Source organism: Pogona vitticeps, chromosome 2, assembly GCF_051106095.1.
Source record: "Pogona vitticeps strain Pit_001003342236 chromosome 2, PviZW2.1, whole genome shotgun sequence".
Classification (NCBI taxonomy): domain Eukaryota; kingdom Metazoa; phylum Chordata; class Lepidosauria; order Squamata; family Agamidae; genus Pogona; species Pogona vitticeps.
Window position 1 is genome coordinate 234,161,583 of NC_135784.1, and position 144,179 is coordinate 234,305,761.

A 144,179-nucleotide genomic window follows, 5' to 3' on the forward strand; every position below is an offset into this window, starting at 1 on the left:
ATTCACCCCGTCGGCAGGGCTACCAAGCGTGGGTGCCGCTGGACAGAAGGCGCAAGAAGAGGCGGGCGACGAGAAGAAAGGACGAAGACGTCGCGAAAAACGAAGAGGGTGGGGAGTGTGCCAGGGCTTGGAGTAACCACACCCCGAAGGCGGAAAGTCTTCGGGTGGGGGAGGAGAGATGGTGACAGGTGCTGTGGGAGCTGCTGTTGGCATCGAAGGAGGACGGACTCTTGGGAACAGCCGCCGCCGCCGCCGCCTCCCGCTGCCGGGTGTGCAGCCCCTTGCCCTGCAAAGGAGCTCCCGGGCAGCTGCCGGGGCCCGCCGTCCCTCGCGCCTGCTTCGCCCCGTCCAGCCAAGGAAGCGCGCGCGCCTCCCGGGACGATGGGCTCCCCTCAGGCTTCGCCGCTGGCGCACCTCTTCAAAGGGACCTTCGCGCACGCCACCCCCTCCTCGCCCATGGACCTTCTCCAAGGCCACCTATTGGGGGTAGAGGAGAGCGGGAAGGTGAGCCTCTCTAGGGCAAAAGGCGCGCGATGTAGGGCGGGAAGGGGGGACACGGACGGGGCCCGCTCGGCTGCCTCCATTGGGCACGTGGGGTGGCTCGAGAACGAGCTCCTTCGAACACGAGGGCGTGGGTGGCAACGGGGCGAGGCAGCGCCCCCCTCAGGTGCGGGTGTGTGTGTGGGGGGGGGGAGACAAGGCAGGGGAGAAGCCGACAAAGCGCAAATCCTGTGTGTGTGTGTGTGTGTGTGTGTGTGTGTATCGGGGCGGGGGGGGGGGAGAGGAAGTTACTGAAGCCAGGGGGTACCTGCGGAGAAGGACGGGAGAGGTGCGTGGGGAAGCGTGAGCCAGAGTGGGTTATATAACGCCTCGAAAAGACGAAAACGCTCTCCAACCACTACCACCCCCAGGAAAAGTGGGGCAGCTGCGGAAACGTGGAGAAAGCTTGCGCAAAAAGAGAAAAGTGCCGTCGGGTATTGTAAGGCTAAGGAGGTTATATAACGCCTGACGGTGGGAGAAGGGGCAGGTTCGGTGTGGAGATACGATGCGACCAATCAGAAAGGATGGGAGGCTAAGCTTCACTCAACCCAGTGGAAGGCATCAGCAACATCCAGAGTCCAAGAAGAGGGGAAAGTACGTTTTGCCGGGCCCGTTCCTACCTTGTTGGGAAAGGAACCGTGCACCAGCAGTTTTCCCTTGGAGAGCCCAAAATCGCAAAGCATGGATTTCACAGAACTCTACCTTGGGCTAGAGTTAAAGAGAACAGAAATGTATAATATGGGTATGGTAGAGAAAAGATGTGGCTGCAGAAAGCTTTGGTAAATGCCACCAAATGCAAAAGGATCACAAGGGTGCTCGGGGACATTAAACAATGAGGTTTGTTTTATGACAGGTTACAAAGCATTTAATGGATTTTGAATAACTGTATTAAATGCAATATTTTATGCTCGAAAGAGTGTAGTAAAATTATAAATAGTGCTTCCTAGTTCTGCCTGATCCTGTATCATTAAAACTCTTTTATGGTTTTATGAGTGTAGGCATTGCCATGGTTGCTAGATATAATGAATGACAACTCCTATAATTCCCAGGGATCATTAAAAAATGGGGCACTTGGGTCATCCCTATACTTCTTTTTCCAGTGTGATTCTGGGTTGTATATCATGGTAGATAACTGCTTACCATGAGTGAACTAATTTACATTGATCCATGAAAAGCGTGATCTAATATACACTAGGGGTTTTTGAGTATTCCCTCCTAGAGAATCTTAAGATATAGTAGTGGTGACACATTTGTTGTCAGGAGTAAATCAATACTGGGTGTATTGAAGAGAAGTTGCACTACAGGACAGTCTCTTGAGGGAATGAAAATGCTGGGAGATTTTCAAGAGAGAACATTAACTATTTGCATGAAGAAGTGAATAGATTAGTGCTGAAGCTTTTGTGTGTAAAATCAGGATTGTATAAGTCGCATAACAAACCTTTTGAGGTGGCGTGTGAAGAACTGTTTCCACTCTGTGGCCCCCTTCAAGTGTGCTCCTGCCAGGGGCCCATATGGCCCTCTCTGAGAATGACTGTAATACAGTATTCATGAGCATTTGGTTACAGCTACATCTGTTTGAGACACTTAGGATCATTGGGTCTCAAAGCACTCACTGAGGTCTCAGGAAATTGTTATTTTTCATGGTTTTCAGAGAGATTACTCCAGATGTAAATAATGCTGAAGGAGGAGGTTTGATTTTTGTGGTATGGAATTAAATCCTAGGCACTCATCCCCACCCATTCCCATCTAGCATCAGGGCTCACTGACTTGACAGAAAGGTGCATGAATATGTGCTGTATTTGTGCAACATCAATGTACCAATAAGTCATGAATAAGGGACAAGGATATGGGGGGGGGAGGGAGAGAATGCATGAATGCTCTTGGATGCATCCTACCATTTGGAGCAAGCTAGGGAGTGGCATCCCCAGCACAGCAGTGTCTAAGCCTACTTGTTGCACAAGCCTGGGCAGCAGTAGTGCAAGATCTAGATTATAAAACTTCCCGCAGGATGGCAATGCACTTTCCACAAGTCCTAGCATCAGCACAGGACCTGGAAAAAAAAAACCTATGGGCCATGTGTGTCGTGTGAAGTCTAGGCAACAGCCCTAGAAGGAATGGTTATGGCAGCCATTGAAGCTACTGGGCATATTTTACTGCCTGCCCAGCCTCTGAAAAGGCTGTTTTTCTCTCCTGTTTCTTGGCTGACATATATAATCTGGCTAGCCAGATTTTGTCCAAATTCTTGGTCCATGTACCCAGATACTGCTCATGCTTATCTCCACAGTGAACTGGTTCAGAGGCAGTTCTAGCCTTCTGATGACATCACAAGGAACTTCTCCATACTTTCAGATTTTGGTCTTGAAATCTCAGGGAATCAGAGACTGCCAGGCTGGCACCACTACTGAAATTTGTTCATAGATAATTTGCATATAATTAGTATATGTAATATAAAAGCAGAGGTAGTTTGTAATGTTCTTGACACAGCTTGTTTTTCTGAGAAGGCTTGAAATGTAAGAATAACATTGCTGTGATGTTAATTTTCCATTGTCTGGTTCCAAATAATTATATTCTTTCTGGAGAACGTTTCCTATTCCTTTGAGGGTAGAAATAAAATTGAAATGATTCACCAGCAGCTTTTTTTTTTAAAGTGAGCTTTTATAACAAAAGACCACAAATTAATGTTTTTGTTTTTTTAAAGGCTAATTACTAGTCATGCTCTCGCCTGCACTAGCCAGCTCTGCAAGAGCATGTTTGCTCAACCATTAGGCATGTTGCTCAAGTCACCCAATCTTTGCCATTTGGTCTACCTGTTTTCTTGATGCCAGTGTTTGAATTCTTATCCAATTCAAATCTCATTTTACCTGTTGAGTTATTATATATTCTAAAGTGAAAGATGAATGTAGTGCATTATTATACATATTCATTTTCAAATCATGTGTGAAGAACTTATGACTGCAGTGACTAATAAATGAATGTGCGAGGCACAGCAATGATCCCGGCTTTGTATTGCTTCATTTTACAGATCCCTTCATATAACTTCCTTTTTAATTTGCAACCCTGTCATACTGTGTCTTTCTTCCACATTTTATATGACAGTAAAAGTTGGTTTGCAGAGCTGTTGTGCCACACACACTACCATAAAATATTCTCATGTTGAATTAGATGAGGATGAACAAAAGTTGTCTTTGTCCTGGAGGTGTACCTTTAGCTGGCAAGTTTTTTTTCCCTTAAGGTGGTACATAAAAAGGTGCTTGTCTGACAGAGGCTTAACTGATGTTGCACTTATGGATCTTTGTTATCTCCCCGCCCTGCCTCCCCATCTCTCTTGAAAATTGCCCTCTGGCTCATCTGGTTTCTGAGCAGAAAGCTAACACCAGCTATTTGAAACAAGGGGGGGGGGGAAGAAAGGAAATAAGATTTTGAAGAGCCCCAGAGAGTTTTCAAAGTGAGCTCCTTCCCTCAACAAGACAAATGTGCCCTTCAGAGAAAGATACATAAGGACTGCAGCATGAAAGACAGAAGAACACAAGAAGAGCCGTGCTGGATGAGAATAAAGACCTGTCTAGTCCAACTGTCTGTTCACACACGGGACAACCGGTTGCCTATGGGGAAACCCACCAGGAGAGCAGTGGTGCAGCGGCACTATTACATTCCCCAGCACTGTTACACAGAAGCATATTACCTCTGGGATGTGGGGAGATACTTGGGCATCCTCACGAGTAGCCATCAATGGCCCTAATCATCACTAATTTATCCTATCTGCTTTTAAAGCCATCAGAGTTGGCAGCCATCGTCACTACATCTTGCGGTATTGAATTCCACAGCTGAACTATGTGCTGCACATCCTTCTGGAACTCATCACAGTCCATTCTTGTTCTCATGGCTCTAAATAATTTAGTATCATCAGCAACACTGGTCACCTAAGTATTCACTCCTAAATCCAGATTATTTATGAACAAGGTAGAAGACATGGCTCCCAGAACAAAATACTGTACCTGAGACTGCCATCAATTTTCAGAGTATTGTAACAGTTTCTGAATAGCCAGAGACTACTGAGAAACTGTTACAGTAGTAGAAATTAATCACTACAACAGATGCCAAAAAGAGGAACTTGACGAGAAGTTAATCCCAAAGCACATAGGGGGCTTCCATAATATAGAGGCGTAATGTGGCAAGGAATTTGCCCAGCCTCTGAAAAGACTGGGAAAGGATTATCTGGAAATGCTGGGGAAAATAGAAAGCAGCAGGAAAAGAGGAAGACCAAATATGAGATGGATTGACTCCCTAAAAGAGACCACAGGCTTGATCAGGGCAGCTGAGAACAGGTCATTGTGGAGAGCACTCATTCATGAGGTTGCCGTGAGTCAGAAGCAGATTGATGACACATATCAGCTGGATCATTTTTGCCCCCACCCCCCCATTGACACTTTCAGAAGTCTCTAAAAGACGAATGAGATAGGACTTACCTTTGCAAAACCACACTGATTCTTTTTCAGCAGGGCCTACCCTTCTTTATGCATGAGTTTTATCCTTAATAATATTTTCTACTGGAATAGATATTAAGCTAATTAGTCTGTGGTTTTGCCAGAACTGTTTAGCAGGGGCAGCTCAAACTATATAACCGCTCTAGGTGAAAAGCGATTTTGCTGCAATTAACTGTATAAGCACTTGCAGTTACATCTCTGGTCAAAGCTGTGATTGAGGGATGCTGTCATACTTGTTACTGTCTCAGACTCCCTTTCCCTACTGTTCTGGGACAGAGTATGACACTTTATTCTCATTTTCTAAAATATTGAGGGGCTTCTTAAATTCTGACATACCTGCCAGTCAGTTCCAATGCTTTGTGGCATTGTTCCATACCTGGAACATTGATTTGACTTGTTCCACAAAATTAATCCCCAATTTTGCTCTACTAATACGTCTTCTCCCAACATACCGTGACACAAGTGGGCAGGTATGGCAATGTGGCAGCATCACCTGCTTCACAAAGGCAGGATGCTGGTAGCAAGAAACAGCATCCTCAAGAGCCATGGTCAGCAGGTGACAGGGTTTGCCCAAATGTAAGGGCCAAAAACCCATTTCTGATTTCAGTTTGGTGAAGTTAGGCACTTATTCACCTTTTTCCATGGCAAGACTCATGGGTGACTTCAGGCTTGAAGGATGTGTTTTTGGTGTTTCTAAAAGAACTGCTCCCCACATTGACCTCTTTCGTGTGTTTGTAGACTACCCTACACTGTAGGGTTGTTGTTAATTAGGTAGACGTACTCATTGTTGAGAGAAACAAATCAGGGAGGAAGTGGTCTGCCGGTAAGTGGTCTGAAGCATTAAGTACATGGTGACACAGTTTTCCCTTGACCTACCTGGCAATCTTTTTGGGCTTCTTGGCTTGAAGAAACAAGGAAAGCATTATCACACCATCCTGAAAATTCTGATCTCATCTGAACCTGAAAGCTGAGTGCGGTCAGCCTTAGTTAGCTCCTTGATGGGAGCTAACTACAAGGGGAAACCAAAGGTCTTTAGCTAGGGCTAGGAAACAGTCCTGCTTGAAACTCTGAACAGTTACTGCCAGTCAGAGGTGATATGAGGGGCTTAGATAGACTAATAGTTTGCTTTAGTAGAAGGCATTTTCCTTCGTTCTTAGGGAAGAAATCCCCATGGAACATGCCTGCCTCACTCAGCCAAAGTGAATAAATACAGAGGGTGGTGACAACTGACGCAGGCACCCTTCATCACATCACATAATGTTGGTTTTAGGAGACAAGTTAAGACCTGGCTTTTCTCAGAAGGCTTCTATGGCCTTACTCCAGAGTAATCTCGCTGATCGATGGGACTTCCCCCCCCCACCTCTGTTTATGAACCTGACCTGTTTTTGCCTCCTCATATTATATTTAATATTTTTAATGTTATAATCTTTATTTTTATTGGTTATTTTATCTTTTGTTATTATGTTTCATGTTTACTGGTTATGTGGATGTTATTGGGGTTGGTTGGATTATCTTATTTTGATCTCTTTGCCACCCAGAGTAGGGGCTCTGCCACTAGTTGGGCTTGACTTGCAACCAATTTGAGTTACGACCAGCTCCGGTTGCAAAATTTTGCTTTGACTTGCGACTGGTGCTTTGAGATACGACCGGGAAAAAAGGCCTCTTTTCCCCATTGTTCCCTCCCTCTCTCCTTCCTTTCCTACCCTTTTTTAAGCCTTAGAGGTAATCTTAGGTGAAAAATAAAAAGTCTTCCCCCAGTGGACAGATCAACTGCTTTTGCATTAGTTCCTATGGGAACTTATGCTTTGAGATACAACCAGCGCCTTGAGACACAACCAAAAATGGCCAGAATGGATTAATCACATTTCAATGTATTCTTATGGGAAATGGTGCTTTGAGTTAAGACCAACTTGAGTTATGACCATCATCCCAGAATGAATTAAGTTCTCAACTCAAAGCACCACTGTAGAATAAAATAAAATGTTTGTGGACACTGCTCTTAGGCCTGGTGACTGGGTGGCGCTCCTCCAGAAGTGGGTGAGACGAGTCTGATAAAATGGCACCAACCAAATACAGTAAGTGGTTTCACAACTTAGAGAGCTTACCCATGCCGTGGGAGGAATAGTAGCTGTTAATAATAACAGCTGCTCTGTTGCAGTTCAGTAAAATAGAATTAACTTACTGTTGGCCCTTATTGAATCTCAGTGATGTTATCTAACCTCCTCATATCTAGGCGTAGGCATAGTGTGAAAAACAACCTTAGGAAGCAGAAATTCAAAGCTCTTTATGCGACAGTGCTATTTAATCCATAGGACCTTTAAATATGCTGGGACTGAGACCTTTCTATTGAGGAATAATGTGACTTTTTTTGGGGGGGGGTGTTCCTCCTTGCATCCCTTGCATTTGTTTTTGTACATTTCAAGAGCATGTGGTATGTTCCTCAGTAAGCTGACTGAAAATTTGTCTGCCTTCTAATTTCTCAGAAACAAAGATTTCAACCAATTAACAATGTCTATTTGCACTTTGCCAGACTTCTGATATTAACTTACTTGTTTTGCTATTAAGCAGTGTAGTCCCATGAAGATATGGTGGAACCTTGGAAAGTGAGGGAAGGCCAGTTCATCTGAGATGTCTAAGGATGGCTGGAGCTGGGTGGATAGCTCAGTAAGTTGGGTACTTGGGAGTATGATTCCCCACTGTGTCTCCCAAGAGAAAAGCCAGCCGGTACAGCTTTCAGCAAATTCTGTTGTCCCAGGAAAAAAAAAAAAACAGAAGAAGGGAATGATAAATAGCTTCTTCATAATCTATACCTAGATAACCTTGGAAAGAGTTGCTGTAAGTTGAAATTGACTTGATGGCATTAAGGTCAGCTGGAAGTGAGCTGGTATTATCTTTTTCTGTTTGTCTCTCCGCTAATAAAGAGTTCATACAGTTGGAAGCATATACTGTAGGCTAGAATGTCTCAGTAATAAATCTGATTTTGTACTTCATTTTTTACTTGTTTCACTCATTGCTCTGCACCAATATAGTAGATCCTCATTAAATTTTTCAGATACTAAGGCAGAGCTAGAGCTACAAACGAAATATGTTTGTGTTAATGAAACTAATAACCCTCTCTGCCTTTTGCTCCAGTATGTTTTCTTCTTTTTGCAAGAGTGGATCTTCTTCATTACTACCATAATTCCAGTTCCCTGCTCATCTTTCTTGCATGTTGATTCTTCTTGAAGCTTATGCTCTTTCACACATACATGAACATGCCTGCAAAGGCAGACTGAGGCAACCTCATGTTCAGTCTGCCATAAATCTTACTCTACACACACATACCCAAGAGCAAAACATGCAAACCAACTTCCTTAGCCACAGCTATCCCCCTGAGGTCCCACCCATTTGGGGCATATCAGGCTGCCAACCAATCTGAAAATTGGCCATTGACATTTGAGACGTTGCCCACCGCATGACAGAAGATACATTTACTCTTAAGGTATACTCTTTCTAGACACAGTATCAGTATCATCCAGTGAGGCCCCTAAATGCAAACCCTGGAAATGTTACATTTTTGGATTACAAATTTTAGAAATGGCCAGCCAGCATAATAATGTTGGCTGGAGAATTCTGGAGACTGAAGTTCATAAAAGTAAAATTTCAAAGCTCTGCTCAGAGGTGGGTCTCTGTTTGTGCTCCTAATGTGTTCTTGGTAAGTACAGTAATTGGTAATTTTTGTTCAGGTTATTGGTCCTTTTAGTTCCGTAGTATCCAGCCTTGGGTAACCCAGGTGTTCTTGGACTGCAACTTGCAGAAACCCCAGCCAGCATAGCTGGTGTTGAAGGCTTCTGGGAATTGCAATCCAAGAACACCTGGGTTACCTAAGGTTGGGAACCATTGTTTTACACAGTTTATGCCAAGTGGCTTTTGAGATGGACTTTGGCAAGCTTTTGGCTGATTCAAGCACATCTGTGTGGCAATAGCATTGATCTGCACATACAAATGATAACCTTTTCAGATCACCTTACATCAAAACAAACACAGGGATTTTCAGTAGCATCAGCTTATGCATTTGATTGTAATCTATCAACTGACTGAGAAATCAAGTGTTGTTGGATCTATATGTATGAATGGGTCCCTGTTTCATTGTCCTGTTTAAAGAAATATTACATTATTGGGCTTGGTATGTTAAAGAAGCAGAATATTTTTGAGCCTGACTGTAGCTCAGACTTTCACAACTTATTTTTGACACAGTAACTCCATGTTCTCTTTCTAGCAGCCTATACATTGCCCTTTTTCCTGAAATGACATTTGTATGATGCATACACTGCTGCATTCTCCTACATTAGAATGGAACTATTTCAGAATGCCTGGCTATGAATTCTGTATAGGCAGCTGATCTTCCATGACAACAAGCTTGCCTTCAACACTTGCCATCTGGTGTTACATGTTTGTCTCTGCATCACTTATTCTAGCTACCCCATTTGTGTTCAGTAAGAGGTATTAGTCATTCTCTTTACACTTTGACTTCAGCATCTCTGTGGCATTTCTCCTATTGCTCATCAGAAGGACTGAGTTACAAAGCATACACATTTGTTAAATAATTAGGTAGTGTGGTTGTATGTGCCAAAACATGCTGAGAATCCTAATAATAAAATAAATAAAGCCCAGAGTTTTTGTCTAGTATGAAATCCAGATTGATAACCTCACAATTTCTATTTATTATGCTCACCAGCAAATATTTACATGTCTGTATTCTCTAGTATCAAAAGAAGGGTTTCAATGGTTAAAAACAGGATTTACCCTTAGTCTGATATGTACTTGTTGTTGTTTCATTGTTACGTCATGTCCGACTCTTTGTGACCCCATGGACCAGAGCACGCCAGGCCCTCCTGTCCTCCACTGCCTCCCGGAGTTGGGTCAAATTCATGTTGGTAGCTTCAGTGACACTGTCCAACCACCTTGTCCTCTGTTGTCCTCTTCTCCTCTTGCCTTCACACATTCCTAACATCAGGGTCTTTTCCAGGGAGTCTTCTCTTCTCATGAGATGGCCAAAGTATTGGAGCCTCAGCTTCAGGATCTGTCCTTCCAGTGAGGACTCAGGGTTGATTTCCTTCAAAATGGATAGGTTTGTTCTTCTTGCAGTTCAGGGGACTCTCAAGAGTCTCCTCCAGCACCACAATTCAAAAGCATCAATTCTTTGGCAGTCAGCCTTCTTTATGGTCCAGCTCTCACTTCTGTTCATTGCTACTGGAAAAACCATAGCTTTGACTATGCAGACCTTTGTTGGCAAAGTGATGTCTCTGCTTTTGAGATGTTGTCTAGGTTTGTCATCACTTTTCTCCCAAGAAGGTAGGTTTAAAACATACGTGAGGATTACTTTATATCTCTACTGAGAAGTAAATCTCATTAATTTATTGGGACTTTATTGTAGTTAAGGCCTGAAAAATCACACACAGTCAAGATGGGGTGAGTCACACAATCCTGGGAATACTTAAAAATAGGATCTGTCAATCAAATAATGATTTAGAATCTGTAAACAGTATGTTTTTCTGAGTGATTTTTTTTAACATGTAAACGTGTTTACATATTTCAAAGATTTATATAAGTTGAACTTTTTCATTTTTGCCACTGCTAAGTATAGAGATTCTTTGCTTTTCTGAGGCCCTATAACCTATACTTAAAGCTGTTTTGTCTTGTTTAGTAGTTGGAGCTATTGTGATGCATATCATCTAAAACAATGAAACAATAGTGGCTGATGTTGTTTTCTATAAACCATCTAAATGGTCTAGTTAATGTAACAATTAGTCACAGAAAATACTTGTAATGTCATCTATTCTATTCTGAGATTGCATTGTATTTATATTTCCAGAAAAATCCAATGAACTGAGGTAATTACAATTATACTTGGAAGTACCTGAGATTTAACGCATGAGATTCTTTGTAATAAAATGAATTCTAAGAATTCTTGTGGATCTGTAGGCTGCTGTGTAAACAGTCAATAGTAAAATGCCCATGATTCTTAAAAATAATTGCTATATGGTAGTTAACAGTTCTGTATCTTTTCAGAAGTATTTAAACATAATCAGTGTATCTGAACATTTATGAATTTGGAGAACCGGGCTTTTAGATGCATGTTCTTCCAACTAGGCTTGTCTATACAGACTTATTGGATCGGGCTGGATCAGACTACAATTTGTAGAGGTTGAGTTGCAGGTCTAGTATGCCATTTGATATGATCCTTGTATCCAAATGGCATGTGCCTTGGGAGTGACCCTACTGTACATCATGTGAAAGGCTGGACTGGATGAATCCCAAACTGGAATTAAGATTGCCGGAAGAAATATCAATAACCTCCGATATGCAGACAATACCACTCTGATAGCAGAAAGTGAGGAGGAATTTCATTAGGGTGAAAGATGAGAGCACAAAAATAGTCTGAAGATTAACATCCAAAAAACTAAGATCATGGCCACTGGTCCCATCACCTCCTGGCAAATAGAAGGGGAAGATATGGAGGCAGTGACAGATTTTACTTTCCTGGGCTCCATGATCACTGCAGATGGTGACAGCAGCCACGAAATTAAAAGATGCCTGGTGATTGCCGAAGAATTGATAATTTTGAATTGTGGTGCTGGAGGAGGCTCTTGAGATTCCCCTGGACTGCAAGGAGATCCAAGCTATCCATTCTGAAGGAAACCAACCATGAGTGCTCACTGGAAGGACAGATCCTGAAACTGAGGCTCCAGTACTTTGGCCATCTCATGATTTATGAGTTATGTCAAATTTATGTTGGTAGCTTCAATGACTTTGTCCAACCATCTCATCCTCTGTCGTCCCCTTCTCCTCTTGCCTTCACACTTTCCCAACATCACAGTCTTTTTCAGGGAGAAGACTCCCTGAAAAAGACTGTGATGTTGGGAAAGTGTGAAGGCAAGAGGAGAAGGGGACGACAGAGGATGAGATGGTTGGACAGCGTCACCGAAGCTACCAACATGAATTTGACACAACTCCGTGAGGCAGTGGAATACAGGAGGGCCTGGCGTGCTCTGGTCCATGGGGTCATGAAGAGTCGGACATTACGTAATGACTAAACAACAACAAAATGCTTCTAAAGAAAAATTACATTTGCTTTTGAATTATGAATACATATATCACAAGAGGAGGAGTTTTAGAAGAAGTTTCCAGTCTTGGTCATAACAGAGGGAAGAATGTCAAATAAGCGAAACAGTACATCATTGCCTCCCTAATGCAGTCCAATTAATAATAATAATAATAATAATAATAATAATAATAATAATAATAATAATAATAATAATAATAATAATAATAATAATAAGAAGAAGAAGAAGAAGAAGAAGAAGAAGAAGAAGAAGAAGATCTTCTCCCTGTCCATGGAGGAAAGTGTTTTATTTGCCAATATCATGAAATATCTTTCTTCTTAAGCCACATCATAATATAGTATTCTGCATAGAAGTTAAATAAGCAAGGAGACAATATACAGGCTTGTCGTACTCCTTTTCCAATTTTGAACCAATCAGTTGTTCCATATCCAGTTCTGACTGTTGCTTCCTGTCCCACATATAGATTTCTCAGGAGACAGATAAGGTGGTCAGGCACTCCCATTTCTTTAAGAATTTGTCATAGTTTGCTGCGCTCCACACAAAGGCTTTTGCGTAGTCAATGAAGCAGAAGCAGATGTTTTTCTGGAACTCTCTGGCTTTCTCCATAATTCAGCACATATTAGCGTATGTTAGCAATTTAGAAGCATTTAATTGATTGATTAGCTGATGAGTCAGTTTGACCCATATGACTGATTGATTAAGTCTTATTTAATCTGGTGGAATCACTAATTATCAGACATGAAAATGTTGCATAAGAGTTGGATTTCTGAATGAAACCCAGAGACATCTACTCTGATAGGTTTGTCAAAAGTTCCCACTTGATGCTACCCATAAGAATATAAACATCTGTTAGTTCACCCTTGAGTTGATTCCTTTTCTTCAGACCAGCAGAAAATACTTTGTCATTCTGTATTTTAAAAAATTGCAAAGTGTAAAGAAAACAGAAATGGCACACCAATGCTTTGTGTTGAGGTAGTAACACCTATAGTACAATAAAGTATTATGTTCAAGCCTCCAATGTAATTAGCCAACAGGCACAGTGGACATTCGACTTACGGAATTAATCCGTATTGGAACGGTGGCTGCAGGTCGAAAAGTCTGTAGGTCGAGGCTCCATTGATCTATAATGCATTGTAAACTGTAACTAGCCGTTTTTGTTCCATTGTGGGTTTTTTTTCCAGTCTGTAGGTCGATTCTCTGGCTGCAAGTCGAACCTAAATTTTGCGGCCAGAGAAGTCTGTAACTTGAAAATTCTGTAAGTGGAACCATCTATAAGTCGAGGGTCCACTGTAGAACTTCCAGTACAAATCAATTAGTAAAGTAGAACATTTAATATTCCTGCAATTTTTATTGCTACAAAGTGACCTTAAAATGATATACTAGCTAAAATCCTGTAGCAGAACTTACTGTGCACAAGGCTAAGGAACAAGAAAAGTCTTTAATTTCCAAAATTTGCTACTAAAGTGATTTTACAGAAAGCCATAATTTTCAGATATTAAAAACTTATACTGTGACCCCAAAGGCCTCTCCAGGATAAAAGGGATCCCAAGGAACCTTGGGGGGGGGGCAAAGATCAGAAATTTTTAGTTTACAAAAAAAAAAACCTGCTGTTTTTGGTGACAAGGGAGCCTCAGGATCTTTACAAGGGGGGGGGTTGGAAAATTCCAATTTACAAAAAAACCGTTGTGAGTGATGGCATCATTAGTCCTACATAGCATAAGTTCCACTATTGGATTTCAGCCATCCTGTGTCTTTACTAATTAGCCTTTATGAGAATCTAAAGCAGATGTCAAATACACACACTGAGACTTATCCAAAATGTCTTTTCAATGCTTTATTCTTTTCTCTCTTCCTCAGATTGCATTTTTAGAACCAGCTGATAAACAAGAGAAATTGGCACAGAAGTGGGGATTCAAAGCATCTGACATACGAGAGCTGAGTAATTAGTATGCATTTATTTTAACTTTTTCTTGTTATTAGACATTTTTGGTTCATATTTTAACTGTAATGTTGAAGACCATCATATTAACAATTGTATTCTACTTGTTAAATCCTACTGATGTTCATAGTGCTCTGTATGTTCACCAATCCATCCTTACAACAGTCCTGTGGTATTATTGCTGCCCAATTGCAGAGCAGGCTCCGAGGCTGCATCCCCTTATTAAAAAAGACCACAACACAAAAACTGTCAGAGAGAAAAAAGGCCACAACATTATTGGTTACAGCAGCAGTCCCTGCCCCTAGCACTGGGAACTGGATCTACTGTATTTGAAGACCCGACTGTCCCCCAATGCTCACTTCTCTCCTCTTCAGCAGCCATGGAAGGTTCTACCAATGGCAGCAATCCTCTGTGGGCCGCACAAGCATACCCCACTTCATAACTCTCTGCCACCTGCAGGCAGGGCCAAGTCAGCAGACCTCCATTTGGGACAGACCATGGCTCTGCCCCCACCCCCCACCCCCATAAAGGGGGACTGATTTGGCATCTCAGAGCCCCTGCCACCTTCACAATATCTGCATCCAAGCCCAGGCTGGGTCCCCTTTTTACCTTCATATTGTGTATTAACTCTTCATTATAGTGGTTGGGCAGAACTGGAGCTGACAGATAGGATCTCCTGGGGGAAAACCAATGCACTTGATCCATTCCAGTTCAGGTTCAGGCACAGAGATGGCATTGGTTGCCCTGCAAGATGACCTCCTGAGGGAGGCTGAGAGGGGCAATATGTCCTTGTTGGTCCTCCTTGATCTTTCAGCGACTTTTGATACCATCATCTACGGTATCCTTCTGGGGAGGCTCTCAAGATTAAGGATTGGGGGGTCAGGCCTTGGCCTGGCTTCAGTCCTACCTTGGGGACTGTCCTCTGAGAGTTCAGCTTGGGGAGATGCTGTCTGCTCCGTGGACTCTCAGTTGTGGAGCCCTGCAGAGGTCAATCATCTCCCCAATGCTATTTAATATCTATATAAGGCTGCTGAGGGAGGTACTCAGGAGTTCTGGAGCTTTGTTTCACCAATATGCGGATGACACGCAGCTCTATCTCTCCTTCCACCCTTCTGCAATGGATGATGTCACGTCCCTTGAGCGCTGCCCGAATGAGGTGCTGGGGTGGAAGAGGAAAAACAGACTGAGGTTGAATCCAGACAAGATGGAAATCCTGCTGGTGGAGGCCCCTAGTATCTTTGGTCTGGGTGCCTCCCTGTCCTTTGGGGGGGGGGGTGTCACTCTTTCCACAAAGGATAAGGTGTGTAGCTTGGGTGTATTTCTGGACCCAGCACTATCAATGGCATCACAGGTAGTGTCTGTGGTCCGATCTGCTTATTACCACCTAAAACAGATCACCCAGCTCTGCCCCTACCTTGACACCAGGTCTCTCACCATGCTGGTTCATGTGCTGGTAGTCTCAAGATTAGACTACTGCAGCGCCCTTTATGTGGGGCTGCCTTTGGGACTGGAACAGAGATTGCAACAGGTCCAGAATGAAGCAGCCAGATTGCTGAGTGGAGTTAGAAAATACCAACACATTTCCCCCACCCTGGCCACCTTACACTGGTTACCCATTTGCTTCCATCTCAGTTTCAAGGTGATGGTATTAACCCACAAGGCCCTAAATGGTTTGAGACCTCGATATCTGGCTGAGTGCCTCCTTCCAGTTAGGTCTGCCCATCCAATAAGATTGTTACAGGCAGGGCACCTGAGAGTTTTGACCCTGAGAGAAGCCCGGAAAACAACTACCAGAAATCAGGCCTCCTCGGTGGTTGCCCCACAATTGTGGAACATCCTCCCACTTGAAGTTCGTCTGGCTCCCTTACTAGGCACCTTAAAAAATTATTGAAGACCTGGATGTTCAGACAGGTTTTCTCAGAGTAAACAGCTACCAATGTGACAGTATCTCCAATAATGCACTAATTTATATGTTGCCATATTTTATGCTATTAATTATATTAATTGTATGTATTTTTTTTTTTACTTTGTCCTTCACTTTATGATATTTTAATTTGCACTTTAACTCTGATGTTGTATTCTTTTGTTATTTTATTGTTTTGTTATTGTTGTAAACCATCCAAAGTGGCCCTGGCTATCAGATGGGCGGTGTATTAATCAGATAGATAGATAGATAGATAGATAGATAGATAGATAGATAGATAGATAGATAGATAGATAGATAGATAGATAGATAGATAGATAGATAGATAGATAGATAGATAGATAGATAGATAGATAGATAGATGATAGATAATGTAAGATTGCACTATGAATTCATGTTTAAGTTGATATCTGAACTCGAGCTCACAGTTCTGAGCCCAAGGCCATCATGATGATGGTGCTGCTGCACCATGAAATAGTGGAGTGAGGTGCTTACACCCCATTTGACCAATGGGCTGGTGATGTCACTAACCAGTTGTCTTGCACCTGGACAGGATGTCAATTCATGCAGAAGCATGGGGCAATTACATGCCAAGAAAGTCTAGGTTTTTGCAACTGTATGTTTCTTCTGATCAATTAATATGGAAACAGATCTATTTGTTGTACTTTAATTAAAAGTATAGGAGATGTAGCTTTGATTGCATCAATAATTCTTTATTTTTGACATTATGATTTCTCTTCTGAACAGAGTTTACTTATATGAAAGACAGCAACCAGATTCCAGAGACAGGCATACACGGAACAGCCCAAATGCAGGCTCATCACTTTAGTGGTTACTATAGTGGTAAGCCTGCATTTGGGCTGCTTCATGTCAGGTGGAAGCCTACATCGCTTTTAATATCTGCACATACCACGTTGAATGGCTTAGGTGTTGCACTCCTAACATATACCTTGTTGAAACATACAAACAGACTGGAATGCCAGAACAACGTATAACTAGTTCAGTCATATACAGTGGGGTCTTGACTTGAGAACTTAATCCGTATTGGAAGGCGGTTCTCAAGTCAAAAAGTCTGTAAGTCAAGTCTCCATTGACCTACAGTGCATTGAAAACCGATTAATCCCGTAACAGGCTGTTTTTGTTCCATTTTGGTTTTTTTCTGGTCTGTAAGTCAAATCTCAGTCTGCAAGTCAAACCTAAATTTTGCGGCCAGAGAAGTCTGTAACTCAAAAAGTCTGTAAGTCAAGCCGTCTGTAAGTCAAGGGTCCACTGTATTGGATCCACTGGTTCTGTGAACATAGCTTTCTGCTCTTGATAAGCCCTTCACCAGTGTATGCCTCACAGTGTCATTAGTGTACATGGGTACCTAGAGATTCACCATCATAAAAATACTTCAGCTTTCTGGTATGTCTTGATGGTGATGTCTCTCTTACAAGAAATGTAACTCAGTGAATTTCCTTCACAAAAAAGGGACTGCAGCTGTAGGTTGTAGGCCTTGCTATCAAAATAAAATGTTTTTGGTGTGTGCTGAGGATCAAATGTTCTTTCAACACTGCAAAAACATTGTAATTCAATTTTATTGGTTTGTATCTAAAAGGCGTTGCTAGAACAGGTTGGCTGCAACCTCCAGCTGAGTCAGTAAGTGTTGGTTCTCTTGCATAGCAGGAAATTGGTGGAGCTGCTTGGTGTCTTTTTTTCTCCTCTATTTCTTTGTGCACTACAAAAGAGGGTAGGTTTCAGTGTGTGAGAGAAATCTGTGTGTATTTCACATTGCTGAAACCTAGTAACGCATTCACACGCAGGGGACCCTAAGCTGATTAGTTACTGTAAATGAAATAATGAATATTGACACAGTCATGTTTGTAGCTAGTGCAGGAATGTTTCCTTCAAATGTTATGATTATCAAAATTTACTAATATGAATATTCACAGAAAGCAAATCTTAGTAAATCCCTTAATAAAAGAGAGACTTGGTTTATTGTTGGGCTGCTGCAGAATTAATACAGTCATGAAAAAGGCTTGAATAGTTGCCAGGATAATCATGAATCATAGATTATAACTGACTAAATGCTGAGAAGAATATAGGAAGTGTGGGACAGCAGCATATGTAGGTAGGCATCCCCCAGAGAGCTTAATCAGGGTTATGTAAGCCCTAGAAACAAGTAACTTCAAGCAAATGATGCATTAAATTTATCCAGGGAAATGTTGAAAATTATGAGTATAACCTCACAAGGAGCTCTATGAATTCTCTCTTCCATTCCGAAAAGCACTATGGGTGACTGAGCTCCAGGCACACCTGGGAGCTGCAATAGCTGTGATAGAGAGACTAGAGTTCAACTCAGGCTGGAAATAAAGTACTCTTATTTGAATATTCTTCACCTACATCTATGATGTTTCACCTCTGACTCTTTAACTACTCATTGGTGATGCAGATATATCCTGAATCTGATGGTTGTTGTAGGTTTTCCAGGCTTGTTGGCCATGTTCTGGAGGTTCTTCTTCCTAACATTTCTCCAGTCTCTGTGGCCGGCATCTTCAGAGGACAGGACTTAGAAGTCTTTCTGTGTTCTGGTGTAGTGTGTGGGATAGTTGAGTATTTGTAGCTGTGGGATCAGCTCTTTGTCCTTTTCAGGGTATTGGGTTATTATGGTGTTTTGTTGTTGTTGTTCTTATGGGTGTATTGGTGTGATAAGGGGGGAGATGATCTGTCACTGTGATTGATGGGTGTCATTAGCTAGTCTTTTGTGTGCAGTGATCACAGGTCCTTGTGGCTGAGAAGAGTTAGTTGACCTTTTTGCAGGCTGTATTTTTCAGTGCTGGGAGCAAGGCTTTGTTGAGTTTTAGACTTTCTTCTTTTTTGTTGAAACTGTGCTGGTGTTTGTGGATTTCAATGGCTTCCCTGCGTCGTAATCCCCCGAGGGGATTCAGGCCCACCACAAAAATACAACAAATGTTGCAGTCAGCAAAGGATAAAAGGGATCCCCTCACCACTGCAGGAGTACACTGGATACCTTGCAGTTGGGGCCAGGTATATATTGGGACCACAAAACACAGCATCCACACCAGAATCAAAGAACATGAAAGACGCTGCAGACTACAACAACCAGAAAAATCATCAGCAGCTGGACATGCCTTGAAACAAGCTGGACATGAAATCCAGTTTCAAAATACAGACGTACTGGACAACACCAGCACTCATTATGTTAGACTACACAGAGAAGCCATTGAAATCCACAAACACCAGCACAGTTTCAACTAAAAAGAAGAAAGCCTGGCTCCCAGCACTGAAAAATACAGCCTGCAAAAAGGTCAATGAACTCTACTGAGCCACAAGGACCAGTGATCACTGCACACAAAAGACTAGCTAATGACACCCATCAATCACAGTGACAGATCATCTCTCCCCCTTATCACAACAATACACCCACAACAACAACAACAAAAATACACCATAATCACCTAATTTCTTGAAAAGGACAAAGAGCTGGTCCCACAGCTACGCGAAATGCTTACCGATCATCGCAAAGCGATGTTTTTCCATTAAAAATATCATTATGCAATCGCAAAAGTTCAATCGCTATGCGGATTCATCGTTAAATGAATCACTCGTTATGCGGGATGCCACTGTACTTTATATATACACACAACAACATCACACTGGTATTTTACATACAGAGGAACATTGTGGTGCCTCTGGTAGACAGAGGTAGACAGAGGTAGCCTGAACACTATTAGCAATGCTCTGATAACTTCCAGATTAGACAACTGCACTACATTATATGGGGAGCTGCCTTTGAAGACTACTTAGAAGACTTCCTGCATCCAAAAGCAACAGTTGATTGGGAGCAGTTAGATGGAACACATCACACCAGTTCTTAAGCAGATGAAGTGGCTACAAATTAAATCTAATGTTAATCCTACCTAGGATCCACTGAAATGGCTGGGAATTCTTAGTCACAATTAAATTAAGTCACATTTGATTTCAGATGCTAATCTAGATACAGCTTGCATGGTATTTAGCCCTGTATGTTTTCAAGCATAATTCAAGGTACAATTTTCAACCTTCAGAGTAGGCATGTGCTTTGGGTTCGTAATTTATTTGGATTCTGCAGTGAGTTTTAATGTTTTATTATGCTCTCTATCTGACTATTGTTTTACAAGCATACCATTAAAATGCAGGACTGGTAGTATGCATTTAAAAGCTGATCTTTGTTTTTCTTCTTACTTTTCTTCCCCAGTGAATTCTTCATGCCAGGTTTGGTTGACGCACATATCCATGCTCCACAGTACTCTTCTGCAGGAACACGACTAGACTTGCCTCTTTTGCAGTGGTTGAAGACATATACTTACCCAACAGAGAACAAATTCAAAGATATTGACTTTGCTGAAGAAGTGTACACTAGAGCTGTGGTAAGTAAATTTCTCCCTACTGTTATGGTAGTTCGAATTTTTGCAAGCAATATTATTTGGGAGATGCTTGCTGAGTTTAATGAATCCCATTTAATGATTCTCTAACCCTCTTGAGAGCTCCTGATGGACATTCCAAGAAAAATATTTGAAGAACCTTTATTTTTTCCAGTTGTTGCAATTCAGTTGAGTGATGAACAATTTGTGGATAAAATATTACCAGTTGAATTATGTAATGATTCAAGTAGAACTTGGAAAAATTAATTTTAAGAAGAACGAAAAGAATCACGTGCTGAAGCCATCCATAATGCAGCAGCAATAAAATGGTAATTCAACTGCTGATAATACAGGGAATCAGAGCTAAAACTATCTTTCCAAGATCTGCTCTAAACTCACTGTTTAATGTATCACCAAGCTCAAATTGTTAAAGTCAATAGCCAGATTAAAATGAAGCATAAGGCACTAGAGCTGAGATCCTAAATACACATACCTGGGAGCAAGTCTGCTGATCTCAATAAGATTACAGTGGTGCCTCGCTTGACGATGTTAATTCGTTCCAGCGAAATCGCTGTAGAGTGAAAACGTCATCAAACGAAATAAAAAATCCCATTGAAACACATTGAAAACCGTTGAGTGCATTCCAATGGGCTGAATACCTGCTTGTCCAGCGAAGATCCTCCATATGGTGGTCATTTTCTGGTGCCTTTTAAGCGAAAAATCAGTCCTAAAAATAGCAGGGGCCATTTTCTTCAGCCGGCGGCCATTTTGAAACCCGACGATTAGCTGTTTGCTGATCGTCGTAAAGCGAAAATCAGTTCCCGAAGTAGGGAACTGATCATCGTGAAACAAAAAAAAAACTATTTAAACCATCGTTTTGCGATCGCAAAAGCAATCACAAAAACTTCAACGTTAAGTGGATTTGTCATAGAGTGGGGTAATAGTCCAGCAGGGCACGACTGTAATTACTGAGTAAAATTGTACAGTGAAAATACTGCTGTTAGGTACCAGTATTTTTATAAGTTAGTTCTGAGGCATATGAATGGGTAACAACTATGACCAAGTTGTTATACATTTACTAGAGAAGAAATAGGAAAGTAAAGTTAAGCAAACCTGCTGTTTATCAGACAGTATTTGGCAGAGTGTTTCATGAAATGTCAGGCTTTGATGTAACATGCCCCACACCACTGGTTCATCTCATTCAGTAACTATCTATATAAAAGTGTCTCCAGTATTTTTTATATATTTTTTATTTTGAGAGTTCCAATTTCACGCACACGCACACACATACACCCCCCCCAAAAAACAGGATTTTCCAAGCAAATTTTTTTAAAAAATATTTGAAAACAATTTGAAAAAAGTCAAAAAGAAGTCAGGAAAGCAAAATTATAAAAGCCTGTTATGGAATTCGAGAAACCCACTATGGTATAGTGGATAGAGTGACAGACTAAGGCTCATGATACCATCTCAGTGGGGGATAGGAAGGCAACATTTGGCTCCTATGGCTGTGGCCTGACTCTTCCTAGTTCCATAACTCCACTTCTCTCTGTAGTTCTAAAGATCAGCCTTTTATATTCCTTAAAAGGGGCAGGTATGTGTCAAAACAAGCACTTGAGCAATGCACTAGAGGTGTGTTTTAAAATACCAAACAAAGGTAAAGAGTAATTTTATTCTTTTTTTCCTGATTCTTGCTTTTGGTCACAGGGTTTTGCAATCATTAAGTGTTTTTAGAGTACAAAAACATGGTTATATGTTCAGGCCTTCCCTCCTGTCAATATTTAACTCTCTCTCTCTTCTTTTCCCCTTTCCTTATTGTTCTATTTTTGTATGTGTTTTAATTGACTGTAATATTTGTATGTTTTATGACAAATACTTTTATTGGAAGCCACCCAGAGTGGTCAACCAGACCAGATGAGTGGGATACAAATCGAATCGAATCGAATCGAATCGAATCGAATTAATCAATCAATCAATCAATCAACCAATCAATCAATCAATCAATCAATCAATCAATCAATCAATCAATCAATCAATCAATCAATCAATCAATCAATCAATCAAAACCTGCTTAACCTATCATGACACTTGACCAAAAGACTGCTGTCTACCACTGTTCATTCTGTCACTATTTCTGCAGATAACAAAACCTTACATTTTTTTACAGCGGCGAACACTCAAGAATGGCACAACTACAGCCTGCTACTTTGCAACAATTCACACAGATGCCTCTTTGCTTCTTGCTGATATTATAGGTAAATGTAAGAAGCACTTTTGCCTGGATAGTTCAGTGAGTTGTAGCTAGAGGTTGAGAGTTTGATTGCCCACTGTGGCTCCTGGAAGAAGAGTCACTTTGGGTGGCCTTAGACAAGTTGCACAGTTCCAGAATGCCAGCAGAAGAAGAGATTGGCAAATCATGTCTGAGTACGTTATAGACAGAAAACCCTGGAACAAGTCACTAGAAGTCAGAATAGTCTTGACAGCTTATTGTTTTTTTTGTTTGTCTTCTAGAAAACTTCTGAGAAGTCGTATTGTTAGCTGAAACCATTTCAGCTATAAGGTCCCCTTCCATAGAATGATTTATGAAGATATATATGTTTTGTGTCTATGACTCTGACCAATGTAGTACAGATTGGAAGATAATTTAAAAAGTCCTATTCTGTGCTTTGTACTAGCATCCTACAGATGAACTCTGCCCTTGAAGGGAATAAAAAGTATACAAGAGCTTTATGTATGATTCAGGCTGCTCCGAAGAACTGTATTAGAACGACAGATTCTCATCCCCAACCCAATGTTCCTCATAATCTCTTTAATTGAATTTCCACATGGTTAATAGCATAAAAACAATGTTTCTGGACCAACTAAGCAGAACTGAACTCTGTAATCTTTCTCTAGCAATGGCTGATCAGTTAGATTTCTCCAGGAATCTTGTAAGCAAGAGGGAAGCAGGAGGCAGCCGTTTCATACTGTCCACCCTTAGCAGATTGAACTGTCCACATACTGTAGATATTTTGGCTAATAGCCATTGACAGTGTTGTCCTCCATGAATTTTATCTAATCCTTGCTTAAAATCTGTCTAAGCACATGACCTTCACTGGGCTTGGAAGAGTTGCTTTCCTTGGTTGACAGCTAATCTCAGAATCCCCCAGCCAAAAGGATGCTTCTGAGAATTGCAGTCCAAGAAATGCATTTTTCCAAGATCTGACTAGCAACTATTACTATATTTTTGCCTGATTCTACATGACTGTAACACTATAGAGTCAAAGGGAGAGTTGTGTCAATGTTGTTAAATGCACATAAATGGTATGGACAACTGGCCATACATCTAATGGATCATATGGATCATGACCATACAGAGGTGGTATTCCTCATTATATAGCTTGTATCCCTAGTGGATATCTGTACTGTAAGGATGAATTCATGCTTAAAAGGACAGAATTATTTGTCTGTTTCCAGAAGAAAGGCTTGTTAACAGGTAGGCAGGCAGGCAGACAGATTATTTATGTATTATTTGTTTGTTTGTTTGTTTAGAATATTTTAATCCCACCTTTCTCCTTAAAAGGACCCAAAACAGCTATATATAGAAAACTACATTCTTTTGAATTTTGTTCTCTTTTTTTCCTCTGCAGATAAATTTGGCCAGAGAGCCTTTGTGGGTAAGGTTTGTATGGATCAGAACACATGTTTTCCAGACTATAAGGAGACCACTGAAGAATCTGTCAAGGAAACCGAAAGGTAAAAAATGGTGTTCGTTCTTGTACAAATGAGCAGGGTTGTTTTTTTCCCTTCAAAGAAATGAATGAGATGAACCACACAACTACAATGGTTGGCCTTTCCATTCACTGGAAACTCTGTATGGCACTGGCCTATCTTTAGGATATTGGTAGGATTGTGATGTTAAAATTAAGGCTTCATGAAAGACAAGGACTGTTTTTGTCCTAACATAAGCACATAATTTGATCATCCTGGTTTATATCATTTTTGAGGGGGTGACCCTGCCCGCCAGGGATGGGGTCCGTAGCTTGGGTGTCCATCTTGACCCGGCGCTCACCATGGAGACCCAGGTGGGGTCCGTGGTCCGTTCCGCTTTTTTCCATCTCAGGCGGATAGCCCAGCTGCGGCCCTACCTTGATGTGGGGTCTCTCACCACTCTGGTGCATGCGCTTGTAGTCTCGAGATTAGACCACTGTAATGCACTCTACGTGGGGCTACCTTTGAGATTGCTGCGGAAACTACAGGTGGTGCAGAATGCGGCGGCCAGACTACTCAGTAGGCTGAGAAGATACCAACATATCTCCCCCACTCTGGCTGCATTGCATTGGCTGCCCATCTGATTCCGCATTGATTTCAAAGTGTTAACGCTTACTTACAAAGCCCTAAACGGTTTAAGACCTCGATACTTGGCGGAACGCCTTCTCCCACCTAGATCGACCTGTGTCACTCGCGCGAGCCAGGAGATAAGGCTGAGGAGCCTAACGCCGAGAGAGGCCCGAAAGGAAAAGACCAGAAACCGGGCCTTCTCGGCGGTGGCTCCTCGCCTTTGGAACAACTTGCCCCCTGAGATTCGCGCGGCTCCCTCGCTGGGCATTTTTAAGAAACAACTAAAAACATTGATGTATAGGCGGGCCTTCCCAACAGAAAACCCTTGATGATCTTTTTTTTCTTATTCTGTTCTTTTTTTTTTTTATTTACGTTTCTGCTATAAAGTCTTAAAATTACATTGTTGTTTTTACTGTAAGCCGCCTAGAGTGGTCTAATATGATCAGATAGGCGGGATAGAAATAAAATAAATAAATAAATAAATAAAATAAATCCTATTATAGGTGTTTTTATAACCATTTAAAAGTGTTTCATTTTGGATTGTCCCTTCACAGGGTTTACAAGGTAAGATATGTAGTCAGAAGTGGCTGACCATTAACTTCTGCTGCAGAGTACTAACAAAACTGAGGGTCACTGCTGTTGTCTGTGAAAGATCCTCTGCCAGCATTACCTTCAGTTATCACTGGTGCCTAGGTGCTGCCCTCCAGGAGTTTCTCCACCCCTATCAGCATTGGAATTACAGTATTCATTATCTTCTGCTGATGTGACCCTTAATCTTGAAGGGTGTGGTTGCGTTTTAGGCTGGTGTCTCAGGTTTTACTCTGACCCTGGCAGAAGTCTGTACTTGTAATAAAGTCTGTCCTCCTGATGGTGTTGCTGTCAGCTTCCATGATGCACTCAAATTCCCTCACCATGTTAAGGAATGTATTCGGGTCAGAAGGCATTGAGCCAGTTAATGGGGAAGAGCAAATGACAGCTACAGACAACTAATGGCACAACTGGATCGAAATTAAAGATGTTTATTGGCCAATGTGCACAGAAGTGAAAAGAAAGTGGAACATGAAATGTGAGAATTATTGTTGGGGTGGTTTTTTTGTTTTGTTTTGTGGCAGAGTTTGGTGTGATGAAATTGGGCAAGCTGAACTACAGTCTCCCTTAGTAGACCACTCCGTATTTGTTAGTTTAACTCAACTGGCACTTATTTGTTTTAAAACATTCACTCAGAGACTCTGGTAAATTAGAAAGAATAACATGTTTCCGTTTCCAGATAGCTCTTCTTATACAAAAACAAAATATTTATTTTTGGAAATGCTAACCTTTTACATTATTACTGAGCTTAACTATATAATTTATTTCATTGTTAATCAACTGGTTACATTCCTGACAAAACACTTCACTCTAACTGTTCACTTCTGACTCCATCACCCACACAATTGAACAGTAACTGCAAACTGACAAACTCTAAATGAAAGGAACTTCGACTGGGGAAAAGATAGGAAAAAAAAACTCTGAGGTAGAGAGAGAGAGAATTGGCTGCTACTCACTTAACCACCAGCAACCCCAATTCATAAAAGTCCCTCCCAGTCAAACCTCTTAAAGGCATCATAGGGGTGCAATATATCCAACAAATATGAATCAAGCTATGAACTAAGCTAAACTAGAAACCACAAAAAGAGAAAAGGGATGTTTAAACATTGCAGTGCATAGTGCAAGAGAACTAAAGTGGATAGGAATGGGAGATTTTAAGTCAGACAGTTACAAAGTGTTTTACCCTGGAAATGACAAAATCAGAAGAAACAGTGTGGCTCTAATACTGAGAAAAGATGTAGTACAGGCAGTAAGGGGCTATAATATGACACCTGATTGAATAGCATGCTTGGAAAATCTGTCAACATAACCACAAATCAAGTCTATTCTACCATTACAAATGCTGAAAAGGAAGAAATTGAAAGCTTTTCTGTAAGAAAATTGATCGCATACCGAAGAAGGTATCAATCATAGGTGACTGAAATACAGAAGTAAAAGACAATGCAAGTCCAAACATTGTTGGGCAATTTGGTTTAGGAGGTCAGAAACAAAGCAGAAGAATGACTGAAAGAACTGTGTGAAAGTAACCATGTGTTAATGCAAATACATACTTCCAGTAATTGAACAGACAACTATAAACATGGATAACACTAAATACCCAATATAAAAAACAAAAAGATTACATGATTGGAAATAGTAGATGAAGAAGCTGCTTTCTCTCTGACAAAACAAGACCAGACCAGATTCTAATACTGACCACAAACCTTGATCCATTCCAGTCCAGATTCAGGTCATGGCAGGGTACAGAGATTACACTGGTCAAACTGCAGGATTACCTTTTAAGATTGGGGTTGGGGGTCTAGCACTGTGCTGGTTTTGATCCTTCCTCAAGAACTGTGTCCAGGAAGTGCAGCTTGGGAACGATGTGTCGGCCCCCTGGACCCTCACTTGTGGGGTCCCGCAGAGTCATCAGTATCTCCCAATGCTGTTTAACATCTATGTGAAACCACTGGGGGAGGTCATCAGGAGATTTGGGGTAAGGTGTCACCAGTTTGCTGATGACACACAACCCTATCTCTCCTTTACCACCTCTACAGTGGATGCTGTATAGATGCTCGAGCATTGCCTGGCTTTGGTACTGGAATGGGCCTGCGCAAATAGGCTCAGATTGAAATCAGATAAGAAGGAGGTTGTGCTCCTGGGAGCATCTGTCAAAAGATTGCAGGGAATTGTCCCTAGACTGGATGGGATGGTGTTGTCCTCTCATTTAGGGACCAAGTCCAGAAGTTGGGCATTCTTCTGAACCCGGCTCTTTCCTGGGATTCCCAGGTTGCAGCTGTGTCCAGATTGGCCTTTAACTAGTTTAGGCTGTTTGCCCAACTCCACCCCTACCTAGACGATGACTCCCTCAGGACGTTAGTGTAGGTGTTGGTTATTCCCTGGATTGATTACTGCAATGTTTTCTATGTGGGGCTTCCCTTGAAGTTGACCTGGATACTTCAGCAAGCCCAGAATGCAGCAATCGGACTAGTGGTCGGTGCGAGCAGATTTGATCGTATTACCCCAGTTGTGGCTTGCCTTCACTGGTTACCTGTTGAGTCCTGGATCAGGTTCAAGGTTCTGACTCTCACATATAAAGCTCTCCACAGTTTGGGCACATGTTACCCATGTTACTTGTCAAAGCATCTCTCGCCAGTGCCAACTGCCTGACCCACCAGATTATCATATATGAGGCTCCTCCAGGTAGCCACCCCAAGGAAGGCCCATAAATCTTCTATGAGAGGTAGGGCCTTCTTCATGGTGGTTTAATCTTTGTGGAACCAGCTTTGCCTGGCACCCTCCCTGTTGACATTCAAGTGGCAACTGAAGACATGGCTCTTCAGGGAGGCTTTCCACTCTGGCCCTACTTCAGTTGAGGTGGTCTTATATCTCTATCCAGTTACTGTTATTTTTATTTTCCTGTTTTATCTTTCTCTTAGTTTCATCATTGCTCTGGTGCCTTCTGCCTTTATGTGGTTAGATTCTTACATGGTTGTTATTACACTATTTTACTATGAGCTTGTATTTTAATGTGAACCACCCAGAGTAGTGCTGCAGCACTAATAGGAGCACAATATAAATTAAAGTTAGAAATACTTTAACAAATCCTATCTTGATGTTGGGGCACTCACCCCTCTGGTCCATGCACTCGTAGTCTTGAGATTAGACTACTGTAATGCGCTCTACATGGGGCTACCCTTGAGACTGATGCACAAACTACAAATGGTCTAGAATACGGCTGCCAGACTATTAACTGGGGAGAAAAAAAATCACATTTCCCCCACTCTGGCGGCCTTACATAGGTTGCCCATTCGTTTCCACATTGACTTCAAGGTATTAATGCTTACATATAAAGCCCTAAACGGTTTAGGACCTTGATACCTGACAGAGCGCCTGCTCCCACCTATTGTCTGTTTTAATTCTTGTTTTATATTGCTCAGACTGTAAGCCACCCAGAGTAGATTCGTTTGAATCTAGATGGCTGTGGTAAAAGCCGAATAAATGAATAAAAAATATAAAAGTAATAAATAAATAGTTAACATGAAAAATTAAATTAAAACTGAAAAAGAACACTAAAAGAATCCTGGTGTCAAATATAATTTAAATAACATTTTGAATGAATTTATAGTCTATATAAAGAACAGATTTGCGTTACAAATTTGTCTGACAGTAAACCAGAAAAACTGGACTGAAATCAGTAATATTATTAGGAAAGAATGCAAAAACAATATTCTTTTAATAAAAGAAAAGCTTGCGATGATTCCAATGGGCGTTTCGCTTACCGATCTTCGCATTGCGATGTTCCAAAAACAGCTGATCGGCGGTTCCAACATGGCTGCCGGAAGAATAAAATGGCCGCCTGCAGCATTTTCGCGCCCTGCCCTCGCTTAGCGAGTTGGCGAAAATGGCGGCTGGATGGGCAATCTTCGCTTACCGGTGAGTTTTCGCCCCATAGGAATGCATTAAACAGAGTTTAATGCGTTCCTATGGGGTTTAACATTCCGTATAGCGATGTTTCCGGATATCGACATTAATCCTGGAACGGATTAACGTCGCTATGCAGGGCACCACTGTACAAATATATCCAAGTATTATGAATGAAGCCTGTTAATGCCATCTTAAAATAGAACTATAAGAAAAGTACTATCATTTCGGGGGGGGGGGTTGCATAGAGGCAAAATTACATTTAAAAATACTGATACTTTAGTATATTATTATGCTTTTACTGAATTTTACATGTTATCTATTTAGTTGTCACAGTTAGTGTAGTAATGACCATATGTATACTGTTATTACTGACAGCTTCTGTAGATTTGCAGTCAAAATCATTAGTTGGCATACATTTGCAGTCTTGTTGACCTACAAAAAACAGTGTTCACACAGCTATCACTTTCAAGTGAGCCATACATGAATCTGTTTCTGTATGAATTATATGTACAAACCTACATAAAACTATCTCTCTCTATTACCCCTTCTCCAACTGTAGTTGTATCCGCTTCTAACCACTAAAATGTAATAGTAATATTCTTCTTTAACACCTCTCCCCAATCCTTTTAGGTTTGTTAGAGGAGTATTGGGGAAAAAAGTAAGTAGAATTCATTTTATTTTCCAAAACAATTAATCAACCATCCTATGCATTCTGTGTAAGCCACAAAGGAGGAAGCTTTCCCCTCTTATGGTCAAAATGTTGCCTTCTGGGGTTTCCCATTTCTACCATCTGGAATTTTTCAAGCATTCAAACAACGGTGTTTGTTCATTTGTTTTTGTTTATTTTTTTCTTTAAGGTTGAATGATCTCTCTAAAAGCTTAGCTACAGGCAACACAAGCTTCCAGGAAAAACAAAGTGGGGGGGGGGGGAGCCAGACTTTGGCGGCCAACGTTGTACCCTCAGAACCTGTAACAAACAGCACCAGGCTGAGAAATGTCCAAAAATGTCAGAAACATTTGCATTGGGGAAGACCGTAGAAGTACCCAGATGGTCACTTTGGTATTAATTAATTTGGGATTAGAGGTGAGGAGAAAAGTTGGGAGACTCTGCAACCTCCCTAGAGCTAAACCTGCTACACCTAAGGACCTTCCGGTGGCCTCCAAAGTTTATTAAACACCTTTCCCCCCCCCCCATAAACACTTGGGGTAGGAGGGTTCTGAGGTGATCAGCAGCCATAAAAATGCCCTGAGGGGCACATGCCCCCTCTGCAGTATATTCTAATCACCTCTAACCAAAAATTTGGTCCCACCATTTTCCTGTGGCCCTACCGCATGTTGGAATGTGGCCTCTGATTTCCTCTCTAAATTCAATCATCAAGGTCAAAAAGGTTCCCCACTCTTGATCCTACTTCTGTTGAACAGTTTTCTTAAAATACTGGAAAATATGGACTGCAAGTGTAGTGCTGAACTTGAAAGCTGGCCCTGCGTCCCATGCCCACATGTTTCTGGCTGAACAGCAGAATAGAGTCTATTATCATTTTTGCTTCTATTTCAAAACACTAATCATGGATACAAAATTGTATTTATGCACATTTTTTAAATATTTTTTTCCTGTAATGTATGAGTGACCTATTTCACAGACTTCCCATGTAGACAAATGAGCTACTTTCTGCATACAAAACTAGTTCTATTCGGTGTCTTCTGAATAAACATTGAATGCTCCCTCATTTATTCCCTTTGTTTTCATGATAATTGCATATTCGGTGTATATTCCCCCCTTGTGGCTATCATCTGTGTGCATATATATGAAAGAAAATCATTTTAACAGACATCAGTTTTATGCCAGACATGAATCAGCAGACAGACTTTTTGGTAATTAAATAGCACCTTTCTGGAAAATAATGATTCATTAAAAATTGAATCTGCAAATGCTTTGTTTGTCCTAATTGATGCCTTTTTTGATTATGTGAATACTGTGATCTCATCACAGCAGAATATTTGTTTTCCAAAAAGCAAACTATACTGGCCTTAAAAAGCCCTTGCTTTTAAAAAAAATAATGATGATACATACCCCTAGGTAAAATCTGCATGATTAGTATGCTGCAGTGCACAAATACGCATGGTGATCTCTCATATTTGAACATTTTCAGTATCCACGAGTACGTCCCATAGTAACACCACGTTTTGGACCAGCCTGTACAGAGGAATTACTTAGTAGCCTTGGTAACCTGGCAGAGACTCATGATATTCATGTGCAGGTAAGTAAGCTCAGATTGTATTCAGTGAGAATTCATGTACCCAGCAGTTTTCAGATACTGAATAGCTTTAAAAAAAAAACCCAAAGAAAACCCTGTTCAGCTCACTGCATTAATATCTGCAGTAATAAATGAAATGATATACCCTGTGAAATTTCCTTCAGATTCATAGGACCAACTTCAGATTGAATAACCTTTCAGATAAAACTAGAGGACTTGGAAATTCTCTGAGAATGCCCCTTTTCACTTCACAGTGTAAACATAGGAAACTGAAAAAGCTTGCTGTTCAAAATGGTTAATTTCAGAATGATCTCCCTGAGATTTTGCATTACAATGTTGTTCATTTGTCTTAATGTAAAGTCAAATACTTTGAAATAGGAATGAGAGCCATTGTTGATTATTATTTAATTGCATGATACATGTGCAATGATTATTTAGTTTTTTCTTCAGATGCAGATATCATTTCCATCAAAGTAGTACTTATTTTGTGAAACTTTGGTCTAAATTCACTTGTCAGTTCCAGCTAGAGTAGACCTGTTGAATTAATGAGATTTTGGTTAAATCAGCACCTTTGTAATTTTGAGCACTCACGCCTCTTCCACTTTCTACACTGCAGATGGGCATGAATTGAAAAAAAATGATGATTTGTTGCAATTCGTAATTTGTCAAGGTCGACAACTCACAAATTTATGAATTTTTATGATTAATCATTGAATTGATTTGTTGACTCATCTTTAAAATCCTATAAAATGCCCCCTTCCAGATACCAAGAGATACCAAAATCACAGAGAGGCTTCCTCTGACTCTCCTCTACAAGTCCTGCAAGTTTGGTGAAGTCTGGGTTTTGAACATCTGAGTTATACACTTACAAAGTGCCCCCCAGGAAAATGTCCTTTAGCAGCTGGCTTGCAGAAGTGCTGAAATTTCCCCCAAGCCTGCTGCTAAAGGGCATTTTCCTGGGGGAACCCATTGTGGATGTATCCAAAACTCAGTCTTCACCAAACTTGAAGGGATTGCAGAGAAGAGTTGGGAGAAATTTCTCTGCAATGTTGGTGTTCCTGAGGGGGGACTTTCCTGGGTGGGCCCTCTTTGTGGATGTATAACTCAGACATCCAAAACTCAAACTTCACCAAACTTTCAGAGCTTTTAGAGAAGAGTCAGGTAAATCGTCTCTGTGCTTTTAGTGCCTTTAGGTGCCTGGGGGGGGGGGTGTCTTACAGCCAAAAAATTAGACAAACTGAAAACTGCAAACAAATTCATTGATTCATATTTGTTTGGGGGGCATCACTTCTAACAATACAAATCAACCAATTAGCAAATATTGATGGATTTTGCAATTAGCTTTTTTAATTCATGCCCATCTCTATGCTACATCCAACATTCATCATGGCCCCCACCTTTGTAATGTACTGTGCCAGAAGGTTCCTCAACCCTCAAAAGCAGTTATTTTGTTGGGGAGGGGATAGGGAGCTAAGTAGGTAGGAAATATTTATGAAAATTGGAAGCACTGTTTTATTAGTACAGCCTCCAACATATGGGAACACAGTAATCAGATACCTCACAGTGCTGAGTGATTGTATCATACTACACAGTAGTGAAGCAGAGCCTACAGATTCACCAGTCACTGAACTCAGTGTGACAATAACAGTACTGCTGGTACTGAGGTATTTTTGTTTTTGTTGTTGTTTGGTCTTGTGTGGTGCCATCTTCTACAGAACAGCATAGTTCCTCTTGTTCGTGATACCATTATTCTGTGAATATGTGAAGTTGCCAGGCAAGGAAAAATAAACTCGTCCTTTAAATCACAGGTCCCTGCATCTAAGCCTTCATATTTCACCTAATTACTGTTAGTGCTGTTTTTTTATAAATAGTGTTGCTCATGAACATGAAATGTTTTGTTCTTATCCACAAAATTATGTTGAACAGGAACATTGTGTTGAGTTCTTGTGTTGTTGGGTTTTTTTTTAAAGATTGAAACTAGATCAGAAACATGCTGATGAAACAAGCTGCCTGGCAATCAACGTGGCCAAATGTGTTTTATTCTGTGTTCTTAACTGCTTTCCCCACATTTTTTACTTATATCTTCACATTGTCTACAGTTGTGTTGGGTGTGACTCTTTAAAATGTTGATATCCCGCTGATTAGCTTTGCAGGAGGGAAAGCAAGACTGGACTGAATCTCACCAATTCCTCTTTAATACTAAAAATTGAATGCAGAAAGAGCAATGCATAAGCAACCCAGATGACAGTACTCAGTTGGATTGAAACCATTACTCAGTTGTTTGTTTTTGAGAGTTTTCTTTTGTTCCTCTTGTTCTTGGTGTTTCAGCTAAGCATACACAAGAGTGATGATTATTGCATTCTTCTTCTTTTTTTTTAAAAAAAATTCACACAGAGCCACATAAGTGAGAGTGAAGAAGAGATCAAACTTGTGGAGAAAATGTTTCCATCGTATCAACATTATACTGAATTGTATGATAAAAATAAACTTCTTACAAACAAGGTATGATATTTTAAAGAACGACATAAAACTAGTAGTCAGGAGTATATCTGGAAATGTCCTGTGCTTTGTTCAAGGGGTAGAAAGTACTGCTGAGATAAACTGTGGTAATTGATCAGATTGGTAATTGATAAAAAGTGCATCTGGGATATGGCAAATGCAAAAGGTGGCAAACATATTATTTATATATACCCATATTCAGGTATTATTATCTACACAGAAAGAGTGAAACATTTTGTTGTGCCCCTTCTGCCTGTAGTTTTGTCGCTCTCTGGCCTGTGAAGGGTGATGAGTCTGAAGCAGAAATATTTTGTTTTCCAAGAACATTCTTCACAGGCAGGCCCTTGGTTTTCCTGAATTTTCATGTTAAAGTCAGATAGGCAGATTCTCTTCCGTTCACACTTGTTGCCCTCCAAGTGCCGAGGGCAAAGGCAGAGGAGCAAAGCTAGGGTGCTCCCCCTCCTCACTTGCCACTGTATACACTTTCATAACCCCTCAAGCAGGCTTATTAAGTACATTGATATCTTACTGTTCTCCCATCATGGCATTTAATTGTGACATAACTGGGATTTTTGTTTTTTTTCTCATTTTGGGCCAGATTTGGATCTTCTTAACATCACTTAATAAGACTGCATCATGTGAAACTATGTGTTGCCATCCAAAACATATTTAACGTCCTCCAACTCCTGATAAAATGGTGGCCCTCCAGATGTTTTGGTCTGTAGCTTCCATAAGCCCTCATCATTGACTAGACAGGTATTCTTGCCTACAAACATCTAAAGGGCCATAGCTGCCTACTCTTTTTTTAAGATTTATCACAAGTATTTATACAGATATAAACAATCTCTCCTCAGCTTAGGATACTTCATACAAGAAGCTGCTTAACACTAAAACTAGATCTAGGTCTAGATGGGTGGGTAGAAATCTAACAAACAAACAAACAAACACTTAAACTATGATCTATGAGTGATTTGTGCATAAATCATTTATAGTATTTTCCATTACTCAGCTTGACATTTTTGATAATAGATTTTTACATTTGTGTGAATGTACATTTTTACATGGAATGATTAATGCCTGCTTTCCTTCACTGAAACAGTTACTGATCTTTTTTGTTTTTGAAGCCTCTGCCTATTCTGCTGAATTCACTTCATTTTAAAATTGTATTCTGTCCTATCTAACAGAGTTCCAGTACATCCAAGATTCTAAGAAAACTCCCAAAATGTCAAGTGCAGGGAAGATTTTTGTGTGCACTGAATTGATTTCACTATAAATCCTAAGATATTTCAGACAGTTTTCTTTCTTACTACTTCCCTAACCCAAAGCACTCTGACATTAATGATGACTTCATTAGTGAATGCAATTTTCATATTACTGCAGTCTTTACTTAGAGGCATGTATTGTCAAAAAGGGTTTGTGACAGAGATTTTTCAAAGACTGGGAAAGCATTTCTAATACTTTGCAAATCTTGAGGGAATAGGACTAGTTTCCTTTGAAAATCTCCCTTTGGATGTTCAGATTTGCATAGCATTTTATTAGCTGAATTAGTGCCAATTAGTGCCTTGTTTACATGGTATAAGTAATGTTAATGAGATTCAAATTAAATGCTATGTTTCTAAATAAAGTTGCTGCTGATCAGAGTTTACTACTGACAGTTCCAAGGTTGGCATATTGTGGAGCCTTCTTATGCTGAATACTAGGAAGATGTTCCTTGATTATCTGAGAACAGGGGATACTTTGATTTAAAAACTCATTTAAAAATCCCTTTATGCAGCATAATGCCCAATATTCTGCTTACTCTCAACACTGCACAAAACAGTCTATTCCATGTGCTCTTCACATTTTCCCACTTTACTTCAGATGGGGCAACCTCTAGCTTACATATCTGCACCTTGGAAATGGGAGGAGGAAGCACATAGCGCTCCACTCATGGAGCTATGATGCTACAACTCACCTTGAATTTTTAAGAAGTTGGGACAGGAAATAGAAAAAAATCTGAATTATATATGCAACAGAAAAGGGTGCCTTCTCTCACTGCACCCCACCCCATGGAAATATACCTGCAGAGACATAGGATTTATTTTGTTTGAAAGAATCACATATTGATGTCCTGGAACTCTAATGAACTAGTGTGAGCACTGTCATGGTGTGGTACAAGTTTCCCTTCACAAGTGATGCCCAAAACAACATTTGAGGCAAAACCTAAATTGACAAAACAATATTTGATTCTTACTTTCTCTCAAGAACAAGGAGAGGTAGTTCTATGAGCCTTGTGGTACAGTGCTACTGCCACCAAACTCTGCTAATGACCCAGGTTTAATCCTAGGTAGCTGGCTCAAGCTTCACTCAGCCTTCCATCCTTCCGAAGTTGGTAAAGTTGGTATCCAGTTTGGGTGCGGGAGGGGCAATGTTTAAACTGCATAATTAAATTGTAAACCACCCAGAGAGTGCTTTAACCACTATGGAGCAGTATATAAGCAGCACACTTTTTGGCAGTAACTGTCAATGACAGAAAAAGATCAAGTGCACCATTTTGTTTTGTTTTGAACCTGTAGACCATAATGGCTCACGGCTGCTACCTTTCTGATGAAGAGCTTAATGTGTTAAATCTTAGAGGAGCTGCCATTGTACATTGCCCTAATTCAAACATATCGTAAGTAAAACATTACAGTTCACAAGTAATATTTAAATTATAAATAAATTATATTATTCAAAGCTGTGTTTCAGATAGCAATATCTTTCATCTTGCATTTTAAGGCCGTCTAATTTCACTGTACATTTCATCTGATGATTTAGATGGCGAGTGCTCCAACATTGGAGGCATTCAAAAGCGATTTAGACAACCATCTGTCTGATCTGCTTTGATTTGTATTCCTGCATTGAGCAGAGGGTTGGACTAGATAGCCGTATAGGCCTTTTCCAACTCAGTTATTCTATGATTCTATGATAACTTTGATATGGGCAGGCAACAGCAAAAGTTGGGATATCTGAGTAGAAGAACTACAGGAAGGCGGTGAGAGTGGACGGGTGTGACTGATGGAAGTAGAAATCTGGTACCAAATGAAGGCAAAGGTGGCAAGAAATCCCAGGCTGATACCTGGAAATCCTCATTGTTTCAAGATATAAAGAAAAGTTAGCACAGACAAGACAGCAAATTTGCTGGTAAGGAGAAAGCAAACAGTGGTATGAGTGAAGGCTGAAAAAAAATTCAGTCTTACTGGAAAAAAAATTGATGTTCAAGATCTTAACTTAGGAGAGGATTTAGCAGGGATAAACTGCTGAGTTTGCTAGGGATGGAGAGTGTAGAGTTGGACATTTGCATGCAGATCTGGATCTTTGATCTCAACAAAATGTTAAGAAAGTGAATGTGTTTAGTAATGGCAGGAATGCCTTGGCATAGAGCCTTCCCTTTTTACAGGCTCTGGAAGGTCCTATGGGAGAGCACCATGGATGACATGACTGGATTAAGGACTGGGCAGGAAGTGGGCCACACATATTATGTACGGTGTTTCATAAATGCAGAAGTCTCATCTGTTGTGTATGCACTTGGTTGCCCTGCAGGTCTAAGCTGTTACATGATGCATCTACAGGCAGTGTAGACGTTTCCAGAGTCAAAGGAGTATAGATAGCATAAGCCTAATCACCTTGGTAACAGTTCTTTCATTCCCTTTTTATCCACTGCTGACTTGAACTTTAGGAATGGCTTTTATTTGCAAAATGTTACAATGTCTCTAATGTTGATTTTTTTTTTCTAATGGTAAAAATGCATTTTCCCCTTTTTCTTCACTTTCAACCCAGTATATGTAGTGGGCTTTTTAATGCAAAAAAGGTTCTCCAGCACCATGTGAAACTTGGCCTTGGCACAGGTTAGTAATCTTTACTGTCATCTGTTCCTTATCAATCATTATTTTGAGAGACACATGTACATAATATGCAACTGCAACTATTTGCTAACTAGCAACCATCTTCCATATTTTGATTATTTAACAGCAGTTTTAACATATTTAAAATATAAAAGGATATTAACTGGAAATAATACCCTATTGAGTCTCTTTCTTCCTTCCTTCCCCTTAAGATAAAGCTACTGTCAGAATAATACACTTCTACCCCAACATCGTGGTAGTATAGTTTCTGGAATCTAGCTGATACAGCTGTCATTCCCCAGCCCACTTCCAAGTACAACCCTGGAATAACTGATACTTCTGGTAAAAAGAGGGGGAAAAGTGTTAAATATATCACAAAGTCTTGGTAACATTACTTGACGCTGCATTAAATGCAGAAATAAGAGTTACCTGATTTCCCTGTTTCAAGATGTTGACTATTTGTTGAGTTAGTGTTTTCAAACTAAGTAACTGTCTAAGATCCAAAACCATCCCACAACCCCATTTAAACATTAGCCTGATAGTCTGTACAGGTCAAAGGGTAGTAGTGATGTGTGGATACAGATAAGGCCTGCTTCTCATGCCCACACACACCATCTTGAAGCCCTGCAGAGCTTTGCACATTCGGCACCACTGTGTGCATAGGGGTTGTTAGCCAACCTTTGAGCCCTAAATGATTTCAGGCTTTACATCTGAATAAAGGCTTTGGGATGACTGAAACAGTTCACTGAGCTCTACAAAAAGGCATGAGGAAAACTGTGCTATTTAGTTAAATTATTCTTTATCGTTTAGTCATTAAGTCATTCATGTCTGACTCTTCGTGGCCCCATGGACCAGAGCACGCCAGGCCCTCCTGTCCTCCACTGCCTCCCGGAGTTGGGTCAAATTCATGCTGGTAGCTTTGATGACACTGTCCAACCATCTCGGCCTCTGTCGTCCCCTTCTCCTCTTGCCTTCACACTTTCCCAACATCAGGGTCTTTTCCAGGGAGTCTTCTCTTCTCATGAGATGGCCAAAGTATTGGAGCCTCAGCTTCAGGATCTGTCCTTCCAGTGAGCACTCAGGATTGATTTCCTTCAAAATGGATAGGTTTGTTCTTCTTGCAGTCCAGGGGACTCTCAAGAGTCTCCTCCAGCACCACAATTCAAAAGCATCAGTTTTTGGGCAGTCAGCCCTCTTTATGGTTCAGCTCTCACTTCCATATATCACTACTGGAAAAACCATAGCTTTGACTATGCTGACCTTTGTCGGCAAGGTGATGTCTCTGCTTTTTAAGATGTTGTCTAGGGTTGTCATCGCTTTCCTCCTAAGAAGCAGGCGTCTTTTAATTTCATGACTGCTGTCACCATCTGCAGTGATCATGGAGCCCAAGAAAGTAAAATCTGTAACTGCCTCCATATCTTCCCCTTCTATTTGCCAGGAGGTGATGGGACCAGTGGCCATGATCTTAGTTTTATTGATGTTAATTATTCTTAACCTGACTTTTAAGTGATTAAAATTTCCAAGGGATGATGCAACTCCAACTGACTCCAGCTCCACATATCTTCTGGCTCTCCCTCCCCAGCGGACAGTGTCATCTGCTAACTGGGAGTCCAGAGACTGTTAGTTCTTACTGCCAAGGTTCCCAACTTTAGGTGATCTAGTTGTTCTCGGACTTCAAATCCCAGAAGCCTCCACCACTAGCTGTGCTGGCCAAGATTTCTGGGAATTGTAGTTTAAGAACATCTGGGGACCCAAGGTAGGAACCAGTGCTAGAGGGAATAATAAGTTCCCCACATTGCCTTTGATTGTTGCTTGTCTTGCTTGCTTTTACAATATTTTTAGCACATATTTTCATCTGTCATTTTAGATACATGCAGTTTTAGATGGGTGTGATTTGTGGTTTTATATATTTGTAACTTATGGCCTTAGATATGTATACCTTGCTACTTTTAACTGTGTCTCATGTGAATAGCTGCCCTGCACTCTAATGAGGCAGGATATACACTCACATTTTCTACTACTGTAATTTCCTTGCAGGCTGATTTTTAATATTCGTTTCTATTATAGATGTTGCTGGTGGCTATTCAGCTTCCATGCTTGATGCTATCAGAAAGGCAATCATGGTATCTAACGTTCTTCACATTACTCAACAACATGAATCTGGCTTAACTCTGAAGGAAGCTTTCCGGCTTGCAACGCTTGGAGGGAGCCAAGGTGAAAAAGCTCATTTAAAAAAAAATGTTCTGTCCATTAGAAAACATAGCAGCCACAGTTTAGGGTAATGTTATTAAGGAATTGATGGTAAAAAGCTATAATTAAAAGTAATGCATATTTATGTTAGAGAGAGACATTCTGAAATGGTGAAATTTCCTTTACCACTATCTGATTACCTAAGGGTCTCAAATTCTGGGTTTAATATTTGGTATTTGAATGCACTCTGAATGAATTTTCTGTTTACGATGGAAAACTCTGCACATGTATGTTTGTTGAAAACATCTCCATTTGGAGCAAAAAAAAAAATTATGTATATTTAAAATTGTGTCATTTTTCTGCTGTTGTTTGTTTGTTTGTTTTTCCGGAAGGATACTTCCACATGATGGAAACCATTTTCCTCTCAACTTGGCATTTATCTATGGGAAAATCTGTTGTATTTGCCTGTCTCAACATCATTACAGAATGTAACATTCAGATATCATGACTGAACAAGTTATGTGCACATTAATTTTATATCAAACCAGCAGTTAGGAATTTTTGTCCCTCTAGATATTTTTGGCCACATCTTCCATAATCTGTTACTACTGGCTGGGCTGGCTGGAGCTCATGGGAACTGGAGTCCATCAAAAGGGCTAAAAATTCCCAGCCCTGAATTATCTGAGTGGTTCCTTTTAAGCAGGAAAAACAACACACTTCTGGAGGAGTGATCAAAAGGAAGAAACAGAATGAAAACAGGAAGCTCTTAACTCTTTTTCTGCTTTCCCCCAAATTGTTCCAATTTGCTCTTCCAATAGGCTTCCCAAATATGTGTACATGAAGGTACCCCTCAAAGAGCTAAGCTGCTAAGGTATGTAGAATTTTAAGTGAACAAACTGTGGTAGAACAGGTTTAACACAGGGATGGCCCACATGTGTCTCTCTGGATGTTGCTGTACTACAGTTCCTATCATTCCACAGAGAGAAGGGCCACGTGCATCTCTCTGGATGTTGTACCACAGTTCCTATCATTCCATGCCATTAGCTATGATGAGAGCTGAAATTCAGTGATTCCCAACATGGTTTTGAACATCATCACCTTTTGTCTCAGCTCCTTCCACAGTTCTAATCTCTGCCTCTCTGGAGTCCTGAAGCTGCTCTTCTTGCTTAAAAGAATATTTGACAGAATATTGTTTGTTCCTTTGTTTAAAATATCGATAACCCACCTTCCTGCTCAAGAGGACCCAAGGGAGATTACAATACTAGAACGAACAATATTAAAAACCTTTTTTAAAAAAAGAAACAAACAGACAAAAAAAAAACCCAGCACCCCCATTTTAAAGAACTTGCCCTTAGGCAGCCAGTTACTGAGTGAAGAGAAGGGTCTTTGTTGGTCTGCATAGTGTTAACAGGATTGCTCTTACTGGCTGGAGAGTGTTTTATTTCTCCATCCTCCAGTCACCCTTCTAAAAATTACCTTTTCTCCCACTGAAAATCTCAGCACTGAAGCTTTCTGTTTTCTCTGAGCAGCCTTGACTTCTAAGTCTGTTGATCTCCTACTGCCCTCTTGTGTTTTCTTGTAGAACTTGTACCAAAGACATCACTGTGAGGAGCGGAAGCAGACCCACACACACCTAGGAAGTCAACTTAGAGAGAATTTGGAGGGGGGGGGCTCTATACAACTTTGTGGTGGGCTGAAAAGCTGAAAAGGTATCTGGCTGTGGAACCAGAGGTTGGGAGTTTGATTCCCCATTGTGCCTCCTGTGAGCAGAGCCAGCCTGTGTGGCCTTGGACTTTGTTGTTGTTATACAACTTTTCACCACCCTACTTTGATCTGCTTTATCCTGCTTTGTTCTGTGAAGTTTGGATTTATCAGGATCAATGACAATGAGCTGATTCCTCTTGCTACCCCCAAACACACCGTGGAAGTTTTACAGACAGAAGATGAGCAAGACACTGCTTTTCAGCCACTGGTATTACTGTGAGGGGACAAGAGACAAGAGGAGGAGGCAGAAGTGTTTCATGTGGATGGGAGACATGTTTGTCTTGGGCTGCTGCAGGGCAGCCTGAACTCTCAAAGCAGGCAACTCTGGGTAATGATAAACAGACAGACAGAGAGAGAGAGAGAGAGAGAGAGAGAGAGAGAGAGGTGGCAAGAGAAGAAAGGAGACTGCCCAAGAGGGAGTGGCTTGATTCTTGTTCTTCTCCTTGCTAGTCTTAATGAGGAAACAAAAGCAACATAAAGTAAAATAAAATAAAATGCCACCTCATCTCTCTTGTGCCCCCCATCCATTTTTTTGGCACTAGAATCCTCTTTTATATATAAAAAGGGGGGTGGGATTGAAAAGAAATTCTTAACAAAACAAAAGCAAGGTGCAGACGTCATAAAGAGATTCCACACCCAGAACACGCCAGGACAAAACACAACACAAAACTTTGGGAATGTACTCATATAAAAAGATCTGGGGGAGGAAAGAAGCAGTACACATCAAAATAAGGAAAATGTCATCTGGATCTCAGAGGAATTTCTGATATGATCCATGACTGAAGGGGAATTCAAAGAAGTGTAACCTGGATGAGCCTTTGGTTGCAAAATTGTTGCAATCATTAAAATACTTATCTTCCATGATTCTGTATGCCATTTACTGTGGCAGAGACGCAACTGCTATTCATGTACAGTAGTGTGTAAAACAATTATTGTGTGTTGCATTTGATTGTTATTTATAATAAATGAATGTACTTTGTTTCAAAACTGAACAACAGACAAAGGTGAATAAGGCCAAAGATGTCACAAAATCTGACATAAACAGCAACACCTAGCAATATGTGTCAGCCTAGTCTTACAGTCAGTAATGTGAGTATACAGGGGTTTTAGAAGTCAGTAGAAAACATTTGCTATTTTATAATAGGCATAAATGTAAAGGCAGATGTCTCATGCAAACTAGAACTTAAAATGCAAGAAACAGGCATGCCACTGTCTAAGGTTTCAAGAACTGCTTTCAGTGAAATGTTAGGTCTATGTTCTTCCTGTGTCCCATTAGAATGGCATGCAGGATGCTATATTTGTTGGTTGACAGTGGCTGAATTCCTTTCGGGCTTGGAATAGCAAAGTTATTCCTGCATAAATTCACAGGGAGTTACACCCAGGCAATCCTTTTACAACTAATTGCACAACTGACCGCACAACTAACTGGGCAACTGACTACACAACTACACCAACGGAACTGCTTTCTGTATAAGACTTCTACCATGGTGCAAATTTTGCAACAGGGTGCATGGCTTCAAGTTATGAAGACATAGCTACCTAACAGGATTTTGGCCAATGAATGAAAAATAAGTGTTAGGTGTGTGCATTTGTTTTTGACTCCATTTTGGGGTTCCACCCACCAGACAGACACATTAATTGTGCTGACATGGAGGAAGGCTGGTAATTCAAGTGGGCCTGTTCTAGTGCAACTTATTGCACTAAGCAATATGGCTTCAGCCACTGTATTTTAATGTTCTATTGTTTTTAACCATATTTTAACTTGCCTTGAGTCTCGTTGCTGGGAGGAAGGTGACATATAAACAAAACAAAACAGAAAAGAGAGATAGAAATGCCATGGCTGCCCATATTTGGCTTCGGCCCCACTCAGCTCTGAGTACAAACAACCTGGCACTAATTATCACTGATATTCAGACCCCAAACCCTTTTTTTCCAACAGAGCGTGGCCCTCAATTTCAAGAGGTCTCTTTTCCCCATTCTAAATATCCTTATTATTATTATTCAGACTGTCATTTCAAGATTGCATGCTTTGGAGGAAATACCTTGTGACTAGGTGATTTAGGGCTGGTCCTAAAAGGAGTTCAGAAAAACCTTTGATGTAAGCTGCCCTCTACTGGTTCCAATAGTGCTTTATCCAAGGTGGCATAGGAACAGGTACAAGGTGTGTTCTTTGTAAATGATTAGCTGATTGTTTTCTTCCCATTGCAGCATGAAATACCCAGTCCTCTCACTGAATCGGGTCTTTGTGTACAGAATGGGATTGTGTGGAAGAGAGTCTTACACTATTTTATTTTGCTTCACAGCTCTGGGACTAGATACTGTGATTGGAAACTTCGAGGTTGGCAAAGAATTTGATGCACTGCTTATTAACACCAAAGCTTCAGACAGCCCTTTCGACTTGTTTGCTTCTGATACTTGCGAGGTAAAATGAACACGGAAGCACATTGTGCATCAAGGAAGTATCTTGTCCACATGCAAAGGAACCAACTGAGTCCAGAGGCTTGGACAATGCGGTTGTTTGGTTCATTCAGCTGTACAAGGAGTCCATGTAAATCCTGGCACTCTTTTTCACAACTGTAAGCCTGTCCACATGGGCATATAGTTGTGATGTATGGTTCTTTTGATAGCACTGTTTGGCATGGGGGGGGGAAGACCTCATCTATTTGTGTTTCTTCTTAAAACAATGTATCCTTCCCCTTTAAGAGCTGGCCCGTATCTTTCTGGCGTAGGGCTAGGACATGCAGTCTTTTTGGAACAATTCACTGAGATGCAAAATAGTTCTTTGTTCTGCTTCACAGACAGATACAAAGAGTTAAAATAGATTGCACTTTAGATAAGGACTAGAGATGGGGGCCAAAATAAAAATGGATTGGGTTTGTTTGTTTTTACAAAAATAGCTGATTCATTAAATATTCGTCAATCCGTATTCATCAAATTTTAAGTCCCGACGAATACAGATCGATGAATATTTTCCCATTTTTATTCATCCTCCGTAATTAAAAAAAACAGCTGAGTTGATCAGCAAGCCAACAGGCAGCCACCTCACCCACAGCCTACCCCCATCCTTTCCACTCCCTACCTTAGCCCCCCACCAATACCCCCTTACCATAATCGCCGCCCAGGTCTCCATCTGGCCTCTGCAGCCACACTGCATAAAAAGGGAGACTGGCTGCCCTTTGCAAAGATGGCAGCTGCAGCTTCTCTACCCTAAATGAAGCTGCAGGTGGAAGCCATTACAGTAAGTGGGGGGTGGGGGTGGAGGTGACAGTTCAGCGGTGGCAGTGGGAGGTGGGGGTGGCAGTGTGTGTGTTTTAATAACCCCCCCATGAATCGACAAATAACTGTTATTCGTCACTTCATGGGGGCAACTTTGTGCTTTGTGAGTCGTCAACTTTTGACGACTCACGAAACGGGGCAATCTTTTAATCACAAGCCAGCTTGCATCAAATTTCACATTGTGGACAGATCCTAACATGAACTCAACATAAAGAGAGCAAGAATTAAAAAAGCAGCCCTTTTGGTTCACTTTGCACCTAATGGAATTAAATCTAGGAAAGGGGTTTCCTTTATTCCAGAAGATATTTACTGTTGAAAAAATGAAAAGGAACAATAAGATAAATGAAATAATACTATGCATGAAGTGAACTAATCCAGATTCTAGTCATAAATTTTACACTTCAGACAGTATAATTTTTCAAGCCTAAAGCTATTGTTTTTATTTTTATTTCTTGAATAGTGGTCTCCAGTTTGAGAATTAAAAGATTCAAATAGAAAGGAAGAAATAAGATAATGTGTCATAATAAGAAACAGGAGAATACAAGATTTAAAAAATTGTATGCACTGAGATATAATTTATAACAAATGATCATCTGTTGTGATATGTCAACATTTTATAGTATTGATCATTCAAAATTGCCTTTTAAGTAAATACTGATTTTCTTTTATAAATTGTTGAGAGTTTTTAGATTTGTTTCAGAATAATATTTAATTATTAACTGGCTGTTTTTAATAGCAAGAAGGAACCTTCTCAGGGCCTTCTTCGCAGTGGCCCCTCGCCTTTGGAACAACTTGCCAGTGGAGATCCGCCTGGCTCCCTCTCTCGGTGTTTTCAGGAACAGACTTAAAACCTGGCTATTTGGGCAGGCTTTCCCTCCTGCCATATCTTAATATGTCTTAATGGCCACCTTGGATCTATAATATATGTTTTTGGTTTTATTGTTTTTAAATTTGTAAACTGCCCAAAGTAGACCTTTGGTCTAGATGGGCGGGGTAGAAAGCCAACAAACAAACAAACAAACAAAAAATAAAACCACTTTTTGAATAATTGCTTTTTCTTCCCTATTTTTAGGACACTATCCAGAAATTTCTGTATCTCGGTATGTACCAGTTCTCACCATTCAGATATTTTTGTCTAATTGCGAAAGAGGTATCTGTCTCCTACAAGCATTAAAGTGCTTCCCTTGTTTTTGTTAGAACCTTCTTTTAAAATGTAAATTTTTATTTTTTCTTTCTAGTAGTACAGATGCCCAGCTTGACATATATTGCAGTAATTTTAGTTTGTCAGAATAAAATATTCAAGCAAGGTTACACAGCACTCAGTTTTGGACAGGCTGCCTCAGCCCTAAATGAGTGAATCCATGGCTACTGGTCATGCCCACTGGCATGTTCCACGCCTCACAGGCCCCTGAGGAGGATTCTGTCCCTTCCTGTCTGACGTCAATGACCAGAGAAAAGGGGAAGAGGCAGGCAAATTGGAACATATTGTTTCTTTTATTATGATAGATGATTAGAATCTATCAAGTTTACTAAGTAAATTATTAATGTATTAAGTAGAGTTGAGTGTGTTACGTATTTGGGTATAGAGCTGAGAATTTTATTCCCATTGTGCCTCCTGGGGGAAGAGCCAGCTTGTGTAGCTTGAGAAAGCTGCACAATCCCAGGATGCCCCCAGAAGAAGGGAAGGGTAAGCCACTTCTGAGTATTCTCTACCTAGAAAGCTCTGAAAAGTCAGGATTGACATCACGAGACATTATTATTTAATGTATTAATGTGCCTAGAAGGAGAAAACAAACAGTTTTAAAAAGCGGCGTCAAGCAAAAATAAGAAAGGATGATTAAGCTGCTATTGTGTACAATGGTGCCTCGCTTAATGATTGCTTCATTTAACGAAAAATTCGCTTAACAATGGCTTTTTCTGAGCGATCTTGCGCTCCGTTTAACAATTTTCCCTATGGGCGATTTTCGCTTAGCGATTTTGGGATCGTGTTTCGCTTAACGTTTTTGGTTTTAGGTCCCCCGTTTCGCTTAACGTTTTTTTTTTACAGCCCCATTTTTTGCTATTTTTAAAATATTCTAAAATGTTTAAAAATGTTTAAAATGCTTGGAATTGTTAGTGCACCTAATAAAACCTTCATTAAATTAATTTGGCTTTGTTCTGAGTCTTTTTAAATTTTTTGTGAATTTTTTTTTCACCATTGAAATGCATTGAATAGGTTTCAATGCATTTCAATTGGGGAACCGCGTTTCGCTTAAAGATGTTTCCTATGGCGATTTTTGCTTAAGGACGGCAATCCATTCCTATTGGAATGGATTATCCAGTTTTCAATGCATCTCTATGGGCAAAAGCGTTTCGCTTAACGATGTTTTCCCATAGCGATATTTTTTTTTGGAACCAATTAAAATCGTTAAGTGAGGCACCACTGTATATAGATTTCACTCAGAGTAGGATTTAGGACTAGAGTGATGAAAGGCAGCATCCATCAGCATACATATGTGTCCAAGTCAAGTCAAGAAGAGATCAGTGAGAAAACAGAAGAACTATAATACACTCTTTGTATTATATTTTTATACTTAACCCCGCAGCACCTCAAGAGAGATGGAACAGACATGGTGATCCCACAATCTGCACTTACTTGTGAGAAAACACACATCACTGAACCAGTGTGATCTGCCTGTTCCCCTTTTAAGGCAGCTGAGTAACACTGGAAGGCCAAGTGCAAGGGTAGGCAGTGTGAGGCCTAGGACCCCTGAATAGTTGGTTGGTTGGTTTGGTTTTTCTTTTTCTTTTTTCTTTTCTTTTCTTTTTTTTGAGTATATATATCCAGAACTTTTAGAAACACAGAGCTTGTCATCACAAGGCAGTTTGTTTTGTAATGCTGTTTTATAGTACTTATAGTTTTGCAATGTGCTCATGCTTTGGGAAAATGCAGTTACCAAGAAAACAGTGGTACAGGATGCACACCTTAATGTAATCACCTCTCTCCTTTTCTTTTCTTTCAGGTGATGACAGGAATATTGAGGAAGTTTATGTAGCTGGAAAACTGGTGGTTCCATTTTCAAGTTCTGTATAAAATTAGACCTATTGTCTGCAAAATGCTCCGCTGGTATATAGCTTGAAAGAAGTGGGTGAAAATGAGGTGCCTTGTTGTGATGCTATGTTCATTTTGTTTAGCTTGCTTCTGCTTTGCAGAGAAAGATTGTCAATCTGATCAGATGCCAAAAGGGAAAAAAAGATATGTCAGAAACATATCACACTTACACAAGACAAAGACAGCCCAGGCAAAAACAAGCTTGACTGTGGAATGGCTACTTTGACATACAGTGGTGCCTCGCTTAGCGATTGCTCCGTTGAGCAATGAAATCACTTAGTGATGGAGTTTTTGCGATCGCAAAAGCAATTGCTTTGCGATGGTCTCTATGGGTTTTTTTCACTTTGCGATGATCGCGGGAAGCGATCATGGCAAAGCGACCCTTTTTAAACAGCTGATCGGCGGTTTCAAAATGGCTGCCGGGAAAACAAAAACGGCCACCCGCTGTGTTTCCTCCCTTAAGAGGCAGTGAAAATGGCCGCCCCTATGGAGGATCTTCACTTAAAGGTTAGTTTTTAGCCCACAGGAACGCATTAATGGCATTTTAATGTGTTTCTATGGGCTTTTTATTATCGCTTAGTGATGAAATCGCTTAGCAACATTTTTTCCAGAACGGATTAACGTCGCTAAGCGAGGCACCACTGTACATTTATAAAACAGATGCACAGTACAATAAATATATATAATAACAGTATGAATTTCCTCTTTTGAGGTGTAAGCACCCTAATCCTAAATTTTTATCTCACAACATTTTGGAAATATTATTCATAATGAGGATTCCAAGCATTGTCAGTGACGCAAAGCTCTTCTATATTCTCCCTCTGTATTGTTGAGTGACCATCCCTGTTTGCACCTCCCCACTGACCTCTTGTGCCATTCCATTGGGAACCCACCCAGCTGACTAATATGACTAATATCACTTTTCATGAGGCACATGGGCTGGAGAGTGCAAGGAATTGAAAAAATTCTCATGTGCCCACAGAATACTAATTTTGGACCCCGGTCTATTTTTATATAGTAAATGCTGTTTCAGCAAAATAAAACATAATTTTTGTTAATATAATTAACAAAACCTAAAGCCATAGTTTTCAACTCTCCTGACAAGAGAAACTATTCAGGAATAATGGGATGCAGTGGGTGGATGAATACAAGGGGAAAGACAAAGGCAAACTGAATATAGTCATAGTATTGTCCCAGTTCTGTCCAGCTAATCTTTGTAACGACATCTTGCATTTTTACGACATTTATTTTCATCCTCTTATAAGGCTTGAAGGCCAGTAGTAAGAAATCACACTCTGCTGCATGTCTGATAACCAGTGATGTGTGTTTATATATTGAAACACTGCCATGTCTTGTTTCAGTAACCATCTGCAGCAACACACACAGAGCCCAAATATTCAGATAAAAGTCTCTGCCTCCTAACAGAGGACATAAGACTAAGGCTAGATTTAAGGCTAGCAGGATGATACAGTCTCCCTCAGGCAACAGACTTTGGTATACTATTAAAAGGCAGCCAAAGATTAATTATTTAAATTAGTTACTGTAGGTGTGCCACCATGGGTGAATTTCTTGAATGTTTTCCCTCAGGCACCCAAATATCTTGGCTGTTTCTACTACAGCGTGAATGTACACAGCATGGCTGCAGACCAACTTAATAGACTCTTACAATAGAACTGTTGAGAATAACTTGTACATGTAGGTTAGTCATCTTTTTTTTAAAAAAAAAAAACATAGCTGTATAGAATCTCAGAAAGTAGACCATAATAGTCCACTACAAATCGGTAGCTGAGTAATGTTTTAAGGACTGAACTAGATGTTGTACCACCCTGATCTGTAATCCCTTTTTTGCCACTTTGCAGCATATCCACTTCTGAGGCACCACATTTCTCATGCCTCTTGAGATTTTCTCTCCTGGGTGGCTTAAATACTTATTTTCTTGCAGTTTTACATATGCAGGAATGAAACCTGTTGGAGAGGGAGAAATGTGGAGCCCAGAAGCAGCAAGAGAGAAAAATGTTCAGTCTATTGCGTTCCTGATTTCAGTTATTTTGGAATCAGCTTTTCCTTGTCCAAGAGCTTGGAGAGGCTGGTGTACTTATTTATATGTAACATTTAATTTGGCTGCCTGAATTTCCTGGGCTGCCCCAGGAAATAATTAAATTGTGCACTAATTAATTCACTTTGCACTGGACAGTTTATTGGGATAAGGATGCTCTTCTGTGTGAGGAAAGAATCAAATTTAATTTTATATCAAAAGGAAGAAAATCTCTGCTCATCCATATGAAACCATGAGCAAATAGTCTTGGGACCAAGATATTTATTTTAGTATTCAAAGTTTAGAACCTTGTATGGACCTCAAGTATTTTATGCTGTGTTGCCAACAAAATATATTGAAATCTATTTTTAAAGTATGAGTGTTGAGATGTAAACTATTTTGTAATAGATTTGTCATGTTGATCTACATACTTTTAAGCTGCACTATTATGCCAAACCCAAACCTTTCCTTGCCCTAAGATATTAGAACCTGCCAAGAAGAGTTAAGTCACAATTTAAGCACAATGGATTATGCCCAGGATCTGCCTTCTGCTTGCAGAAGGGATCTGTTTGGGGAAGGTGCCTCCACCCAATTTTCAATGATTTGGTGATCTACTTGCTGCACCACAAAGCACGCCCCCATTCATCAGGATTCCCTGACCCTCCATCCAGCATTCTTAAAGGGCTGGAAGGGCTGCCATGGAGAAGAGGGACAAAGAAGTCTCCTTCTTGCCAGCCCAGTTCTATGCATCAAAATTTGGACCCAACCCACAGGAAATAAGTCAGAGTCCCATATTCTAAGTTCACTAAGCTTCCCAGAAGTATTCTGCTTTTGCAGCTAAACAGGCATTGCCTAAAATCCTGTTGCTTAGTATAATAAATCACACTAGAGTAGACCCACCTGATCAATGGGGATCTAGTGAGTCCTTCTATGTAGTTCCACTGATTCAAATGGCTTACCGTATTTTAACTCTGATTTACTGTATTAAAATGAGTTAACACTCTGGTTTACAAGAAGAAACCATTAAGAGCATGTTTCCCATCTGAACAACCACCAGAACTAATCATATTCTTTAGAAGACTCAGGCCAGTGCTCTCTAAAATTATGATGTTGTTAGCTGTTGGCACTGAGAATCTATCTAGGTGAAATAATCAGGAATAGTCAGTTTTAATCTGGGAGGATGGTTGTTTCTCCAATTTAAAAGGAGAAATCTGTGGCTTTTGCCTTCATTTGCTTCCCTTCTTGCCAATCAAAAGTGCTCATTTAAAAATAGAGGTGTTAATTTTTAATGATTAGCATGGTGTTGTGGGAAAGGACATCAGACATAAGATACAGGCACCTAGTTCAAAGTGGGATCTTTTTTTCTGCCTTGAATTTTTACAGTTATCATTAGAAGCAGAGCTCCCCCTTTTTTTAAAAAAAAGTCTGTTTAACATAGGCTTACCTCAGCCCATAAATGGCACACTAGTGGTTTTGATTCTGTAATTGGACAACTGAGAGATAGCCTGGCTTTGTTTGCATGTTTTATGTCTCATAGCTCTGAAAGATTTGCATGACTGGAGGGATAGCAATGTAAGAGGAGAAAATATGCATTTGCCTTAACTTGTTATTTCACCTAGGCAGTTTTAGACTATTCACCATATTGAAGCCTCAATGTACCCCTCACCCATTGTATGTGGGTAATATGACTGGCTTGGATATTTTACTGTGATATTATATGCTAACAACTTGGGTGGGTGTGTCCGTAAACAATAATGCTCCAAATAGTGTCATTACTGCCTTGCACCCATAGATTGGATAGTACAAAGATGCCATCTTGGACAGAGCACCTTGGAAAGGATACGTGCCTTCTATTGATCTTCAAAGGTTTTTCAAGTTTTTGATAAATATTTAGGATAAATTCTATTCTGCAGTGATGCTCCGGGAAATTTTCCATAGAAAAAGGTAATGTCCTCAGCACCATTCTGAAGTTTACAGCTAAAAATGTTTTGGCAAAACGTGACGCACATCAAAAAGCTGAGGTTTGTCACAGCGAATTTCCTAAACACTGCAAAAGGGGAGGAAAGCACTTTTTAAAGTATTGCATTAAAAGCCTTACATTCTCTGCAACTTTCCTTGTTAGAAATGTTGAAATGGAGGTATACCTCCCCAGTTTACATTTTGTATAGTTATGCAGTTTAGACAAGGGGGGAAAAAGGGAAAAAGGTAAGATTATGGAACCATGACTTACTGGGGGTAAAAGCTCAGATGTGAACTTTGTGAAAAATGAGCCCTTTTGGAGCACAAATGGAGTTGATTTAAATGTATTAATATGTTTTTATCTTACTGTGCCACTTGTTAACCTTCTGTTTGAAGATGTTGATGGAACTGAATATAGTCTGTACTTTGTGCAGACATTTGAATTATTCCCATGTTGTAAGTAGATTTTTGCACTTTAAAATGTCTCTATGGCTTAGTGTCCACATTCTCCACTATTTGCAAACAAATGGTTTGGTGAACTCAGGAGACAGGGCTGCATTTTATTTTATTTTATTTTAATGTAATACTTTTTCAGCACACTGAGTCTATATATCTTTGCTGCTTAGAGGAAACTGAAGTAACCTGTGCTATCAGTTTACACCAATAAAGATAATATCCCTACTTATCAAAATAATCTAAGCCCTCAACAGAAATGGAGGCATTCTGGTTTGTTGACTCAAATTAAGCAGTGTTGTATTTGCTTAATGAACATCGCAATATTCAGGTATTCATGGCTGCTAGATAGCTGGAAGGCCATAGCTAGTATTTTCATACGAGCATGATGTGATTGAATTAAAATTGTAAAAGGATTTCTTTCATTCCTTTTCCCTGGGAAGAAAACTGCAGCAGTGTATTGTATCCTGCAGTTTGTTCATCACATATGTAGGTTTGCACCACGATAGAGTATTACTTCACCAGTATTAAAATCAACTTGTGCAATTTTATCTCTATTGAATTGTTCTTATTAGCCTTGCACACACTGATGGGTATTTAAGCAAGTAATAAATGTACATGAGCTATTTTGTTTGTGGTGCTCATAGATTTGAGAAGCTACTGATGTGTGTATGTTACAGGTTATGCTTAGACTGGGGGAAAGGCCCTTTTGACCTCTTCTGTTGGACATGTGTCGTAGAGACGGGCATGAATCACAAAATGGTGATTCATTTTGATTCATAATTCACCACAGTCAACAAATCATGAATTGTTATTTTTTTCTGATGAACCAATGAATCAATTTGTTTTTGCCTTTACTATCCAATAAAACAGCCCCCAAGCACCTAATGACACCAGATTCACAGGGAAGCCTTCCCTAACTCTTCTCTACAAGCCCTGTATGTTTGGTGAAGTTTGGGTTTCGGACATCCAGGTTATACTTCTACAAGTAGCACCACCCAGGAAAGTTCCCCCCAGACACTTAGAGACACCAAAATCACAGAGAGGCTTCTACTGATGCTCCTCTACAATCTCTTCAAGTGTGGTAAAGACTGGATTTCAGACGTCCAAGTTATACACCCAAAAAGTGGGTATCCCCCACCCAGGAAAGTGCCCTTTAGCAGCTGGCTTTGGGAAACCCAATCTTCACCAAACTTGGCAAGATTGTAGAGGAGAGTCACAGGAAGCCTCCTTACAATTTTGGTGTCTCTGGTGCCTTGGGGGCTGTTTTGTAGCCAAACAAATGAAAAAAAATCATTGATTTGTGATTCATTGGGGCAATGATTTGTATGAATACGAATTGACAATTTAGCAATTTTTGAACAAAATTTATGATTTGTTTTTTAATTCGTGCCCATTTCTAATGCATATTAAGCAGTGCTGATGTGAACATTGCTCCAACTTCATTTTGTAGAAGGGTAGGATTGAATCTTGAAATCATCTTGCCCGGTCTTAATTTTTTTCTGATTTTTCTGATTTCTTCAAGATCAGGCATGCATTTTGGAAGCTGGTTGCTGCTCTGTGTTCCGATAGCTCTGTTGTCATTGATGTTAAATGAGCACCTTTGTGCTGATGTAATAAAATAAACAGGTTGCGTTTACTTCAGGGAGCATCTGGTTGTTTGAATACGGGGGGTGTTAAGTAACTGTGGCCCACTAATTGATTCTAGAAAAAAGTAAAAGTTGGAGGGAGAATCTTTTTCTTGGGGTGGAGTGGGATGGGGGGAGGTTTTGTTTTCGTCAAGGTTTTCTTCTCTTTCCTAGGCATTGTTTCTCTACAGATGGGTCAACACAGACTTCACCTAGTTGTCATGCTTGAGAGAGGAATCTGTCCTTCCCACTTGACTCCCCTGCTAATGGCTGTACACAGATTCTGCATGGGCCCATTACTATTTCAGATCCCTTTACCTATTGTTTTGGGATTAGAAGGTATCTAGACACTGAGCTGTCCAGCCACATCAGACCTTAGTACCAACATAAGACTGCGTTTTTAAAAAGATGTCATTCAACTGTCATATCATTAAATTATAACCTTAAGCAGTGATAAACAGACTTTCAGGTTCATGAGTAAGTGACAGATGTTTGCCTTTCTTGAAAATCACTTGTTTACAATCTCCTTCAGAGCTAAGAATGTTCATGTTATTTTTAAAAAAATGGATTCAGACTGCATTTGTGTCACCCCATTGCCTCTGGGAAGAAAGTGCTGCTTTGTTGTCAGAGTCTTTAGGGATCAGCTGCAAGGAAATAGCAGAGATACACTGCCCTCTTGATGAATTCAGAGCACATGCATTTTCATACATTTGTTTTGCAATTCAAGTTGGAACTTGGAGGCGGCTCAGGCACTAGAGAAAAAAAACTGATCATAATGAGCCAATTTTCATCCCAGATGAAAAAGAGTAATTAATAATAATAACCAGTTCCTCCCAAGAAAAAATAAACAGTTGTCTAGAGCAGCATCTTTTTTCCTCCCTGTTCTGAATTTTCTATTCTAAATTGCTTTAGACTGAATAGCAGGCATGGAGCTTGGATCTATCAATGAAGATTGAGAGGGAGAACCTGTAGCTCTCCAGAAAATGTCCAATTGCCATTCTTCACTGTTGGCTATGACAGCTACGACTCATGAGAATTGTACGCCAATGATATCTGACATATTCCCCATCCTTGCATTAAGGCAGTGGTTTCCTACCTTGCATCCTCAGGTACTCTTGGACTAAAACTCCCAGATGCCTTCACCACTAGCTGTGCTGGCCAGGACTTCCAGGAGTTATAGTCCAAGAACATCTGGGGTCCCAAGGTTGAGAACCACTGCATTAAGGGATGCTTCTTTTCTGCAGCTGTGAGCTCATGGAATCTGTCATACTATTTACATTCCTTAAAATAAGAGGGTTTTAAAAATGAGTTTGTAGCTCTGCCAGTTGTCAAAACATGTGCCGACATCAAATACAGAAGTAAATGCACTAAAATCCCATTGGAACAAAGGAAATAAGGCATAGGGAACTCAGAGCTCTGTGGAAGCCAGAGTCTATGAAAGACGCCAGAGTTTCTAGGAGATGCTCACTTCTCCATTACAGTTGCCACTTTGTTTCTTGTGGCCTTTCCTGAACTAGTGCATTACGGGGAAAGGTGGGATATGTAATAAAAACAGGGATGTAGCTGTCACTGCAGAGTAACCATAGCAGGCAAGAACATGAGAAACTCCCAGTCTTTGTTTTTTAAACAAAATGACAGTGGTCACTGTTGCACTCTGTTAACTATGAGCTTGTGTTTACAGAGGTTTGTCCTGGGAAGATCTAGAAGGTATGGGTGAAAAATGGGGAAGAGTGAAAATGTTAGTTTTCCCAGGCTACGAGTGCTCAGCATAGTCATTGGCAATGCTGCCTGCAGGGATCTAGAAGGTATAGTCTTCAGACAACATTTCCTTCCCCTGGAGGTGAACAAGGGTGAAAATGAAAAAGCAGGCAGAGTGGAGATGGTTGTGAATGTGGCAGGAGATCATCCACAAATTGTTCTCAGAAAAATAATGGAATCTAATCATAGCCACTTGCTAATTTTTTGCATATTAGAACTCCATGCCGCAGTAAATAGACAAAAGATGTAATAATGAACAGTACAGCAAAGTTCGCCTCTCTCCAGAGGCCAGAATGACGAAACCAAGGTTGTTGTAGTTTGAGCACATCTTGAGAAGATAGGTTGTGCTGGGGAAAAAAAAAACCAAGCATGCTGGGGAAAGTTGAAGGCTGCAGGAAAAGAGGAAGACCAAATATGAGATAGATTGATTCCACAAAGGAGCTGAGCAGAGCTACTGATGATAACACGTGCTGAGGTCATTCATTCACAAGGCTGCCATGAGTTGGAAGCAACTTGACAGCACAGAACAACAACTAAGCAACGTTATGTTTTCTGATTTATGCAAGAGTTTCCTCGAGTCTTCTCCTTCAAATCTTATTTCTGGATATAATACAATTATCAATCCAGTGTATGAGAAAAATCTGGCTTGTGGAGATGTTTTCATTTTCCTAGGAATCAGACGGAAGTAGGAGGAAAAAAGATGCTGAGCTTTTGTAGGTACTGGCTACAGTTTCGTAGGCAGCGAGGCAACCAAGCGCCTGCATTCCCCATTCCAAGCCAAATTAGATGCACAGGATGGAATATCGGTTCAGATCATTACCCCAACTACTGTAACTCATTGAATCATGAGACCATTTGCAACTATTATCTGCTGTTTTCTCCTTTGGAGAAGGGGGTGGGTGTATGACCAGGCATTACAATGTGGATGAAAAGCTTTTCTACAACACTGGAAATGGAAAAATATTTCACAAATTAGCTTCCTGCACCAGTACCAATGTCTAATGCCCTAATCCTTGCTCACACAAAGAGATCTAGTTTTAGAAGAAGTACTGTAGCTGTGTTAGTCTGTGCTAGCATGTCAGGCAGAAAGAAACAAAGCAAAACATAAATAAGACAAAAACATTGTGGCACCTCAAGGGCTAACTGCTATATTTTAATATGCAATTTCGTGGATAAAGAAGTGGAGCTGTCCACGAAAGCTCACATTAAAATAGAGCAGATAGCCTTTGAGGTGCCACAGTTTTTGTCTTTTGCCCGACAAAGTTTTTGTCTTTTGCCCGACAAAGAAACTTGTATCTTTAACTGTAGGTAAGTGAAGGATAGTAGGACCCTATCTGCAGGGGGCTGGTTCCAAGCACCACCTCCACCCCATGGATGCTGGAAAACGTAGATATAGCAAACTTCTCCTTCCCCAGATCAGACACCCTCGCCAACTATCCAGACGGTAAAGGGACAAAGCACCCACCCCTGCCCTGCCTCCAATCCACGCAAACCCCACGGTTACCCCAAGGAAAGGCAGAGCGCAGAAGCCACTGCCACTGCTCTGGATGGAAGCCACTTACCTGCATGCTGAGCTGTTTACCAGCATGCTCTCAGGCCTCAGTGCAAAGGAAGCCAGCTGGAGACGTCCCTGTCCCATGTCCGACCTAGATCATCTGGCACTGATGTTTTTTTTAAACCTCTGCGTAAACCAGCAGGCAGGAGGAACCTCCGCTGCCGCCTCTGGGAGAAAGTCTGCGAGAGGCCTTAGGAAGCCAGAGACCATGATATGTACAGTATTCTTCATAGCACAGTCTCTCAGGTTCCCTCTAGTGGCCAGTTCTGGTAAAACATGTGAATTTTTGTATTAAAAATATTTTTAATACAGCATTTAATTTAATATTTGGAGATAGTGTATAAATGAATCAGCTGATACTGATCCCATGTACAACGGGGTCCTATTGTATTACAGGAGGAGATTATCCTCACTGGGCAGAGAGATAACTGCATTCCTGCCAGGCTGAGCATCAGCATACAGTATCATGGAATAGCCAAGATTGCTTCTAAGAAGAGATGGGCATGAACTGCCCATTTTTCGTCCGAACAGGTATTCAGTGCTGCCCAGCCCCACCTCTCTGGCAGGTGCTGACAGAGGCATTGCCCCAACTTCCCTGGCCTGCCTCCTCCAGGTTCTGCCTCTGAATGAACACCTGTCAGAGGAAGCAGGGTTGGGAAGGGCCAAACACTGAAAAATGAACTGGCACGAATCACTGGTTTGTTGGGCCATGCCCATTTCTACTTACAAGGTTAGTGGCATGAATAACTGTCCACAACCCACTGGGCAGAGATAGGGGGAAAATACTTTCTGCGATATATAACCTACAAATCTAAGTTGCCATCTTGCATCTCCCACAATTCTATGAACTGATTATCATCTGGGGCCAATCTAAGGCATTTTACTGAGAAGAAGAAAATGGTGTCCCACACTCTATACCACATACAGAAATCAATCGGAATGACAACACAGGAAAGCCTCTCCACACCACCCCATCTCATAATTGTGTGCAATTAAAAGGCCACAAATCATCAGCTAATTCATCCAGCAAGTCCTGGGCATGGTTAGGATTTTTCTCTCTCGTGGCCCGGAATGATCCATTGAAAGTTCTGCAGGAAGTTTATTATGAACCACTTGGGTGTTTGATGTTTTCTTCTTCACTTTTTGCATGTGTTAAGACTGGTCTCTGGCCCGTCTGAAGTTACCCACTTTTGGCAGAAGGGAAGAAGCAAAGGGCAAAGTCCTGAACGAAGAGTTCAGCATCTGTGTTATGCCATGGCTCCGTTCTCTCAGAAGATGGCGCTCTTACCTCCACATCAGCCCTTTAAAAAAAATGAAACACTTTTAACAGCATAAGGGGAGCTTGGCTCTGGAACTCTGCACCAGTTACAGTCATGGTGGTCTATATATCATTGAGAAGGAATAGATTTCTTCAGTAATTTATTAAGGCTATGCATAGCAAGGGCTCTCAAAGGGCCATGTGCAAAGCTTCACACGAAAGATCGTAGGTCCAATACTTGATTTCTTTCTTGGTCTGAAGATGCCTCTGAGCATATTGGCTTGGGGATAATATTATGGCTCAGGGACAAATCAGTTACTTATAGTATGTTGGACTTGTGTGCCCTTTTTGCTATCTGGAACTGCTCCAGCAACTTTTGTACATCACTTACCATGCTCCTTACACCATTTTGTCCAAAGAGAAAGGTATCTACTTCATTCTCTTTATTCTGCTATGCCCATTATTTATTTATTTTTATTTTTTAATTTTATTTATATCCCGCCTATCTGGTCGGTTAAGACCACTCTATGTCCTATATTTTCCTATATACAACTAAGCACTTGTATTGTCTCCCCATAATACCCTTAGAAGCTCCTAGCATTAACACAGAAATACAGATTCGTGGTGCCTCCTCACTCCAAATGTCTCTGGAATGTGCATTGCCAGCCATTCCTGTTGGTCAGTTGCTCTTTCATTTCACATTGGTGCCTAAATTGCTAAACAACTTCATATCGCTTGTCACTTTGTCACGTCTTTGTACGTACTTCTAAAACACTGAAATACTTGCAAAAAGGCAGAAGAGATTTGATGGCACATATTGATTAAGGGGGTAATCAGAGACTGGCCACATGAAAATGAGGACAGGACTTTAATAGCTGTAACAAAATGGGAATTTTAGCAGACATAGTAGCCACGTGGCTTGCAAATTCTGTGATCTATAATCCAATTCCCCCCAAAAAAACTTTTCCAAGCTCTGTCCATCCCCTTCCAGTTATCAAATCCATCCAATTCAATTGGATTCATTATCTTCTCTGATTATATTCAAATATTATCTTTTATTTAATTGCCTGTTTGCATTTTTTTATTCTCCTCTTTAGCCTTAAAGGCTCCTGGAAAGTTTTACATTACAGTCAGTGAGAGACAGTCCCTGGGCACAGGCTACCACAATACTGCACTTAAGGGAACAGAGATGGGAGGAAGGGCAAAAGTAAATGTCCTTTCTGCAGGTTCCCATTATATTTCTATCTGATCAGCCAGCTTGAATTAGTTTTGAGATTTTCTTTCTGTGTTTCCTCCTGCAGGACAACTGAAGCGGAGGGAAGAAGAGGGGTTCATAAAGCAAATACAGTGGTGCCCCGTATAGCGAGGTTAATCCGTTCCGGATTAACCTTCGCTATACGAAAACATCGCTGTGCGGGGCAGGGAAACCTATTGGAACGCATTAAACTTGGTTTAATGCGTTCCAATAAGTGTCTAAACTTACCCCCTCCAGCGATGTTTTCGCGTCCGGCGGCCATTTTGGAGCCGCCGATCAGCTGATCGGCGGCTCCAAAATGGCCGCCGGATGACCCGAAATGGCCCCTATCAGCGTTTTCGCGCCCTCCCCTTGCTTAGGGAGGTCGCGAAAACGCTGCGGGGGGGCATTTCGGGCCATCCGCGGCCATTATAATGGCCGTGGATGGCCCGAAATGCCCCCCCCGCAGCGTTTTCGCGACCTCCCTAAGCAAGGGGAGGGCGCGAAAACGCTGATAGGGGCCATTTCGGGTCATGCGGCGGCCATTTTGGAGCCGCCGATCAGCTGTTCGGCGGCTCCAAAATGGCCGCCGGAGCCCCAATCGTCGCAAAGCGAGTGCGGCGATTGGGGCTGATCCGTATAGCGATCCCCAAAGAGGGATCGCTATACGGATTTTTCGTTAAACGGTGCACTCGTTAAGCGAGGCACCACTGTATATATTTTGGTGAAGTGGAGGAGGCTCAAGCTGAGTTATGCTCCATTTCTTTTTGTATACTATGACCAAATCCTGGGAAAGTGGTCATACTGACTGAGAAATGCTGGGAATTGTGGTTTGTTGGTTTGTTTAAAAAAGGAACTTGGCCAAACTCTGATCAAGGTTTGAGTATATGCCTAAAATTCTTTTGACTGAAATACATAAAAATTCAATACAGTACTTACTTTTGGTGAAACTAATGTGTTCCCTTCCCCTGGTGAGATTATTTAAAGCAGTTCTCAAAGAAAACAGAGTTAAACATATCCTTCGTTGTATCTAAGCTCTTGGAAGGCCTGCATGTCACCCCATGACAGCTTGAACAACACTTCCTCAGTGCAAAGGCAGCTCATGGAAAGGCAGCAGCTCCAGGCCACTCTGGAATATGTTCTGGCCTTCTGTGGATGGCTGATTCACAGCAAAGCAGGACTGAATGGAAATACGAGCCAAGCGGCATCCTGGCATTTAATAGCAAATGATTTGATCAGAAATGAAGTGAGGAGGTATGTGCGCATACCTGCGAGCACACACAGAACTGAGTCAGAAGAAAGGCCTGAAAGATAGCCTAAGATTACTTGATAAACATACAGCTGAAAATATGAGCATCTATGTAAGCAGCAGGAAGAGGGGAATTTTACGCCAGAAGTGGAAATGCCTTTTGAGGGACTAAAGCCTTCAGCCAGCACAGCCACTGTTATGCTGACGGTATTCTATGATTTGGACTCCATAAAAGTAACTTTTCTCATGTGTGCTTTTAAGTGCCAAACCCTGACTGTACTGATGGAAGTCCCAGGTTTGAGCAGAAGAGCGTTCAAAAACAAGAAGTGAATCCAGTTGGCCTCATGTGGAGCACTAAACAAACACTCATGAATAACCTTTTTTTAAAAAAAGTTTTCACACAAAACAGATTTAGTTATATAATTATTGGTTAGCTTATCAGAATATTGCTTAAAGGAGAGCAAGGGTGGGCAGAAGATCAATCAGGATCTATTTGTTGATCTCCACGTGATCTGCGGTAGATCAGCAAGCAGTTCAAACTCCCACTGGTTCAGCAAAATTGTCCACAGAAAGCCATTTCCCCCTCTTAAACAGTCTGCTTAAATCAAACAAGGTTAAGCTGATCTCAGCGCAATTCCTATTAACCTCACTCTAGTTCAGTGGTTCTCAACATTTTGTATCTTACATCTCACTAATCCTTGTATCAAAGAATCTGAGCCCGTCATGATATAAAAGCCCTTTCCCCAAAAAAATTTATTTCTATGTTTATGTATACACATGCTGTAGTTATATTTATTATTTGTGGCAGGTTGGTTGCTAGGGGAATGTGGATTGGGAGAAACACTTGAGTTAGGACTTTCTGTTGTTGTGCCGTCAAGCCACCTATGACTAATGGTAACGCTCTGAATGAGTGGCCTCCAAAAATGTTCTTAACAGCCCTGCTTAGCTCTTGTAAACTCAAGGCTGAACCTTCCTTTATGGAGTCAAGCCATCTAACATTTGGTCTTCCTTTTTTCTCTGCTGCTTTCAACATTTCCTACCATTATTGTCTTTTCAAACAAGTCCTGTCTTTCCACATTGTGCCCAAAGTAAAACAGATTCAGTTTTGTAGCTTTTGCTTCTCATTGCTCTAACACACACTTGTTCATCTTTCTGATGGTCCAGATAGTTACAAAGCTCTCAATCAGCACCAAATTTTAAACGAACTGATTTTCCCCCTGTTGGTTTTCTTCATCATCCAGCTTTCACACTCATACATAGTAATTGGAAATACAATAGTGTGGATGATCTTGGCCTTGATCTCCAGTGACATATCCTTACCCTGATGCTTCACTGCTGCTCTTCCAAGTCTCTGTCTTCTGATTTCCTTGCTGTGGTCTCTGTTTGGACTAATGATTAAAACAGAGGTACTGTATACCAAATTTTTAACTATTTCAATCTCTTCCTTGTCAGCAATAAAGTTCTGCAGTTCTTCTGAAATCAAAAGTTAGGACCAGCATGCCCAAAATTCAGATGATCCATGCCAGATAGCTGCAGTGAAAAGAGATATGTCACACATACAGGAGAACATGAAGTTCGACAGGGAGTAAATTCTTAGCAATTGTTTTGTCTGTGTGTTGCACCTAGAGTACTTCTGCATCTCACCAGGATCTGTGGTTGAATCACTCTCTAGATCACAAGCTATTTGGGTGTTGTCCAGATGCGGGCAGAGTCAGCAGTTAAAACATCTGTAACTGATGTGAGGGAGTTCTGGTCAAGAGATATATAACATAAACAGCAAATGGTTTGGCAGGAAGCTCAGCGAAGTAGAGAAGATTTGAGAGAGAACTAGTACTGGAGACAATCTTACTGATCAAACATCTCAGCCACACTGAGGTGCTGGGGCAATTGGATATTAAACAGAAAGGTGAGCTTAAAAACAGAGCAAGGTGATTATGGGTAGTCTATCTTTCCTTCCATTCCCCCTTAATCTGAATAGCAAATAATTTAGCTTTTGTAGCAGAAAGGTAATTCATGCAGTCTCCAACCTGCTACAAGACCAGATGTTTATGTCTTAAATGATTGAACATCATATTGCTGTGAGTCCTTCCCAACCGCTGGGGACATATCCTAGCTCGTCTAGAATATCACTTTACATTCCCAAGGATTGGCTTCCTTTGGAAGGATCATTTACCTGTTCCTCAGAGTGATGCACTCCCCCAACATTCTTAATTTCCATGACGGCAGCCAACTGGTCACCCTGAGAGTGAGGTGCTAATATCACATCCCTTGGCCACCAACCTCTCTCTTTCTCCAGGTCTGTTTCCAATGAAATTAAATCATTTCCTGAGAGTCAGATTCTCAGTGGTATGAGCATTCACCCCAAAGGCAGATGATTGTAGATGTGATATTCAGTGTGATACATAAGACCTATAGCCTTGCTCGCTTTCTAACTCCTGAAATGTCTGTTTTCTTTGCATTTGTTTTATCAGAAAGCTGTGGTCATCAAGATAAGCTGGCAGACAGTACTGTGCTGAAGTCAGCCATGCTGGTGAATATTAGCATTTATTATTATTAATATTAATAATGTTTAGGAAAATGTAGCCGTGAGGCTCCAGAAACCAACTTAGGTTGCTGGGTACGAAGATGAAAACAAAACCTACCTATAGCTTTCTTTAAAACATTCCCTGCTCCACATACAGGGCTAGCTAGAACAGTGGAAGCCAAAAGATTACAAGTTTTTGGGTTAGATCAGCGGTCCCCAACCTCTTTGGAACCGCGGATCGGTTGAAGGGGGTGGGCTCTGTCCTTGGGGGGGCAGGGGCACCCCTGCACTTGCAGGTGGGCGTGCTATGCTCGCAGAGTGGGCGTGTCGTGAGCGTGACATGCCCAAGTGCCACACACCCCCATGAGCGCACCACACACCCTGCGACTGCAACATCCCCGCTATGCATGCGTGCAAGGGGGCGGAGATCCGTCTCCGTGGCCAGTCCTGGGAAGCCCACAGACTGGCACCATGCCACGGACCGGGGCTTGGGGACCCCTGGGTTAGATAACTTATATGAGGGAAGAGGACTTGAGATTTATATTATAAATACTGCAACCTGCATATGATGCTTTTAAAAGATTTTGAATGGGAGGGATTTTTCTGGACTGAGGTTGAATGTAAATCAATCCAGTAACAGCCAATAGTACCACCTTATTTTTCCCACCTTTTTTCCAGTCAGGTTCAATTAGAATGTCAGTATTAGCAATGGAGTCTGTCAGAAGTGGACAATGTTTTCTGTCAGCTATGTAATGAACTTCAGTAATGAAGCTTGTTAAGCTCAGTGATGTAACACATTAAAATTTTTAGACAATATGCTTATTTTTATCTATCAAGAACTGTTAAGTAAAAGGACATGTTTAATTCTTTCTCATTACCAAAGATTCTGAGTGAATGTATTGAGATGGTAAGTGCCAGTTGAGATAAACTAACAAATAAGAGATGGTTTATTGAGGGAGACTTGAAGTCAAACTGCTCTGTAGGTTCCTGACTAAACCATTTTTATCTGTTGCATAATTAGAGGAAGTTTATTTTTAATATTTAGGGCCACACTCAATTTTCTCTCACACAAGGCCCCTAAGACTTTATTGGGCAATATTTTTGGACAGCTCAAGACTGTACAAAAGGGACAACGTTCTAGCTGAACCAGAATGAACTAGACTGCTGGTGCCTATTGAGAGCCTAGCAGAGAACAGTATCTTTTAAACTAAATCTTAGGGGAAAGTCGATAAACAGGCGGGGAGGTAGAACTATTCCTGGGGGAGAACTGATATGAAATTTCCAATGAGGATGTGATGAAAAGAAGACCAGCTAGCCAAGTCAGACAAAAATATGTATGTCTGACTTAACAGATCATACACACCCTTTTTTTTCTTGAAAGACATGTAGAAATCTCAGATGGAGAGGGATGGTGTTAACCTGCTCCCTGATTCTGGAATTCAGTGGAAGGGTCATTGTACACCATGATCATAAGGGCAAGTTAGTTCTACCACCCGGCTGCAAGTCGAACCTAAATTTTGCGCCCAGAGAAGTCTGTAACTCGAAAAGTTTGTAAGTGGAGGGTCCACTATATTCATATTTTGTGGCTGGCCCTAAGCTGTGATATCTACTGGAAGACTATTTTTAAAGTGAACTACCCCAAAGCTCTCATCCCCACCCCCATAGTCCTTGTTGTTTTCTCGGAAGAAATCTAAAGGCCTGTCATCACAGGATAACAAATTAATTCAGAAAGTGTTTTAGTGTAAAAATCCTTCTATATAAATTTTAGTGTTGTCCTTTATGCTTCCTCTACTGTTTACTCCTTCAAACCTTTCCCTGACATCCAAAACACAAAAGCCTAGTGCAGGCAAGATGCCTTTTATTATTGCTTTGATTTCTACTCAATATTTTTTCACTGGGCCTGATCTGCTGACCTTAATGACTTCCTCAACTTAAAAGCAATTTGCCCTGTGTTCTCTCTCTCCACTTGTCTCCATACCAGGAAAATTTTCAGTAGCTAAATTTCTTTGTCTGTCACAATGTTCCAATTCTAAATTTAAGTATTGGTTGAAATCCTGTTGTTGCAGCCCATTCTCATAAGGCTAATAATGTCATGATCTTTTATTGCGAAGAGTTTCTAACCTCATCACTCCAGCTTCCAAGGCTCCCTAGGGATCCCTTTTATAGAAGACTTTGGGGGTCCTGGGAAAGGGAATCTTTAATGTCTGAAAATTGCCACCACCCAGTCCCAATCTTTCCTAAAACCAAGAAGCTAACCTGTTGTTCCCTGGGAGTTGTAGTTTTGTTACCCATTAGGATGTATGGAGGGCAACTCCAAAACAGCTACAACTGCCAAAAAGACCTATAGCTCCCAGGAAGCACCCAGGCAACTTATTTGCTTTTGAAAGTAGAAACAAGCTGCAGAAGGCACTGATGGAAGTAAATAAAACTGGTCTGTAGACTTCTATTTCAGGAGTGCATCCCTAGTGGCTGCTGTCTGCCATTAGAAGTGGTGGAGGTTGGACAATGGAAGTCAACAGTAGGTGGGGTCAGATTCTGCTTTTGTTTCCTTCCTGTTCCTTTGCAATGACACTGCAGAACACTTCTATATCCTTTATGTCTAATGAACTGAAGAATAGTCTCTTACATTGGTTCAGGACACTTCTACACAATCATAGTGGGTTCTCAGCTGGAACCCTCTGCTGCTCTTTCTAGAGACCAGCCTCCAGTGACTTTATTATGGCTATGGTGGCTTTGCAAAATCAAAGTAAAACAAAATATCAGAAGACTCACTATATATGTGAAAAATACTGTTTTGCACTTCAATATTTACCAATAGAAGAAGTGCAACACCAGACATTTAATTCCAGGTAAAACATTTAAATCATATCATGAGATTTTACCAAGCACCTTCCCATTTCCACAACCAGAAGAAAAAAGGCAAATAATTGTTAATCAAATTACAGTATTTCACACAACCAGAAAATTTTAGTTTAGCTACAAAGGAAAAAAAACATCAGTATCTGAAAGGCTGTAGAAATCTGTACATGACTGAAAGATCACATTTGTCCTACCCATTTCATAGTTTCATACAACTCAAAGATATGTAAGGAACGGCACAGGTTCTTCAGCACTATTTCCAATTTGGAAGTAAATACAGTCACAAACCAGGTTAGAGTTAATAGGTACCATATTTGCTGGCATACAAGATGACTTTTTGGCCCTGAAAAACATGCCTCCAAGTGGGGGGGGTCATCTTGTATGTCGGGTGCATGTCCAGCAAACCCTCCCTTTCTCCCAGCGAAGTCACTTACCTGGTAGTAAGACCGAGTAGAGCCCCACTCCTAGCCTGGGAACAGCCTGACTCTAGCGCCAAACAGCTGACTGCCGGGAACAGCAGAGAGGCGGCAGCCATTCTGAGATGCGACAACATGGCTGCTGCCACTCTGCTGTTCCTTCTTCCAGCAAACCCTGGCTCTCTCCGAAAATGAACCAAAAGGGGCAAAAGGAACTCTCCCCATGATGCAGCCAAAGCAGAATCATGCAGGTGGAAGAGGGGCTAGTCTTATACAGCAAGTATATAACAAACTCTACATTCTGAGTGGGAATGTTCGGGGGTCGTCTTATACGCCCAGTCACCTTATACACCGGCAAATACGGTATTAGCTACACACAGTCCTTGTAATCTGTGCCCCAATGTGCCAAAACAGATATTATGGAGGAGCAAAGACAATCTCAGTGGCTCATCTATTTATGAAAATGCTTTCTCAAGGAGTCTCAGTTATCTGTGCCTGACATGATTTCAAAATGGACTGGATTGCTTAGTTATGTAGTTGAAGGATAACTTATTTCAGCATCCAAATTAGTGTCTAGACCTTTATTTTAGCACCATTCTTCATCTATGTCTAGTCTATGGAAGGGCTGGTCAAAATGAAGTTAGATTCTCCTACATTTTTATATCATAAATTTGTCAGCCGGATATATTACTTCACTATAAAAAAACTATAACACATCTAAAACAGTTTCAGTAATACACAAAGACACAATGACAGTCTTTGCCTTCGGGTTTAGAATCTAAGTGAACTACTCGGAGAAGGTAAAGAAGGAGAAGAGAAAGGCAAGCAATTCTGGACATATATTTGTTTGTGTGTGTGACTCCTATAATCTAAGACCTTTGGTTTAGGATGTGCAATACATTCTGAAATGGGATGGACCTATGGTCCTCAAGGTTTGAAGTACAACTTCAGTCACCCCTAACCATGAGTCATGTTGCTTACTGTTGATAGAATTTAAGACTCCCAAATCAGGTCATGTTTCTTTTCAGTACTCTATAATGTAAAAACACATTTTCTGCAATTTCGCATTTGATATTTTGAAACTGAGAAGATGTATCATTCTCAAATGGAAGATAGGTTCCCACTATATATTTATGTTACATATGAAGAAACAGGGATATTAAGTAGGGGTGGGGAGATTACATCAATAAACAAAGCCAAGTGATTACACACTGGGAGAAATCTCAGAGCTAAGTATCAGTTTTATACACATGTGGCATTTGAGCCTAATAATAGTGGTAATAGTCTAAACATTATTTTATAGCACATCTGTTTAAAGATAATTTTAGACCTCTTTTAAAGAAAGTGTATGCTTTCAAGCTAGAGCATCACAGGCAGGACAGATACATAGCTAAGCTTTGATTAGGCTGTCATTAACAACCCGCCCCTGTTCATGTTTGCAGCTGATACATGATTTTTTAAACACTCAGAAGCCTAAAACATGGTAATTTGCAACATGAAGAAAGCCACCACAAGTCTCATGTTCTTTTTTAGCCCACATCTCACAAATTGTGTTGTTCCCAAAGGAAGAATTTTGGCTTTTAGTACAATAAACTAGTGTGGAATCTTAAACAATAACAAGTTTTATTTCCCATACACTTTTGTAATTACAGCCTGCTTCATCATATGCATGGCACAACATCAAATTGTTAGTCTTTTAAAATGCTGCAAAATTCTTCAATGTAAACAGCTATTAAAATATTTTGAGCTAGAGGTGATGTAAGAATACATGAGATGCAACTGAAAATCAGCCATGGACTTGGTAAAAGAATAAAGACAACTTGAAAGGGGAACTATGTGCATTTGATAATGGAATGGATAGCACTGGAATGCTATTTCCAATGGAAATAACATCTCATCACATCATAACTGGATTTGTTAACTTCATGGATTTTACCATGAAGACAAAGATTTATCAGTACATATAGCATGTCTCTGGTTATGCATTGATCTCTAGATAATGGACTGTTGTAAGTGGTTTAATAGGGATAGTTGCACTCACACTCTATTCTGAATGAACAAAGACTTTGATCAAAGATTGAAATCGTGTAGCTTAGTGTAGTAAGTCATAATAGAGTAGGCCCACTGAATCTAGAGATTTGGTGTCAACTCTTCTGTAAGTCCCATTAGTTCAAATGAGCCTTCTCTAGGTGGAATTTACAATGTAAAGAGTTGTAGCTAGAGCAAAGCCATTGAATCAATGAAAGTTAGTTGATTCACAAAATCCCCACTGATTCATGGGCCTACTCTAGTATGACTTACTATGAAAAGCAACAGGATTTCATCCATTGCATAAGTCTTCTATTTCTTCTTTTAATAGCTGGCACACAATCCCAAACACAATGAGGTTGTTTTTTTATCTGCCTTCCACATCATATTCTACTACTTCCAAACAAATTCCATTTTTTTTCAATACGTCAGGCCTACAAGATGCAATTACTGGTCTTTTATTTTCCCTTTCAAAGAGAGCTCTGTTATTCCTTTTTACTTTCTATATAAATACTATAAAAAAGAAAGGTTACTTACCGGTAACCATGGTTCTTCAAGTGGTCATCTGTGAATTCACACAAAAGGGTTAATCCAGCACCAGCGTTGGTCCTCTCGGAACATTCTCTAGCTTTAAGAGAAAAGTAACAAAGTTTAAGGCTGCCTATACAGCGCATGCTCCGCCTGCCCCAGCCTCAGTTCCATTTATCCGCCACAGGTACCTGCGTATGAGCTAGATACAGCCAGTGACAGATAGAGGGGAGGCAGGGCGGGATTGTGTGAATTCACAGATGACCACTTGAAGAACCATGGTTATAGGTAAGTGTGACGGCTGCGATGACATCACCTGCCTATCAATGGTATGCTGGAGCTCTTCTGCCTATAGTGGGGCAGGAGGTGGGACTCCAGGAGGTGGAGCTGTGTATATAAGGGGGGAGTGAATGATGTGAGAGAGTTTTTGGAGAGTTAGAGTTAGAGTGGAGTTAGGGCATGAAGTACTGTGTTAGTTAAGGTCTGAGTGATAGTGTGTTTGAGGGGGATACTTTATTTATGTATTGATTATAGTGATTAACTTATTTACTTGTTACAATAAACAATCATTTTCCTTTTTAAAATCCATACCTTTGTCTGAGGAGTCAGATATATGTGTGTGGTTGGTGGCAGCGTGTGTAGAGAAAGAGAGTGTGAAGTGGCATCCCCTCTGTGACATATGAGGAGGCGGCCACAATAGAAATAGGTGCCAGCGTGTGGGATACGAGGTGTCCAGTTGTTCAGTTGGCCAGTAAAGCCTTGGCTAGAGTGACCAGAGCAAAAGGACTTCAGTTAGTGTCACCTGGAGTGGAAAGTGTGGGTAACTCTTTAGGATTTGACTCAAGGGGAGCAAATCTAGTGGAGAGGCACTTAAGCTTCAGAGTGGAAAACTGATTTATGAGCTCTGTAAGGTCAATTTTGTGAGGGAGATTAGCCCAAAAGCAGAGGCTGTGGCAAATTGGTCAGAGGGTCCTGAGTTAGGTGAACTCTGAGAGGACAGACCAAGCGCAGCAAAGCTGAGGGATCTCCATTTTGAACAGCTCCTGTGAGTGGGCAGAGCTGTGGTGACTATAAAGGCAGCCAAAGGCAGTAATATAAAATAAAGTATCCTGAGTTTGGCAAGAGGCCAGTGAGAGGGGAAAAGAAGACGCTAGAGAAGCTTGGTTACAGTTTCTAGTGTTAGATCAGTTGGAGCACACTGCTAATATATATATCAGACCTTAACACAGGAAAGGGAAAAAAGTATTTTAAACAGAGGCTTGGAAATAGTGAGGAGCCTTCTGTTCAAGAAACATGCCTTTGACACGCAGTAAAATGGCTGAAAGTGAGCCAAAGTCTCCAGAGATGACTGAAGGAGCTGGAGAGGTGTTTTATGAAGAAGGGGACAGGTTTACCTCAGAGCAGGAGGAAGGAATTAATGGGGAACAGTTATCAGAACTGAGGAAAATTCAATTAGCCCAGGAACATGAATATAGGATGAGACAAATAGAAAAGGAGGAAAGAATAGAAAGGGAAAGGATTGCCCTAGAGAAGGAGGAAAGAGAGAGACAATTTGAACTGGAGAAACAGCGTATAGCATTGGAGATAAGAAGAATGGAATTACTGAACCAGAACAATAATAATAATAGGGAAAATGAGGAGAGCCAATTATCAAAAGCAGATTTAAAGAAATTTCCATCCTATAAACAAGGGGATTCGGTTGAAGCGTTCCTTACAAGTTTTGAGAGAACAGCCTCAGATTTTTCTCTCAGAGAAGCAGAGAAAATGATAATTTTAAGGTCTCTGATTAGTGGCAAAATGGCGGAAGTCTATGCTGATATGCCAATTGAACTCAGGAAAGATTATTCAGAGTTTAAAAAGTTGGTTTTTCTTAGATTTGGCATTAATTCAGAACACCTGAGACAGAAATTTAGAAAGCTGACAAAGAGATCAGATGAAACTTGTACACAGCTTGGTTTTAACTTAGAGAGGTGTTTGGACAGGTGGCTAGGAGAACGTACAGACTTTTCAACAATTAAAAGCTATTGTAGGCTTGGAGCAGTTCTATTCCTTACTCCATGGTGAACTTAAATATTTAGTGCAGGAAAAGAAACCTTCTGACATTAGACAGGCTGCTCAGATTGCTGATTTTATTTCTCAAATAAGGGGGCCTGTGAATTATGAGGGAAGAGGCATGAGGAAAACATGGGACCCAAAGTACTCCAAAGAGCTAGGTCAGGGTCAGCCTAAAAGGGGCGGCCATTTTGTTGATAAAACTTCTGGGCAGAGCCAGTCCAGGAACCAGATTTTGGAGGGAAAAGAAAAATCAGAAAAATTCACTAACAAAAGCTCTTGAGGAGATAAAATTCGCTTTGCTTGTCAGGGAAGGTGACACATTGCTTCCCAGTGTTATAATACAAAACAAAATAAAGAAAATTCTCCTCAGAAAGTGAATTTAAAAGATGCCAAGTCTGTATATTGTATACAGAACAGCCAGATGACTCCCTCTAGAGGTAGCTCTGTAGCCATGGAAACGCAACCAGAGGCAGCAGCTAGCTCTTCTGAAATTGATACTTTGAGTGGGTAGAGTACAAGCGACTATGAAGATCTGCCTATAGCTGAAATTAGACATTGCCTGTATATTCAGACAAATTCGCAATTACTGGAATCAGCTGGGGACAGAATAAAAGTTTTTGGACATAACTACACTGCCTTAAGAGACACTTGCTCTCATGTTTCCCTCTGCCACTCAGATATTGTACCTCAGAATTGTATGATTCCTGATCAGAACTTGACTCTCAAAGGAATTGGGAAGGAGATAGTGATTTTGCCTGTAGCAGATATTTTAATTGATTATCAAGGATGGCGGGGAGTTTGGCGAGTTGGGGTTTCTTCTCAAATTCCTACACCTTTTCTTATTGGCACTGATTTAACAAAGCATGTCAAGAGTGCCTTTGTGATTACACAATCACTACCAGAACAAAATGAGGCAGCAGGAAAGATTACTGATTCTCAAGAGGAAGTTAGAAATCTACCCCAAGCTGAGGCAATTTCTCTGGAAATACCTCAGGAAAATATTTTTGTCCATGAGCAGCTAACAGATCCCATTTTAAAAGGCTGTTTTGGAAAAGTGGCTGGCAAAGGATTATCCCCTAAACAAGGGTTGCTCTACAAAGAAAAACTGATTAATATTTCAAAAGGGGAACTTGAAATTAGAAGCCAGTTAATGGTACCAGATAAATATAATTCAATGATTTTGGAAAAGGGACATTCAGTCTTAGTTGATGCACATTTCGGTATAATTGAAACCAACCAGAGAATAACCCAGAAGTTTCATTGGCCTGAAATAGAAAAACAGATTAGAAATTTTTGTCAGAAAGTTGATATGTGCCAGAAACAGAGTTATAACAGTGACCAGACTGAGGTTAAGATGTGCCCTTTACCAGAAATCTCTTCACCTGTTAAAAGTATTGAAGCAGACCTTATAAAAACATCAGTTACTTCCATACTTATGAAGAGATTGTGGCAGATTGGTGGAGTACAACAATTAGAGAATTCTCCCTATCATCCGGAAAGTGATGGGTTGGCAAAGAGATTCAATGTGACCCTCATGAGGATGATCAAAGCTTATTTAGCTGAGAACCATAAGAACTGGGACCAAAACTCACAGTTACTTTTATTTGCCTACAGATCAGTCCCACAAGAGAGTACTTGTTTCAGCCCTTTTGAGCTATTATTTGGGAGACATGTGAGGGGTCCGCTTGATCTAATTAAGCAAAATTGGGATCAGATTGTTAAAGAAGACCCCCAAAATATGATCATATGTGCAGACTCTGTGGTAATCAACCTTGAAAGAAATCTAGATTTGGCTGGGGAGAATCTAAAACCACAAAAAGTCAAACAGAAACTGTGGTATGACAAAGGGGCTAGGGAACTTCAGTTTATTCCTAGAGATGAGGTCTTTCTGGTGAGGCCCATCAAGGGGAACGAGTTACAACTGAACTGGAACAGTCCATATGGAGTTGTTCATGAAATGAGTAACCTCGATGACATTCTTGAGGGAGTTGAACAACTAGACAAAAGGGTTGTTCATGTGAATGCCCTTAAGCCGCCTTATAGTGAAGAGAAAATTGTGCGGTTTGCAATGAAAGCAGCTGGGAAAGAGGAACCTGAGTTGCCCTTCTGGGAAGGCAGGGGGCAACAAGAGTGCCACACGCAGGAGGTGCAGATCAGCCCTTCTCTATCCAGTGAACAACAAAGCGATCTTAGAACTTTAGTTACTAAGTATCAAGAAGTGTTCTCCAGCAAACCTGATGTAGCCAAAGGGGTGTTACAACGAAATGATCCAGAGCTGATGGAAAAAAGGACCAGTGACCTTGTTCCATGGTCCTATGACTGCAAGGTGGCTTTTGGAAAGCTAAAAGAAGCTTCAACCAACCGCCCTGTGTTGCATGCTCCAGACTTAAATAAAGACTTCATCGTCCACATCGATACTTCGAAGGCCAGAGTAGGAGGCGTGCTGTACCAATGTGGTGACTACGGAGACCAGCATCCTGTGTCCTACCTGATCCAGAAACTTCGAAAGGAAGAAAAGCAAGTGTCGACCATCGGAAAAGAGTGTTGGGCCATCGTTTACGCGATCCAGAAAGTGAAGGCCTACGTCTGGAAGAGACATTTCATTTGGTGCATGGACTACTCACCTTTTATATGGCTAAAGACTATGAAAGCCCAGAACTGTGAACTGGTGAGGTGGGCTTGCATTTTGCAGGACTATGACTCAGAGGGTAAGGTTGTCAAATGGACAATGAACTGTGTTGCTGACGCCTTTATCCAGAAGACCAGAAGACAACGGATGAATTGATATGGACTCTTGCAGTATATCTGAACGTTTACTGTTATGATTTGTATTACAATGTTGAGTATATTGTTCAATGCCGTGTTATATGTTCATTTATTATTTAAAGTAAGCTTAAGTATTAATGGTAGGTATGTGTATGCATGAAAATGTGGTAAGCTTATGATAGTTATTAAAATGTTGTGTTTGATGATACATTTGACCTGCAGTTGTTTTGTGATGAAAAGCACTATAGCTTTTCACCGCAAAACAACTTATTAAGGGGGGAGGTATGTGACGGCTGCGATGACGTCACCTGCCTATCAATGGTATGCTGGAGCTCTTCTGCCTATAGTGGGGCAGGAGGTGGGACTCCAGGAGGTAGAGCTGTGTATATAAGGGGGGAGTGAATGATGTGAGAGAGTTTTTGGAGAGTTAGAGTTAGAGTGAGAGTTGAGTTAGGGCATGAAGTACTGTGTTAGTTAAGGTCTGAGTGATAGTGTGTTTGAGGGGGATACTTTATTTATGTATTGATTATAGTGATTAACTTATTTACTTGTTACAATAAACAATCATTTTCCTTTTTAAAATCCATACCTTTGTCTTAGGAGTCAGATATATGTGTGTGGTTGGTGGCAGCGTGTGTAGAGAAAGAGAGTGTGAAATGGCATACCCTCTGTGACGTATGAGGAGGCGGCCACAGTAAGTAACCTTTCTTTCTTCATCATCTGTGAATGCACACAAAAGGGTGATTAGCATGCTTACTCACCGGATGGTGGGCTGTCACTGAAGGACAGACGTCAGCACCGCTCTCTCAAAACTCATCTCCTTCTTGGCCCTCAGGTCTAGTCTGTAGTGAGTGACGAAGGTGGAGACATTAGACCAAGTGGCGGTCCTGCAGATGTCAGGCAGACCCACTCCACGTAGTAGGGCAATAGAAGAGGCCATGGCTCTAGTGGAATGAGCCCGGAGTCCTTCAGGTGGAGTCTTATGTTGAAGCTCATAAGCAAGTGAGATTGTGGAGACAATCCATCTGGAGAGCGTTGAAGATGATGCTGGGAGACCTTTCTTTTTCCCAAAATAGCAGAGGAAAAGTCTATTGGATGACCCAGAGGTCCTAGAGACATAGAAGGCCAGAGCCCTCCTGACATCCAGAGTGTGGAGCATGCGCTCGGTGTCATTTGAAGGTTCATAGAACAGAGTGGGAAGCAGAAGAGGCTGGTTGAGATGAAAGTCTGAAACCACTTTTGGAGACATCAGGGTGTAACAAAACTTTATCTTTGAAAAATTGCAGAAAGGGTTGGTCAGAACGAAGGGCAGCAAGTTCACTCGCCCGTCTGGCAGAAGTGATGGCCACAAGAAACAGACTTAAGAGATAACATCTTGAGGTCACACGTAGCCATTGGCTCAAAGGGAGGATGAGTAAGGGCATGCAGCACCAACTGAAGGGACCACTGTGGAACCGTTGCATGAACTGGGGGTCTCAGATTAGTGAGTCCTTTAAGAAAAGCTTGAACTGTAGGATGGGAGAACAGGCGTGATGAATCCAAATCCTTAGGTTGAAAAGAAATGATTGCACTTTAATAGTGGAAAGGGACAACTTGAAATCAAACAGGTAATGTGGATATTGCAGTAACGTAGAAAGAGACACAGGGGATGGCACAAGACCCCTGGCATCAGTAAACTTCAAAAAACCTCTCCACTTGTAACCGTAGAGAAGAATAGTGGAGGGTTTCTTTGCCCAATCTAACACCTCTTTGATCTCGGGGAGATCCTCCATGCCATTAGATGCAGAGTATCCACATCTGGATGGAACACCCTGCCCGCATCTTGAGTCAGTAGATCGGATGAAGCTGGTAGTTTCATGAAGTTGGAGGACATCATTTTCAACGTTGGAAACCATACTTGACGAGGCCAGTATGGTGCTATGAAGATTGCCTCCACAGGTGCATGACGAAGTTTCACCAATGATCTCTGAATCAGTGGAAGAGGTGGAAACATGTATAGGAGTCCCTGATTCCACTGAACCATAAATGCATCCCCGATGGAGTCCTTGCCGAGGCCGACTCTGGATGCATAAGTGGTGCACTTCGTGTTCCGTTGCGAGGCAAAGAGGTCCACATCTGGGGTCCCCCAAAGGCGACACAGCCTGTGAAACACCTCTGTGTTCAACTCCCATTCGTGGTTCTGGGCTGAAATGCGACTCAGTTGGTCAGCTAGGGCATTCTCCGTCATTGACACATGAATTGCCACAGGAAAAACGTGGTGGAGATAACACCATTCCCACAGGTGGATGGCAAGGTATAGCAGCGATCCTGAGCATGTCCCTCCTTGTTTGTGGTGTTCAAGTTTGAGACGTGCATGTGCGAGAGCAGGAGTGGTAGAGCCCATGAGACCTAACAGATGCTGAACATGTTTTGCCCTCACACGGGCCCTTGGCTGAAACTTCCTGAGAGCTTTGCGTATCTTTTGAATCCGGTCTTTGGGCAGAAAAATTCGACCTCTGATGGCATCTAGACGTGCTCCAATGTAATGCACTATCTTGGATGGTTTGAGATGTGACTTCTCCTTGTTGATGGCGAGTCCTAGCTTTGGCAGTAACCGTAGAATGAATTTTGTGCCTTTCAGGGTCTGAGCCTTGGATGGGGAGACCACTAGCTAATTGTCTATGTAAGGGTAGACATGGATGCCTTTGAGACGTAGGTAAGCTGCCACAGGTGCCATGACTTTTGTGAATGTCCTGGGAGCTGTTGAAAGTCCGAAGGGCAAGGCTAGGAATTGATAAATGGTTCCCTGAAAGATGAATCACAGGTACTTGAGATGGTCTGGATGGAACGGTCACATGGAAGTACGCATCCTTCAGATCCACCATCACAAACCAATTGTTTTTCTTTAGCAGGGGGAGGATGGACTCCAAGGTACCATCTGAAAGCGTCTTGGATGCAGGTGTTTAGGATTCTTAGGTTGAGGATAGGTCTTATACCTCCACCTTTTTTTGACACGGAGAAGTACCGGGAGTAGAATCCATTTTTTACATCTGTGATTGGGACAGGTTGAATGGCATCCTTTTCTAGAAGTGACAGAACCTCCTCCTCCAAAGCGGGATCGAAAGGTGAGTGACTTACGAACCCTAAGGGAGGAAACTCTATAAATTCCAGCCGGTAGCCAAATTAGATGATTTTTAGTGCCCATGAGTCGTTTGTGATGGTGAACCATTTTCCAGAAATGGTTAAGTCGTGTGGTGAAGGGATCTATGTTTATGTTTATGACAGAGTCAAAGATACTGTTTTGATTTTTTGGCAGGCGGCTTATAAGATTGCCTATGCTGAGACTGTGGAGGACGGTAACTGGGAGCAGAGGAAGAAGCCTGAGATGACCTTTGCTGAGGTAAGTTCTTATAGGGTCTGTACTGCTGCGAAGATTGTTGATATTGCACATAAGACCTTCTCCATTGAAATTTCTTAAATCTAGGTTGTGGCTGGATTGAGTAGGATTTGGTGGTTTTCTTTGCCTTGTGCAGTTCCTCCAAATGGTTGTCAGTCTTCTCTCTGAATAATCTGGTAGCATCAAAAGCAAGGTTGTCCACTTTGGTTTTAACGTCCTCTAGGATGTCAGCAGATCTCAGCCAAGCATGTCTACGAATAGTGACAGCTGACATAAGAACTCTGGCAGCAGTTTCCGCTGCATGCCTAGTGGACAACCTTTGGTGTTTTGATACAGTCTATGCTTCCTCGTAAGAATTCAGGAAACCCTGTCGGACATCCTCTGGGGTCATTTTGAGACCAGGTAAAATCTTGAGCCAGAGCTGCTTTTGGTATGCCCCTAAGGCAGTCTGATAGTTGATGATTTGCAGCAGTGAAATTAAGGAGTAGATCATTCTCCCAATGATCTCCAACTTCTTACCCTTATTCATAGGAGTAACATGTGATTTCCCAGAGGGCTTAGAGCAACTTGTTTCCACAATGAGTGAGTTTGGTATTGGATGTTTAAGCAAAAACTTTGTGTCATTGCCATGAACATGATAAAGATTCTCTGTACAACTTGAGATGGAGGGAGATGTGGAAGGCTGCTCCCAAAACTCTTTTATAATCTCCATTATCACTGGAACAAAGGTGAGACTTAGAGGAGGAGATCTTTCTTGATTGATGTCACCAAAAATAAGGTCCTCCCCAGGAGGTGTAGGTTGGTCTATCTCCAACTTCAAAGCCCTGGCTAGCCTTGAAAGCATCTGTGAGTAAGAGAAGTCCTCTGAGGGAGACGAAGCATGTGGGTCCCCCGTGTCAGACCCGACAACTTCTCCTTCAGGAAGGTCTCCTTGGCAAGGCTGCGAAGGTAACTCCTGTTCAGAATACGAACATGGTACAGAAGAAACCTCATCTGGATCCGATGAAAAAACATCCCTCTTCTTTTTAAGATGTCTTTTGATGTTGAGATTTGAAGATTGGGTCTGCTGTGAGGAGATAGGAGCTGTCGATGTCAAAGGAACAGGTTCTGCAGGAGGTGGTATTGGAGCCCTTGGACCTTCGATGTCGACCCGTCGACGGCAGCAACGGGGACATGGTAATTCAGAAGAAGACGAAGAAACATAGACATATTTCACTTTCTTATGTTTTCGACGTCGATCAGTCGACGTGGACGACGACTCCAAAGAGCTATAGTCTCGTCAACGTCGATGGCGGTGACAAACTCTTGGTCTATCAGAGTCGTCCGACTCAGAAGACTTGCTTCGGCGTCGGTGTTTGGATCGACGTCGAGTCGAAGAGCGATGCTTCCTCTTTGAAGAGCGCTTTTTATGAAGGGATCTCAACCTTGAATGCGCTGACAAGACCAAAAGAGCCAAAGACCCCTGCCCATGAGGCATTGGGCTGTGTGAGGCAGAAGTCAAGCCTGCGGTTGCTCCAGCAAGCTGACTCTGCGTCGGAGATGAAATGCCAGCTGGAAGAGATAGCTCAACTTGTCGAAGAGGGAGCGATGGGGCTGCCTCCGACAAAGATTCATGGTCTCTCGATGAATCCTCCAATATAGGTGATGGCAAAGCCTCAGAAATAGGCGGTAGTTGAACAGAGGATTCCTTAGGTTTAACAGCTTTTCCTTTTGCTTGCTTTACAGGCTTCGATGCAACAGCAGACTTCGACGTCGAAGCGGATTTCTTCGACGAGCCCGCCTTTTTAGATGGTTTAGTGACGTTGGAGACCACAGACTGAAGTGAAATCCCCGACTCAGATCGAGGGCTGGCTGAAGGTGAGGCCATTTCCAGATCAGAAGGTCTAGTGGAAGCTAAGGTGGATTCCCACAGATGGTATTTGAGACGCTGTTGTCTAGCCTTTAGCGCAGCTTTGGTAAAAGCCTTACAATGTCTGCAAGACTTAGTAATATGCGACTCACCTAGACAAAAAAGGCAACGATAATGCCCGTCTTGGTGGGGAATCTTGTATATCAGCCAGGAATATTGTACATCAGCCAGTATTAGCAGTTTGGAGATCTTTATCTGGTTTTCAGGAAATGTAGTTCGGCTGCACATCCTAAACATGGTTATGTCCTGGAGCACACAACACAATGGCTAAAGGGCCCTGAAGGGGACATAAAAGCTGAAATGTCTTACCCATAGCCGTTAAATATGTGGGAAGTCTGAAGCAGCCAAAATTGAGGGGGAATCCAAAAGCGGAGTGAAGCCAAAGAACAGTCAGCGTCAGGGAAGGAAACAGTTCACGAAATCCGTTCAATCCAATGTCAAAAGTCCGAAAATATCAGTCAAAATAGCGAATATATATAGAGCTCGAAGCGAGAGGTTCCAAATTGCTAGGTGGGAAAATGGAACTGAGGCTGGGGCAGGCGCAGTACAGGCAGCCTTAAACTTTGTTACTTTTCTTTTAAAGCTCGAGAATGTTCCGAGAGGACCAATGCTGGCGCTGGGTTAACCCTTTTGTGTGCATTCACAGAAGACGACAATGAAGAATGAATACTATCTAAATTCTGTTTAGATCCAAGTAAACTGAAATAGACCAGTATCATCTGTCAATACAGAGGGCAATAAGAAGTCAGTCACATTTCTTCAATTTCAGCAGTAAAAATCCATGTAAAGTTTAATCATTTGGAGAAGTTAAGCAGCCATTTCCCTATATATCTTATTCATACTTCAAGACTTGTTATCAACAAGTGCCCGAAGATTTATTTCCTCACACACTGTTCGTTCATCATTGTGCATTTCTCTCATTTCATGCGGCAATTTGGGAACTAAGACTCCAATTACAGTGCGGTCTCTACTTAAGAACTTAATCCGTACTGGAAGGTGGTTCTCAAGTTGAAAAGTTCTTATGTTGAATCTGCATTTCCCATAGGAATGCATTGAAAACCATTTAATCCGTATCTGCTCTTTTCCGTCCATAGAAACTACAGTACATAGACATTTAACTTCTTAACCAGTTTCTGCCCAAGAAAAAGATTGTCATCTTTAAAATCTTTCAACAGTGTTTTGAAGTCAAGAGAAAGAGTAGAGTATAGCACATTAAAATTCTCAGTACTGGAAGATGGATGAGACTTAGAAAAAGGTCTGCACAAATATGCAACACAAAGGATTTAAGTATGCAAGCCTCTTTGAACAAGAGAGATGAAGAGTAGACTGTTGTGGCTTTCAAAGTTTCAGGAAAAGCCAAGAACGGTGTCTACATTTGGAGGAAGCACTGAGCACATACTGAAATCTGCACATTTCCTTTTCAGCTTATAAACTCAAATACATTAGCATTGATTATCAGAAGACAAATTTGTTCATCTCATCAAAGGAAACTGAAACCTGGCATATAGTTATGAATTTTGTTATTTTCTACCATTATTGAAAATATTTCAAGATTACAAAATCTGACTCAATTCAACACAATTACTTATTCATGGCCAAACTACACCACATGAAATATTGTCGAACTGTCTACACAGCTTGTACTGCAGCAGTGAAAATGAAAGTACTTGTACAGTATTACGGTTTGCGTTGCTTAACAGCTTTGCGAAATTCAGTTTTTTGCCACCAGACCACAGAATACAGGTGCTACATCTGATTTGTTTTCTTGAATTAATAATAATCATGTGCCATCAAGTCAACTCTTGACTTTTGGTAACCCTTTTCAGGGTTTCCCAGATAGAGAATACTCGTTTATCATGCCCTTCTTCTGGGGGCACCGTGGCAATGTGCAAGTTGCCTAAGACCACAAAGGAGGTACACTAGGGAATCAAACTTCCAACCTCTGGCTCTGCAGCCAGCTACCTAAACAGCTAATCAAAATTAGATAATGACTGAGGGACTGCAAGAAGGAAAAGCCAAGGTAAATTCTGCATGTTCTCTGATGTCAGCAAGCAATAATTATCTGGTATGCCACTTCTATCCTGCACTACAAATATCTGTCAAAATAAGGTGTTTGGCACAACAGAAAAACAGTAACTAAGTCACAGATCAAGACCCACTTCATTTAAGGGAGTATTTCAGGACTGTACCATTAATAGTGTTAGGAAATGAGCTGTTCTTTAAAACAGAAAAAACGATATACTGTGTGTGATCTACTAACACACTTCAGGGATACAAGCTCTTGTTGATTAGTGATATTCTTAGTGTGCAACACGTGACTTATTAATTCAACAATTATTCTAGAAACCACTGTTGTACTTAATCAGTCTCTCAATATCAGTTGTGAAACATTTCAGACACTCCATCAGGCCAAAGAATGTCCTCCTCTTCATTACCACAACAGATTTCACTTCACAGCACATGTGACATTCTGAAGAACTTTAAAAGTAGGGTATAATTTATGAAAACAAAACTCAGCAGCTTTGATTGTTGACAATTTGCACCAAGAGTTAATCCTCATCTGCTAAGTGTGCAACAGCAAAAGAAAAAAAAGGACAATGGGCATGCTATTTGCTTGTTTTAGAAAGCATGGCTACATCTTTTCTTCAGGAAATGTGGACAGTCGATCTACTTTGTTCTTCTTTGTTTCGAATCACAAGGAACCAATCAACCTGAATACCAACTGAAGCTCACTTTGAGACAACTGGCCAGGACTGAAGCCAGTAAATCTGACACATTGAAGCAACTAAGGCCCATCAGCAGGTAGTTTCCCCCTTTCAACCATGATTCAGCTGTCACTTGATGAACTTCTATTCCAGCATTATGGTTGTATTCCAGTTTTATATCCTTTGTTCATCTGAATAAGCCTTCACTAGATGTTGTAGATAAGACGATTCACTGAGGAGGGATACAAACAAACCAGAACAGCTCAAACCCAAAGATTAGAAAAATTTAAATGCTGAAAAATTAGTTACAACTATCCCTTCACCCACAGCAGATTATTCAAGATAGTCAAATAGTTTTAAAAGTGAATGAACCATCACAAAATAATCTATATCCCTCTGTACATGATTTTATTATTTACATAATACAATATAGCATAGATGCTCGGTAGCATGATTATGTGCAATACATAAATATGAACTATCTGTACACATTTGTTTATCTAATAACTCAACTGAGGACAAAGTTTAAAGCAAAAACCTGATGCTTTTAATGAAGAGAAACTAAGACTGAACACTGCAATTGAAGTCAGAAGTAGTGCCCTATGTATACACAACTATTTACAGATGAAAACAGGCATTACCACTATACTAGTCTAAACTGTACTTGTTTATATAAAAAACACAAGTTTCATACATCACAAAAAAACCTTCCATTATAACACAGAAGTGATATTACCAGACAAGCATCAGTGAAGTATACTGCCTTTTCTAGAGTTGTTATTGTACAATGCTGTAGATAATGCAGCCCATGCAATACACCCAAGAACACTACAGTCCTACACCCAAGTACTATTAAATGATAAAGCAGCCCTCAGAGTGGTTCCAGGTACCACTTAAAAGTCTACAGCAGCCATATTGGGTATGATTTTCCATGCAGAACGGTGCAGTCTCACTACATCAGAAACTATAAAAAATTAAGAGATAACATTCTCTTGAATCCAGAACACATTCAACTTAACATGTATATGAAAAATTAAATTCTTGAATACATTTGCAAATTAGGTTCATCAAATGCATGGGCTACTCGACAGAGCTGCTGTGGTTAAAGTTTATTAAAAATATGTAGCCTTGTTTGTAAACTGTAAAATAAAGTCTTGTAGTACTGCGCTGCACAACTTATTTAGCTACACAAGAGTACGAAGCAGACAAGTCTTCTGTTGTAGGCTAGTTCATAAAGTTCTGAAAATGAAGTTTCCTTTGGGAACCAGTTTTTAATAGTTGAGCAACATTTTAATTAGTTCCAGTGATTTCACCCTCCAGATTCAGACTTCTTTCAATTAGTAGGTAACCTTAAACTGCAGCTTATGGCACCTGAACACCCATTCTCATTTAGGAAGTGGCTTCTTTGCAGCTCAGCTTCAAAATAATGAATCGTGGAAAATAAGGAGAATGAAGTTTAAGTATGGTAAAAGTAGACTCATTTTTCCTGGTGTATCTTTTAATCAAACAGGCACGTAGCACTATCGAAGGATGATATACCTCAATTACATTCCCAAAAGGCAATTCTGCTGCAAACATGCAGATTTTATGCATCTGTTTGGCACATGTGAACTAGACAACTCTGTCCTTTGTGCATGTCTGTTTTCCAGTGCAGGTCTTACTCTTTCAACTCATTTTGGGGAGGGCATGTACACATTTTAAAGGGCTGTATCTATCCAATTCTGCCTGTAACACCCACAATATCCTAAAATATCAATCAATAAGACAGACTAAAGTAAAACCCTGGAGAACATCAAAGGAAAATGGCCATGCATCTGCTCTTTAATGTTTTCCTAGGATATTTTAAAATAAAAACAAAGTAAGTCAGTCTTTTCACCAAGTAGGTTAGTTTATATTCTCTGGATTTTTTCAGCCACAACAACTGGGTTCTCTTTCCTGATTTTTGCTGCAGCTTCTGCTTTGTAATCATATGGACAGTTGTGCTTGTCAGAATAACGGTGAAGTCCACAGAACAGATTTCCACATCGGCAATCAAATCCTGTGAAAATACAGAAGCATTATTTTGAACTACCATAAGATAACAAGTTTTTCTAGCAAGACATCTAGATGAAGAAATGAAACTCAGTTTTTTTAAAAATACTATTTCTCATGTCAAAAAGGTTTAAATGCTTCCTAGTAACGTTCTGTCTATTTTTCTGTCCCATTGTACGGAAGCCTCGCTCTGTGAACAGGGGGGCTTTCATTTGAAATGCAAATTAAACAAATTGTCTGTCGGAACACAGCCCCAATGGAGCTCTGGGCAAGCGTGTGCATGGATAGTTTAAAGGGAACGTTACTTCCCAGGTACGCAAATTCTAGTAAGCAAATACATTTAGAATGGCTTGATATCACAAAGCTCAAAAACATACCTGTAAGGCCAACCTTCTTTCTGCACATAAAACATCTGTTCTTCTTTGGTTTGGGCATTTCAGGTGTTTTCTCTTCATTTTGAGATGTACTAGGTTGACTAACTGTAGGACTTGGCTGAGTAACAACTGGAAGAACAACCCGCCCACCCCAAAGTTCATTAGAAGTACTCTGGTAGTTAATTTGAAGTTACTTCATCTCATCTCTAGTATTTTCCAAACACTACAGTTCTAGGACATAACCATGTTTAGGAAGTGCAGCCGAACTAAATTTCCTGAAAACCACATAAAGATCTCCAAATTGCTAATACTGGCTGATGTACAATATTCCTCAGACATTCAGGGTTGATCCCCACCAATCTTTTCTCTTTCTGTAACTTATAACCTAAGGTCAAAGATTTTATGCAATGCATTCTCATTATACTTAAGATATTACAATGATTTAAACCAGATGACTAGCAGTTTCTTTGAGGCAATCTTGACACTAAGCCATGTTAGGGGTAGAAAAATCAGAACTCCAAACACATTGCAATAGTTCCCAACCACTGGTTAAAATCCTGTTGCTGTGTGCAGTAAGGTGTAACTACAGTAGGCCACTGAATCAGTATTAATTTGGTGAGTCAACTCCTCTGTAAATTCAACTGACTCAATGGACTCATTCTAGTTGTAACTTAATACTCTAAGCAACAGTATTTCAGCCAATGGATTGTAGGAAATTTGCATGTGTCAACAGCAGACTGGACATGGGCAAGGTTTCTGGATTAGTATTTTATGGTGTTCTATAGTAGTGTCACTCAAATGTCAGCAACACGCAACATATGCCATCACTTATTTAAAAACTATAGATGAATTCCTTGGATTAGTTCCTTTCTGATCTCTCCCCCACCACTGCAACACCTTGAAACAGCAACTTATACCTACTCAGGAGAATTCAGGAAGGCATTTTTGTCTGCCCGCCAACCCCACCCCCCAAATTGTAGATGCCCATTTTCTATATTCTAGAGTGAGGAATTTTAGTACATCCTGAGACTTCTCTGACTCTTTGTGGGACCTGTTGCAGCCTGTACTGCTACCAGAAACGTGAAGTTTCCCATTTCTCCTAAAATGGAGGCTTCCAGAAACCGGATTCTTTTGGTTTTGAACAAAAATAAACAAATAAAATTCCATTTTTAAGGAAGCAAAAAGAGGCCAGAGGATACTATTTTACACAAAAAATGAATCATACTGGTGCCTTATAATGGTTACAGTGCTGGCATACAACTCAGGAGGACAGAGTTCAAATACACTCTGCATGAAACTTTCTGTGTGACTTTAGCAGTCACACTCTCAATCTGACCAAACACACAGGGCTGTTTTAAGGACAAAGTTGGGGATGGGACATCCACACCACTTCGCAAACTGTTTTTAATGCTTGTATCTTTATTTTTTGTTTTATATTACATTTGTTGCAACTGCCCAGAGTAGTGCGCCTCAGCACTAATGGGAGCGGGATATAAATTGAATGAATGAATGAATGAATAAATAAATCTCACCAGAAGAAAGGTAAGATATAAATGCAACTAATAGACATAATATATTCTAGTGTTCTCCTTCAGTTACTATACTATTAATCTACAACTCACAATACATATTTTACTAATCACAGATAATGAACAATATATTAGTAATCTACTAGGGAGAGACAGATTACAGCCCAACGTTCTTATTAAATTCATTCTGGATCAGAACTTTTTAATACACAAGACTAATTCTATGCCAGCCAATATTACAATGTACAGCAGTGATTATGCTATTTATTAAAGCTTTTACTGTGTTTCCCTGAAAATAAGACAGGGTCTTATATTAATTTTTGCTACCAAAAAACACATTACGGTTATTTTCAGGAGATTTTACAGTCATGTCATCTTCTGATTGCTGCACAATGCTGTACAATGGTGGAAGGTGGGGTTTCACTTAACTGGGGCTTATTTGGGGGGTAGGGTTTATATTACGAGCATCCTGAAAAACTGTATTAGGATTTATTTTCAGGTTAGATCTTATTTTGGGGGAAACAAGGTACATTTTTCCTTTTACATGTGGATTTGACAATAATACGTGAAAATGTCACCCTAACACATTAAGCAAGTTGTTCTTCAACTGGTCAGTATTTGGGATGGCTTTTGCCCTTATTACTTTTATGTGAATAACCTGTCCGGATTCATGTGACTCCAAATTAATTCACATGACACTACCCACCAAAGAGAATGTGTCAGCTTTTCAAATTTCAAAGAGTTAAAAGGACAAAACTTGTGCAATGAAATTAAGCACTAACAGCAGCATGTTGTAATAAGAGCTCATCCAGCTTTCCCAAACTTGGTTGTCTCAAGATATTTTGGACTACAGGTCTCATAAACCACAGTAAACACAGCTAGTAATCAGACATGATGGGAATTGTAGTCCTGGATAGATTACGCAAACAATGTTTAATTATGCTAGTCACTTAGCACACTCAACAGTGGAAATATGTACAAGCACAAACATCCATGCAAAATGCCTAATAAATGTCAGTCCTGTGAACCTGTTCAGCAGCTAGTGGCGATACATAAAAATCTTTATTAGAGGTTGAAACAAACTACATTTTTATGAATGTCTGAAATGCATTTTAAATTACAGTTAATAAACATCTGAGAGTCTCATCTCTCAAGATGTTTTTGGTCTAGGCTGCACGTAACTATGGAAGAACAGGCAATAATACTGGGCTACAGAAATATGCCAGGGGGTGCTGGTGCAGGATTAACAATCCCCTGCCAGCAGAGGATTAGCTGCAAGTGAGAAACGATCTGTCCTGGTATATTGAATGCTATGCTGCTTTTATTTGTGCTGAGTTTAAAGCAAAGTAATCTCTCACATGTAACATCCAACTGTTAAGCCCATTCTAGCAGCTTATTCTGCTGCTTGTTTTGCACAGGCCATAGCTCTTTTCAGTCAATGCTGGGAACACTGCTGCTGATTACCACTTTTGTGTATTATTTTTATGGCACATCTATACTAGGAAAATATGTATGCCAGAGGTAGAAGCTTGTTTTCTGGAAATATTCACTGTGTTGAATGAGTATATGGAGGCATTAATTATCCATTTTGAAGCTCAATCTGGTATTAAATGTGTTAGATCCTCTGTACGCAATATAAAATTGTCAGAAAAAATCACTACAAAAATTAAGCTATAGCTAAAATACCTAATTCAAATATCATTAGATTCTTCAGTGATCTAAAGGAACCTCTATAATTTGTGATTTGCTGTATTACAAAATGCTTAAGATATTTACAGCACTGAAACACACTCAGCATTTCATAAGACTTTAAGAAGACATGAATTCCTTTTTATTGCTTAGTGAACTGAGCAGCTCTTGCTCACGTGTCTAGCAATGCCAACATTTGTTTCTTAAAAACTGAGGAAACCAGAGGTTAAAAATAACATACTGGTCATATTTTGCTGGATGATTTTTGTCTTGTAAAGAATCAAAGATGAAGGAAAAGGAATATAACTTTTCTTCCTAGTTACAGAAGACTAGGACCTGCCAAGTCCTACTGAACTAACTGCACTCAATTACTTCTTTAAAAAAGGCATACCTGGCTCTGTTGTCTCTGTTTTCGGAGTTACTTTCTCCTCTCTTGAAATGCTCATTTCTGTCATTTGCTGTGTTACAGGCAAGGCGGCAACAGGCACATTTCTGCTTGCAATCAGTGAAATGAAAGAAATCTGTTAGTGCTGTTAGAAAAACTATTATTCTATATGGCTAAAATGTAAAAATCCTGTGCTTGTTTCAATAACTATTACAGAATTCACAGGCCAGAATCCTACTGGAAGTACTCAACAGAGTAGACCCAAGGAATTAGTGTGATTTCCATAAATGCTGATTCACCATTCAAGACCTGATTCAATTGGTCTATGCTAGTTGAAACTGTCAATAGGATTAGGCTACTGGCAATAAGATTTGATGTAACAGACTATTAACAGCCAAGTGCCTTTTTAATGTAGTTTTCAGTAATCTAAAGTATGATCACATCCATTCTGTCATCACTGCTGCAATTAAAAGGCCCTTGAACTTTGCAAACACACTGGTTAATTTCTCTGTAAACTAAAACAAATGTATTATTAGGGCAAGAACTTCCTTTACACAAACTCACAGATTAAATTTCTTTCAGCATCACTGCATAGTTCTATTTTTCTTACCTTGGTTTGTCAGATGGGCTGCCAGCAGCACCTTCACAGTTGTTTAAACTAGTATCTGCTCTCTGTACAGATGTAGAATCTGAGGTAGGGCTGTTTGAACCACTTGATGTTCCTGAACAAAAGAGCAAATATATAAGCATATACATTAGAACTATAAAACATGTAACATATAACAAAGTTATAGATGTTAAATGGTGCCTCAAAGTCTAACAAGATAGAAATTAAGCCAAGCTGTAAGAACACAAAATGCCTCAACATTTAGTAAGACTAGAATAATGCAATACAGTGGTGCCCTGCTTGATGACGATAATGTGTTCCAGCAAATTCGCTGTTAAGCGAAATTGTTGTCAAGCGAAAAAACCCATTGAAATGCACTGAAAACCAGTCAATGCGTTCCAATGGGGAAAATACCTGATTGTGCAGCAAAGATCCTCCATAGGGCGGCCATTTCCTGCACCCTGTCTTGTGGAATGAAGTCAGCAAAACAGCAGGGAGCCATTTTGAGAGCCGCCGATCAGCTGTTTTAAAACTGTCGTTAAGCGAAAAACTGGTTCCCGAAATGGAACTGATCATTGTGAAGCAAAAAAAAAACCCATACATTGTTTTGTGATCACTATAGCAAACACAAAATACTCATCGTCAAGCGATTTCATCGTCTAACAGGGTAATTGTCAAGCGGGGTACCACTGTATATCACTCAATTGGTAACTTTTAAAAGCCTGACTATATTTGCAGATAACACATCAGTTGTTATATATCTCTCATACATACCCATCGGACTGATTCGGCCACTATTTTGCTGTCTTTGAAGATGTTCTTTATAGCAGACTGAACACATTCCATTAGTTCTAGGGTTCCCATAAAATCCACATCCTGTGCTGCACAGCATGGGCCCTGGGGTCTGGTTGGTCTCCTGAGCCATCTTGTGCTGTAGACAGAGAAGAAGGGGGAAAAACACCTACATTAAGAGCTGGCACAAGATCACAATTTCCTTGGTCAATAGAAACATCATAGCATCTCCATCATATACACACAAAGAATGCGTACAATAAATCAGAATCTTGAAGGTCAGGTCCCCAAAACAGGGGAGACGATATGACTGGAGGAGATCCCTTGCTGATGGGAAATAAACAGTTTCTCACTCAATTCCTTCCAACTCAGGTCCGAAACGGTAAGCCATGTATGAACTGGGCATACATGAGGCCCAATTCAATTCCTCCTAAAACCCGCTTTGGTAAATAACAGAAATATGCCTTATAACTTAAAAAATTAAAAAGAGAGAGTATGAATGAATGTGCACCCAGACAATGCATTTTACTCATGCAGTGGTGTTAAAGGGCATCTATATTGTATGACATCTGAATGCATGTTCCACTGCTAGCATTTCAGTGACTGAAGAATGCACCTGTACTGGGACACCTATAAGATTTATACCTACTGATTCTGACCCAGCAAGTAACAATTGGCTTTAGGTTGTTTCCACATATGACAATCTTTATTTCTGTGGAGAGGAAGAATGGGCAGTGAGCAAGGGGAAGATATAAGATGAATATTTCTTTCATTTTGCTTTGTCCAGTTTCTGGAGACTGAAACAGTAAGAACAAAACTAGGAGTAAAGTACACAAATTGAAAATATTTTGCAAGTCTGTGACTGATGTTAATCCATATTCCTGTATCATTCGGAGATCACTGTGCAAAGGCATGAAGCTACAATCAGAAAGCACAATGAATTATAGTTTTCATTTGCCACTGAGAATACACATACTGTAAATGTAACCTCAGTATTTCACAATTATTTTCTAGTCTGAATCCAAAACTATAGGGCAGATGTACAAACTAGGATAACTGTGTCCATAAAAAGTAGTACATCATCTTTCAATGTGTGCTGTAGTTTAGGGATTATACAGGTTCACACGATACACTAGTTTCTTTTTTATATGTACTTAGCTGACTGAGAACATCACATGTTTAAATGCTTCAATATAAAAGTTACTAGTTTGATAAGATCAAGATTATTCAGTTTAGGAGTTTTACTTGGAGCAGGTCTGTTGAAAAAGTGCTGGATTAATATTCATTATGACAAGTTATTTGATGAAAACTCTGCTAAATGCTATGACATAGCAAGCAAGCTACACACATCTTCCTAACTGCAGGATTCCCCTTGTCTTTGCATGATGTTGTTAGCTGAAGCTTAACAACATAAACAATTCAATTTTGTTAGTGAATAAGGTAAGCAAAGCTGAGGCAAAGAGGCTGATATAGCATCCAAATCCTCTCTTTCCCAGGGGTTTATTTTAACTGGCCCACATAGTGGCCCAGTAGAAAAATACCACAAGAAGACCCGGCACACTGGAAAACTATAAAATAAAAAGTACATGTTTTGTTTATTTCAGTTTAGTATCTGGGAATGTAAGAAACTGCTTTATAGCAAGCTAGACTGATAGATATAGTTGAATAATATTAACAATGATTGGCAATTGATCTCCAGACTTTTAAACAGAAGTCTTTTCAAACCTATCTGGACTCAAACTGGGCATTCTACACTGCAAAGCATGTACATTACCAGTGAATTTTATATATTTATTCAATTTATATACCACATAAATCTTCTCAGTATTGCAATAATTTTTATACCAAATCTTAGACTCAGAACTGCCTCAAACACCTTCCTTCAAAATGGCACAAGAGATGGGACTAAAATGTACACACAATGGATCACTGTTCCGGAATGATTATTCATAGTATTTTAAATACATATTCAAAGCATACAGAAAAAAGGATTTGTTCCATTTATAGCTAAATGATAGATGGACTTGCCCAACAATTCTCAGTGAAAGCAGTCTGCAGCTTAAGAAACATGTTTGGTAGAGGATAGCTAATGACATTACAGTATATTAGTTCTACAAAAGTAACCTATTTAGAACAAAGATAGATTAGCTATCCTCAATAAACGGTATCAAAATGCCAAATCATGCCATTTTCCCTCTAGTTAAAACTCTGAAATGACATCATTGCTATCGTTACAGCAGGAAAAAACAGCAGTACTGTATCTGCAAATGATTATAGCAAGAAAAGCACAAACCATACATGGCTGAACAAAAGTCTACACTAGAAGTCAGCTTTTGGTTTCAGACAGTCCATTATGCCAGTTGGGGCTAAAACTTCATAATGTCATGTTATCTACTACCACAGCTCACATGTTCAGATTTTCACTGGAATGCAAGATCCTAATACCATCACATGTGTGTCCGCTTGCTTTAATATTTCTCAGAAGCTAAGGTCACATGGGTGAATGCATTAGCTTCCGCTTGTCACAAGGCTGCAATGTGACAGGCTGAGCTAGAGGCTCAGACAAACCCTCGTCAACAGGAGCCTCTGAAATCAGCTTCTATTTATATCTCAAAAGGCAGCCCAGCTCTGGTACAGCCCACAGTACTGAAACAGCAAAATTTATATATTCACGACAACAGGAAAATTAGAATACCAATGAATGTGACTACAGGATTCTGAAAGAATAAAAAAAGCAGACTGGAAACTAGTCAATTTATCGAAATAATGTAGCTGCAATTATTTTCCATTTTAACTCTGAGCAAGACCAGTGGGAACAATACGTAAAGAGTAACTAAGGGCTCACAGTGTACCCAGTGTTGTGTAGTGGATACAGTGAGGGATTAGGACTCTGGAAAACAGGGCCATGGAAACTCACTGGGGGAGTGGAACTGATAAAACCACTCCTTAAACACCATACAGTACTTACCTTGAAAACCCTGTCAGGGTCGCACCAAGCACATACCAGCAAGGGCCCACAGGACTTTTGTTCTGCCCTTACAATACACACTCCAATGCTATCAATGCCCTTTAATTACCATTTATTTTGATTCCTATTTTTAAAGATGGTATAACCTAAAGCAAAAAACTCCCTTGTTAAACCCAGCCATTTGTACTTATACAATAGAAGGGCTTCATAAGAACTCCACTGGCGCTTGCACAAAAGTCAAAGCTTCAGAATGAACCAATAATGACTCTGTCTAAAACACCAATTCAATTACATGGCCAGAAAGGCTTTATCAAAATGCTTTTTCTTTCTTTCTTTCTTTCTTTCTTTCTTTCTTTCTTTCTTTCTTTCTTTCTTTCTTTCTTTCTTTCTTTCTTTTCTTTCTACCATTGCAGTTTATGCATGTTTACAGGGCAACCCTGAAAGATTTATAAAAAAGAAGTAACTAGAAGTAAATTTTAGAGAAAATCTTAGGACCACCGTTATACCTACTTATTGGTTAACACGTTTTTAAAGCAGAATTTATAAAGAGAACAAAGCCAGAATGGATTAACAACTCCAAGAGACTAAAAGGAAAATGGGATAAAATTGACTGCCGGCTTACATAGCTTTTTATCCAAGTATTTATTTTTATAAGGCATACACTGTAAATCATCTCAGCAAAACTAGAATATGTTTAGAAAGCAAACAGCAGTGCCTGAGGTTGCAGCAAATTCCAAAACTGGAGCGGGGGGGGGGGTAAAATAAAAGAGAACAAAAAAAAAAACCGGCGATAAAAAGACGTTTGGTAGTGGCACAACTGAGACCAGCCAAGTGGGAGAGACAAAGAGGAAGAAGCTGCCAGCCAGCCGTTCAGAGCACAGAGCGGGTAGGCGGGGAGGAGCGCCAAGGACTCGGGGACATAAAAGGCGCTGAAGAAAAAAGAGAAAATGGCAGGCGGTGATAGTTGAGGCGGACTTTCAGCACACAGCTACCGGGGCGGGAGAAGGCAGACTGAGAAAAGAGGCAGGGGCCAGGCTCGATCCCGCTTCTTACTCCTCCCTCTTTCCCCGATCTCTATCCACCCAGCTGACAAACACACACCGAGGCCTGGGGGCCTCGTGAAAGAAAAACCACTGAGTCATGGCAAGGCCAAGCCTGTCTCGGGAAGCCCTACGAAGACGACAACCATCATCATCATCATCGCCGCCACCACCCTCTCTAGGTCAACCCATCGAAGCGCAAGCGCGCGCAAATACACAAAAGGGGCCAAACCTCCCTTTCTCCTCCCCCCTGTTCAGGCGCGGGAGGGGCGGCTTATACGGGGGGGAAAGGGGGGGGGAAGAAGCGAAGCCAAAAACCCCACGCAAAGCTGGGACGAGGCGGAAGCCCATTGTCTCCTTCCACTTCTTTGTTTCCCCCTTCCCTCTCTACATCCTCTTCTCGGTTGGTCTTTTAATTATGGAGAAACCTTCCCCCATTTCTTCTGCCCCCACACTTCGGAATAGCAAGTTATTTGGGGGGGGGGTTCGGGGGAGGAAAGGACACGAGATCCCCCCCATACACACACTCCTGAAGAGGAAGCCGAATGGCCACCGCGGCCCTTTGTCCTCCTTTTTTCCGCCCCCTTCCCCCCTTCCTTGCTGAGGAAAGGAGGCCAAGGCGACCCCCCCCAACCGCCTGCCGTTCCCTCTCACACGAAACCTTCCCGACTCCCACACGTTGAAGCGAGGACCCTCCATAAACCCTCGCCCACGCTCGCCTTTCCCCGCCATGCTGTATGAAAAAAGGGAGAGAAGACAAAGGACGCCGTTTTCCACCCTCTCCCCCACCCCTGCCTCGGCCCGATATTATCCCCGAAGAGAGCGGGCGGAGGAAGAAACGAGAAGGAAGGCTCCACTCGCCTCCCCACTTACCCGCTCGTTGGGGGTCTGGGCGAGAGTCCTACGTGCCGGCGAAAGGGACAAAAGAAAGGGGAAGGGAGGCGCCGCTGTCCCGGGGTCTAGTGGGGGAAAAGGGTCCCGGAGCCGCTACAGCAGCTGCTGCCGCCGCCGCGACTGCTTCCTTCCTTTGTTCCAACAGCAAGAGGAGGAGGAGGAGTTGTTGCTGGCGCTCCTGCGCGGGGAGAGCTACGCCACGGGGGGAGGAGGAAGAGGAGGAGGAGGGAGAACAAGAGGAAGATGGTTTCTTGCCGCGCGCTGGTGCTGGTGTAATGGCGGCCGTAACGCTGCTGCTGCCGCTACCGCCGCCGCGAGCCTCCGGGGCCTGTTAGACTAGCCTCGCGCGCTCAAACGGCCACTTGCCGGGCGGGAGGAGCGCCCGCTGGCGTCGGCAGCCGAGACGCTCTGAACCGAGGGAGGGAGGGAGGCAGAGAACCAGGCCGCCCGGCTGCTTAAAACCGTGCCGACTCGCGCGAGCGCGCTCGCTCTGCCCTGATGGGAACCACTTACTGAGGAGGAAGGGTGGGCGGGGGGAGAGAGAGAGAGGGAAGGAGGAGGAGGAAGGGCAGCCTAATACGTCATCACGCCAACCCCTCCCTTCCTCCTTCTCCCCCTGCTCCTCGCGCAACGGGGAAGAAGAGGCTGGCGGAGGGGAAGGGAGACGTGGGCGAAGAGCGACCGCGCAAGCGCCGCCTCATAGTGAGCGGTCACCGCCGACGTCACTGTCGTCCCCCCCCACCGTGTTTTCTTCCTTCTCCCAGCCAGCCGGCCCCGCCCTCAAGGCCCGTGAAAAAAGAGGACGGGAGGGATTGTAGTGAGGTGGTGTGTGTGACAAACCCAGACCTACTGGGATATGTCACACAGTTACACTAAGCTGCCACCAACCATTCCCTTTAAGAAGTCACACAGACCAGGGATGGATTTTTAAACAATAAAAAGAATAAGGTTTATTTTAAATACACACAGGGAAAAATAAACAATCAGGTAAATAAGATAAAGTAACGTGGCTTATTCTCACTCATACAAGCATACAGTTTGGTTCACACAGAACCCTTAACTTGAAGCACAGACCCTGAACCTATCAGTTCTGGCTAACCAACAGACACCTGAACCTATCAGGTTGGTACTCTGACACACAGAAGTACCCTGTCTGACACACAGACTCCCACAACAGCTTCTTCTTCCCAGCTGCTGCTTCGTCACATCCCAGTGTCTCCCAGTGTCTCTCTCTCACCACACAGGCATCACATATTTATACAGTACAGCCCCTCCTCCTGATGTCCCGCCTTCCACTCCCCATAGGATGAAACTTTCCCTCCAAACCCATGACAGACAGGTAACATCAGTGCTGTATGTAACACCTCCCCTCTTTATAAGTTGTTTTGTAGGGGGAAAGCTAACGTGCTTTTCACCAAAAAACAACCTGAATAAAACATACAACAACAGTTATACATACCATATAATACCATACTTACTTATACTTACATTCTAAGTTAAACCATAGCAAATAGGCATTTAAACATTTACCATATACATTACATCAATTTACCTTTATTCATACAAACCCAATTCAAAACCAGGTACATTTAACTTTTTGTCATCATTATATACACATAGTCCATGTTTCTTTTCGCCGTCTTCATTCTTCAGGTCTTCTTGATAAGGCGTCAGCAACACAGTTCACTGACCCTCTGACCACTTTCACTTCAAAGTCATAGTCCTGTAGGTTTAAAGCCCACCTCATAAGTTTGCTATTGTGGGTTTTCATTGTCTTTAACCATTGCAATGGTGAATGGTCAGTACACAGAATAAAATGTCTTCCCCAGATGTAAGGCTTGGCCTTCTGGATCGCGTAGACTATGGCCAAACACTCCTTCTCCACGGTTGCCAAATGTCTCTCACCTTTTTGAAGTTTCCTACTCAGGTAGGACACTGGATGCTGGTCACCATTCTCATCCTCCTGGCACAGAACTGCTCCTACCCCGCTGTTAGACGCATCGGTGTAGATGATGAACTCCCGGTCGAAGTCTGGAGCACGCAGGACAGGATAGTTGATTAACGCCTCCTTCAACCTCTGGAACGCCGCCTCACAGTCGCTGGTCCACGGGATGCGGTCATCAGCCTTCTTCCTCGTCAGATCGGTCAGCGGAGCCGCAATCTCGCTAAACCTCGGGATGAACTTTCTGTAGTAGCCCACCAACCCAAGAAATGATTTGACTTTTTTCTTGGTGTTGGGTCTAGGCCAATCACGAACTGCTTCTATTTTGGCCTCCAGGGGTTTTATCACTCCTCCCCCTACCATGTGACCCAAGTATTTTATTTCTGGGCTACCCAGCTGACACTTGCTGGCCTTTACTGTTAGCCCTGCTGCACTTAACCTCTGCAGCACTAACTCCAGGTGTAACAGGTGATCTTCCCAGGTATTACTGAAGATCCCTATGTCGTCAATGTAGGCCACTGTAAAGTCACTGAGCCCTGCCAAGGTCTGGTCCATCAGCCTTTGGAATGTGGCTGGTGCATTTCTGAGACCAAAGCTCAGGACTCGAAACTCATAGAGACCAAAAGGGCTGCAAAAGGCAGTCTTTTCTTGATCCCTGGGATCAATTCTTAATTGCCAATATCCCTTTACCAGGTCCAATGATGAGATGAACCGACAACCCCCTATGGTTTCAATCAGGTTGTCTAGCCTGGGCATTGGGTAGGCATCAGGAGTGGTTACACGGTTTAATTTCCTGTAATCAACACAAAACCTAATGCTCCCATCAGGCTTGTCCACAAGGACTATCGGAGAGGACCAAGGACTAGAAGAGGGGACGATTATGTTCTCCCTAAGCATCTCGTCCAGCTCCTTCCGCACCTTGTCCCTATAGGGTCCCGTTACTCGGTATGGGGATACTGCCTGCGGGGGTGCATCCCCTGTGTGGATCCGATGCATCACTCCCTTCACTATCCCCGGCTTGTTGGAAAACACCTGTTGATATTTACTAAGCAGCATTTTTAGTTCTTGCTGCTGGTCTTGGGTGAGTGCAGGACTGATCTTTACCTCCTCTGGGTTGTATTTTACTTCCCCTCTACCCTCCCAGAAGGGTAATTCAGCTTCCTCACTCTCAGCGGCTTTTATAGCAAATAGAACCCTCTGTTCCCCTCTGTAGTAGGGTTTTAGGGCATTCACATGAACCACCCTCCTTGCTTGGTTCTCCTCCTGTTCTATTAGGTAGTTCAGGTCTGACATCTTGGAAATGACCCTATATGGTCCTGCCCATTTGAGCTGCAGTTTATTCTCTCTGCAGGGCCTAAGCCAAAGCACTTCCTCCCCTGGGTCAAAGTGCCTCTCTCTAGCTTTGTGGTCATACCATGTTTTCTGTCTGACCTTCTGAGCTTGCAGGTTTTCTGCTGCCAGCTCTAGATTTCTCCTTAGGTCATTCATCAAGGTGTCTATGTAAGTCACAACGTCTTGTGGGTCATCCTGGGTGATCTGCTCCCAATTTTGTTTGATCAAATCAAGGGGCCCTTTCACCCCTAAGTGTGCAGCAAACATGTCAGAGTGACCCCTTTGTAAGATCATGGGGCGATACTTTTCAGGTACCACCAGCTGACTTCTGATCCCATCTCCCCCTTTTGAGATATTCCTCAGGGTCTCTCTATATAAAATCCCCTTTTCTTCCAGAAATCTCACTGGGGTTTCAGGTGTTAGCTGGGCGTCAGTCACCTGTTCAAAACACTTTTGGAGAGTGGCGTCTGCCTTTTGCTCCTGTCCAAATCTGCTGTCTGTGGTTAAGGTTTCCACCACAGCTTCTGAACTCCCCTCTGCTTCCGTCTCTGGCTCATCATTACCCCCCTGAACTGTCCCTGTGGTGGCTTGTGAGCGTGTAATCACTAGCACCCGTTTCACATGTTCAGCCAGGTCATTTCCCACGAGCACGGCTGCTGGCAGAGTCGATGAAATCGCTAGCCGCCAAGCTCCCCTCCAGCCTTGAAAGTTGACAGGTACCTCTGCTACTGGCAGAGAGATTACCTGCCCCTCAATCCCTGCCACCTTCATGCTCTCATTTGGGATTATATACTCCCTAGGAATGATATCTGGATGGCACAGGGTTACCTGGGAACAAGTGTCCCGCAGCCCCCTATACTGATGGTCAAGTATTCCTACGTCCACCCCGGCTGTCTCAAACAACTGAGAATCTGTTTTTATCAGCAAGCAGCGCTTTACCTCCACAAGAGGACCATTCTCCTCAGCCTGATCAGCAGAGGTAGCTGTTCCAGACTGAGTAGTCATGGCAACAGGCTCCCTCAGTGACACTGAGCCTTGCTCTTTCTGGACACAGAACACAGCTTTTGGCTTGGTCCCACTAGAATTCTGAGGCGCCATTCCTTTTAGCTGCTTTAATTTCTCACACTCTGAGATTAGATGACCCTTTCCCTGACAGAAATAACATTTTCTGGTGTATTTTGATTCTCTCTCATCTTGTTTTGGTTTTCCCTCCAAAATCTGAGGTCTTAGTTTCATGTCTGAGGGCTTCCCTTCACCATGGGCCCCTCCCCCTTGCTGGCTTTTCCCTGGTCCCTGAGAGTACTTGCTGTAGGTTTCTTTGGGTTTACCTACAGATTTCCCCTCACCCAAGGGCTTTCTTATTTGAGAAATAAAATCTGCGATCTCTGCGGCTGCTGCCACAGATTTCGGTTTCCTTTCCCTCACCTGGAATTTCAATTCCCCCTGCAGGACTGAATAGAACTGTTCCAGTGCTATCAAGTCTTTAAGCTGCTCATAGGTCTCTGTTCCCTCCTGCGATAGCCATTTCTCAAGCAGCCTCACCAATTGGGCCCCCACTTGGGTAAAAGTCTGCTCTGGCTTCTTGGTTAGGGACCTGAATCTTTGTCTCAGCTGCTCTGCATTTATCCCATGTCTTGCAAACACCAGTTTTTTAAACTCTGCAAAATCTTTCATCAGTTCCTCAGGCATCTCGGCATAAACCTCAGCCAGGCTACCACTGATTAAAGACCGCATGATGGTCATCTTCTCAGTTTCCCTCACTGAGAAGTCCACAAACGCTCTTTCCACTAAGGAAAAGAACACCTCAGGACAATCTCCCTTGTGGTACACAGGGAATTTCTTCAGGTCAGCTTTAGACAGTTGGCCTCCCTCAGAATCCCTATTATTATTATTGTTCTGGTTCATCAGTTCCAGTTTTCTTAATTCAAACGCCATTCTCTCTCTCTCCAATCTTTCCTCCCTCTCCATTCTCTCTCTCTCTAATTCAAATTGCCTTTGTTTCTCTCTTTCCCTTTCCTCCATTTCAATTTGCCTTTCCCTTTCCTCCCTTCTTTCTCTCTCTAATCTTTCCTCCACTTCAAATTGCCTCATCCTCAGTTCATGCTGTTGGGCTAGGAGCAATTTTCTGAGTTCTGGGTTCTGCTCTCCTGTGCTGTCACCTTGCACTGAGCCAAATTCATCCTCAGAACCTTGGTCAATCTGGGGGTCTTTCACTTCACTCATTTCGGCCATCTGGCTTCGAGTCAAGGGCATAATCCCCCCTCAGAACAAGCTGCTTTAAAAAGTCAAGCCTCAAAATAAAACGACCACTTTTTTCCTTCTTGCCTCAGAACCAGCTCTCCCTAGAGATTGCTGCTGTTCTTCAGCACTAACTTGCAACAGTATCGAGTCAGAGCCTACCCCCCTCTGCTGGGCCTCTCAGCTGGCAAGCTAGATCACTGTTACTACGCAGTTTTGCCTCAGCTTTTTCCCGCCAAAACTAGGCTGCCTCAGAGCACCTTAATCTAAGTCTCCCCAGTTGGCACGTTCTTCTACTAGCGCACCTCCCCGTGAGGTACACCTAGAAGATTACCTACGCGCCTCAGACTGTCCCTGACTAGACCCCCCTTGCTCTGGGCACACCTGCCAAGGCTTTGCTGGACCACTGGACAACTGGACCAGTCGTATCCCACACGCTGGACACCAATCAATGTGACAAACCCAGACCTACTGGGATATGTCACACAGTTACACTAAGCTGCCACCAACCATTCCCTATAAGAAGTCACACAGACCAGGGATGGATTTTTAAACAATAAAAAGAATAAGGTTTATTTTAAATACACACAGGGAAAAATAAACAATCAGGTAAATAAGATAAAGTAACGTGGCTTATTCTCACTCATACAAGCATACAGTTTGGTTCACACAGAACCCTTAACTTGAAGCACAGACCCTGAACCTATCAGTTCTGGCTAACCAACAGACACCTGAACCTATCAGGTTGGTACTCTGACACACAGAAGTACCCTGTCTGACACACAGACTCCCACAACAGCTTCTTCTTCCCAGCTGCTGCTTCGTCACATCCCAGTGTCTCCCAGTGTCTCTCTCTCACCACACAGGCATCACATATTTATACAGTACAGCCCCTCCTCCTGATGTCCCGCCTTCCACTCCCCATAGGATGAAACTTTCCCTCCAAACCCATGACAGACAGGTAACATCAGTGAGCGGTCACCGCCGACGTCACTGTCGTCCCCCCCCACCGTGTTTTCTTCCTTCTCCCAGCCAGCCGGCCCCGCCCTCAAGGCCCGTGAAAAAAGAGGACGGGAGGGATTGTAGTGAGGTGGTGTGTTTCTTAGTAAATTTCAGATTAAATCTGAAAGCATGGGGGAGGACAGAGGCAGAGAAGGGTATGAACAACCTTTGTAAGGTGCTCTTTTAAGTCAACTTCCGAGGAAACTACCTGGGAGTTTGGATGCTGCTTCGGGTTACTTGCCACGGTATAGAATCTCGTGGTCGTCTCCCGCCGTCTTTTAGATGTACTACATACATGTAAAGGGGGAGAGGGAAGGAGACGGGATTACTGTGAAAGCGCCCTTGCTGTGGGTACCAGACTTCATGTCAGTTGAAAGTAGAACTTGTTTAACACCTGGCTATTACGCATATTCGGTACACAGTACAGTATTAAGAAATAGCTTCTAAGTACTGTACTATTGCAGCACATTACTGGTACACACAGTGAACAATAATCCACCCGTTTCCAAAGAAGCAGCTGTGTTAGCCTATTGCAGGAAAAACAATGAAGAAAGAGTTCATGGCCTCGATGTCTGCAGCATAAGCTTTCATGTATTTATAAGGGCTTTCCAGAATTGTATAGTAGCATAGTATGTGAAATATTATACTGGCTGTTCATTTATTCCTTTACATTAAGGATGGGGGCAGCAGAAGCGGATACGAAAAAGTTTCTCCATAGGCTCAGTAGAGGGAGGAGGAGCTTAAAATCAAACCTCTTTCTGGATAGTGTGCTTTCTAGCTGGAAAGGAAACTTTCCGGAGACTTATGTAAAGGTAAAGGTTCCCCTTGACATTTAATCCAGTCGTGTCCAACTCTAGGGCGCGGTGCTCATCTCCGTTTCCAACCCATAGAGCTAGCATTTTGTCCGAAGACAGTTTCCATGGTCACATGGCCAACGTGACTATTTATTTATTTATTTATTTATTTATTTTATTTAACTTATATGCCGCCCACACTACCTGAAGGTCTCTGGGCGGCTTACAGCATTTAAAATACAATAAAAAGGCAAAATAAAAGGGCAAAATAATTAAAATGCAATTAAAATATATATTCTAAAAATTGTCATCAGACCTACAGCTGATATTATTTCAGTTAAAAGCCATTTGGAACAGGAAGGTTTTGACCTGGCGCCGAAATGTCATCAGCGTCGGCGCCAGATGAATCTCAGTCGGGAGGGCATTCCATAGACACAGAACGCCTTTACAGTGGTGCCTCGCTTGACGAGGATAATCCGTTCCAGCAAAATTGCTGTAGAGCGAAATCTTCATCAAGCGAAATAAAAAAGCCCATTGAAATGCATTGAAAACCGGTTCAATGCGTTCCAATGGGTGAAATACCTCAGCATCCAGCAAAGATCCTCCATAGGGTGGCCATTTTCCAATGCCTGTGCAGCGAAAAATCCGTCCTAAAGCACAGCGGGGAGCCATTTTGCACAGCGGGCGGCTATTTTGAAACCCAACGATCAGCTGTTTTGATCGTAGTAATGTGAAGAATCGGTTCCCAAAGCAGAGAACCGATCGTCGGGAAGCAAATTTTGCCCATTAAAACATTGTTTTGCGGTTGCAAAAGCAATCGCAAAAACCTCATCATCAAGCGGATTCGTCATTTAACAAGGTAATCGTTAAGTGAGGCACCATTGTACCTTCTCACTGTGGTGGTACCTATTTATCTACTCACATTTACATGCTTTTGAACTGCTAGGTTGGCAGGACTGGGACAAGCGACGGGAGCTCACTCCGTCGCGTGGATTCGATCTTATGACTGCTGGTCTTATGACTTTACAGCACAGAGGCTTCTGCGGTTTAAACAGCAGCACCACTACATCCCTTCCAGACACTTACAATTACCATTAAACCACAGTTGACTGTTCTGCCCAGAATTGATGGAATTTACTATCCAACAACACCTGAGAAGAGGGCAGCCTTCAATGTTACAATTTAAAAATACAAGATACCAAAGGTGGAAAGGGGGTGGGTAAGAACTTACACTCTAGTGATTGAATTACAGCAACCTTAACCAGTTAGATAAAAACAAAATGTCCCTAATGCTGCTGGAATAAAACACTGACCAGCTGGGAAGAAAACTTAAAAAAAGAAGTAAAAAGAAAAATGTTGACCACCGAGAGGGCTTGATTTCCATTGCAGATTTGTGGAATGGTTGCTCAATAAAAGTTGAATGCTCTTCCAGTTTCTTTGTCATCCTCAGAGCTTGTGGGAAGTACTCTAGATCCTCACTTGGAACTGTTCCCTTTTTGTATGTTCTGTGTTATGTTCATTGAAAATGCACAAGTGCCAGTTGTCATTCCGTTTGCACAAACCATTACTCCTTGACCCTATTCTCTGCTCCTGGGTGCCTGATTGGTCCTACAAGAAAAGACTGCAGAATTGATCTTGAGCCATATCTGATTCCAATTACTGTACCAGGAAATGACACTGACAAACAGTGGCTTTAAGAAATTTAGCTTCCACCAATTAATTATTTATGTGCTTGATATAATGACATTGCTAATTATTATTATTTTAAAGACATATTGCTAATTATTATTTTAAAGACGTATAAATGATATAGAACTGGATTACTTTTGGTGTCACTGTTAATTTTCTTTTTGGTTTGAGGGAAATCAGAACATTTATTTTGATGTTATTAGGTTTGCTGTTTCCTAAATGCTTTATGCTCCTCTATGTTGTTGCAAGACAAAAGACATTCAAAAATCTGTTTCTTTTAAAAAACTTGTAAATATTCTATGGCCCTCTTTATTTCTGCAACATAGAGAATAACTTTGTTTTGATAGGTAATTTATTTTTAATTGCCATGATGATTTTAAAAAATCTGATAAATGCCCCACAGCCTTTTCTGGTGCCATTTGCTTTGTCTTCCTGTACATGCAAAGAGTGTGAACTTGATGCCACATGTGCATCATATGGTATACATAATGATGAGAGTTTTATTCTATGTGGTCATGTTATTCTTGTTTTAATGGGGCAAAACAAGTTTAATCAATGGTAGTACTATCAGCATGTTAGAGTTTGTAAGAATGTTTTTGGTGCTTGCAGTTGGGCTGTAATAGACGTGTGGGCCTTGAACTTTCTACTCCTGTGAGCAGGCTTGAGCTGCTGAGATGTAAACACTGATAAGCCAGCTGGCTCTTTCACTCAACCAGTTGGCATTTTCACAGGAGGAGATGCCTTTCATAAGGATAGTAGTAAGAGAGTTGTTAACCTGAGGTCAGCTGTTGTGACTGTGCAAAAACGGCTATAACTTTAGCTTTCATATAAAAGCTTGAACTGAATAGCTGTGGTGATATCTTTTTGAGCTCTGAAGGCTTGAATACTAAGATCTTTCTGTATGACTGTGAGGTATTTTTGCTCATACTTTTGTAGGGTGGGGGAAGTGTGTTTCTAATCCATTCCAGCTCCCATTAGCAGCCTCCTGTTTCTTTTGCAGCCTTGTTCAGCTGGTTCTTTTAAACTAAACCTAGGCTACTGTAAAACGTAAGAGTTCATATATTTGCCCGAAGTAAGGTCTACAGAGCTTAATGGAATTTCTGGTCAAACATATACAGGATGTGGGCTGTGGTTGTATTCTTTTCAGCTCATTACTTTTTTCAATACTTTTTGGTATATCAATTTGAAATTAGATTCTTACCTTTTCCTTGAAAATGTTAACTGTGTGAAGTGATATGAAACTAGGAAAGGTTCAGTTTCTGTCAGTGTTTTTACTGTGTCTTTTATAATTAAGAGTCCCATAGATGAGGAGATAGATTCAGTTTCCTATGGCAGTTAAATTACTGTTATTATTTTTGCGCCAAGAGTACACACTGTGCCTCAAATCACTACAATTGTCATTGGAATCATAGTTCACCCATACTTCTTTTTATGACCATTCTCTCTCCCCCCCCCCAGAGCCTGTGAAACGGTAGTGCTTCTCTGATGTAGCACAAAATCGGAGAACCATAATAAAAAAACCTGGAAGAGAGATGAGGTGCTTACTTAAGGGGGATATTTTTGCTATAGTTACATACTATACTGTGCTGAAGGGTGTGCCCATGCAGTGGGAATATTCCCCTCAAGTGAGCACCTCTTGTATCTCCTTAGAATTTAGTGCTATGTCAGATAAGCACTGTGGTTTCACAAGTTATATCAGTTCACACGATGTCTTGCCGATTAAAATAATAATACTAACACCCCACCACCGTCATCACTTTAAGACACATCACTGCCTGTTTGGGCTGATATTGGTGATCACACATGCCAGAAACTGAAAATGTGATTTGAGTGGAATTGCTACCAAAAGAAAAAGAAGAAAAAAGTCCCTGCTGGCTGAAAAAAAATGTATCCATGAAGAAAAGACTGCTTATTTGTGATTAGCTGTTTGTTGCATAGTCAATTAAAAACATATTGAATGTAACCATGCCAAACTCTGGCACAACCACAAGAGTAAATTGCAATATAGTCACACCCTTAGTAGCTCTTGTGGAAATATTTGTTGAACCAGGAACCATGTTCAGTGTTGAGATTGTATGCCTATTGTACTTCCAGAATGCAGCATGCCAGTGCTGAGCTTGTAACTAGCTCTATTACTGATGTTCCTACTTCTCTTATGTCTATGCATGCAGGTTTATTGGCAACTAATATCTCTTCTCTCTCCAACTTGCATTAATTCAGAAGGTAAGAAATAAATAAGAAATATGTTTTTGCTGCTGTGTTGCTGTCTACAAGGATAAGTGAAGTAAACACGAAAATTTCAGCTAGAAACCCATTATAAATCACATAGCATAGTCTAACCCAGTGGTTCTTAACCTTTGTTACTCGGATGCTTTTGAACTGCAACTCCCAGAAACCCCAGTCAGGACAGCTGGTGGTGAAGGCTTCTGGGAGTTGCAGTCCAAAACTCCTGAGTAACCCAAGGTTAAGAACCAGTGGTCTAACCTACTCACCTGGCCAGATTATGACTTCATTTTTTCTTTCCTGCATGAGCTCATCCACAGGGTTACACTCAGTTAAACTAGTTTGCTCCATATGATTGGAAGTTGCAAAGTGGTGTGAAAGACAATTGGTCAAGATTGTGGCAATTCAGTTACTTCCTAATGAGAGCTGTTATTTTATGTACAGATAGATTTCTGCAATTTTCTGAATAGAAATTTAAATCAGCTAACATGTGTAGGTTATGCTTAAGTTAGTCACAGAGATCTATGACTGAAACACCATTACAAGATATTTATGTATCTAGAATTGTCGTTTAGTCGTGTCCGACTCTTCGTGACCCCATGGACTAGAGCACGCCAGGCCCTCCTATCTTCCACTACTTCCTGTAATTGTGTCAAATTCATGTTGGTTGCTTCGCAGACACTGTCCAGCCATCTCATCCTCTGTCGTCCCCTTTTCCTGTTGCTTTCACACTTTCCTAACATCAAGGTCTTTTCCAAGGAGTCTTCTCTTGAGATGGCTAAAGTACTGGAGCCTCAGCTTAAGGATCTGTCCTTCCAGTGAGCACTCAGGGTTGATTTCCTTTAGAATTGATAGGTTTGTTCTCCTTGCAGTCCAGGGGACTCCCAAGAGCCTCCTCCAGCACCACAATTCAAAGGCATCAATTCTTCGGCTGTCAGCTTTCTTTATGGTCAGCTCTCACTTCCATACATCATGACAGGAAAAACCATAGCTTTGACTATTCGGACTTTTGTTGGCAAGGTGATGTCTCTGCTTTTTAAGATGCTGTCAAGGTTTGTCATTGCTTTCCTCCCAAGAAGCAGGTGTCTTTTAATTTTGTGGCTGCTGTCTCCATCTGCAGTGATCATGGAGCCCAAGAAAGTAAAATCTGTCACTGCCTCCATATCTTCCCCTTCTATTTGCCAGGAGCTGATGGGATCAGTGGCCATGATCTTAGTTTTTTTGATGTTGAGTTTCAGGCCGTTTTTTGCACTCTCCTCTTTCACCCTCATTACAAGGTTCTTTAATTCCTCCTCACTTTCTGCCATCAGAGTGGTATCATCTGCATATCGGAGGTTGTTGATATTTCTTCCGGCAGTCTTAATTCCGGCTTGGGATTCCTCCAGTCCAGCCTTCCTCATGATGTATTCTGCATATAAGTTAAATAAGCTGGGGGACAATATACAGCCTTGTCATACCTAGAATATGATACAGTTTTAGGTTAGAAATCTCTCTCTCTCTCTCTCTCTCTCTCTCTCTCTCTCTCTCTCTCTCTCTCTCTCTCTCTCTCTCTCTCTCTCTCTCTCTGCACCCTAGATAGTCATTTGTCTTGTGGTTTGTATTGCAGTTCTTCCTGTTAATTTCCACATTTGTTCTCTTTAACTACATAAAGCTAATCACAAGTAGACCTGGTCTGGTTCCATGGATATCTGGTACATTTTGTTTGACTGACAGAGCTTGCTGTTTGTTTGTTTTTATTTAAAAGAATTTTTAGTGCTTCTACTTGTGCTGTTTTGTCTTGTGTTCTGGCTCATGTGATAGTTTAGCAAGAACTCAGGTAGGTGATGCAATTGTAAAAAAGCATTACTTCCCTGGAGTGCTTAAAGCATTCTCTGGGTGATTTACAATTAAATTATGCAGGGTACACATCACCCCTGGCCAGCAAGCTGAGTATTCAGTTTACCAACCTTGGAAGGATAGAAGGTTAAGTCAACCTTGAGCAGCCACCAGAGTCCATGGTGATCAAGGTCATAAGCAGAGTCTCGAGTGTAGTACTGCAATTTAACCACTGTGTTATAAGGCTTCTGTAGCGGACAGCCCTGCCCTCACCTGTCCGTTACAATGGAACAGTGAAGAAGGAGCCAATTAGTGGACGGAAGGTGGAGCTAAGGGGGGAGGGGGCTGGATATAAAGGCTGGTGTGGGGAGTATGAAGAGAGATCCTGGTAGTGAGAAACAGTGTGAAACTTAAAAGTGTACTAAGAGTGAGTTAGAGATCTGTAAGAACGCTGAATGTAACAGAGAGTTAATAGAGTTTTAATGTTAAAGTAGAATTGATTTAAATATTGAATATAAATCCGACGGATTTTAATTGGATAGCTGTCAGGGTCGCAATTAACCTTTACCTGACTAAGGTAAAGGCTGCATGTCGATCATTCTTCGCTAACCGGATAAGCGAAGCATCAAATCAGCAGGCGGAGCTGTTCCATATAGTGCGCGACCTATCCGGAACTGGTTTGGGTGATAGGCCTCACCCTAGTTTTTCACCTGACCAGTTTGCAGCCTTTTTAAAATCTAAAGTGGAGGCCATCCGCCGGGACCTCTCTCCTTTTTTGAACACAGTGAGTCGAGCAGAGATGTCCAGTGCTCCATCTTGCCCGGTAACCTTTGACTCCTTTCAGCCTGTCACGCCTGATACTGTGGCCAAGGTGCTTGGTCGCTGTCGAGCCACCACCTCCTCCTTAGACCCTTGCCCAGCCTGGCTAATCAAAGCAGCCAGGCTGATAACAACAGAATGGGCCACTGCAATAATAAATGGGTCTTTCCTTGAGGGCAGGTTTCCCTCTGCCTTCAAGGAAACACCCATTAGGCCCATAAGAAAGAAACCTAGTTTGGTGGCGGACGAAATTGGCAATTATAGGCCCGTCGCCAATGTTTCTTTCATGAGCAAAGTGGTGGAGAGGGTGGTGGCCGACCAGCTTCAGGTATACTTGGATGAAACAGATGCCCTGGATCCAGTCCAGTCGGGCTTCAGGCCGCGCCACGGTACAGAGATGGCATTGGTCGCCCTGTATGATGACCTGTTGAGGGAGGCCGACAGGGGGAAAATGTCTCTTGGTCCTCCTCGACATCTCAGCGGCCTTTGATACCGTCGACCACTGTATCCTCCTGAGGAGGCTCTCCGAGTTGGGAATTGGTGGCTCGGCTCTCGCCTGGCTCCGTTCCTTCTTGGGGGACCATCCCCAGAGAGTCCAGCTTGGGGAGTGTGTCTCGGCCCCGTGGAGTCTCAACTGTGGAGTTCCACAGGGGTCGATCATCTCCCCAATGCTGTTCAACATCTATATGAGGCCGCTGGGAGGGGTCATCCGGGGATGTGGAGCTTCGTGACGATCAATATGCCGATGACACCCAGCTCTACATCTCTTTTTCACCTGATGCAGGTGATGCCGTCCTGTCCCTTCAGTGCTGCCTGGGGACCGTACTGGGATAGATGCAGGAGAATGGGCGGAGGCTGAACCCGGACAAGACGGAAGTTCTGAGGGTGGGTGGCCCCGTGGTTGGCAGCTTGGGGGACTCTCTCATGTTTGGGGGGGCGACCCTGGCCGCGAAGAGTGGGGTCTGCAGTTTGGGCATACATCTGGACTCGACGCTCACCATGGAAACACAGGTGGCATCAGTAGTCCGTACCACCTTTTTCCATCTCTGGCGGATTGCCCGGCTGCGGCCCTATCTCAACACGGGGGCACTCACTACCTTGGTGCATGCGCTCGTAATCTCAAGATTAGACCACTGTAACACGCTCTACGTGGGGCTGCCTTTGAAGCTGATGTGGAAACTTCAGGTAGCGCAGAATGCTGCGGCCAGACTCCTTACCGGAGTGAGAAAATACCAACACATTTCTCCAACGCTGGCCGCACTGCATTGGCTGCCCATCCGTTTCCGCATCGACTTCAAAGTTTTAATGCTTACTTATATAGCCCTAAACGGTTTAGGACCTCGATACTTGGCGGAACGCCTGCTCCCACCTAGATCTACCCGGACCACGCGCGCAAGTCAGGAGGTGAGGCTGAGGAGCCTGACGCCAAGAGAGGCCCGGAAGGAGAAGACACGAACCCGGCCCTTCTCGGCGGTGGCTCCTCGCCTCTGGAACAACCTTCCTCCAGAGATTCACGCGGCCCCTACGCTGGGTGTTTTTATAACCCAATTAAAAACATGGTTATACATCCAGCCCTTCCCTCCAGTCAATTCCTAAATCCTTTTTCTAATTTCCCTTATATTACTTTCCTTATCTTCTGTGATGGTAATTATTATGTTATGTCTATGCACATTTTTGTATTTTAATTGTATTTTTAATATATACTGGAAGCCGCCTAGAGTGGTCTGGCAGTCCAGATAGGTGGGATACAAATCAAATCAAATCAAATCAAATCAAATCAAATCAAATCAAATCAAATCAAATCAAATCAATAAATAAATAAATAAATAAATAAATAAATAAATAAATAAATAAATAAATAAATAAATAAATAAATAAATAAATAAATATTAATCAGATGTTAACTTCCCTGATCTAATAAATGACTTAAGTTTTAAAAGCACACATGTCTCCATGATTACATGCTATTGAGGCGACAATACCTGGTGGCAGCGAAGAAGGAAGAAGGGCGAGAACCTCATGAAGACCTGAGAGGATAGGGGCTTCAGAGGAGATTGCCACAGCTTCTAATTCAGAATGGTTATTTGGTGTCAGTTCAGAGTGGAGGAGGCCACTTGGGGCCCACTTTACCCTGCGGAATGGCACTGGGGAAGCAGAACTGTTTTTGCCAAGAAGTTGAGGAGAGTTTCCCAATCCACCTTATTTTTATCTTCTGGAGTTTCTCTGATTGCTTCAGCTTTGCTGAGCAGCCGTTCTAAAACGTGAGAAAGGGAGAGCTATCTGCAGCACCAATGGAGGCAGGAAAAGAGGTGCTGAGATTGGGTCCTGCTGCGCAATGCACCTGCTGCCTTGTTAGTGCACTTTATCCCTCTCTCCAAAAAAACAGTGAAGACCGCTTCCAAAACTGAGCTGCTTTCTCACAATTCTTGAGCATTTCTCTTCTTAAGCCACAGTTTTGGCTGGGGTACATGTGTGTGCATCTTTGCTTGTTTTTAAAGTCGTACTTGGCTAAAATAAATCTTAATTAGTTCTGCAGTGGAAGAAGATAAATAGAAAAAACACAAACACAGCCATATACAGGGAGATCTGAGGAATTAAAAAAACTTCACTTGGTAGCTCTACAAGTCAGTTGAGCATCTGGTTACTTCATAAACTGAACGTGGCAGCAGAGGGTGTGAGGGTAGCACAGGCAGGGATATACCAGATCTGGCCATCCCGTGTGGATAGTTGCAGCACACCTTATTGTGGTAATGAAATATTTTGACAATTATTTAAGCCTGTACAAAATGCCAGGCTGCTGTGAAAAACAAAAGAGTACACAGCTACTTATTGTTGGGGTCCGTTACCTTGAGAAAGTTTTATTTCCTTTACTTCAATGTCTAGCCTGGCAACACACGACACTTGACCATGAATTGTATCAACAGGATTTATTGCAGGTGCATCTAGAAAATGTTCAACAGTGACAGGAATACGTGACTTCACTTCCTCGCACAACGGTGTGAGAAAGGGATTAGCTTCTGGTTTCTGAAATGGGTTTGAAAGATTAAAGTCCAACAGTTCAAAACCTTTCTCCAAGAAGTCCATTCATGTGGCATCTTGTGTAACCGACAGCAAGTGCACGCCATTCCCTCCTACTACTGAGTATTCCCAAACATTGGGGTCTCGAGTGTTGTTGTTTCTGAGAGCCGCTGCCATTCACCCCTCTCTCTCCTTTCCTTACCCAGCCAGGCTCTCTCTTCCTGGATCTTCCTTGCCTACTCTCGAGCCTCCTTTCTCACCACAATAAGAAGGCTTCACTGGCACTACCTCTCTCTGTCTCCTCTCAGCCTCTTCTCTGGGCACCATGAGCAGTTCCCATTTCTTTGTCCAGGGATCTTCTAACCAGATCCATTCCCATCTGAGGGGAAGGATCTTACCACGTTTACATGATTCGGCTTCCTCCGCTCCCACCAATCTTTTCCTTCCCTCCATGTCTCTCCTCCTCCCCTCCCCCTTCTTCTTCCTTTCCTGCCTTTTCCAACTGACTCTCTGGCTCCACCCCTTTTTGGGTTCTCTGGTTTTTTGTCAATCATTCCCTACTCTGGACCTGCCATCTGTTCTCCTAGACCAGTGATGGTGAACCTATGGCATGTGTGCCACAGCTGGCATGCAGAACCCCCTCTGTGGGTACGTAAGCCATAAGTTGCCGGATTGCTACTACCCCACCCCCAAAAATCTGTTTCCATACCGGCCCAACATGCTCGTTCTAAATCTCAGCCTGCTCTTCCAGAACCTCTTGCTACCTCCATCCCACAGTACTGTCTCACTTCTCCAACCTCATCTTCTCAATCCTACTATTCTGATGCTTCTAGCTCTGTACCAGAGCAGGAATCCCCTCCTAATCTACCTACACCAGACTCGGATGTCACTCAGGCCAACCCTCTATCACCATCTGATGACTTATCCTATTCTCAGTTAGTCCTTCGAATTGCCAAAGCTATGGAATTAGATGTTCAGCAACCTGCTCAACCCCAATCAGATAAAGTATTTGAAGACATCAATGAGAAACAGATCCCACTTCTTAAGTATGAGCTTTATCCCCTCATTATTAGAGCTTATTAAACAAACTTGGTCTAAGCTATCCTCTGTTTCACAAATGTCTCGCAAAATTGAAAATCTTTGCAAGATGCATGGAAAGAATACTGCTTTTCTGTCCAAAGACCCACCTCCCAATTTGGTCATCGTTGATGCCACCCAGAGCAGAGCATAAAACCATTCCAGTACCATGCCGAATAACGAAGGAAGGAAATTAGACGTTGTTGGGCTTAAGATCTATTCCCTTGCCTCATTTACTCTCCGCACTGTTAATTATCTCGCAGCTATGGGAGCTTATCATCATTATCTTTGGAACAAAGCTCTCCCATCACTTCAATCAGCTTCAGGCGAATACAAACCTCGTGGCCTCGCTTTCCATCAGGAGGCCATGGCCCTCGCACGTCAGGAGTATATTACAGCCAGACATATTGAAGCATCATCCAGACCCATGGCTTCTGCTGTAGCCCTCCGTAGACTTGCCTGGCTATGATCTGTCCATATTTCAGATGACGCTTGCATGAGAATTGAAGACTTACCATTCAATGGCACTGGACTATTCAACAAAAAGACCGATGACATACTAGACAACCTGCAAAAATTGAAAAAGACAGCACAATCATATAACACCCAACCATACTAGAAACCACAATGATATCAGTGGTGCCGCCCTTACTCTTACCAACAATCCAGATCATTTTCTGACAAGATGAGGTATCCTCCACAGCCTGCTCCTTCCTTCCAACCTAGACACAGAATACAACATCATCACCCCAAACAGTCTTTTGGCCGTCCTGATAAGAAACAACAAAAAAGTATTTTTTTTTACTTCTTCATCCCCCAGATCTGCTCAGCTTACCTTTCTCCTCCCACTGTCACTCGTCTTTCAGCCCATCTTCCATCTTGGGCATCTATCACCACTGACTCCTGGGTCCTTACCATCATCGCTACAGGCTATGCCATAGAATTTGTTTTCCCACCTCCACCAAGGATCGTTCTAATATCACCGTTTATTGTTCTCAAACAGAAAATTCAGTCTCTTCTCCTAAAAGATGGCATTCAATCCTTCAGAAGAAGATCCAGGGTTCTTCTCCCTCTATTTTACCATCCCAAAACGAGACGGCGGTCTACGACCTATCCTCAACTTTTGGGACTTCAACTACTACATCATTCAGAGACTTTTTCGTATGGTTTTGTTAGAATGAATCCTACCCATTCTTCAACTAAATGACTGGTTCACAGTTATAGATTTATGCGATGCATACTTCCACATTACCATTCACCAAGACCATCGCAAATTTCTCAGGTTTGCCGTAGGACTTCCCTTTGGCCTCTCTACAGTGCCAAGGGTATTCACAAAATGTATGGCACCTGTAGCAGGCCACCTATGTACTCTTGGAATCTCCATTTTCCCCTACATAGACGACTGGCTGATAGTCTCCCCTTCACGCTCACAAGCTTTAAAAGATATCCAGATGACCCTTTCTCTCCTCGCGGATCTGGGTCTCAAAATCAACCAAGAAAAATCCATTCTTATTCCCACACAATGGATTGTCTACATAGGCGCAGTCCTCAACTCTATCAAGGCAAGAGTCTTTCTTCCTCTAGAAAGGGCAATCAAATGTCACACACTCATCAGTCAATTCCTTCCTTACCCTTTGTCACAGCGCATTCGGTTCAGCGTCTTCTAGGCCTTATGGCCTCCACCATGTCAACCATTCAGCATACCAGGCTAAAGATACACTCACTACAATCATGGTACCTGTCCATCTTCGATCGTATGACAGACCCACCGTTCAAACTTCTCCAAGTCACCCCCGAGCTCTCCTCTCAGCTCCTGTGGTGGGACACTCCATCCAACCTGTTCATCAGACAGTCCTTTGCTCCTCTTTAACTATCAGTTCAGATCACCATCGATGCAAGCCCTACTGGATGGGGGGCACATTGCAATGACCTTCATATTCATGCTACTGGGTCCCGCGCAGAGCGAGCTCTTCATATAAACATTCTCAAGCTCTTAGCCATTTTCAAAGCCTTCTGAGCCTTTGAACCAATCATTCTTGGCAATGCCGTTCAAGTTACTACCAACAATACCACCGCATTGTTTTACGTAAACAAACAAGGAGGCACCCACTCCCTTCCACTGCTGTATCTCACTGACCAGTTCTGGGAATGATGTCTAGAATGCCACATTTTCCCTGTAGCAGTACATATTGCCACTCAAGACAATCTTGTAGCAGACACCCTCAGCAGACTGCATACCCAGATGCACAAATGGTCTCTAGACCAGTCCGTATTTCTCCACCTTTGCATGATCTGGGGTCAACCACACATCGACATGTTCACCACATCCCAAAACTCCAAATGCATCCTCTTCTATTCAAGGATGGGCATCGGACACAGATCTCTCGGAGATGCACTAATGGCAGACTGGATCACACACCTCATCTATCTCTTTCTCCCCATCCCTCTCCTTCTCAGAACAATAGTCAAAATCCATCACAGTCACTCCAATGCAATCCTCCTTGCCCTTTGGTGGCCAAGGCAACCATGGTTCACCATGCTCTGCTCCATCATCATGGATTACCTCTGGCTGCCTCTCATTCCTCACCTCCTCTCACAGCATCAAAGCAAGACTCACCACCCCAATCTTCACATTCTCCATCTCATTGCGTGGAGGATTCACCCTCGGTAGATGCCATCTTAGCTAATGCCCGAAAGCCTACCACTGTTAAGCTCTATTCCTATAAATGGACTGTCTTCACAAAGTTTGCTCTTCAACATCATCTCCCAGCCAACCCTACAACCCTGCAAGCTGTCCTTCAGTTTCTCTCCCATCTCTTTCATAAACAACTCTCCCTCTTTACTCTCAAGGTTTACCTGTCTGCTATAATAGCTCATCAATCTCAAGATTCTGATGCTGCTGTTCTTTTTCGTCATCCCACATTGAATCTCTTCCTTCTGAGTGTCTCCAATATGCGTCCTTCTGCACCTGCACCTTTCCCACAATGGTCTCTACCTGTTGTTCTTCGCTGGCGTATCCGTGATCCATTTGAACCACTTGCTTCTGTCTCAGAGCACCTCCTTTCCCTTAAGACACTCTTCCTGGTCACCATTACTTCTGCTCGTAGAGCCTCGGAGCTTGCTGCCCTCAGGGCCGATCCTCCATTTCTTCAATTTTACCCAGACAAGGTCACCCTCTTCCCTGATGTCTCCTTTCTACCAAAGGTTGTGTTGCATTTTCACCTCTCCCAACCTATTGTTTTACCTACCTTTTTTTCCATCACCTACAACGGATCTAGAACGGTCTTTACACACGTTGAACATTAGACGTGCACTTGCTTTCTATGTCTCACAGACTTCCTCCTTCCGCAAATCAAAATGACTGTAACACCACACCTCCCTCACAGGGGTTCTCATATTTCTTCTCAAACTGTATCCCGTTGGCTCGTTGCAATTATAAAACTGGTGTACCAACTCATCAAACAGCCTCTATTTGTTGGTATTAAGGCTCATTCTACCAGAGCTCTGGCTACCTCTTCAGCCTTTCTTCATGGAGTACCACTCCCAGACATTTGTAAAGCTGCCACATGGGCAATGCCATCTACGTTTGTCACCCACTATCACCTTGATCTGAGAGCCAAAAAGGATGCAACATTTGGGAAAGCTGTACTTTCTTCTATTCTTCCATGGCGTCCCTCCTCTGATAAGTTAGCTTGTTAATCACCCATTAGTGTGCATTCACAGAGACCACAAAGAAGAAAGAGAGGTTACTTACCTGTAACTCTGGTTCTTTGAGTGGTCATTTGTGAATTCACAGTTCCAGCCCATCCTCCTCTCTGTCCGTCACTTCTGTATCACTTGATGCAGCGGTGGGCTATTCTTCGGAACTGAGACAATTACCAGGACAGGCAGACCGCATGGGCTGCCGGGGGAGGGGCGGTCCTTGATGAACGTATCAAATAGCTCTAGAATATTTCAGAGACCTCTGCGCAAGCACAGATTAAATCCATTAGTGTGAATTCACAGATGACCACTTGAAGAACCAGAGTTACAGGTAAGTAACCGCTCTGTTCAATAAATATCAAATGGGATGGACCATACATCACCTCGGCTTTCTTGCTTTCTTTATGAGAAAGGACCTAATGCACAGATCCTTGAAGCTACCTGAAAGTTGGCAGGTTTATCCATCCTCTCTTAGAATGATCATGCCTCCATATTTCAAGTTCATGAGTGCAAAAATCCTTTGGAAAGTGTTTGGAAATTTCAGCAGGTCCAAAACACTGCTGCCAGATTGTGAACCAAGGCTGGTTACAGGGATCCCATAACTCCAGTTATAGCAGCTCCACTAGCGGCCAAACTGTTTCTGGGCACAATTCAAAGTAGAGTGGATTAAAATCAATGATTTTTTTAATGTGTGTGTGTGTGTGTGTGAGAGAGAGAGAGAGAGAGAGAGTGAGTTGTAGAAAAAGAGAGGAGAGAACAGAGTGAGCCATCCCCTCTAACCAAGACGACCAAGACAAAAGGAGAAACAGAGTCTGTAGGGATACAGTAATAGAAAGTGAAGAGTTAAATATGGAAGAAGAGAAGGAGAGGGAATCAAAGGGAAACAATGAGGAAGTTGAGATTTGTCTGGTGGAAGAGAGAGAGGGAGAGAGGGGGGAAGAGTTAGCTTTACCAGTCTGGGAGGAGGAAACAGGAGAGGAGGAAAAGAGGAGGGAGTTCAGAGTTCCGGTGGAGGAAGAGAAGAAGGATGTGGGAAGAGGTAAAGGAAAAGAGAAAGATGTGGACTATGATAGAATGTGTGGGCTGTTGGAGGATTCCCCTAATTTAAAGGTGGGAGGACTACTAGCTGATCCTGGGAAACCTAAGGAGAACAGTGTGACATTGGATCCGTTAGAATGGACTGTCGTGGTTTTCCCATGGGGACAAGGTCCCTCAAAGAAAGTGATTTGCCCAGGATCCAGTATTAACAGTCCGGGACCAGAGGGAGATGGGCAAGACATCCCCGCTGTGGGACAATTTTCACAGTCCAGAAATCTCATATGAGGAAGCCCACTGACCGGGAACGCTTTGGGCCAGCCCTGCAGTAAATCATGTTGGTTCTAAACAAGAATTGTTGTTTCCAAAATATGGACAGTTACCTGATGTTAATTTGTTTGAGCCTATAGAGGTTGTTATTGATTCACCCAATGTTGAGATAAATAAAAAGTATAATGTCCAAGAAGAGATTCAGTTGACATTTCCTGCCAAAAGAGAGGAACTGCTCCAGCTCTTCAACGAACCCAGTCACAATATATTAAATTAGATTTTTAATTTAAATTGGATTTTTAAAATTTAAAACATTATAATTAAAATTAGGTTGTTTTTATTTTAATCAAGTTTATTTTAATTAAATGCTTTGGGGCAAAATCTATCTAAAGATAGTTTTCTATTTAAGATACATTATAGCTCAAAGTTTATCCAGCATTAAAAAGAGCTTACTTATATAGCATGAGCCAGTATATTCATGCAATGTTTACATTTTTGGTAAACTAATTCAATTAATCCAAGTTATCCAATATGAGATAGCATGCACTTTTTCACATTAAAAATAGTATAAAATAAAGTTAAGGAAAAGATCTTAATCCCATTGTTGTTTTGCAACTCTATGTACAATGAACATATTACCTTAAGTACTAGATTTGAAGTTTGTTTGGAGTGAAATATTTCTGTAACAGGCTCTGAATGTGAGGAGGGAGGAACAAGCAGTTGAAATTAATGTTAAACCTTCTGAGCACCACACCAACCTTGGAATCTTTGAGTACATAGCTTGAACATTTTTCGTTTTCTTTAAAGCTATTTTGTTTAACCACTTCAGTTAATAAACACTGAGGCTTAAGCAAATACAATTTAACTAGTTCTCCAAATATGGGTGATTAACCTATTAAACTAAAACTGGTTCTGATAAAGTTGTTTTACTAATCTAACAGGTTATTATTCTAAATATGAAATCATGTGGTTGTAAATATTAAAGATTATACCTACCAGCAAGAATGAGTCTTTACACTAAAAATAATGATTTAAATGAGTCTTTCTAAACAGTGATTTAAATCATGATTTAAATTTAAATTGATTAAAATTGACTTGATTTAAATAAAATCCATTCTGATTCAAAGTGCTGGTTTTAAACTATAAAGCCATAAATGGCTTTGATCTCAAGAACCACATCTCTTTTTATGAACCTGCCCAGGTATTAAGTTCCTCAGAGGAGGCTTTTCTCTTGGTCCCATCACCTTCACGGGTCCATTTGGTTAGGACATGGGAGAAGGCCTTCTCTGTTGCTGCTCCCAGACTCTAGAACTGTGCTCCATGGGAGGCCAGGCTAATCTCATCTTTGCTGTACAGTCATGCCCTGCTGGACGATTACCCCGCTCTATGACGAATCTGCATTATGTTGACGTTTTTGCGATTGCAAAATGATGTTTTAAATGGGGGAATTTCGCTTCACGTTGATTGGTTCCCTGTTTCGGGACCGATTTTTCGCTTTACAGCGATCACCAAACAGCTGATTGTCGGGTTTCAAAATGGCCGCCAGCTTTCAAAATGCCCCCCCTCCCCGCTGTTTCTAGGATGGATTTCTCACTATACAGGCACCGAAAATGGCCGCCATATGGAGGATCTTCACTGGACGGTGAGTTTTTCAGCCCATTGAAATGCATTGAACGGATTTTCAATGTGTTTCAATGGGATTTTTTTCATTTCGTTTGACGATGGTTTTGCTCTACAGTGATTTTGCTGGAACGAATTAACATTGTCAAGCGAGGCACAACTGTACTTCCTCACTGGGTAGAAAACAACAGAATGAAATTTAATAGGGATACATGCAAAGTTCTACACCTAGGAAATTAAAGCCAAATGCACAGTTACAAAATGGGGGACATTTGGTTCAGTAATACTATGAGTGAGAAGGGCCTTGGAATTGTTGTAGATCACAAACTGAACATGAGCCAAGAGTGTGATGTGGCTGCAAAAAGCAAATATTTTATAAAGCATTAACAGAAATATAGTCTCCATATCCCATGAGTAGACATGGGAGCTTCATATTTGTGCCCTGAGGATACAACTACAAAGCTTGGCACCATGGGTGCCACAGCAGTCCATTCCCACTCAACCCAGTAGCAGCCGAATCCACTCAGAGGGCTCCTCACAGTGTTAGTGTTTGATGACGGCGAAATTGTGCTAGTCATGGATGTAGCCCTGCTTCTCCCCACAGCTGACCACTCTGGCGAAGAGGCAGAAGATGAGTCTCCATGTTGGCTGAAAGGAGAGTCAGGGCAGCGCTGATGGGACTACGTCTGCAAATGGTGCAATGTTGCCAGCATTGGGCACACGCACTGTAGGGAGCCCAGAGAGTGGACTGGGCTGATTCTGTCGGGCAGGAATGGACCTCCCTGTCACCTATCATGCTGAGCTTCATATTTGTATCCCCTGGGATACAATACAAAGCCTCCATGTCTACCTGTGAGGTACTAGTCCCCCTCAATTCGGCGCTGGTTAGGTCTCATCTAGAGTATTGCATCCAGTTCACTTTAAGAAGGATGCCAACAAACTGGAGCAGTTTCAGAGGAGGGCAACAAGGATGATCAGGGGACTGGAAACCAATATTTTATTATTTATTTTATTTGTTCGATTTATATCCCGCCCATCTAGTATATTCTACCACTCTGGGGGGCTGAGTATCAAAAAACTTCTTAACTGTTAAAGCAATACAGCAGTGGAATCAATTATCCTGCTAGCACTCCAGCACTGGAGGCATTCAAGAGAAAATTGGGCAACCATTCCAACTCAATTACTCTATGATTCTAATTTCTGCTGGCAGAAGTGGCTGGTGCTCATTTGTAGTTTTCTACAGCTAGCTTGAGATTGGACTGCACCGTTAATATTATTAATTGCTCTTTATTTTATATCTATCTTTTTTATTTGTATTTGTGTGTGTATCTTTGAGTTGGAATGTAAATGTATTCTAAATGCCATTCATTTATGTTTATGGAATTTTGAATGGGCTGTAAAATATTTTACAGGCCTAGTTTTATAAATGGGACCCCATCTCTTACAAAAATGTGTATTCGAAAGAAACTAAAGACATCTCAGCAGATAACATTATCTGGGATAACCTAACATCTGGCCATAGGCAGAGGAATCCTTGTTTTTCCCTCTGAAACAGTTTACTCGTAAAATGTCTTGCAGTTTACAGTATTTAAGCTCACATGTGACCTGTTAAATTAGGGCAAACGGCCCATTCCAGGCACTATCCACAGCTGGCCAAAGTGCAGTATGACAGATTTTGAGAACATAAAATTACTGAACCAGGCTAATTCCTTTCTTATGCGCTGAAGGAGTAGTGGATCCAGTGATGCTTCATTGTATCTCTCTCTACACCATTTACTATGACTGAGATTTCTTTGTTATTTTCTCCTCCAATTGCTTGAAAACCTTTATTGTTGGGCATATTTTTGCCTTCTGTTCTCTCTGTACAGAAGAAATGACAATGAGCATCCCTTCAAAGGGATCAGGAACAATAACTAGATTCCAAAATAAGATGATGTTAATGAGGAATACGATACTTTAAGGAAGTGTTATCTCAAAGCTATCTGATGTGATGTTTTAACTTCCATAGCTGAGCCATCTAATTTAAAAGTGCAGCCTGAAATTCACATAATTGGCCTCTGTGCAGAAGTATAAGTGTGCATTTTTTATTCATCATTTTAGAAATGTTTCCACTGCTTGTTCCTTTGAGAAGTCCTCACTGGCAAAGAAGGATGTGGAGAGGAGATCCTGATAGTAACTATCAATTTTTAAGGCTTTTGCTTTATTTTTCACACATTTTTTCAGTATATAAATGAGATAATTCATATTGGATACTCTCGGCCAATTCTTATCTCTCTTTTTTTAATGCTTTAGGGCTTCTTGACACTGTCCCTTTTTTCCTGTAATGCAGGCCTCTCTGAATTGTCTGTAGCCTTTGATTTCCACACATCAAGGAGTTATTAATCCAAAAATCTAAAAACCAGTGGATAGGAAAGAAAAATTACCTTGCCTAATTAGATGTTTGCTTCTGTTTCATCTGATAAATGGCCATGTGAACAATAGCATACTCATTGTCTGTAATATTCAGAGGTGGATGGAGTTAATCATAATATGCATTTACAAAGCACTTCAGAGTGTTCAGAGTTCTACATTTATAAGCATAATCTAAATTTACTGCAAGCGCATTGTGACCTAAATGTGACTTTACACAAAAGGCAAGACTGTGTTGCTAGACACACTGATTCAAGATAGTAATCTTGAGGGCGTGGAGATGGGGAGTTATTTTTCAATATTTCTAATTGCTACAAGAGAACCTTGGCACATTGTTTTTTAAAAGGAATCCTAAAGTATCAGATAGAAAGTAATTCCTGATACTTTAGCAGAGTTTGGAAAAGTTATTTTATGGACTTCAGCTGAGACAATGTAGCATACATACTGTTTGGAAGCAACATTGTAAATTCAAAAGTTAACTCTTGACTTTTTCAGTTACTTTAAAATTTAATCTGAATGCAAAATACATCTGATTAATAAAGCTACTTACACCCTATGTTTGAAATCATGTCCATGCATCTATGCTTTGTAAGGCTGACAATGTCAACAGCAGTAACTTTTTCAGAAATGATGCATTTCTATTTTCTCTCCTGAATATTACAAGACTCTTGTAGAATCCCTTTCATCATTGGAATGCTGCTGGGGGCTGGGGAACATGGGCTGGGAAGTCTTTAAATTCTAAAGATTGCTGCTGCTGGAATGACTTTACTGGTGACAGCAGTTTTCAGAAATTAAAGACTCCCCACCCTCGTCCCACAGCTCCCCGGGGGATTTCCAAAGATGAAAGAGATCCCAAGGGAGTCTTGGGGCCTTCAAGGAGGGGGACTGTAAATTTGTAAGTACTGAAAAACTGCAACAGCTGTTCACATGACCAGCCTTACATGGCTTTAAGTTATGCTGCTGGATTTCAGCCTACAAGTATAAAGGTAGGCTGAGGGCCGTCTCAGTGGCTGCTCTCAGGCTTTGGAATGCACTGCCCAGAGAAGCCAGGTTGGCCCCCTCCCTCTTGTCCTACTGTCATCAAGCAAATACCTTCCTCTTCAAGAACGCTTTTAAGCAGCAAGTGAGTGTCTCAGGAATGTGTTGTTCATGAAATTATAGATTTTTAAATCTTTTAAGTGGTTTTTAATCTTGTTTTAATCTTAATATATGTTTAATTATTTTAATATGATATTTATACAGTGTTTTAAAATTATTGATTATTTTATACTTTCAGTTGTTGTGAACTTCCTTGAGTTCCGTATGGGGAGAAAGGCAGTATATTAAAGGAAGGAAGGCAGGAACTTTAAAAAACACTCTGCAGCAGAAATAAAATTATCTAATTATGCTACAGTCATAATTGGAGATGGGCATGAACCACCAATTCAGCAGTTCATGCCAATTTGCTGTTGTCCGAACAGGTGTATGGTGCTTCTCAGCCTCACCTCATTTGGATGGTGTACACTGAGAGGTTACACCTTGACTTCCCTGCCTTGCCTTCTCTAGGTGGTGCCTCTGAGTGGGCACCTACTGGAGGAGGCGGAGCTAGGAAGTACTGGACACCTATTCGTCTGGTAATCTAATCGGCAGTTCAAGCCCCTCTCTAGTCATAATGTGACATGCCAAAGGGACCGGTATAATTTCCTACCTGCTACACCTCAATTATTGCAAAAAGGACTTAACTTTAAACAGCTTTTAATTTGTACTTTCAAACTCTGATTAGATGGTCTAGTGGTAGTGCCAAAGGCAAACTCAACTTACTGATTTTGATATAGTTAGGTAAGGAGAGACAGATAGGATTTAGAGTTGGCATTTTTAAAAGGATACCTCACATATTTAAGTTTTGTCCAGATTCCAGTTTTTGGTACAGTTCTGCTTTGCTACAGTCTTCAGAAATCATACAAATAACTACATGCATGGAGCAGCTTTTAAAAATGATTATAGAGGAGAAGGGCATAAAAAGCAGCTCTTCAGATAAAAGGTAAAGGTAAAGATTCCCCTTGACAATTTTTTTTTTGTCCAGTCGTGTCTGACTCTAGGGGGCGGCGCTCATCCCGCTCTTCAAGCCATAGAGCCAGCGTTTTGTCCGAAGACAATTTTTCCGTGGTCACACGGCCAGTGTGATTTAGACACGGAACGCTGTTTACCTTCCCACCGAGGTGGTCCCTATTTATCTACTCGCATTTGCATGCTTTCGAACCGCTAGGTTGACGGGAGCTGGGACAAGCAACGGGTGCTCATTCCGTTGCGTGGATTCGATCTTACGACTGCCGGATCTTCTGACCCTGCAGCACAGGCTTCTGCGGTTTAGCCCACAGCGCCATCAAATTAAACTGGTTCAACCTTTGTTCTAAGAGAGTGCTTAAAGTACAAATATCCTCACGGTATTTCCTGAGGAAAACAAGTGGTAGAATATACCAGATGGGCGGGATATAAATTGAACAAACAAATAAATAAAGTTATTTCTTTGTAGTTTTATTCCTTTTTGATTGTGTTTGTAACTGTTCTGCAGTTCTGACAGATTTTGTAAATTGTGCTACCGACAACCTGTTCCTTACAAGTATCCATACTTTTACCAGTGAAAGTAGGTGAAAATGAAAAATCTACAGATTTCAAGATGAGGTAACTGTCTTAAATGTGGATATTTTAAAATATTTTTAAGTGCTTTCAAAATTTTCTTTAATCCTGACCAGTGTTTTTAATATAAAGTTTTTATGGCATTTTAAACTTGCTATTATTTTATGATTTTAATTGTTGTTAGCTGCCTTGGGTCCCCTGTGGGGAGAAAGGTGGCATATAAAATAAAAGCAATAAGATAAATATAATCCTGAATGATATAGGTTCAAAGAGTGGTACAAGCTGACAATTGATTTGTTTCAGGTACTACTAATGAGCCATTATATTTCAAAATCTGAAATCTCATTTGTTTTTACTTGTCATCCAGTCTTGAGTTGTTTGATTTATCATTATTTTGTCAAGACCATTCAGTTTGTAGAATCAAGAGGGCAACATGTCTATATTTCCACTGCACTCAACTTGAGCAAGGACTTAGCCTCCTGAAGGGCTAAATTTGAGACATATAATTGGGATGGATCCCATTTAATGTTAGATAAGAACGAGATCTCAGTACTGTATAAGGAAATCTAAGCATCCTTTGAAGTTTGTGTAAAACATTTGTCATGATTAAATTGTAAAGAAAGAGCAGAGTGTCTCATTGTGATGTAACCATAGTTGGCCCATATTTATTTGGGATCTGGATGAAGTCTTTGAGGGCATGCAGACTTAATTCTTTCACCTTTCAATCTAGAAACGGAACATTACACTGCTCTATTTTTGTATGGATGTCCTCTCTACATGGCAAAGTGCAAGTCTCTTTTTAGGCACAGATCTTGAGAAATAAGTTTCCCTTTCATAACGTGTCATTTGATTACGATGGTTCACTATTAATTTTTTAAAATCTTAATCATCTGGCTGACTATTTACTCTTTCATCGTGTAAATTTAATTGCTCTGTAATCGAAGGGTCAAGAGCTGCAGAGAGCACTTGATAGATCATAGAGAATAGACTGTGAACTTTATGGCTTTTTTTAAACAGTTGCACAAATGATTTGAGCTCTCTAAGATAATTCCATATCTGAGCCAGTTCTCAGCTTCCATTGTTCAGTAGCTACATTTTCAACTCTCCCCTCAGTTTTATTAGATGGAACTTTTCATGAATAGAAATCTCCTTGAAAGAGATGTGCTATCTGTGCTATCAAAACAAAACAGAAAAACAAAAACAAAACCCTGATAGCTAGTCAATAAAATTTGTTCCCTGTTGGCTTGTGTATATCTTTTATTGTATTGATTTGCCCTGTAATCCATTGTGAGGATTGTTCGTGCCTTTTTTTAAACTCATTTTTCTTGATACCTTCCATAGAGCCATTGTTAAAGTCAGTTCTAGTCACACAATTAGGGCTTAAAAGCTTTTGTTTGATATTACATTTGTTATATTTACTACTATCATTGCCAGATCAGGCATTTACCTTCCTGGCACAAAGCCAGTTTGATCTTCTTTAATATATTTGGTATTAAAACTATTCATTTTCTTTACTAATATCGCTATGAATACATTGGCATCCTGGTTTATTAAATAAATAAGTCTATAAGCCTCAGGGTCAATGGGATGTTTATTCTTTTTCAAAATTAATATAATTATTGGTTGTTTCCATGATAACAATATATTATCTCCCTACATTAACTTATTAAAAAGGGACTTCAATTTAGGTACCAACATTTTCTTAAAAATTTTATACTACTCTGGTTGTAATCCGTCAGTTCCAGTTGTCTTACCTATTTTTAATTTATGGATCACTTCCTCTGTCTCTTTTCCCCTTTTTCGTTTCTCCATTACATTGCTATCCATGTTTTTAAATTTGCTTCCCACATGCATTTCTACATATTCTCTAATTTTTTCCAGTACAGTCTCCCCACAGTATGCAATTTATTTTAAAAAAAATTTTTGGAAGACTTAATTTCTTCTTCATCAAATTGCATATTGTACCTTCATCATTTTAAATCACTCTAATAAGACTCTTAGCTTGTTGAAAATGTGGGAAGCTCTGGCCAGCATTCTTGAATTTTTGTTACTAAATTCAAAATATCCTCTTCTCAATATATTAGATTCCTCTGAATTTTTTTCATTTCCATATTCTCTTAATTCCTTTCCTTTGCCACAATTTCTGCTATAATTTCATTATCTTTATCTACCATATATTTATTTCCCAAAAGCTGTATTTCATCTTCAACCTGTTTTATGTGGTTTTTCTTGATATTTTTAAAGATTATATGATTCCCTAATACTAATTTCTCTGATTACCACTTATATAGTATCCCATACCCTTACTGCAGCTTTCTTTATTATTTATATCCCATATTTCTATCGGTTTTTTCCTACTTTGTCTTTTTTTTTCTTTTGATAGAGAATATTAGTATCTAATCTCCATCTTCTAGCTTCTTTATAATAACATCTAATATTAATATCCATCTTTAGCAAAGCGTGGACTGTTACATATATCCAACCTCAGTTTTAACTACCCTCTAAATCAAATTGTTTGAAATAAATATATAATCTTTTCTACAATCACTCTTATGAACAGAGGAAAATAATGCGTATACCTTTTCATCTCCTTTCATTGCTCTTGAAATACCTTTCAAATCAGTCTTCTTAATTATTCTGTTCACTTCTCTGGATTGTTTTGTTCTTTGGCCAGTAGGCAAAAGAGTTAAACAAAAGAATTCCCTAGAAATCTGAATCTTTATGCTTGATGTGGTATAATAATCAAGTAGTACAAAATGTTCTGTACATCTGTGTTACTTAAACTTTTGAATGATAATTAATTCCCAAGAACCTGAAAAGTTGAGAATGGATTAATATTTTCTAGCATAGCAGTCTCCAGGTTTTGGAACACTTCCACCATGCTTGATGAATGCTGTGCTAACTTGGGTAGGTGGGAATTGTAGTTCAAGAGACTGGGAAGGCAACTTCCGGCTTGACGTCGCGACGAGACAGCAGCAGGAGGACAGAGCTCTGTCCCCTGGGCTGAATTCTGACCCGTTTTGGGACACCGTAGGGTGTCGGAACCACCCTGGAGGGGTGGTGAACTGGGGGAGAAAGCCTGTTGATCACTGGGGGGCGGCGGCCACCCCGGTTCGATCCAGGAAACTCCCTAATCAGCCAATGGGCAGAAATAAGCAGCTTCGGCAAGCTTCTAAGTCGCTGGCAGCCATCTGAGAGAAGCAAGGAACAGCACCTGGCATCGCTGTTTTTCCATCGGGTGAGAATTCTTTTGCAACTAATTGCCTACGTACCCCTACATATGGAAAAAAAAAAGAATTGCTATCTTATCTCAGTAACTTTTTAAAGCGGCAGAAAATCTGGTGAGAGGGATAGCTGAAGAAAGTAACTTTTTTAAATTACACTTTAAGAATATTTACGACCTGGCGTTATAAGTTTAAGAGACCTTCTTCAAATTAAGTGTGGACATTGTTTTGTCTATCTAAAGTGTTTGGAATGATTCCCAGAAGAGGTGGCCTTGGACATTCTGTTGTTGCTTAAGGCTGAAAAACTGTTTATCTCCTCGTGAGCTTCTCTTTGCATTTGGCCGGAATTAACCCTAAAGTGGACTTTTCAAAAACTGTTCCTTGGGTCGAATTTGGTTCAACTCTACATAGCCAAAGCGGAACTCCTGAAATGACTCTGGAAATTTGGAATATCTGTTTATAAGCACCTAGGCAGCAGAAACAGAATGGCACAACAAGGACAATTTTGGAATGAAGTAAAATTTAGGCTTCAACAAATATTAATGATCATGATATCTCATTATGAAGAGGCAAAATTATCCAATCAACATCAGAAGGACTATAGTCCACAAGCAACTGAAAACAACAAGGAAGGAAATGGGAGTATCACAGATGATGTATGCCAAACTAAGCAGCAGCTTGAGAAAGTTAATCTAAGAGAAACATCAGTCTTGGACCAGAGGAGAGTACCAAGGGAAGACAAAGGGGAAAAAACAGCAAAATTAACCAAAAAAAAGCCTGGAAGACTCATTGAAGATAGACCAAGTACAAAAAATGGACATAAATCAGATCTACAAAATGGTTTTAGAGGACATGAAAGATGACAGCATGTTTAGAGATATAGCAGGGAATGAAAAAAGAGGAACCAGAGAGGGAATTACCTAGAAAGATGAAAAAAGGGAAAACAAGGAAGGGCCCCTTAATATTGGAAACATGTTTATATTTATCATTTGGATCTGTAAAAGAGTATATTCTATATATTAAAAGGAGAACTAAATTGAAATAAGGGAGCCCAAATCAGGGTAAAGATGTAATATGGTGACTTTTTATTTTAGGCAAACTAAACTAGATATAAAGCTGGGTCATGGATCTGGAACCACTTTCAATAAGAATGTTATTAGAAGATCTTGAGAACTTTATATAATATGAGAATAATATTATGATAGTAGCTATACTATATACTAAAATCTGTACATGAATGGTTTGAAAGAAGGTCGGAATTTGGGGGAGATAATCGAGAAGACACTGAGATGTAAAAACAAATAATTGTAAGCAAGTATGTAACACGATGTCTGATAAGCACAAACAATGTAGATAGATTGGAAAATTAATAAAAAATATTTTTAAAAAAAGAGACTGGGAAGGCATCAGTTGCAGGAGGGCAGAGTACTCTGTCTCATGGCTATTGAATTCTTTTGAGAAGAGTAAGCATGTGGAATTACTCAAAGCAGTATTTTACATTGTGATGTATAGGTCAGTTTCAGCTTGTCTTGTTTTTAAGTTAAAAATAGGTTTTAACCAAGTTAGCTAAAAGAGGTTAACAGAAATGCCCAACCTGCTTAATGCCCATTATGTTATGTCCAGTTAAATCTATTGGGAAGAAAACTCAATTGTCTTCTCCCTTTGAGAAAACAGTATATTTTAACACTTGCAAAGAGGCTGGAATTTGCCTCTGCCAGCGAACGTACCTTAAAATAGCAGCCTTGTCTACCATGGGGTTTTAATGAGCATAAAAATAGGAAACATAATTGACACTTACGTACTGAACAGAGAAAATGGTTATGCTGAAAAATCTGAATACTCTAGCCTGAGACAGAGCTCCAATTTCTAACTACATAGCACATAAGCTCAACATTTGAATTTTAGTAATTGGATTAATATATTATTTGCATTAATCATGAATCAGCCAAAGTAGTCCCATTCAGAACTCCCACACTCTTCCTCCTGGCATGGGACTGCTGTTATATCGCTGCTGATTAGGAAATATTCTTGTTATCATCAAGATTTTTAACACACAAATGCTAATGTTCTCTGTCCTTTTTCTTTGTAATGTTTTTACGCAAAGGAAAAAATATAAAGGGAGAAAGGAAGGAGAAGGGAAGTCATGTCTGTACAATGTCAAACCTTTTACTCTGTTGTCAGTTTTCAATATATATTGGACAAAATCCAGTTACTTAGCATAGTCAGTGACACTAGAGTAGGCCCATTAGATCAGTGGGGATTTGATGTGTCAATTCCTCAATAGGCTAAATTGATTCAAATAGGTCTACTCTAGTTGTGATGTATTTTAGCAGAGAATCCCATTTGAATCAATAGAACTGACAGAGGAATTGACTCATTGATTGGCTATATGCTGCTTAGAAATAGGTGTTAAAACTGTGTTTTAGATGATTTTATATTGTTTATATTGTTATGTTTTTATTCATGTAAGCTGCCCCAAGCAGATATTGTCTAGAGGGGCGGGGTAATAAGTCTAATAATAAATAAAATAAAAAATTAGTGGGCCTACTCTAGTGCAACTTGCTACACTAAGCAACAGGATTTCTGCCAGTATCTGTTTTCTTAAGTGTACACCAAGGTAGGCAACATGATGTTTTCCAGATGTTTTGGACAACAAATCCCATTAGCATCACTGGGCATGGTCACAGGTTGTGGCTAATGGAAACTGAAATTCAGAACATGAAGAAGACCTCAGTTTGCCTACTGATAATTACACTTACAAGTATGGTGAGCAAACCTATTGTTTCCCAATGAGTATGATGATTATTCAAGGCTCTAAGAATGGGAAGTGAAGAGGGCAGGCCAGGGATGAGTCCTGACCACAATATACTGGACCAGATATGAGTTCAGTAGATTTGGGAGCCTATTTTGTCTCTCCCCCAGGACCTCAGCCTATCCTTGTCCACATTTGGCAGTAAATTGCAGCATTGAAAATGCAGTGGTAATTGGTGAATGCCTTTTACTTGCTCTAAAAATACAGGAAAATGCACTAGTGTAGGCCCGTTGAAATCAGTGGGGATTTGGTGAGTCAGCTCCTTTATCAGTTTTATGAGTTCAGATGGGCCTACTCTGGTTACAACTTACCATGTTAAAGTAAGTCACAGTTAGAGTAGGTATATTTTAATCAATTAAACTATGGATGAGTTGGCTCACTAAATCTCCACTGATTAAATGGACCTACTGTACTGCAATTTACTATACTAAACAACAGGATTTTGACCATTATTCAACAGTGTCAAATATGTTCTCAGGAGTTCACATCATTTTGCACTTTCGCCATTATGCTTCTTCTATAATGCAGTACGTTTTCTGCAAGAATAATATGTCGAACTGTATCTGCCCACCAAAGGAATGGGCAGTTCTGACAGAACAGATTTTCCTATGGAGCCCTCAACTCTTCTGGGGGCTGGAGGACCATATGAAATAAATGTTGGGTGCGGGCGGGGAAAAGAGGATAGAGCAAGCCACTCCAAGTATAAATATCCATGGAATAAGTAATTCAATCCCACCCCACACATACATATTTTAATAATGAGCCATGCAGTGAGATAGGTGAGTTCCATTAGTAATATTAATTCTAATTACTTAGCATAATTAATTAGCAATAGGACTAACACAGCAAATTGTTTTCCTCAAGTACAGTACCAGGCTCTAGTTTTAAACTACAATATTTTATATTCTTCCATTGAATTTTATCTATCCAGATTTGTGACTATCAAGTGAAGGACAGGCTATAAATTTAAACAAAACAACACTGGGCCAGGATCTTTCTCAATGGAGCCAGCAGACAGTGGAAAGATAGCAAATACTAAATAATCCTGCTTGTCTGTATGTGGACATGTTTTCTTCACAGTAGTTAAGGAATGGAATATAATGGAATATCACGAAGAAGAAGAAGAAGAAGAAGAAGAAGAAGAAGAAGAAGAAGAAGAAGAAGAAGAAGAAGAAAAGAAGAAGAAGAAGCATCATCTCACCAACAAACTCTCAGAAAATAAAGGAAACTAACGTGTTGTGTGAGGGAAGCCTTCCAACAAGAGTCAATTCATTTATATGTCATTATTTTGATAAAAGAGTACAGTTTGGCCTATGCAAAGCAGAAAGAAGAATGTCCATTGAACTTAAAAGGTTCAGCAAAGAAAGGATGGGGCAGATAGGAGATCTGTTAATGGCCTGAAGGCTGCTGTTACATTTGACTAATCTAATGATGATCTCTGATGCTTCCCAGCACTACTTCTGCTTTTGATTTAATCTGGTATTAGAGCTTTGTAACAGACTTCATGAACCCCACAGGGTTACAGTTGCTTGTCAGCTGTGATTAGGATAAATCAGAAGAAATGGCAAATTTGCCAATTCCCCCAACCTCAATTTTAGCATATCAGTACTAGGATATCCTTTTTGATGGGATGAGAGAGGGGGAATGCAGTGTTGTCTGCCATTAATATTTCCCACTGTAGACTCATGGTATTTTTGTAAAAAAAAAAAAAGATAAATGGGCAGATGAAAACAACTTGGTATGAATTAGGGGTGGGGAATATAGCAACAAGCTATAAATAAACAACATTTATTTAAACTCTCAATATACTCTAGATTTATGGAGTCTTAAAATCAACTTACATTGATGTAAGAATAATTCAGAACAGTTCTGTATAAGTAGAGTATATCAAGAGTTAAAATAGATTTATAGTTTATGTATTGCCTGTTGCTATATTCGTCCACACCTTACTTCATATCTAGTTGTTTTCAAATCTGGGAGGCAATTCCCCTCCTTGCTATAGTTCCTCATAGCACCCAAAGACTGCTGGGAAACCCCCTGGACCCAGTTCATGGGTGTTGCAGAGGGCTGGTGGATTGAGAAAAAGAGAATAACATCCGATCTAGACCAAATCAAAGTAATGCTATGTGTTGTCTCACAAGTAATGACTTAGGTTGTAACTGAACAAGTGTTGCAATGATGCAATGATTCTTCCATCCAGTTATGATTTCTTAAGATCTGCCCCATGCAATCCTTTATATATAGTGTTGGGCACAGAATAAAATTGCCATCAGAGAGAATGGTGGGATGTCTTGTGTGAGCAGAGCTGCAGGAGGATAGTTGAGCTGGGGCTTCCACAGTTAAAACCCTGAGACTTTTTGATAAGCAGAAGGAGGTTGTTGTGACTTTCCTTTTTTGCTCAGCTGTGGTGCTCATAGTAGCTGGAAAAGAAATGGATTTTCCCAGCAACAGTGTATTGTTAGAAGAGATCCCTCTTGCAATATAGTTCCATTTGACTAGAATAGAATATCCAGATTTATGGGCTTTACAAAATGCCTGTGGAGATGAAAATGGCTAATATTGGTTTGGTGATGACACAATTGCCTGCATTTTTACACTCCCCTTCAGAGTGACTATGGGTGCTCTTGGTGAGCCCCATATATGTCAAAAGTTATTATTGTACTGGGCTAAAATGTATTAATAGGTATTACCTAAAGACCTATTTTGGCACATTTATTCTGCATCCTTTAATGACTACTTTTGGAGAATGTCCAGTCCTTATATTTCCTAGAAACAAGAACTTTCCTTGAAACGAGAACAGAACTCCTCATAGAATCAAGTATGGTTCTATTGAAGGTTGAACAAAGAGCAGGTTTTTGTTTCTAAAAACAGTCCCTTTTTCTTTCTTGTTGTACACTCCTCCTATTTTATATGAAACCTGCCACTCTGGCTTTCCTGAGATGGAAATAAAGAGGAGGTTCTCTGCCTGCAATATCAACACCAACATTCGTTCAGGGAGTTATATTTTAAAGAACAATCCATATAAGAGAAATCCTGTTGAGCAGTACTCAGCTCTTGCCCAGCAGAAACCAGTTTTGTTATATACATCATTCAGCAGCCATTCATCCTGGCTGGTGAAACTGGTAGAAGCTGAACTTCTGCCTGTTTTTGTATTTTCTCTTTCCCTCCCCATTCTGTTTTTCCGTTGTGTTGTGTTTCTTTTAGATGGTTAGCCAGAAGGCAGAAAATACCTTATATTTTTATAGATACAAAAGCTTCTTTGTAAGCATTTCTAGCTCTGTAGCCCAGTATAAATGCTACAAATAAATTATGAATGTAGAATTTGTTTATAGCATTTATAATGGGCTACACAGCTGAAAAGGCATAGAGAGGGGCTTTCCTATAAGGAAGAACTGTCTTAGAGTGACATCTATTAAGTAAATCATTGTGTAAGTTGCAGAGTAGAGACACTTTGATTCTGTATAGGGTAAAAACAAAATATTTGCACTATCTTTCATATTTTAAGAAACACAACAAAGATACTAATTTAATTACTATTTTGAAAAAAGCAATACTGTAGTGTATTAATACCAGCTTGGTACCTTAGTAATTAAGGAGTGGCTGTCCTTGTATATATTTACATAAGGAAGATCTCTTCTGTGTCTCGCCCTTGGTTCATTCTGTGGAGGTGTAAGAGATGGCCTTCTCGTTTCTGCTGCCCTGATTATAGCGCATCTTCCTCATACCAGAAATTCAGTTCATGTTGGTGCTGGTCTAATTTCTGTGCCAAGTTAAGACCTGGCTATTTACCTGGGCTTTCCATGTCTTAGTGACTGCAGTCATTTTAACTCTTTTTACACCAATTATGATTATAGCAGATTGATGGTTTTATGTTTAATTGTTTTACAGTATTGATTTTTATCCATCTCTGAGACTTACTGATATCCAGTTGGTTAGGGATATTTTAATAGAATCAGATTGTGTTCACATGTTTGCATTTCATGTCTTGCACGAAGTCTTAAAAAATCATCTCAAGGCCTATTTCTAAGATGGGAGAGGTTTTTTTTCTGATTAATCATTCTGGGGAGAGGAAAAATACTTAGTTTTACTCTTTACCCCAACAAGGAAGTCAAGCAGCATATAAACAGGCCAAGGCACAAACATCAGAATTTAATGTGAAAGCCTTGCTCAGGATGCTCCAAAGGGCCCCAGCTGCCACTGTCAGAAGGAGGAACTGCCTTAGAGTGACATCGATTAAGACTGTTGAGCAGGCTGTCAAACAGATGATAGCTCTTTCTCTCTAAGTCCTGCAGAAATAGTCTAGACAAACACTAGGGAATGATCCATAAAGAGCTGTTTTGATCTGGCAGCAAGGTGAAGTAGATGAGCTAACAAACCTCTTTCACCTTTAATTTCTATGAATCAGATTTCATCAGTCAAAGCTTGCCATCAAATGAGAACTCCAATGTCAGCCAAATTGGTGTCATTGTAAAGCTTGGATTGCTATCAGCAATTACTTCATGTGCGCCAAAGAGTGTTCAAGAGAGCTGTTAACCTGTGGCATGCACATGTGTTGGAGCGTGCAAAACCAAACAAATATATGACAGATCTTTTTCTGGAAGAAGGAACTGCACATTATTTCTAAAAGCAAGGGGGAAAGAATGTTTTAAAGTAAAACCTTACTTTGTGTGCACAATAGAAGCAGCAACATAAAGCACTGCAGGTTTGCTCTGCTGGTGAAAGGGACTGGCCTGACTAGTTTCTAATTCAAGTTCAGCCATGGATTTGAGAAGCTTGTCTTGGAATGTCACTTCTTTTACACCCATAAGATAAAATCATGCACATGAGCTCTGCTTCTTGCATGGTGAGAAATAATTGTTTTTTTAAAAAAAATCAATAAAAGGTGATGTAGATTCATTGAATAGATGAAATGTTTTGTGGAATGTGAGGTTTATAATCTCTATGATTGTACTGGATGTTTTGAAACTCTGTTTTATTTTCCCTTAAGGCTTCCATATACAGTATGTAAAATTTCTTTTTTTTAAAACAGCACATCATGGTCTAGAAGAAGATAAACACTTTTGTTTCTTACTGCTTTCTGTGGGAGAGACTGAATATTTAGCCCAACTCTCCTGATGAATCCATGGAACATTAATTGTTTGGATTATGCCCAATAAAAAGCCATAAACTCAAAACCATGATACTGTTGGGACTGGTGGTGATTCTTACAACAGTAAGCCATTGTCTTGTTCATTAAATCGTTTTTACACCTGCATATCTCTGCACACAAATGATTTGAAAAGCATGTATTTAATGTGCCAGCAAAACTACCCTGAACACACCTGATGTTATTTGATTTTGAAAGTGCAGATGGGTCAGGCTTTGTTAGTACTCGGCTGCTGCTAGTCAGAGTTGACAAAATTAGGCCAGATATACCAATGATCTGACTCGGCATAAGGCAACTTGTTATGTTTTTATTAGTCAATATGCTTGAACAGATGCAAATGTATTTAAATTGAATAATTTAATATAAATTTATGGTCAGCTTGGGTAGGTATTATGGAATGTACACAGCTGTGAGTATAAATTGAACTTACAAAACTTTCTGTTGACAGATCTTTCAAAGAATAATAACTATACCTCATTACAAATAAAAAGGTCTAGAAATAACAAACAACTTGTTTTCATCAAAGCTAATCTAGGTCAAATATGACACTGAACTTTCTGCTCTTAGGATGACTGTGTCACTCCTACACTGTGCCAGCATTTTGGTGTTGCATCACATATGGAATCATCGTGAGTCATTTCTGTCTGCGGAGAAACAAACTAATAACCTCATGCAGTCAGGTGCACATTTGCTAATTCTATAATGAGGAGATGTGTTTAACAAAACCTAATGAATAGGTTACAGAACAGTGCCAAGCCACTATTACACAAGATTTAATTCTAATGTTTTGTTCCTTCTAGCAAGGGTGAAGTAACAAGCAGCCCACATAGGGACTGAGTGTGGCCCCTTGCTTGTTTTGAGGGCCTTGGACTACTTCAGTTTAAATGACCAGGAGCAGCACAGATGAGGCGCAATGTTTGTATGTGATACGAAATAGGTTTCCTCAGTCAAGCTTGCCTCTATTTCCTTCACAATGTTAGATAGTGTATACAAAACAATCTCCAAAATGAAAGTGAAACTACAAAATGATAGTGTATAGTTGCTCTAAACAAATGGGAAGTAAATTACATGGAATGTGTGCTTATACAGTATGGATGTCTTTGAACTTGAAATGTTGAACTGAAAATAACTTTGAACACTGCCCTTTTCTAGTTATTTTGTTTCACTCCCAGGATGCCTTATGTCGATGATCCCCAGATGTTTTTTGACTAAAAATCCCAGAAGCCTTTGCCACTAGTTGTGCTGGCCAGGGTTTCTGGAAGTTGTAGTCCAAGAAAAACTAGGGACCCAAAGTTGGAAACCACTGTCTTATGTGCAATAGCAATATTAATCCATGTGTGTGCTTGTGTGTGCATGTGCATGTGTGCACACTCTTGATCACTTTTGGTACAGTACACTTTTGATAAATCATTTTTGAGGGGATACAATGTTACACAGAGTTTTAATACAATCATGCCTGATCATTTTTAGGGACATGCTCCGCATTGTTAGGAGAGAGCACCTCAGATTCCAGGGCACCAAGATTATATGGCACATTTATCACAGAATGTGGGAGCTGCATAATTTTTTGGGGTCTGCAAAATGTTTCTGAAGAGAAAAGTACTTTTTGTCCACATCTGTTCCTGGCACTTGTTTCTGCCTCTGCTGCCACTGCCTTTGCACCATTTTCTTCCTTAGCTTACTGCTTCCCTGAGTGATCTTAGCCATCAGGAATCATGTACCCAGCGAACTGAGTTCACAGTGCCCCATAGCCAATTTGATCTGGCTAGGTAATAATATAACAGAAAGAAAACGAAACAGTGTACTGACCTTGTTTTAAATTGATGTGGCAAGAGGATGGAATGCATCCTTATTATGCCAAGTCAACTGGTTTTCATGGGCTGATGGAGTCACTGCCCATCTTTCCAGTCACCAGTGCTGTGCAGCAAGATGTGATCAACTGGCCTCCATTCATTCAGTAATGGAAAATGTAGAGTAATGGCTGGCTCCAGAAACATTTTTTCTGCTTTTGAGTCTGCCTTGTTGCTAAATAATGAGATCCTTTACAAGAAGTGCGATACTGTACTCTGTTTTCTGCACCATCTTTCTGCTGGTATGTGACATTCCATCCTGTTGCTGTGATTAGGTTTGATCAAAGTCAGTGCACTGTTTTGTTTCAGTTATATCACTATCTAGCCAGATAGTTAAAACTGAGTTCAATTAAAAACTTAATAAGTCATGCCTTTAAGAAACTAGTACTGTAAATATATGACATTTACTGCTAATAAATAAGGCTAATGCTAATAAAGGCAATTGAAAATCCTTAAATAGCAAGGTCTCCCATGAGAAACAAACAGAAAAGTACAGCATCCAGCAATAAAACTGGATTATGTTGAGTTGTTAGCTTGCCTAAAAACGAAGGGTATGCCAGCTGACTGAAGGGGGCCAATCTGGCCTCCTGAGGGAGTGTGTTCATGTTGCTTTGTTTTTGTACTCCTGTACTGTTCCTCTCTTGCTTTCCAAAAGGAACAACCTGCTAGAGTTCTAGATGAAGATGAGGAAAATTGGGGCATGAGGAACAGGACTAATCATTTCTGGAAGGATTGTGGGGTTTACAAAGCATACAGAATTTAAGTACTTACAGCCTCCTCCAGAAGCAATGGCAAGGCCTGAGGCTGGAGGGAGAGAATTTGCCCTGCCCCAGGAGGAGGAGAGACCAGTATTGGGATGTACATGCCCAACATAGCCAGCATTGGGAACAGGGAGTAGAAGGGTAAATAAGCCCACTCACATATTTCATTGCTGGCACTTCATCTATCTGCCTGCCCACCCTGTGAGCCAGAGTGAGGGAATTTGTTGTGCATGGGCACGATAGGAAGTTTTGGCCTGCGTTCCCTGATTAACATGTCGAACAAGAGGCCCAGGAATTGTTCACCTATCCCATTCTAATTTATTATGGGGAAATCTGGGGCAATGTCCAAATTTAAATAGGTAGTCATGGCTAGAACAGGTGGATGATAGGTCAAGTAGTGATGAGTTCCACAAGGTGCCAGTTGGCAATTGGAAAGCTCCCATCAGGGTGCCAGGATCAATAGATTATTCTTTGTGGTCTCTGTGAATGCACACTAATGGGTTAATCTGCCTGCACCTGCGCAGAGCAGCTTTGGAATCTTCTAGAGCTTAGGCACATGGTGCCGGGACCTCCCACACGCTGGCTATAACCCGGCCCCTGGCACCGGGTGCCTCAGTTTCGTTTTCTGCCGCCATAACAGCAGCAACATGAACTGAAGCTTGGTGATTTTTTTTCCTCCTTAATCCTTTGATCATTCTTGGACCTCCCTGTTGTCTGACTTCGGCTTGTTTGACCTTTCTTCTGTAATCGTGAGTTCAATCTGAAAGCGTAAAACTGTGTTTTACTGTGTCAGGTTTATGGCTGCGTTGGAGCCTTTCAAGCACTGTGGGTCCTGCAATAGCAAAGTGCCTCTTTCCGATGGCCATTCACAGTGCTTGTTTTGCCTTGGCAAAGAACACCAGCCTGCTTCTTGTACTTTCCGGAAGGCTTTTAGTAAGCCTGCGTTGAAGCAGGGGCTTCAGAGATTACGCTGTCATTTATGAGAAAAATCTCTTTGCCCTACTCGGTCTTCTGCTATGGAGCTGCTGCATGCTCCTCTTTCTGGAGTTTCTTCGGCTGCTGGTCGCTCCCCTTCTAAGAGACGCAAATTAGCGAAATCAATGTCCTCAGACTTGAGGTCGACTGCTTCGGTTTCGACATTGAAGCATCCTTCAGGCTCAACTCTGAAAAAAGAAAAAGAAATCCTCTTCCTAGACGGCTAAGCCTCCAGCTCCACTTTCGGCACCAGCATTGATGTCTCATACTCGGCACGATACGGTATCCGTGACTATACCATCAGGAGATAAGGAAATTCCTGCCTTGCGGCCATAGTTGGTTGTGTCACTGCACATGAGTCTCTCTCCCAAGTCTCTCCATAGCTCAGTCGAAATCCAACTCGAGCCTCGGACCAGCCCTGGTTCTCCACTGGGCTCAGTTGCAGATGTGCCCCGAAAAAAGAGACAGAAGATATGGCATTTGACCCCGAGCCTGACCACACTTGGCATCGTCCACTGTCAGCAGACTACCCTACCTATGAGGAATGTAGACACCCTCCCTGGGAAGATCCGCGGGACTATTTCCAAGCAAGAGGCTATGGTTTGGAGGGCCCTAGGTTCCTGATACCATATGACCGTATCTCGTATTTCTGGGCTTGACATTGGCCGCCGTACTATGAGGCTTCCTCTTCACTTTGGTATCAACCTTATCTGGAGGATTATTTTTGCCACACTGATAGTCGCCCCTCCTCCATGTCATGACCATTCAAGCCAACCTCATCTGTGGGAACCATTATCAACTTCAGGTTCCAAGACCCTTGCATCAGGTCCAAAATCCGGATCTCGACAGTGTCCAGAGTCCCTGGCTCTCCCGCCTCTCTGTCCAGGTCATGCTTCATGAGCTTGGGAAGACGACCTGGTTGATGACTTGACTCTTCCTACTTTGGAGTTCGATGTGCCCCGGGCCCGAGCATCGTATACTCAATCTCTTGAACATGATTTCGGGTTCAATATCGATTTGAGTGGAGATGAAGGTGAAATCAGGGAAGAGTCTCCTACAAACTTTCCTACACCGAAGTTGGATGCTGCTGGGAGCCTTCCTCCATCCCCTTCAGAAGACTATATGGCTTACGCTCAACTTAATAAACGAATTGTGGAAGTTTTAGATCTTGCAGTTCTTCAACCTCCAACTGAACAGTTGGATAAGGCCTATGAAGATATAACAAAAGACCAAGTACCCCCACTTCATTCAGCCTATATATCTTCTCTCCTGAGTCTTTTAAAGGAGCCATTGGAAAAGCCGTCAACCTCACACCAGATACCCAGAAGGATTGAAAATCTATATAAAACACATGGAAAGGGTACCGAGTTCCTGTCGAAACATCCTTTGCCAAACTTGCTGGTAGTCAATGCCATACAAACCTGAGCCTGAAGTAGATCTACCTCCATGCCTAATGACAAAGAAGGACAGAAACTCAATGTCTTGGGTAGGAGAATGTATTCTCTGGCAACATTTGTTTTAAGGGTGGCAAATTATATGGCAGCGATGGGTGTACATCACCAGCAGCTATGGAACACTGTACTGCCTTCATAGCAAGCTACCCTTGAAGACCTAAGAACTCCGAGCCTCTCCCATCATCAAGAGGCCATGTCATTGGCTCGTCAAGAACGGATCGCAGCCAGGCATGTAGTAGATTTATTTATTTATTTATTTATTTATTTATTTATTTATTTATTTATTTATTTGTTTGTTTGTTTGTTTGTTTATTTATTTATTTATTTATTTATTTATTTATTTATTTATCCAAGCAACTGGCCATGGCGATCACCCTATGTTATCATGCCTGGCTACGCTTGGCTGGTACTTCAGGTCAGTGGTTCCTAACCTTTTTGAAAGACATGCCTCCTTGAGCCATTGAGGAAGTTATCATTGCCCCCTCCCCCACGGCAATATCTTATTTATTTAATTATTTAATTATTTAATTATTTAATTATTTAATTATTTAATTATTTAATTAATTAATTAATTAATTAATTAATTAATTAATTAATTAATTAATTAATTAATTAATTAATTAATTATTTAATTATTTATTACAATTAAATCCAAAGAAAATAAAATTCAATTGCAAGATAATGAAATGCCCCCCCCCAAAAAACCACTAACATTTAATGATTTAGTTACAAGTGAATTTTAAGATGCAAAAAGAAATATTAAAAGGGCATAAAAACAAACCACAATGCAGGAACTAAAAATTTAAAGATGAAAACTCTGAAATTAAATTAAGATTCGAGGAAAATATATATTCATGCACACTATAAAAAGGGTTAAAAAGACACAAAGAAAAATTTTACAGAAGGAAAGCAACAAAAATCAGAGCGACAAATTATATACAGTGGTGCCTTGCATAGCGAGGTTAATCCGTTCCGGATTAACCCTCGCTATGGGAAACATCGCTGTGCAGAATGAAAAAAGCCATAGAAACGCATTGAACTTTGTTCAATGCGTTCCTATGGCTTGAAAACTCACCGCTGTGCGAAGTTCTTCCATAGCGCCGCCATTTTCGCGCCCTCAGTAAGCAAGGGCAGGGCGCGAAAATGCAGTGCGGACCTTCCGGCGGCCGCTTTGGAACCGCCGATCAGCTGTTCTCCCCCGCTTCGTTATGCGATATTCGCTAAGCAAATCGCTTAGCGAATATCGCAATGCGAAAAAACTGCATAGGGGCCATCGCTGAGCAAAACTCCAGCGATGGCCCAGAGCCCCTCGTTAAGCGATTTAATCGCTCAACAGGGTGCTCGTTATGCGAGGCACCACTGTATATCTATCTATCTACACAAAAAGTTTACACGAAGAGCACAAAAAAATTGAAACCATAAAACGGAGAAACCAAAATATAATATTGAACTGGAGTGCACGTTAAAAAAGTACAATACTAAGAGACACACAAAATGTTTTACAGGGCACAACAAGAATTCAAAAATGAAGCAAACATTGTCACACTGTATAAGAGCAAAGGAGACAGGGGCAACTGCAATAACTACCCTGGCATCTCTCTTCTCAGCGTTGCTTGCCCGTGTTGTGCTGAAGAGACTCCAGGTCCTTGCAGACAGAGTCTTTCCAGAATCACAGTGTAGATTTCGAGCTAACAGATCCACAACTGACATGGTATTTTCCCTCAGACAGTTGCAGGAAAAATGTAGGGAACAACAACAGCCACTCTTTGTGGCCTTCATAGATCTCACAAAGGTCTTTGATATGATTAGCAGGGAGGGCCTTTTAAAAATACTTCACAAGAATGGATGTCCACCTCAACTCCTTAACATCATCAGGTCCTTTCATGAGGGAATGAAAGGCACCGTAGTTTTTGATGGCTCAACATCAGATCCCTTTGACATCGGATTCCAAAAGATCTGCTGTATGGAGAATTAGTGCAGCAAAATCGCCCCAGAGGGAGACCCCAGCTGCGATACAAGGATATCTGCAAGTGGGATCTGAAGGCCTTAGGAATGGACCTCAACAGATGGGAAACATTGACATCTGAGTGTTCAGCCTGGAGGCAGGCATTGCATCACAGCCTCTCCCAATTTGAAGAGACCCTTGTCCGGCAGGCCGAGGCAAAGAGGCAGTCCTGAGATCTCTAAATCAACATAGGATTTACAAGTGCCTGCTGCAACCAGGAAGTAACAGGGAGAGGTGGCTTACAATTTGAGATTTGGCTGCAGAGGGTGGGGGGGTGGGAGGGAGGGAGGGGTGTAGCACTCTGCTCATTACCCCCAGGATTTTCACTTTTACCCCATTTGGGGTAATTTACCCCTGTTTCCCGACCTATGGTATAAGCCATTGTTGATCAGCGTGTGACCAAATTACCTTTAAAGAAACAGTAAACATATATACATTTGTTCATCATTCAGGTTTATTAAGCAGATGAATGTGTGAGGGGGGGGGTCCAAAGTCAACTAGTACACAGTCTCTTAAACTGAGTATCATAGCTCTCAAAAAAGATCTGGGCAATGTTCCCTAATTTGAACACAACTAGGTGTTACTTAAATCATGAAAGAGAAGATTACAGTGGTGCCCATTAGTGAAAGACCACCTGAGCTAGTTTTCATCCAGATTGGACTGTCTATCACAGAAAGCGTGAGGCCTTTTTTCCCCTGTAAAAGACTGTGAGGCCCTCCTGCACCTATGCCATGTGAATCTACAGTATGAAAGGTGCCAAAGTGTCAGGGTCATGACTCTTCTTCCTGAGGAGCAACCTGTATTGGCTTGTAGATATACAGTGGTGCCTTGCTTAACGGGTGCTCCGTTTAGTGACGAAATCGCTTAGCGATGACTTTTTTGGAGCATTTTTGTGCTTCATTTAGTGATGGTCCCTATGGGCGATTTTCGCTTAGCGACGGTTAGGACCATGCTTCGCATAGCGATTACAGTTTGTTTCGCTTAACAATGGTTTAAACAGCCTCATGTTTGCTATTTTTAAATGTTTTTCTGTTTTTTATAAAGTTAAAGTTTACTGTTAAAATGTTTGAAATCATAAAGTGCACTTAATAAACCCTTTGTTAACCAAATTTGACTTTGTTCTGACTCTTTTTTTAATTTGTTGTTGTATTTTTCCCCCATTGAGATGCATTGAATAGGTTTCAATGCATTTCAATTGGAGAACCGCGTTCCGCTTAGCGATGTTTCCTATGGTGATTTTCGCTTAAGGACGGCAATTTGTTCCTATTGGAATGGATTATCCGGTTTTCAATGCATTTCAATGGGAAACCGTGTTTCGCTTAGCGATGAAATCGCTTAGCAGCGATTTTTTCAGAACGAATTAACATCGCTAAGTGAGGCACCACTGTATCTGCATTGGGGTTTGCTACCATTACTGTAGTGGCTATCTTTCCTTCTCTGTTATTGACAAGAGAGAAGACCTTACCTGCTAGAAGTACTGTATGTGAGCTTGACTGGTATCTCCTTGATCCTCAGAGGCTGGATTCTGAGATAGAATGATGAGACAAACATTTCCTGGATAACAGAACTCCGAATTACCACTAGAAGTATGAATAACTGAAA

At 41.2% G+C, this 144,179-nt stretch overlaps 3 protein-coding genes and 1 long non-coding RNA gene across 4 annotated transcripts; 2 read left to right on the forward strand and 2 right to left on the reverse strand.

Annotated features, from left to right (window-relative positions):
- Positions 1 to 229: 229 nt before the first annotated feature.
- GDA (guanine deaminase) lies at positions 230 to 54,236 on the forward strand. The gene is made up of 14 exons (XM_020798641.3): positions 230 to 504; positions 13,988 to 14,076; positions 20,231 to 20,402; positions 22,561 to 22,648; positions 24,023 to 24,128; positions 29,838 to 29,865; positions 31,358 to 31,465; positions 33,857 to 33,964; positions 36,517 to 36,614; positions 37,760 to 37,827; positions 39,892 to 40,038; positions 44,082 to 44,200; positions 46,127 to 46,154; positions 48,057 to 54,236. The coding sequence occupies exons 1-14, from the start codon at positions 382 to 384 to the stop codon at positions 48,125 to 48,127; spliced, it is 1,353 nt and encodes a 450-aa protein (XP_020654300.3). The 5' UTR covers positions 230 to 381; the 3' UTR covers positions 48,128 to 54,236.
- Positions 39,886 to 60,251, reverse strand: LOC140704866 (uncharacterized). Its single transcript, XR_013541516.1, has 2 exons — positions 57,541 to 60,251; positions 39,886 to 48,261 (listed from the first exon to the last, which is right to left on the reverse strand). It is a non-coding gene; the product is annotated as an uncharacterized LOC140704866 (long non-coding RNA).
- Positions 60,252 to 64,261: 4,010 nt separating this feature from the next.
- LOC140704867 (uncharacterized) lies at positions 64,262 to 83,291 on the forward strand. Its single transcript, XM_078385080.1, has 3 exons — positions 64,262 to 77,829; positions 79,552 to 79,683; positions 80,319 to 83,291. Exon 1 carries the CDS (start codon positions 72,382 to 72,384, stop codon positions 74,467 to 74,469), a length of 2,088 nt encoding a protein of 695 aa, XP_078241206.1. The 5' UTR covers positions 64,262 to 72,381; the 3' UTR covers positions 74,470 to 77,829; positions 79,552 to 79,683; positions 80,319 to 83,291.
- Positions 82,828 to 95,264, reverse strand: ZFAND5 (zinc finger AN1-type containing 5). Its single transcript, XM_072992215.2, has 6 exons — positions 94,729 to 95,264; positions 89,830 to 89,986; positions 89,059 to 89,170; positions 88,455 to 88,555; positions 84,849 to 84,974; positions 82,828 to 84,478 (listed from the first exon to the last, which is right to left on the reverse strand). Exons 2-6 carry the CDS (start codon positions 89,978 to 89,980, stop codon positions 84,330 to 84,332), a joined length of 639 nt encoding a protein of 212 aa, XP_072848316.1. The 5' UTR covers positions 89,981 to 89,986; positions 94,729 to 95,264; the 3' UTR covers positions 82,828 to 84,329.
- Positions 95,265 to 144,179: the final 48,915 nt, after the last annotated feature.

What these genes read in the sequence shown, in the direction of transcription:
- LOC140704867 (XM_078385080.1), top strand. Translation starts at nt 72,382, where the DNA reads ATGATTCCTGATCAGAACTTGACTCTCAAAGGAATTGGGAAGGAGATA.
- ZFAND5 (XM_072992215.2), bottom strand. Translation starts at nt 89,980, where the DNA reads ATGGCTCAGGAGACCAACCAGACCCCAGGGCCCATGCTGTGCAGCACA. An exon ending in AGCCCATCTGACAAACCAAG is followed by an intron (nt 88,556 to 89,058) that starts GTAAGAAAAATA and finishes GATTGCAAGCAG; the next exon opens with AAATGTGCCTGTTGCCGCCT. An exon ending in AAAGAAGGTTGGCCTTACAG is followed by an intron (nt 84,479 to 84,848) that starts GTATGTTTTTGA and finishes GTATTTTCACAG; the next exon opens with GATTTGATTGCCGATGTGGA.
- GDA (XM_020798641.3), top strand. Translation starts at nt 382, where the DNA reads ATGGGCTCCCCTCAGGCTTCGCCGCTGGCGCACCTCTTCAAAGGGACC. An exon ending in AAGTGTACACTAGAGCTGTG is followed by an intron (nt 20,403 to 22,560) that starts GTAAGTAAATTT and finishes ATTTTTTTACAG; the next exon opens with CGGCGAACACTCAAGAATGG. An exon ending in GAGGAGTATTGGGGAAAAAA is followed by an intron (nt 29,866 to 31,357) that starts GTAAGTAGAATT and finishes GAACATTTTCAG; the next exon opens with TATCCACGAGTACGTCCCAT.